The following is a 138,763-nucleotide window of genomic DNA, read 5'->3' as shown; positions in this document are numbered from 1 at the left end:
TCCCAGAGAGGGAGACATTGAGGGATGGCTGGGGGGAGAGGGGAGAGGGAACAGAGGCTCTGAGGCCCATCTCAGGGCTCTGAGGAAGGGAAGGAGGTCACCGTGGGTGGACCTGGGGGGGTGAGAATGGGGTGAACAGGATGGGAGGGGCCTCGTAAGGCCTGCAGGGGACTCTGGCTTTTCCTCTGGGAAAGATGGGGAGCAGCTCAAGTCCTGTGATCACGGGAGATGTATTAGTTACCTATTGCTGCGTAACAAATTATCCCAAATGCAAATGCCTTGGGGGACACCGGACATCTGTCCTCTCTCACAGTTTCTGTGGGTCAGGAATTTGGGAGCATCTTGGGCGGGGCTCTCACTCAGAGTCTCCCCCAAAACTGCATGGAGATGCTGGCCATGGCTCCAGGCATCTGAAGATGTGGACGGGCTGGAGGTGCCACGTCTGGGGAGTCTTGCTTATGGGCCAGGCACGTTGGCCCTCGCTGCTTGGGGGAGACCTCAGTTTCTCTTCACGGGCCTCATCGGGGGACTGCTTGAGTGTCCTCATGACATGGTGTGGCTTCCCCACAGTAAGAACTCCAAGAAGGCAGAGGTGCCATTGTCTTTTATGACCTGGCATCTGAAGTCACACACTGGGGCTTCTGTAGAATTCTGCTGGTTATACAGTCCATCCCTGACTCAGTGTGAGAGGGGACTGCACCGCGGCGCAGGTACCAGGCGTTGAGGATCATCCAGGGCTGTCTTGAAGGTGGACCACCAGGGAGAAGAAAGGAGAGAATTCCTGGAACAATGTCCTTGTGTGGGTGCAAGCAAATGGGATCCTAGTGCAGAGCAGAGGGAGGCATCCTTGTTGGATGCCAAGGGACAAGTATACAGGTGCAGTTGCAGGAGGTTGGGAAGATGTGCTGGAGGCTTGTGTACATTCCCTTCTGACTTTTTCCTAATTCTCTGTGAAGTAGAAAATAAGGTAATACGTTACGAATGAGGACTGGGAAGGAGGCTGTGGAAATTCTTCAGTATTTTAAGTTTTTCAGTATCTTTCAAGCGATGCTGGTCGTTGTCACTAAGCGTTGCTCGGTCATACAACTAAGGAGAAAAAACACTTTATTGATCACTGTTGTATTATAAGAGGCACAGGCTGGGTTTTGGGAAAGCAAAAGAAAACCAAATCTGTGTGTATTTCATTTTACAAACACTGATTTTCTTCCTCTTTGATCTCAAGAACGTTCTATGTTTATAGCATAGAAACGTTTAAGCTATAAATGTTTTTCTGGTTTGCAATTAGATTATTTCATTACTTCTGCATATGGAAGAGGATATAATACAGATAATTAAGAGTAGACATTTAAAATATAAGAAATTAAAAAATAAAATAAAATAAAATAAATTGTCTTTTCCTAGCTCAATCAGCCTAAGACCACCAGAGACAAACCTGTGCACCAACTAAGTCAGCTTTACTGACTCATTGCCATGTGGGGGACCGCACATCCAAGGAACCATGGGGAGTTTCACCAAAGAAAGGAATAAAAAAGAGTTACTATGGGATTTTGCAAGAGTGGCCTTTAGGTGCAATGTAAATGAAGTGGTGTTTTGATGGGCTCCAAGCAAAGTCAGGCTGTGTGTAAAGGGGTCGCCATCAATTTTGGCCTGTGAAGTGAACCCACAGTTATGTTTTCCTTGGAAACAAAGTTAACGTAGATGTCAAATGCTGTGTCCAAGACCTGCTTGCTGAAGCTCTGCACATGGGCTGCAAATAAAGGCTGCTTCAGAATATCACAATGATTAAACTACTCCAGAGCAGACTCTGGTGTTTTATCTTACTGAAATAACTTCAAACAGAGATGTTTCTGATCGTCCGTGATTTCAGAGAATAAGAATTCTCAGTATGAAATCCATGGTCACTCCAAGAATTGGGCTGTTACTGCATTCTATGGCTGCAGCTTGTATTTGGGAGAATTACTGTTTTCCGATAAATTCTCACCTGGCTTTACTTGCAGTTCTGATTCTGGATTGGCGAATGGTAAGGAAGATATTTACTCTCTAAATTCGAACCAATTTTTACTTTTTTACTCTATATTATTATAACATACTATAGCTCAAAATCTTGATGCATACGTCATTCTCCCTTCCTGGGTAATCTTGGTCAAGACACGTAAGGAGTTTGTACCTCATGTTTTTAATTCATAATATAAGGAGGTTAAAAGAAGTCCTCACCAGTCGGTTTATATAAAATTTGACCTCTTTTATTTTTCACGCTGAAATGACAGTGCCTCCTGCAGTATGTTTACAAGACCTCAGCATCCGAGTTCCCACAATTCCGTCTGCCAGTCCCCAAGGGGAAGCCTCCCAGGTGATCACGGGACCCGTGTGACATTTTCATCTCCTTCTTTTCCTGTTCTAGTTTCCCCAGGCTACCAGCTACCAGCATTACAGTCGTCGGAAGAAGACCTCTTGTTGGACGCGGCACCACCCCTGTGCTCCCATTGCTGCAGCTCCTGAGGTGCAGGGCACTGTTAGTTCTAGAAGAAGCTCAGAGGAAGTCTCTCCTCACCATGATGTCCTCTGGGCCTTAAGTGGTTCTGCTCCTGCTGGGTCCCTCAGCAGAGCAGCTTCTGCCTTCTGGGCTTTATCACCTGCACGTGATTCTCAATGCTTCAAACAAGCAAGCAAACAAAACAACAAATAAACAAATCAACCAATAATAACAATAAAGAAAGGATGTCAATATTCTCAGAGATCGAGTTCATTCTACCTTACATGGTGACTGATCAAACCACGACACCTAACTTCAGCCTACAGGTCACTGCAACTTTGTCACAAACAAAGGACTTGTCTTAAGTGTGTGTAGTCAAAGGGCTCGTCTGTTGATTTTCTAAAAATGAGGTAATTTAAACTCTCCATCTTTGGAGACCAAAAACTTCTCCTAGTATCCCATTTAATTAAAAGTTTTTACTTGATTTTACTCACAAAAATATAAAATCTCTTGAGTCCAGGGCTTAGCCGGGATACCTGTCGTGTACATAATCTTTACCATGCCCGCCAGTGAACCTACGTGGCCTCTCCACTTGCTTGTTGGTGTGAATGTGTGGTTTTTCTTCAACAGTGTTTCCAGTTGATGGATTCACAGGGTAAGAGGGAGGCAACATGACACCTGTGGTGGAAGGACAGTGGGGCAAGGTCAGGGGGGTGCTGATGGGTACTGTGATGACAGCTGGCAGGGACTTGGGGGGGTAGAAACAAGTCAGGAGAGAAGGTCACTAGTAGGGCCCTAAAATGAAGACTTCTGGATGGAGGATAATTATACTAGTGATAAATAATAATTATGGAGTGTTTACCATAGGCAGCGACTGCATGAAGACCCTTCTCTGCATTATTTTGTTCAGTTCTTAGACCAACTGGGTGCGTTACATGCTATTATTACCTCCATCTGATGGGTGACGAGGCTGAGCAAGGTTCAAAGAGTGATTTGCTCAGATCCACATAGCGCATCAGTGGTAGTGCTAGTTCTCAAGTCAAAATGTCTCTGATTTCAGTGATTTGGTTATCCATTTTTAATATACTTTCTAAAATATTATGAGATCCATGCCTCATTCTGGCCTCTGTGAAGAGACCTGAAATGCGCATTCAAGTATCTGAAGCAGGTAAAAAACTATAATGTGTCTATACATCCTGACATGTATGTTCAAAAATTCTCTAAGCCTGCTTCCTCCACTGCTGATCAACTATAACCTTACTTGTTTTGTTCCTGACCTCTGAGTCCTTCTAATTTGACTCTGTTCCCACTATCTTTATACTTTTCATGTGTCCCATTTACCATTGCAACAAAAAGAATAAAATACCTAGGAATAAACTTACCTAAGGGGGCAAAAGACCTGTACTCTGAAAACTATAAGATGCTGATGAAAGGAACTGAAGACAACACAAACAGATGGAAATATATACCATGTTTTTGGATTGGCAGAATCAATATTGTGAAAATGACTATACTACCCAAAGCAATCTACAGATTCAATGCAATCCCCATCAAATTACCAATGACATTTTTCACAGAACTAGAACAAAAAAATCTTAAAATTTGTATGGAGACATGTAAGACCCCGAATAGCCAAAGCAATCTTGAGAAAGAAAAACAGAGCTGGAAGAATCAGGCTCACTAACTTTAGACTATACTACAAAGCTACAATCATCAAAACTATATGGTACTGGCACAAAAACAGACATATAGATCAGTGGAACAGGATAGAAAACCCAGAAATGAACCCACACACCTATGGTCCATTAATCTATGACAAAGGAGGCAAGACTATACAATGATGGAAAGACAGTCTCTTCAATACATGGTGCTGGGAAAACTGTACAGCTACATGTAAATAAGTGAAATTTGAACAGTCTTTAGCATCACACACAAAAATAAACTCAAAATGGATTAAAGACCTAAATGTAAGGCTGGATACTAAAAACTCTCAGAGAAAAACATAGGCAGAACACTCTCTGACATAAATCGCAACAATATGTTTTTCAATCCATCTCCCAGAGTAATGGAAATAAAAACAAAAATAAACAATTGCAACCTAATTAAACTCAAAAGCTTTTGCACAGTAAAAGAAACCATAAACAAAATGAAAAGAACACACAGAATGGGAGAAAATTTCTGCAAATAATGTTACTGACAAAGGATTAGTATCCAAAATTTACAAACAGCTCATGCAGCTCAATACCATAAAAACAAGCAACCCAGTCAAAAAGTAGGCAGAAGACCTAAATAGACATTTCTCCAAAGAATACATACAGATGGCCAAGAGGCACATGAAAAGTTGCTCAACATCACTAATTATTAGAGAAATGCAAATCAAAGCAACATTGAGGTATCACCGCACACTGGTCAGAATGGCCATCAGAAAAAATCTACAAACAATAAATGCTGGAGAGGGTGTGGAGAAAAGGGAACTCTCCTGCACTATTGGTGGGAATGTAAATTGGTGGAGCCACTATGGAGAACAGTATGGAGTTTCCTTAAAAAACTAAAAATAGAGATACCATATGCTCCAGCAATCCCACTCCTGGTCATATATCCAGGGAAAACCATAATTCAAAAAGATACACGCACCCCAGTGTTCACTGCAGCACTATTTACAATAGCCAGGACTTGGAAGCAACCTAAATGTCCATCAACAGATGAATGGATAAAGAAGATGTAATACATATATACATTGGAATATAACTCAGCCATTAAAAAGGATAAAATAAAGCCATTTGCAGCAACATGGATGGACCTAGAGACTGTCATGCTGAGTGAAGTAAGTCAGACAGAGAAAGAGAAATATCGTACGATATCCCTTATATGTGGAATCTGAAAAGAAATGATACAAATTAATTTATTACAAAACAGAAACAGACTCACAGACTTAGAGAACGAACTTGTGGTTTCCAGGGGGGAAGGATGGGGGCAAGGATTAGTCAGGGAGTTTGGGCTCAACATGTACACACTGTTATATTTAAAATGGATAACCAACAAGGACCTACTGTATAGTACAGGGAACTCTATTCAATGTTAGGTGGCAGCCTGGATGGGAGGGGAGTTTGGGAGACAATAGATACATGTATATGGATGGCTGAGTCCCTTTGCTGTGCACCTGAAACTATTACAACATTGTTAAGCAGCTATGCTCCAATATAAAATAAAAAGTTAAAAAAAAAAGAATGAAGTAAGGCCATTTGCAGCAACATGGATGGACCTGGAGATTATCATACCAAGTGAAGTAAGTTAGACAGAGAAAGACAAATATCATATGATATCACTTATATGTGGAATCTTAAAAAAATGGTACAAATGACCTTATTTACAAAACAGAAACAGACTCACAGACTTAGAGAAAGAACTTATGGTTACCAGGAGGAAGGGTTGGGGGGAGGGATAGACTGGGAGTTTGGGATTGACATGTACACACTGCTATATTTAAAACGGATAACCAACAAGGACCTACTGTATAGCACAGGGAACTCTGCTCAATATTCTCTAATAACCTAATTGGGAAAAGAATTTCAAAAAGAATAGATACATGTATATGTATAAAAATAAATAAATAAATAAAATTAACAAAATAAGCTATGGATCTGATATGGGAAGTTTATTAATGAAAATTCATAATGGATCTAGCGATCCTATTTCTAGTATATATCCAAAGAAAATGAAATCAGTATCTCAAAGAGATACCTGACCTACCATGTTCATCGTGGCACAACCAAGATAGGGAGACAACCTAACTGTCCATTGACTGATGAATAGATAAAGAAAATGTGATATTTAATGAAATGTTACTATATATACATTATAATGCAATATTATCATCCATAAAAAAGAAGGAAATCCTGAAATTCGAGATAACATGGATGAACCTGGAGGACATTATGCAAAGTTAAATAAGCCAGTCACAGCAAGAATTAAAGGCATGATCTCACTTGTATGTGGAATCTAAAAAAGTCAAACTCATAGAAGCAGAGAGTAGAATGGTGTTTCCCCGGGGCTGGGGATGGGTGGGGAGAATGAGGAGATGCTGGTCAAAGGGCACAAACTTTCAGTACTGAGTAAGTTCTGGGGGTCTGATGTACAGCATTGTGACTATCCTTTATAATATTGTATATTTGAAATTTGCTGAAAGAGTAGATCTTGTTCATTCTCACCACACACAAAAAGGTAACCATGGAAGGTGATGGATGTGTTAATTAGCTTGATTGTGGTGATCATTTCACAACGTATGTGTATCAACTCATCACAATGCAAACTTTAAATATGCACAATTCTATTTATACCTCCATAAAGCTGGAAAAAGTTATAATGAAACTTTAATCCAATTAGGGTCAAAAACTTATCAACACAGGTGACAAATCCAACACGAGGATAGCATGTAGTTCTTTCAGTTTTGTCTGTAGCTGATTTGGTCCTTTTCCCCACCGGCTGGTAGGAAGCAAAAACATGAACTTTGATTTAAGGCTTAGTGTGATCTGCTCATTTAAGCAGACGCTTTATTTAACACTCAGATTCTCTTAATGAAATAGAAACAACACAAACGTCGTTCAGTCTATCAGTATCCTCCCAGCCCTGCTCATCTCCCTCAGGGGGTGTCCCTGTGCGTGGGGGAGGGGTGTGGCTGACGAGGCGTTATGAACGAGGCAGAGTCAGGCCCCGAAGGTGCGGTGTTGTAGGAATCCTGTGTTCCCAGGACAGTGTCCCACTTAACCTCTGTCTACCCTGCTGGCGTTCATGGCTCCCGCGGAACTCTCGCCTTGCGCTCCCATCACTTCATGGAAACTGTCAAAATCACCGATGTCAGCCACGTTGCTAAGCCCAATGGCTAATTCTTTGTCGTTATTTACGTGACCCTTCAGCGGCATCTGTCACGGTGATTTTCCCTTCTCTCTGATGTTTTTCATCGACATGGCTTCCAGAAGATCACATCCTCCTGGTTTTCCTCGCATACTCTGAAGGCTTCATCAATCTGCTTGGATCGTTCCTCTTCTATTTCTGAACTCTCCATATCAGACCCACTGGATAGCACAGGGAACTGTACTCAGTATTGTGTAATAACCTATATGGGAAAAGAGTCTGAAAAGAAGAGGTATAAATGTATATATAACCGAATCACTGTGCTGTACACCTGAAACTAACACAACGTTGTTAATCAACTACACTTCAAAAAAAAAAAAACGACTAAAAGGGGGCATTCACCAAAATTTAAATAGAATGTATAAGTTGAAATCATGAAATCCCCTCCCCAAAGTCAAATATTAAAAACAGAGGAAATCACACAAAAACCCAATAATTCAATCTGAAATATGAGACTGCCCAGATTGCTCTTCTGAAATCCAGTCCTATGTTTCTAATAGCTTCCTTGACCTCTCCACATAAACGTCTGAGAGAAAACTCAAACTTACCCAGCCCTGCCCTGCTCATAATCTTCCTCTCCTCTGTCAATGGCAACCCCATTTTTCTAATTTCTCAGACCAAAAATCTTGGGGTCCCGAGGCTCTGCTAGCTCATGATCTTGTCTCCTGCCCAAGAGGGGAGAAACACAGGTCAGGAGTTTTTGCTCATGAGGTCTTGCCTCTTTGTGACTCACACCCCTTTCTTCTCTCTTACTGTACAATGTCCACTCTACTAAAGCCCATAACCATTTGAGAGTGAGCAAAATTGTTTTGAAAACTAGAGTTCTAGGTAATCCTGGGGTAAAATTACACCCAGTTTACAGTTTAAATTTGAAGTTTAGTCTGAGACGACCTGTTTCATCAGAATCAATTACATGCATAAATTGTCTCTTACAGACGTGAGTAATAATGTTGACCATCCTTACCTCCTTCTCACCCTCCATGGGGCTTCAGAGTCAACATATTTAAAACATTATCCTTTGAGTAAGGGACACCTACGGCTATGTTTGCCCTTCTTCCGGGAATTGTACTGCTGTTCTTGGAATTATTCCTCTCCCTCCTTTAACTTTGTGGTTTCCATGAGCGTGGCTGTCTTCTTAGGCGAGTCTGCCCCGCTGGCCTCATTTGATTAGTTCAGGGATGTCATCCTGGCCCAACCTAAGCCAGCGATAGGATTGCAATATCCTTGTGGCGATTGCTTGATCTATGACATGACACGAGGCAAGTCAATCAGAATCCTCCCTTAAAAATTTTGAACTTGGAAGTAAAGAGAGTAAAAGGCAGAGAGTAAAATTGCCTGCCTTTTACTCTCTGCACGTTCAAGTTCAAATACAGAGATAGAACCAAGTTCAAAAATAGAGACAGAACCTATGAAGAATAAACCTAGGGAGATGTGTGGTGGCCACATGGCCAATGATGTAAATGAAAGTAGTCTGTAGTGGGAGAGAATGACACCAGCATCCAGAGAGAGGTGCAGATGAAAGGGGGACCAGATTCTGCTGACCGTCCCGTCCCCAAATAGAGTTTTTCCTGAGGCCCAGTTGTAGCTCTGGCTTTTCAGCAGGTATTCATGGAGAATCTAATGCTTTAGATTCCAGAGACCCTTTGCTAACTAGCCAAAGGGAGAAAAAGGAATTTATTTCCTCATATGATCGGGAAGGATATTGAAATAGCTAATATGATCAAAGAAATGCTGCATTACCCCGGCCTCTACTTATGCCTGGAACTCACATTGTCCATCTTTCACCTCCTCTTCTCTCAGCTTTTGAGTTGGTCTCAACTGAACTTCACGCAATTAGACTCTTTTCTAGGTTGCTGAGGAAGAGGGTTGCAGGCTGCTCCAATTGTTCATCCTTCCTAAACATTACCCCGAAGACAGCAGCTCCAGGAGAAAAGTCTCTGCTGGCTTGACTGGAGAAGTCTCATGAATTGAGACTGATGGCCAAGCTCAGGTCTTAGGACCACCTCTGAGTTGGTCACTCTGGCCAAAAGTGTGGGACACTCTGACTGGCCTGTCCTCTCTCGTCCACTGCTCCTGTGCCTGTGAGTAAGTCAGACGTAGCTGTACTCGAAACCTGGAGACTGTTATTAGAAGGGATATGAAAATACATTCTGAGAAGACAGCACAGTAGCTACCACAGTTGACTACATCGTTGCTGGTTCAAGCCTTTCTTTGATTCCATGCAACAAGAAAAGCCATTTTTTGCCTGAGCCAGTTGAGTTATTTTCTCTAGTTCGCCACCAAGAGTCCTGAGCTCATCTCTGTTTTCCTTCTTAGGTGCTTGTCTCCCCGCAGCATGCTGTTTACCAGATCGCCCCAGTTGGAGGTGTGGGGGTCCTCTTCCATTTCTCCCTATCCCTCCCTCTCCACATCCACTCAGATATCCTATGTCAGTTCGAACTCTGAAATGTCTCTAAAACCAACCTCACTCTTCCATCCCTATGGTCATAGCCATTGTTCACGCCTTCATCATCTTTTGTTTGATTTCCCCCTTGGTTAGCTTTCTTACTTCTAGTCTTATTTCTTTGCACTCTGCCCACCACCCTACCGTGAAAGTGAAATGATCATGTCACTTCCCTGAATACATTTTTCTCTTGAACCCATTGCCAAGAAGTTAAAAACTTCCCGGTGACGCGTTCGGGGCCCTTGTGAACCCTTGCTGAGAATGCCTCACATGGTCCTGGTGTCCAGGTCTCAGCATCAGCTCCTGCCTATGTATCCTGCTACTTGGCTACCGTGTTATCTTGTTATCTTGGTCCTATCCCTTTCAGGCATTGCTGTCTTGGCCCTAAACTCTAATCTCATAATTAGGTGGCTTTTATTGGCTCTTGGGATTCCTTGATATCCTGACTCCTTCTGTCTTTGGTACTTAACACGTTTCCAAACCTGATATTATCTATAAATGACTTAGGAAGCTTTTAAGAAGCTCATAGTTCCTTGACTCAACCCAGATACACTGCATCAAAAATATTTTTTGAAATGAACTCCTGGAGATTCAGAAGCAGACAGTTTGGAGAAGTGGTCATTTGGCGAACACCAAGCTTGAGTGTGTCTGCTCTTGCCTGCTCTCGGGGTTCTGTGATGCCTCTTCTCTACACTGACTGCGTTTCTTCCTTTACCTACTCCAGAGACTCCTGATTGGCCGACCTGCCTTGGAGTCCCCTCAGGTTTACGTCCTGGTCATCTCAGCTCTGGACCCTGGTGCCATCAGCCAAGAATCAGCTATTTCAACCACTGAGCTCTCCTATAGTTATGTAGCCCCTTCATAATTCCACATCCTTGGATTTATTCTGTCTATTCTTGCTTTATCATCCATACTTAAACCTCTAGTTCAAGTCTAAATTACTTTTCTCATCTACTTTGGCCATGTCTCCAACCATAAATTCTCCTCCTCATTTAGGGGCCCCAAATATTAGGTAGATAGGTAATAGATAGTTAGATAGATAGATAGATAGATAGTCGCTAACCCTTTAAAATTATCATAAAGGCTCCAGTTAGTGGTAAGGTGCAGCTGATGGGAGACTGTGTACATCTCTCTCAAACTCCATATTCAATAAAATTACATTGTTTGAAATTGAATATTTACAAAGAAATCAGCAAATACTCAGAAAATCCTACTCCCCCCTCCAAGGGACTGGGAAACATTTCCCATCATACCACTATTTCCAGAGTTAGACCAAGCTGTGGGAGCCCTGGTACCAACCCGCAGTACCTAATCTAACACTCGCAGGTAAGACGTGTGCACCATGAAAGCGCAGGTGGACTGAGCCTGGACAGGTGCGTAGTTAGTGGTCTCTAGATCTTGAAAAGTAGAAAAGCGAACTCCTCATATTGCTCCAAGCTGTTCACCTCCTAGACGATCGCTCTCAGCTAATGGCAATTACATTCACATGTCATTTAAGCGATCTGTACATCAAATTCCTCGTCCGTAAAATGGGGATGTTAATAACATTTATATCATAGGATTGTTCCGAGGATTACATGAGCTGTGATTGGCAAAGGGCTTAGAATAATGTCTGGCATAGTTGTGATTACCTGAAATAGTATGTGAGTGTTTAAATAATTGCTCAGAGTAAAACCTGTGGAGTCAGTCTTGCTCCGTTCATTCTCTCATATCCTAGATTCGAAACTCCAGGAAATCCTTTTACCTTGCCTTTTAAAGTATACATCTGGATCTGACCTCATCTTACCGCCTCTCCTGTGACTAACGTGTATCAGGGCTCCATCGTCTCAATCAGAGTTATTTTGATTGTCTGCAGATCCACCCCCCTGGTGTTCCTGAAACAAAAATCAGAGTGATGCTTTTCAGTCATTTTTAGACCGCATCCACTTCTCAACTGAAGACCCTCCACGGCTCTCTAATTCCCTAGGGTAAAAGCCAATGTCTTTACAATGGCCTTGGCCTTGCTCTGATCTCTCCTGGGACATGATACCCTCTCAGTCGATCCAGTCTGGCCGTCCTAGCCATCCTAGAATGGAGAAGCAGCAGGGAGTACAGTAGGATTGTTAAAACAAGAACAGGGGAGAAGGAAGATGGACACAGTGAAGTAGTGGGGTCAGGCGTGAAGGGCGGGGTTTAAGTTGTACAGAGCAAACAAGTAAGAGGTAGAGTAGGAGCAGGTCAGGAATTTTGTCCAAAGCAGATCAAGTAAGAGCATGATCTGTAGCCAGTCCCTCGGAAATAGGCTTAGTATGAAGAAGGCAAGACAACAGCCACAACTAGTACCTGCAGAGAACCTGGCAACCCTGAATGCCCCTGAGTCCTGGGTAGACATGGGCCAAGTGTGGTCTGGCTTTGTTGTGCAGTATCAGAGCTGGGGACCCTGTGCACATCTGGACAAAAAATATTTCCAAATCTGATGGTATGTAGAATACACTCCACCAAGAATATTGACCTCCTCCTCTCCTAGAAAAGTGATGGGAACTGAATGTTCCTTGGGAACACTGGGATGGGTTTAGGATGAGGGCAAAGGTTAACACAGCAAAGACCAAAACCGTGGCAACCAAGGCACTTGGGAGAATCAACCTTGATCCAGCTCATGAATAATCTTCCTTTTCCTTGAGACAGAGAAAACAAAGACCAAGAACAAATATACTGTGTCATCTTTAAGGTCTCATCTTGATAAGGTCGGGATTATAAACCAAACAAGCAGATAATCAAAAAGAAAACAAATATAAAAACATTGCACTAAGGAAAAGATCCCGCAACAAAATCTACTGGGATTTCACAGCAGAATCAGGATGGGATCCTGTCTGTTTTCTTACAGACCAGCCTCATCTTCTGCCTTTTCTCCTTTTCTGGTACGGATCTCTGTCTGTTGATCCTCTTCTGGTCTGTACATGTACCTTTTAGGCTTTGTGTCTCATCCATGAGCTTGCTGTTGGCTGCCAGTATCTAAGAGTCAATACGCCTATGATGACTTGGCTGTGGCTTGTTCACTGGTACTTGCTTTGCTTAGATCCCTCTGCTTTAGGTCCCTGATGGTACAGTAGGCTCTAGTGTTGTAATCTTTCCCCTGCTGCCTCTTTGTCCCCTGCCTCCAGCCCATCATGGTTTCCTCCAGACCATGTCCTTGGGTCAACCCAGGTTACCCTCAGAGATACACCCACAGAGGCTGACTCTGTGCAAACACCTCAGGACAGGATAGAAAATTCCATCATAGCACATCCAGGTACCAAATAAAAGATTCTGGAGTGCTGACAAGGTCAAAGCTTGGTCCTGGAAAATTTGTTCCAGCTGAGGGTTTAGGACTTGGTGATCAATCATTTCTACCGGCAGTTGAGGCTGCTGGTTCCCCACAGACTTCCCGTAGCCAGTGTGCCCTCCCCCAGCTGCTCAGAGGAGAGGAGCTCAAGCTTAGAACTACTACAGCTTCCTCCAGAGAATTGCCCTCGCCTTTGGCTGAGAGCAGCTGCCCCTCCCAGAGAGGCTTGGGGCTTTACTCTCCCCTCCCCCATCAGCCCACCTAGATCAGATTTCAAATCCCACTTTTTGCGTAGGTGGAGTTGGGGGGATTGATGCTTCCACCACATAATCACCAGGTAATGTGGTTATGAGTCTGTGACTTTGTGCTGATTGTGTGCTGTCAATTAAAATGATCCTTCTTCCCACCTATAAATAAAATCTACCTTGTGACTTGGAATTTTTTTGGTCAATTCAAGCATTAATAACTTTCTCTAACTCTGATTAGGGAATTATTTCCAGGTGAGAGCTCTGATACATCTTCTTGGACAAGCTGTCAAACCCACACTTCATCAAAGGTGCCTCACCCCTGTGATGACTTGCACCTTTTGGAGGTAATAGATCTTCAGACTTATAAAATAGAGGTAGGAGGTGACGTGTGAGTCCCTCTCATCAAATTGCATTGATGTGAAGCTCTAGAGAGAGGTATTGGATTCTGTTTCCATGGCAACTGCTTCACTGCTCAAGGGGAAAAACAGGACAGCAATTGAAGTCTGTATTAATAGCAGCTCTAAATATAATCAGTAATGTGTTGAAATCAAGTGAAAGAACCACAAAAAAGCAATAGGTAAAACTTACAACCATGCAGGGTGGGGTTGAAAAATGAGGTCTTGTACAAATATTATTGCAACTCCAATATGCTTTAAGAATTACAGGGATGGGAGCTTCCCTGGTGGCGCAGTGGTTAAGAATCCGCCTGCCGATGCAGGAGACATGGGTTCGAGCCCTGGTCCGGGAAGATCCCACATGCCGCAGAGGAACTAAGCCCGCGAGCCGCAACTACTGAGCCTGCGTGCCACAACTACTGAGCCCACGTGCCACAACTACTGAGCCTGCGCTCTAGAGCCCGCAAGCCACAACTACTGAAGCCCACACGCCTACAGCCTGTGCTCCACAAAAGAGAAGCCACCGCAAAGAGAAGCCCACACACCCCAAGGAAGAGTAGCCCCCACTCACCGCAACTGGAGAAAGCCCGCACGCAGCAACGAAGACCCAATGCAGCCAAAAATAAAATAAATTCAAAAGACTAGATTTAAAAAAAAAAAAAAAGAATTACAGGAATGGTTGGTGACAAATATATATTTTTGAGGAGAATCAACTATTACTTTATTTGCCCATTCATTCAGGTGAATGAATCTGAATCTGTAGAACCCTGATCGTATGTCAGCCACGAGTAGGATCTGAAGGCACAGGGGTATGTCAGGACTCTCTCTTTCTTACAGGCTCTCATGGTTTTATGGGGACAACAGAGAAAAACCTACCGTGATTATAGCGATGCTTTATCTGTCTACCCAATTATAACCATGCTTTATCTGTCTACCCATTCTAAGCATTTCCCACTGTGTAGCAGCCAGGAGGTTAGGGATTTGTATGGGATTAATATCACACGCAGCTTCAGGGATAATTCAAAGTCATTTACTATAGTTATTGGTTCAGCAGTGAGCTGGCAACCAAGGTGTAAACCTATATGACATTCTTTCATCTAAAGGGATTGGCTTCTGCACAACGCTCAGAAATCTTGTTTGGTGGTTGTGAGATGCTTATAATTTTTTTTCCTCCTAGAGGTGAAAGAGGGGTCACGTAGAGTCTGTTGCTTCAGGAAGCCACCCACCTGAGGATCAGCCTGAGGAAGTCAGCCGTTGACAAGGGCACAGCCAAGAGAGTGACAGAGAATCATAGCCAGACGTGACCCAGCGACACTGAGGCCAGTTCTATCCCTGACTGTTCCAGTGACACCAGCCAAGACCATTTCTTTTTGTGGATGCTTGAATTGGGTTTTTAGGTTTCCTGCTGCCTGGAAACAAAAAAAAAGCATCGCACCAATGACAAATTACAATACCATGGAATAAGTAGAGTATTGGAAGTAAGCAGAGGGATTGACGTACAGAGGAAGAATAAATCAGGGAGAGAGAGGAGGTGACAACTGACTCATCTGGCAGAAAGGAGTGCAGGAAAGATCAAAAAGGTCCTCTCTTGTGAGGGAGAGAATCCAGCGCTTCTGTCAGCGTAGCTCCCGACTATTGCTGGAGAAACGGGCCTCTCCTAACGCAGGCTCTATGCCTGGGGGGATGCGCCACGGACCCAACGGAGATTGAGCCCAGGTGCCCTTCACTTACACTGCCCTTTGTGGGGGGCGGGGGGATGTGCTAGCCCCAGCTGCACGTCAGCACCTGGCCCCCTGGATGGAGGTCACCCTCCGAAGCCTGGTGGTGTTTCTGGGCCGTGGGCAGGGGAGGCGTGCCAACAGCACTGCTCCTACTTTTCCTGACCTCCAGTTCACAGCCCCTGGTGGACCCCATGGAGCAGCTGGCCCTTGTCTCTGCCCCCGACGATGGGTGCTGCTTCCTGCCCTTCTTCAGGCCTGCTCTGCACACTCACGGCGCAAGCTTGCCCAGCCACGTGCCCAGCCACGTGCGGGAAAGGCGAACGCAGACTTGGGGTCACCCTCGGTGACGATCGTCTCTCCTCAAACCCAGCGCCTCTGGCTTCGCGGACCCCGCGTGTGTCTCGGCCCGTGAGACCCCTGCCTTCTTCTCGGGCCCTTGTTGCCCTGGCCACGAGCTGGAAGATGCCCATGAGAGACTTCTGAGGTGACTCGAGTGCCCCTGTGTGTGTCCCTTTCTAGGGATTCCAGCTGCTGCAAACCACATGTGCTGGCTCTCCAAGGCCTTCAAAGGATTGCTTATATGTGTTTACAACTTTTTTTTTTTAATTTTTATTTATTTGTTTATTTATTTATGGCTGTGTTGGGTCTTTGTTTCTGTGCGAGGGCTTTCTCCAGTTGCGGCGAGCGGGGGCCACTCTTCATCGCGGTGCGCGGGCCTCTCACTGCCGCGGCCTCTCTTGTTGCGGAGCACAGGCTCCAGACGCGCGGGCTCAGTAGTTGTGGCTCACGGGCCCAGTTGCTCCACGGCATGTGGGATCTTCCCAGACCAGGGCTCGAACCCGTGTCCCCTGCATTCGCAGGCAGCTTCTCAACCACTGCGCCACCAGGGAAACCCCGTGTTTACAACTTTTAAAGTTATTTTTGGTAGAAGATTTCATTCAATATAAGCTACACTGTTGGGCCCAGGGCTCAAAATTGTATCCATTGAATTTTAATTTCTATTATCATTTCTAAATGTTACTTTAAAATTTCTTTTAAATATGTGCTCAATCATTTTTAATCCACTCTTATTGCATGCTCACTTTGTTGTCTCTTAAACATTATTTATATAGTATATACTAAATATATATTTGGATTCTAATTCTAAAATTTCTCTTTTTTTTTCTTTTGAATATTGGTGATTTCTGATAATCACCTCATATAAACTGATATTCTCCTGTGGAAAATTTAAATTTGAGAATTGTTTCTTTTTAGAGAACTTGCAAACAGTGGTTATATGCTTTTCCTTATTTGTCCTGAGTCTAGGTTTAAAGTACAAAGGTCTTTGAGAGTAATGGCCACTGACATAATGCTGAAGCAAAAGTTACACATTTTATTCTTGAATTATGCTCTCTGTGGAAAACTTAGAAAAGTGATAAAATGTTTAGTGATGAACTTAGATTCACTAAGCTTCTCAGACAGTTAAAACTTCAGCTGTTGAAGTTCCATACTCATCTTTTAAATGTTTTAAAATTTATTTAAAAATTAATATATTTTAGAGGGAAAGTTATTCACCTGTTAGCTAAAATTCAACTAATTTTAAAGGATTTTTTTTTTTTCTTAAAGAAAAGGACACTGTCTTCTTTTCCCAAGGTCCAATAAGTGAATAAGTGAAAATAAGCTTCGGTTTGGTTTGAAACTTATGACAGATTGGTAGTTGAATTCTTCATCAAACTAAAATGAATAATCTATAAAACTAATCAAAGCAGTCTAGTTCTGCCACTTGGCAGATGGCAAATTTGGCCTGATTAGAATTGTCATATTTGAGGCTGGGTGTAGGAGGGATCTGCTTAACTGTGTTGAGACCAGACAGGATGGGAAGAATTTGGGTCTGAAACCAGACATTATGTCTGGGCAGGTCCTAAGGTGGTGGCTGGGGAAGAGGGTGGAGAACAGACAGAGCTGAAAGCTCTTGGAGACTCTGGCCTGGAAGATGGGATCCCAAACTCCCCTTGACGGTGAGATCCAAGAAGAAGGTCAACCCTCTCCTCCACAGTTACATCCAAAGGGACTCGACAGTGCCTGTCACAAAGTACTTGCTGCAAGGATATTTTAAATGAAAAAAGCAAAAAGACTAATGGAGGGGTCTAAAGATATGGCAACAGACACCTCGGCTCTGATAGCCCCTTACAAGTGTCTGCATAGCAGGGAGATACCTGCCTGGAGAAGGACCGTCTAAAACCGTCCAACAACTCGGTGACCCCTGACCTGAGTGTGAGCGAAAGGCGGTAGTCAACTCTGAATCTCTTTCTGCCCGTGATAAGTAAACATTTCTAAGGTCTACTTTTCCCCAGCACAGTGTCCTGGCAATGACCAAGTTAGCTTCTTTTTGGTATGCTAAGGGCTTTTATCTATTAATTCATCTAATCCTCACACCAACCCTATGAGGTGCTATTATTAAGAAAAGTAAAACGAATATTAAAGTATTATACTTCTACTGTCATCAGTCATTATTGTTCTGGTAATATTGTTCTGGAGGTCTAGCCAGCTGGAAGATGTCAAATCACCCGCGGGGATTGATCCCCTTCCCGGTGTGATCCACACGTAATACCTTGTATGACAGATGCCCCGTGATGTCAATTACATTGCCAAAGATCCCCTGACTGTAGCCTCCCAGGGGTTACCATAGACTAATTTTAAATAAAGGCAAAAATCACTGAAGGTCTGAATCCAAAGTAGCCAGCAGAATGTACCTGATTATCTTTTAAGTCCTTTGCTAAGTATAGAAGGAAATAGTGAATCAAATTCTGGATAATTTGCTGGATTAGTAATTCAGTAAGATTGATGACGGTTTCTTGAACCTGAAGCTAAGTGTCGATCAACGTTTTACCCCCTGGTGTTTTCTCATAGTCTCCTTAGAGGATGCTCAGTCATCCGCGTCATCCTTGCAAGAAAAGGAGGGCAGGTGAATGAGCCGTGACTCCTGTGGATCAAGCGCTGTGCTAAGTGCTTTACGGACCTATAACGTATAAGTTAATTGTTAGAACAACACTTGAACTAGATACAATGACCCCAGTTTTTCTTTTCTTTTTTTTTTTTTTTAATTAATTAATTAATTTATTTTTGACTGTGTTGGGTCTTCGTTTCTGGGCGAGGGCTTTCTCCAGTTGCGACGAGCGGGGGCCACTCTTCATCGCGGTGCGCGGGCCTCTCACCGTCACGGCCTCTCCCGTTGCGGAGCACAGGCTCCAGACTCACAGGCTCAGTAGTTGTGGCTCACGGGCCTAGTTGCTCCGTGGCATGTGGGATCTTCCCAGACCAGGGCTCGAACCCGTGTCCCCTGCATCGGCAGGCGGATTCTTAACCACTGCGCCACCAGGGAAGCCCGACCCCCGTTTTCCAGACGAGGAAACTGAGCAAAATGAACTTTCTTGGTGTCTTAGTGCAGGCTACTGTAACAAATTACCATAGAATGGGTGGTTAAAACAACAGACATTTATTTCTCACAGTTCTGGAGGCTGGAAGGCTGAGATCCGGGTGCCAACGTGGTCAGGCTCTGGTTGAGAGCCCTCACCCTGCTTGACAGGAGGCTGTCTTCTTACTGTATCCTCACCCGGCCCAGAGCAGAGAGAGGAGACTTCTGTCTCTTCTTACAAGGGCACTAATTCCACCACAAGCGCATCACCTTCATGATCTCACAACCTCCCGAAGGCCTCATCTCAAAACACCATCACATTGGCCACTGGAGTTTCAACATGTGAATTTTGAGGGGAGACAACATTCAGTCCACAGCACCCGCCAAAAGCACCTCGCTGAGATAAGAATATTTTGTTTACAAGTTCCTCAGCTCCCCTGAATTTAAATGCAGATTTATTGTCATCAGTTCTATTGTCTGGTTGTTTCTGTATCCTAAGTAATTAGTGCAAAGATAAAGCAAAGAGCATTGCCTTTGAGCTGGTGATGACCTCAATCAAGGTTGTCTTCATACCCCAAAGACCTGCAAAATAATGTGCCTTTTGAACCAAAGCATTGGTTATTTCCTGTAGGGAAATAATTGGGGTGTGTTATATTTAGAGAAGCAACATGTTCATTCTTATAAAAATAATTGATTTTCTTCTACGTGTACAGTGCTTTGTATCTGTTCACCTTTTTAATCGCAGAACCCATCCCAAGCTTCTTACCAAAGTTCTTTGGCTTATAATTTTTGGCTACGATACACATTACATGTGGCCATGGGAACCTGAGGACTGCCTTTTGGAAACATCTGTGATTTTACTGTAAAAGGTATCTTTATGGACGCAGAACTGGTGCTGGCCTGTAGAGGATTTGATTTCTTTCTGTGATTTTCCTCCACACCCAGCCACGAGGGCTCCTGGTTTTCATTCCATGGAGTGCGAATGTCAGTCTCTCTCAAATTTCTTCTTTTCCCAGTATTTACAGGTTATGACCTTGCTTTGAGAAAGGGGCTCGAATCGTAGGGCTGGGTGCTGAAGGTGGGTGGCTGGGTATGTGATATAACCTGTTCTCTGTGTGTTCTAATCCAATGGATGCAATGTCTAGGAGGAAACAGAACACTATTCATAAAGGGAGAAGAGGTACAGAACGACCTCGCATAATGTGGTTTTGAGTCTTCTGAACTTTTTACTTTATCCTTCCTCCTTTGGCATTTTCCTCTCTTCTTCCTGGCCTGCCCTATTCTTTTTGGGGTTTGTCCACCAGGGCAACGGGTCTCAAGCATAAGCATGCATCAGATAACTGGAGGGCTCGTTACCATACAGATTACAAGGCCTCTCCTCCAGAATTTCTAATTTAGCAGATCTGGAGTGAGGCTGAAGGGTTGCATTTCTAATAAATTCCCAGATGGAGTTAATACTGCTGGTTCAAGGCCAGAGTTTGAAAACCACTGGTCTATGGAGTCCCAACTGCCAACTGGCAAACTGCCAATGCCTGGAAGTGGGACGGGGAGGATGGGCTCTTCCTTGACCTTGCACCCCATTTCCTGCCTGGAAACCAGCGTGTACTGCTAGGGCCTCGGTGTCTCAGAATAAAACATGAAAATCCCTCCATCAGGCTTTGCCTGTAGTTCCTTCCTGGGGCTTGAATGCATAGGGTGGACGGGCCGGATACATGACACCAACACATTCTGTCTTTTCTAATCAGTTTCTTTATCAATTTATAACCGTGCGTGTGTGGTTTTCAGAGCCCAACAATTTATCAGATGTGCCACACATGTCTGAACCATCGTGGGGAACACAACTGAGTCTCAAAACGAGATACAAGTGTAGAAACGACCCCAGATTTCTCTCTGTCTTCTTTTCCTGTACTTTCAAGGTGTTTATTTGTAGCTCCATTTCTAATGTGCCCAATTTAATCTAGGATCGCCAGGGGGCCTTCCTTGTACTCCGCCAGCAGCTTATTTCTTTGACACCAACTTGCCTTAGGGGAGGAGAGAAGAGATCCTTCCTCTGCACTAGTTTCCCGCAAGGAGCCTAAGGATTGAGAGTGCTTTATTCCCTCTTCATCCCTCCACACAGGCTGAAAACCACTGCTGCTTGGGGCGTTCTGTCCTAAGCCAAGAACGACCCAGGGCCAGCGTGTCTGTCTGTCCTGGCTTCCCTGGGAGTGTGGCTTGGAAACAGAGAATTGAGGCCTTCAGTATCCACGGCTGAAACAGAGAAGCTTAGCTGTCTAGACTGTCTGGGGCTTTTAGAAGGAACTTACCTCAGACTTACCTACTTTTTCTGTACTCCACAATGAGTCTGTGTGTTCTTGGGCTTCAGAATTATAAAACAAATGCTGATTATTATCACATGCATAGATCATCTAATTATCTAGAAGTGAAATGACAACCCTACGAATATCTGTTGCTTCCAATATGTGTCAACTTGACTGTCATATATTTTACCTGTTTCCTATACTATGCTGTGTTTCTGGAAACATTGCTCAGTTTCTGGGGACGTGGCGGGACCTTCCTAACACAAACACAACTTTAAATAAATGGAACCAACATTCCTAGGGAGATGAGGCTAAAGGGATTATTGTGGGAGATTTCTACACCGGGAAAAGGCAGGGTTACTCTTCACCAGGTATAACAGCAGACACAGGGGAGAAGACCCAATGCAGTGAAAGGCCAGCCAGTTCGTCCCCTGGAAATGGGCCTATTGGTGCTCTCTTGGTCGCACGTGAGAGATGGACCTAGGACACTCACCATCGCTTCATAGATGGATCAGTCTAGCTTTGAGAAGACATGGGGTTTTCTTTGAAAGTGCTTCTCCTGTTGAGACTAGGTGTGGTGGCGTGGGTCAGTAGGAGAAATGTCCTTAGCAGTGAGTCATCAGTGTCAGATAAAAGTGCACGTATTTCTACAACACATAACACAAAACCTGTAACTTCTTTATAAGGTTTTTTTTGTTTTTTATAAATTTATTTATTTATTTATTTTTCTCTTTAGCTGTGTTGGGTCTTCGTTTCTGCGCGAGGGCTTTCTCTAGTTGCGGCGAGCAGGGGCCACTCTTCATCGCGGTGCGCGGGCCTCTCATTATTGCGGCCTCTCTTGTTGCGGAGCACAGGCTCCAGACGCGCAGGCTCAGTAGTTGTGGCTCACGGGCCCTGTTGCTCTGCGGCATGTGGGATCTTCCCAGACCAGGGCTCGAACCCGTGTCCCCTGCATTGGCAGGCAGATTCTCAACCACTGTGCCACCAGGGAAGCCCCACACCATTGTCTTATTGTCTACCTTTCCGCTTTGTTTTGCTCATGATTTCTTTCTTTTTTCTTTTTTCTTTTTTTTTTATAGATTTATTTTTTAATGGAGAGAGAATACTTTAGGTACGAGGTAATGTTATCACATCGGTCTCTCTGAGCTAAGACTATTCAGAGCAGTAACAAATATTTTGAGTGTCCTATGTGTCCTCACGGGGTGTATGTGAATATTATATCGCGACAACAAATTTTCAAACCGTGACTCACTCAAGGAATTCAGGCTTATTTTTCTAAAACTGAATGGAACTTCGCTCTGGAGCCCCATGATACCTGACGGGAGAAAATACCTTTCTGCTCAGTTTCAGCCGTGACCTTGAGCAACAGATGGGAATGGTTGCACATTCCAAAGTGCGGTGTGGGATCGCCGTGCCCGGGAAGGCGGCTGCTGTCTTGGGGAGCCTGAGGCTGCTGAGGCAGAGGACGTGACCGTGTCTGTTGGACCATTTGTGGGCGATACACACAGGCCCAAGCGAGAAAGCCAGCCTGCTGGTTATCTCAAATGCTTTCCAAGAGAAACAAGGTGATCTCCGCAGAATAGGGGGCTGCCAGATTCCAAGGGGCTGAGCAGACGTCGACAGCCAGCCAGAGAGGCCACGATCTTCAAAGTGACTGCACCTTCCCCCCTAGAGGGTCAGCTTCACGCACCTGCCCAGCCCCGAGAGCCGGTACGCCAATTCATGACGTCAGAGGGCAGTAAGGACATTCGTGCTGTTTCCTCTCCCTTCCCAGCACCCTTCACCTCTGGAACAGCCAGAGCCAAACCCAAAGCCAAGCGGGTGGGTGGGAGGATGAGGAACGGGTAGTCTAGACAGAAAAAACAATCCCAAATGGATTTCCTTTCACCCTGTTCAGTAGATTTTGGCCATACTTTTTTGAGGAACAGCAAAATGCCCGAGAGGGGAAATGCTGTAAACGTAAAAGAAATGTGAACATCTCGACTACTACATAGAGTCTAACTTTTGTGTGTGTATGTGTGTGTCTGTGGCTCAGATGATGGAGAAATTTTAAAAAGTCGGACTACAGAAATTATGCCTGAATTTTTATCCAAAGGAGTTGAAAAGGGCTACGAGTGCACAGAGTGGGTTTGAATAGGCAGTGGGAAGGATGATTCAAATTGTTCTCTGATGCTATCTGCTGAGCCCTGTTTATCCAGTGTATTTGTAATATCAATACATTAGGTACACCCATGATTCCATGAGCTGGTTCCTAATTCTACCAGAGACCTTCCCCTTCGGCAATGGTGACTCCCTGTCAGATGCCAGGGCTGGGAGAAGGGCCTCCAAGAAGTTCAATGAGGTGTCAGGAACAAACATTTTGGGGGCGAAAGGAGTCAACCAAGTTTACTAAGTCAGACAACTCTTATCTACTTCCTAAGCATTTCTCCACTAAAAAAACCTGCTTTGGAAACAGCTAGCAGAGTCTTCTGCTTAGTAGAACCTGGCCTCTGCCAAAGACTTACTTTTACTTTTTAAAGAGTTCAGGTCAGTTATTCTTCTGAATACTGAAAATAACAAGATAGTTTTACAGACCAGCTTGGTTATAGTTTCCTTTCAAAAAGTTAATATTTACTATCTAGAAAATAATTCTGGGCTCATGGAAGTGTGCTTTAAGAGTATTGCTACCATATGATCCAGCAGTCCCACTCCTGGGCGTATATCCGGAGGAAATCATGGTTTGAAAGGATGCATGCACCCCAATGTTCATTGCAGTGCTGTTTACAATAGCCGGGACATGGAAGCAACCTAAATGTCCATCAACAGTGAATGAATAAAGAAGATGTGGTACATATATACAATGGAATACTACTCAGCCATAAAAGAGAATGAAATAATGCCATTTGCAGCAACATGGATGGAACTAGAGATTATCACACTAAGTGAAGTAAGTCAGAAAGAGGAAGACAAATATCTTATGATATCACTTATATGTGGAATCTAAAAAAAAAAAATGATACAAATGAACTTATTTACAAAACGGACTCATGGACTTAGAGAATGAATTTATGGTTACCAGGGAGGAAGGTGGTAGGGAGGTATAGATTGGGAGTTTGGGATTAACATATACACACTATGATATATAAAACAGACAGCCAACAAGGACCTACTGTATAGCCCAGGGAAATCTACTCAATATTCTGTAATAACCTAAATGGTAAAAGAATTTGAAAAAGAATAGATACATGTATATATATAACAATCATTTTGCTGTACACCTGAAACTAACACAGCATTGTTAATCAACTATTCTCCAATATAAAATAAAATTAAAAAAAAGAGTATTGGATAACAAAGGAAATCACTTTGATGCTTAAGTTCTCATGCAGTTTAGCCAGAATCTATGAGTGCTTCTAGGAAGAATAGTCTGAGTTTGAGTGCTACAGGAACAGTTCTAGTATAATTTTTGGTATTTGATCACTTGGAAGTTTATCCTTTCCTTCTATACATATTCCAATGCCTTGATCTTTTCCACATTGTTAAATATAGTCTTTTTACAATTACACACCGTACTCTAACTCCCACTCCCTGCCCTCACCCCCCTATAACAACCTTCTTTTCCTGTGGGGAAAACATTCCCTGTCCCCTGCCTGCCTGTGTGCCTTCTAGACTCTATTTGCTGTAGAAGCAAAAGCAATAAGTCTAAGTGAGACCCAGAGGTCATCAACCACTGCCTTTGTGCCAGGACAAGCAAGCCACCTACACCAATCACTAACCTGTTTTTAAAAGAAACCTCCAATCAGGGAGAATCCACAACTTCTTTTTGTGAACTGTTGCACCGAGCAACGGCACACTATAAATGTCTCTTCCCACCGATGTGTACTCTTATCTGCCTGTTCTTTTTTCTCCCTCATTTGCATTAACCCTTTCTTGCCTTTTTATGAACTTCTGGGCCTTCTCGTCTCAGAAGCGGTGGGAGACTAATGTTACTCTGGACACAGCCAGGATGGAAAGGTAAGTCCCTGTCAACGTTGGTGCCCTAATCCCCGGTGGCTGGGATGGACAGAGAGGCAAATGCATTCACCTCGTGAGGCGTTTATTTCACTGCTGCTAAGCGAACACTCTCAAATGCTTTTTAACACCAAAAAGGCTGACACGTCTGAGTCTATTTCCAAACAGGCCACTAGAGGGCTCCCAGGAGTTAAAAATAAGTGGAAAATTACGGCATTTGCTTTTTTTCCCCCCAGAATTTAAAATTAAAGTTTATTTTTTACAATATTAAAAAAAAAAACCCTTACACATCTTAAAAGTGGGTTGTCAGCAGCCAGTTAACAAGTACCCGTTTTGCTTTGCAATCAGAAGTTTTCAAGGGAGCTTTGAAAGCAGAGCTGAAATATTTGAAATGTGGAACACTCTTGACCATGAAATATGTTCTACTTACATGCCTCAGCCTTTAATAGTTCTTTGCATTAGCGTCAGGGATTACATTCTTCCTGGAGCCAAGCACGGGGCCAGCTGTGTAAGTAAGGTTGCTTACCAGTTCTTCTTTTTAATAATGTGAAAGAGTAGAGCTAGAGGGCTTTTGGTTTTCCTTCTTTCAGCTGACTTTGGTGAAAAGAAAAGGAATAAAAAGCAGTTAGATGTGTGTTTTGTGTTTATGTGTGTGTGTGCGTGTGTGTATGTGTGACTGAATAAATGTAATTGCTTCCAAGATACATGGGCATGTATGGCTTTATAATAACCCTTAAAGTCAGATAATGGAATATATTATGAGGAAAAGACTGTACCATACGATTAAGAGAATATGTTTCTGAATTTGAATGTTAATACTTGGTGCTTCTGTCCAATTAGTTAATGCAGGACTTTTAAAAATAAATAGAAGATAGCTACAGATTTCTGAATTCTTTGGTTACTTTTCTTAAATTATTTCTGAATTTCAAAACAAAAAGCCTGGATTTGTCCAATTTTAATGCTTTTCCTTCAGGATCAAATTAAATGACTCTAGCTGCAAGTTATAAAATAGTCTTGGATTTTGGTGGTTGGTTTTCACTAATGGAAACTGAATATCAAATCTATACATCTATCTTGTTTCTATTTGTTTTAAACCTCACTTAAAAAATCATTTCGTGGTGATAGTGATGAAAGGAAAGGTTCCGTGTTTTCCTTTCCTCCTGTGGAGGAACTGACCGAGTCTGAGGCTGTGACTCAGTTCACTCTGTGTCCATTCATTCCCAGGAACTAGCCAGACCTCTCCTCGGGGAGGCTGACGGGGTTCAGAAGGTTTGCTGTGGCCAGTATCAGAAGCCTTCCCGGCCCCATCACCCGCCCTTAACTTCCTCCTCGGCCCACTGGCGACCACTTAGACACCTGCGCAGAGGCGACAGCTGCGTTCAGAAAGCCATGCATCGTGCCAGAAGGAGCCGACGGCAGACTTTAAACCCTGCTCGGCATGTGGACGAGACGCAGAAATGAGCTGTCCGGACCAGCCGGGGCAGCTCCTAAACTGGTTCCTCTCCTCCCTGTGCGTCCCGAGGGCGCGGAAACTCTGGAGCAGCCGGCGCCCCAGGACCAGGAGGAACCTGCTGCTGGGTACGGCCTGCGCCATCTACCTGGGCTTCCTGGTGAGCCAGGTGGGGCGCGCCTCTGCCCCGCACGGAGGGCGCGCGCGCCAGGGGCCGCACTGGAGCCGGGCCACCGCCGAGGCCCCCTTCCCTGAGATACCCCTGGACGGCACGCTGGCCCCTCCCGAGGCCCAGGGCAATGGGACCACGCTGCAGCCCAACAACGTGGTGTACATCACCTTGCGCTCCAAGCGCAGCAAGCCCGCCAGCATCCGTGGCACCGTGAAACCCAAGCGCAGGAAGAAGTATGCGCTGGCTTCTCAGGCCCCGGGACCCGGGGCTTTGGTGGGACCGTCCCTTCGGCCTCAGGAAGCTGCAAGGGCAGCTGAGGCTGAAGTGCCCGGCCACGTCCGGGGAGGAAACCTGGCCCAGGCTGGGGAGCGACCCTGGGGGTGGAGGCAGGGTCTGGGAGCGCGAGGTGGGGACGCAGATGTGCACCTGCCCCGGCCCGGGGGAAGCAACATCAGGATCTACAGCGAGAGCGCCCCGTCGTGGCTGAGCGGAGACGACATCGGCCGCATGCGCCTGCTGGCCGACGGCGCGGTGGCGGCTCTCCAGCCGGCCTGGCCCGGGGGCCGGGCGCGCCTGCTGCTGCTGGAGGGGACCGGCCGGCCCGCGGCGCCCGCCTGCGGCCCCAGCCCCTGCGGGCTGCTCAAGCAGCCTCTGGACATGAGCGAGGTGTTTGCCTTCCACCTGGACAGGATCCTGGGGCTCAACCGGACCCTGCCTTGTGTGAGCAGGAAATCCGAGCTCATCCAAGGTAACCGTTCCCCGGGCTTCTTGTTTGCAGCTGGTGGAGACTGGGCTTGATTTCCTCTTCTCCCTCAGCCTCTTTTTCTAAATGGTTTTCTCCACCCGCCTTTCCCGTTTGGAGAGCAGCAGCGCGTCTTTCCATGCGCTTGGCGTCCTCGATTTTCTCGGCTTTGGGGGGACACGAGAGCGCCCGGGCGGTGCTGCGCTGCGCACGCAATTGAAGCCCCCGCGGCGCCATCTGTGCTCTCCGTTCCCCTCGCCGCGCTTCCCAGTGGCTTATTACATCTGATTAAAGAAAGGGGCAATTTGTGTGATGAGGACAGGGAGCCGGGGTGGAGACAAAGAACTTGCTGACAGTCAGGCATCTTAGTAAATGGGTTTGTATGGAAGTAAGTAGAATCCTGTGCACTGGAAGCGTTTAAAAATAAAGGCGAAGAGGGTTATCTTTCTTCGGCAGATGGAATCGTTTTAAGAGGCCCAGAGCCAGACCATGTTAGATTCGACCCCTTCATCTTTCGCGATGGACGTGACCGCTTTAGCTTACAAAGAAAATGAGGCCAAAAGAGGTGATTTGTTCAGTGTATATACCAACCAGCCGCGTGGTTTCTCCGACTCCATGACTACGGTTTATTGAGCCTGAGTGCCGCGAGGTGCCGTCAGGTGACAAACACTGTGGCAGGTTCTGGGGTGTGCAGTCTGCCGATTCAGCTGCAGGCGTCAGGGCTGGTGTGTGACAATGCTCACGCCACAGAAAGGGTTTTCTCTGAATCCTAAGGCTCTTCCAGCGTTCCAGCACGAAGTAGGGTGGGTCCTTGGCTGCGTTTGAAAGCAGAGTGACCCCAGAAGTCACCACTCTGAATCCAGGCTGGTCCAAGAGGCTAAAAAGGACCCCAAAGAGATTATAAGCTCAAAGGCTATTTCCTTACTGCCTGTTACCACAAAACGTAGCAGTTCAGCCCAGTTCCCATGGGGTCTGGACTGGAATGGATTAAAGCCTTGGGAGTGGCCAAAAGGCAAACTGCATTTTCAATGGCTTCAGGGGTATAATTTAGTCTTAGAATGGGTACTTCTTGAAGTACCACTGGTTTACTTAGAAAGACCTGGCATTCCCTACTCATGCTGGTTCGTGGCCAAGTGCTGCAGATTCACAGGTGTGTTTCGATGCCCCGGATTCACAAAGGCGTCCACCAGGATGGCGCTGACGTGAGAAAGCCTCTCGGACGTTCTGTCAAATGTGGTACAACCTCATTCCCGGAGGGGCCTCACTACTTGCTAAGCGCTATGCTGACTGAGACGTAGCGTCTCTGTACATCTTGACTCCTGCGTTTCTCACAGCAGTACTAGGAGGTAGGTGCGATTCTTATCTCCACGTGGGGGATGAGAAGGCTGAGGCTTATTTAGGCGAAGTAACTGGCCTCATGTTAATGGTTAAGCTGGGTTTTGCGCACAGGCCCAGCAAACTTCAAAACGTCAGCTCTTAGCCGTTGGGCTTAGGTGACGGTACCACTTCTTTCCAGACAGGTGCACCCTGGAGAGAGGGAGGATGCGGGTGGGCACGGAGAAGCAGGCACACACTGAGCCTGTCCTGGACCGAGCAGGGCAGAGGGTCCCCCCGGAAGGCTCCCTTGCCGTTCATTCATGTCATAAAGGCCCTGAGAGGAGGTGATGCGTGCTTGAATGTATCCTGAGGCATGGTACTCTGATCTGTCCTTCCAGCTTCCCTGGGAGCTCCTGGACGGAAGTTGAGAGAGGAAAGTAGTGGTTAGGAGCCTGGGCTCTGGAGCTGGACCCCTGGGTTTGAATTTACCAACCGTGTGACCCACAAACGTCACAGTATCTCTCTGACCCTCCATGTTCTCAGCTCTAAGTGACAACAGTACCCACCACATGAGGTTGTTGCTAGTTAATACAGGGAAAACACGTAGACCTGGTGCTTGACACACAGTAAACCTTCAATAAATACTGCTATTTGTGTTACTACACAAAGCACATGAGGTTCCAAGTTCACTGAGTTACTCATATAGCCTCCAAGCCTCACCTATCGTTTCTTTTTTTTAATTGAAGTCTAGTTGATTTACAATGCTGTTTCAGGTGTACAGCAAAGTGATTCATATATACATATATATTCTTTTACAGAGTCTTTTCCATTATGGTTTATTACAAGGTATTGAATATAGTTCCCTGTGCTACACAGGAGGTCCTTGTTGTTTATGTATTTTATATATAGTAGTGTGTATCTGTTAATCACAAATTCCTAATTCCTCCCCTTCCCCTTTGGTAACCAAGTTTGTTCTCTATGTCTGTGAGTCTGTTTCTGTTTTGTAAATAAGTTCGTTTTTACCATTTTTTTAGATTCCACATATAAGTGACATCATATGATATTTGTCTTTGTCTGACTTACTTCAGTTAGTGTAATAATCTCTAGGTCTATCCATATTGCTGCAAATGACATTATTTCATTCTTTTTTTTGGCTGAGTAATATTCTATTGTGTATATACCACATCTTCTTTATCCATTCATCTGTCAGTGGACATTTAGGTTGCTTCCATGTCTTGGCTATTGTAAATAGTGCTGCAGTTAACACTGGGGTGCATGTATCTTTTCGAATTAGAGTTTTCTCTGGATACGTATCATTTCTTCATGTGACAGGGCTAGGACTAAAACGTAGGTCTCCTGCTGGCTTAGTTAAACTTTTTGGTGTCAGGATACCTCTTAGGTATTTAATTCTGTTCTCTGAAAATCCAGCATCTTTGGGAATGAAGAAGGCAGTTGCATTAAATTTGAAGCAGGCATCTATAATTCCAATGTAGACTGGTGTTCCTCTCTCTTTGCAGAAGTAAGTGATGATGGAAAGAAACCAACAAGGTTGTATTGACACGACTCTCAATGTGATGAGTTAAATACCTAAGACTGTATCTCAAGGAATACCAGAACTTTCTTTATTCTTTCTTTGATACTTTCTACTAGAATGTAGTTATTGAGAGTCATAAAATCAGACCAGTTTCCTCAAGAGGCTAGGACATGATTTATAGTTATGAGTACTCTACACAATATAATTCTACTCATGGAGACGTTGTACTGATGTAAAGTACATAAATAGATCAGTTCTGGTCACGGTAGGGGATTAACAGTCTTAGGTTCTCGGTATCTCTCTTCACTCGCCTATCTCTAGTCTTTTCCTGACTTGTGTCTTTCTTCCCTTGATTTCCACAGATGTGTAGATCTTCCCTCTAGAGTCCTCCTAGTCTTCTCTTGTCCAAGCTTAGCTTTATTTGCGCCTCCCTAGCTACCTAAGGGGGTGATGGATCTTATCTTGTTACCCAGCATCTGTTTCTGGCTCATTCTATATCATTGCTTTATAATTATAGTTGCTTATTTAATCATCTCCTCTTTCCCACTAGGCTCTAGATCTGTGAAGGCAGAGACATTTCCTGTCGTGCTCATCATTGAATGTCCCGATCCCAGGGGAGAGTCTGGCACGTAGTAGTTGCTCAATAAATATTTTTGAATGAATGCAAGAATGCATTTTTGGTCTGTTTCACTGACTCCAAACAGTAAATCTGTACTTGCTTCTGGCTTCAAAAACTCAGGACAAGTGCTACCATTTTAGTCCTAAATCCAGGCTGGGATTTCTCCTCGAGATTCTTATAAATAGCTCATTGAAAAGGTAAAGAAAAATATCCTTGGCAGCCTCTGTATTATGCAAATAATAAGGTTTAGGGAGCTTATTCTTGTGAGGACCATCAATATAATATGGTCTGTGGCTTCACACTGTAATGTAATTTGATAATGAGTTTTCTGTAGGAGGAAAAATAGAACTCAGCTTAGGTAGGCATTTCTCTGATGATCTGGCTTGGTCTGGGAGGAGATCTTTTCATATCTGGGAGAGTGGACAGTCAGCCAGTCCTGTAAATAGTCTGCCTTAAGTGCTGTTTCTGTTCTCTGACTTTTGATGAATGTTTGTGAAAATAAATTCATGCTTAGTACCAAGAACATCTCTAGTCTCTTGTGAGTCGAATATAGATATTTGGCTTATCGCAGTTAATCTCTCAAAGAAACCTATGCAGGAGACACTTTCTTACCTCAATTTTGAGAAGAAAGAAAGATAAGAAGAAGGCAGCTCAAGGTCATACAATGAGTTAATTGTCCAGAAAGAATTCAAGCCCTTGTCTTGTAACTTCCAAGACTTTCCTCTTTATCAATCTGCTTTCCTCACCAAATCCTTTTGGGGGGCCTTAAGGTGTGTCTTCTTTCTCCATCACCACGACCTGTTTGTATACTTGGTTATCTAACACAACGAGACCTTGATGACTTGTGTACTGATGCACAGATACGGGCTCTGGGAACCTCTTATTTCTCAAGGAGACAACAACTGTGACCATAGCAAGAGTAATATTGAATGTTACCATCTACTGGCACTGTTTTAAGTACCATGCACCTATTATCTCAATAAATCCTCCTAAACTTTTTATAAGGTGGGTACTCTATGAGAGGCCTTTTGTGGATGTGGAAGTAGAGGCCCAGTGTAATTAAATACCTTTGCCGAAAGTCATGTACATTACCTGGATGTAAAAAGGAGACATACGATGCAAAGGGAGATGTAAAAGAGCATCAGAGGCTGTGACCGAATGATGTGCCCGCCCCAGCCTCTCAGATGAAACTTTCTGTTCTTTCAGTCCAAAGACAAAAGGTCCCTATGATAAAGCTCATCTTCAGGTATTTATTTATTTGTTTGTTTGTTTGTAAAACTGACACAGGTGATCCTATCAGCCCAGAGCCGCTAGCTCAGGTTCGTCTGGGACAGGTTCTTGGTTGTATAACTTGATGAATTCTAGATGACTCTCCTTGAATCCAACAATATATATGTGAAATTAGCAGGTTTACTGGCCCTGAACTGTGTACTGGACCATTTTCTGACAGGTGTCACTCCAAAGATATCCCAGAAAATGAGAAGGTTGTACTTGGGGAAGGACAAGGTTGTAATTACGTAGGGAGGGCCAGGAGGGTACCACCCTACAAAATCCAGCCATGACCACTAGACCAGAGTCTCATCCTATGCGTATCTGTGTGGGAAATGCAAAAGTGAATTGAAATATAGCATCAAAGTCCTCGTAAAGAAATCCATGTTTGCGATAATGATGTATTTTTCAGTTGTAAACTTATAAAGAATCTAGTGTTACGCCTCACAGAGTGTCTATACTGCATTTGGTGTCATTTGACTATTGCATTACTTAACAATTCCACACAGCAGATAGTACTGATACTTTATATATGGGAATCCTGAGGCTTGGTGAGGTGTGAAATTTGCTCAAGGACGCATAGCTAGTGAGCAGTGGAAGTGGCATTTGTACCCAGTTCTGTCTGATACTAAAGTATCCTCATGTTGCTTCTCTTGACCTACATTACCTCTCCAATATAACTTGATATAATCATGGGATAGTGACAAAAATGTTCAAATTTTAACATGGTGATTTCTGATTTACCATTATGCCAATCTTTCTATTTAACTTCTTTTTTCAACTCAACCACTTAACATTGATAATATTTTCACTCAAAGGAAGTATGGCCATACTACCCTGAACACGGCTACAAGGGCTGTTGTTGTTGTTTAAATACAAGCCAACGCTTCCCAGATTTTCTTGTTTGACCGTAAACAATCATGTATACGCCAATATGACTGAATGTATTAGTATGTTTTCTGCCAAACTGTCCTTGCAAAAATCATCAATCATGATAGAGGTCACCAGATACTATGTGATACTGATACATTTAAATACTTTTTTAAACAAAATCTTTAAAAATATGTATCTAAGACAAGACAAAGCAGACTATGTCCATGTAGAGAGCAAAAGAGCCCCAGCCCCCTGTGATCTTCCACGGAGCACTTGGGCCAAGCTCCCCAGCAGTCTGCGCAGAGATGCAAGTGAATCCCAAGGGCTACCATTTTGGCAGCACTTAAGCATCGTACTGTTTTTCACGCCCAGCATGGGAGATGCATTATGTGTGCTTTATTTTTAGGATGCCGCTTTATGGCCGTAGAGCTGTCAGACTGGATTAGGTCGCCTCGTTCCAGGAACGCTGTGTGTCGGGGCTGCTTGGGTGACGGACTGCAGGCACCTCACCCACTTCCGTTTAAATTCAGTGTAGATGCCACTGTGCTCACTGTTCTCCGACTTGTACTGCCTCGTCTCGTCACAGAGCGGGAGGAACACGGTGGGTACTTTCCTCTCTCCTCTCGAGTCCGTGTGAGCAGTGCCGTGAGCTCCACGCTGGTGGTGCGGCTGCCAGAGCAGGGGAGTGGCAGTGTGACACTTCATGTCGCCCCAGGCTCTCAGGTGAGGACAGAGGCATTTTGCAGGGAGTTATGACAACAACCCAGATGCCCTCACAACTTGGAAACACACTGACTTCAAAATCCTGGAAGTCTGGGACGTGGGTGCAAACTTTCTTAAAATACTGACTCAGGAGTATAGGAATCATGTCTTGTTTCTAAAAATCTGGATGGAAAGCACATTGTGTTCTTTTTTAAAATTTTTATTTATTTATTTTATTTATTTTTGGCTGTGTTGGGTCTTCGTTTCTGTGCGAGAGCTTTCTCTAGTTGCGGCAAGCGGGGGCCACTCTTCATTGCGGTGCGTGGACCTCTCACTATCGCGGCCTCTCTTGTTGCGGAGCACAGGCTCCAGACGCGCAGGCTCAGTAGTTGTGGCTCACGGGCCCAGTTGCTCCGCGGCATGTGGGATCTTCCCAGACCAGGGCCCGAACCCGTGTCCCCTGCATTGGCAGGCAGATTCTCAACCACTGCGCCACCAGGGAAGCCCACATTGTGTTCTTTATCAGAAAAGCTCTAAGGGTACCATCTTTAGCAATCAAGTTGAGCTGATCAACTAAATACATCCATAAGTGAACAAAAGTTTACTGAGCATGGGCTTCAAGCAGTGCTGGGCTCCACTGTCGTCTTGTTTGCTCACTACATACCTTCTTCGGCAAAGTGGGGGAACTGGGGGACCTTCTCTGCTGTGTCTCTGGAAGTGTCCCCCGATCTCACACGAGGCTGGGGTAGAAGAGGCAGTGGCCGGTAGTGGCCACAGTGCTCACAGCCTGAAAGATGCGTGTTCCTGAGCTCCATGCAATCTGTTCCCTTCTACAGCATCACATTTACCTTTTCTTCTTTTAAGAAATAGTTGTGAGCACCTGCTATGTGTCAGCCGCTCTTCTAGTCATTAGGGGCTGCGTCAGTGGACAAAAGAGTCAAGAATCCCTGTCCCCCTTGGAGCTGACACCATTGGACCACGTGACAGCTCAGTGGCCTGGAGGGACTCTTCTTATGGCCACTGATTTCAAGGTTCACTCAGCACCAGCCTGAGCCCAAGGTCATGACCTTTCCATTGGGACTGAATCTGTTGCCATCTCTGGGTGGGTTTAAGGACAGCACAGGTGCTGACCTCAGTTAATGGGCAAATATTGACGTTTCGGTCGAATTTGGTTGTAACTGACAGCATTTACCTTCTATTTGTGACTCTAAACATGGGGACGGAGCTGTATAGTTTCCAATTCAAATAGCTTTGCGGTTCAGATTGTGACTGGCATATCTGCTTACTAGGGCTGCTGTCACAAAATACCACAGATGGGCGGCTTAAACAGAAGACATTTATTTCTCACCGTTCTGGAGGCTGGAAGTCCAAGGTCAAGGTGTCGGCTGGTCTGGTTTCTTCCCAGGCCTCTCTCCTTGGCTTGACGATGGCCGCCTTCTCACTTGTCCTCATAGGCTCCTTCCTCTGTGGTCCGTCCCCCTCCTGTCTCTCAGTGTGTCCAAACTTCTTCTCATTAGGATACCAGTCAGATTGGATTAGGGCCACTGTAACAGCCTCATTTTAACTTAATTGCCTCTTCAAAGGCTCTTTCTCCAAATGCAGTCACGTTCTGAGGTGCTGGGCGTGGGGCTTCAACATATACATTTGGGGGAATACAGTTTAGCTTCACAATGACTGTCAGTCTAGACTCCCTGAATTTGAATCCTGGTTCTACTGTGTGACCTGGGTGAATTCCCTTAATCTCTTTCTACCTTATTTCTTCGAGTGTAATGGTATTGATAGCAGTACTGACCTCATCGGGTTGTGAGAATGAAGTGAGCCGATACGGATAAAATACCTCTAACAGTGCCCCCCGCATAGGAACGCGCAGTGATTGCTGTGTGTTATTTTCGTTCAGTTTCTAGGCTGAGTCAGCTCTTGGTGATCTATCGCTTTAGATTTCCTTAATTTCTTTCTCTAGATTGATGTCCACGTGAACTAAATACACAGGCACCTCAAACTGTCATGTAAAGAAGGCGCCTGGAGTGGGTGGTGGAGGGTCCCAGTCTCTCCCGTTCGTGGAGGGCGAATCGCTTTACATTCAGCATCTCCCCAAACCGCGCAACAGCCCCGCACGTCAGATGTTCTCGGACAGGTTTCCTGTGGGGAAAGTGAGGCTCAGAGACTAGCGTATGTGCAGGTCGTATGCAGTGGGGCTGGGACGCATACGTGGGTGGGAGGGCCCGCCAGCTTCCCCTCATCACTGTCTGCACCACCATCGTTATCCTCTCACATCACCTGGACCCTCGGTGCATGTGGCGGCGTAACCATGCGTCCCCATGGAAACCCCCTGCCTCCGCGCCCTTTCGGTCTGATTCCCGAGGGCAGCCCCGACGCCTTAACTGTCCCCCTTCTCATGACGATGATTTGGCATCAAGAGGAGCGAGGCAGTGGTGTCTCCACCACCCCTGTGTTCATCATTCCCGAGTCTCAGAGGATTATGGAGACATGGTGGTGGATGGCAGAGGGAGGGCCTGGAAACCCCCCTGCTCCCACCTCTACCTCTCAAGTGTTTCAATCCTTCTTAACCCACTTAGAGTGAGGACAGTGACATCACTGCTTACTAGGAGGTCACACCAACCAAACGTCTGTTCAGAGCCCATTGACCATTGCTTAGAACGTAAGGGCTGGAGGTGAAAACTGGGGGATTCTGAAAAATTCACTCATTCATTCCTCAACATTGTTGAATGCTTGCTTTGATCGGGACTTATGGCAGGAGCTGCAGAATCAAAGATGATTGGGAACCAGTCCCTGCTCTCCCAGGGCTCCCAGCTTGAGGGCAAGAGACAGCTAACCAAACCCGTCCTACAAGAAGGGTAGGATCTGAAAGAGAAATTAAGGACACACTCCCATTTACCATTACAAGAAAAAGAATAAAATACCTAGAATAAACCTACCTAAGGAGACAAAAGACCTGTATGCAGAAAACTATAAGACACTGATGAAAGAAATTAAAGATGATACAAACAGATGGAGAGATATACCATGTTCTTGGATTGGAAGACTCAACCTTGTGAAAATGACTATACTACCCAAAGCAATCTACAGATTCGTTGCAATCCCTATCAAACTACCACTGGCATTTTTTCACAGAACTAGAACAAAAAATTTCACAATTTGTATGGAAACACAAAAGACCCTGAATAGCCAAAGCAATCTTGAGAAAGAAAAACAGAGATGGAGGAATTAGGCTCCCTGATTTCAGACAATACTACAAAGCTACAGTAATCAAGATAGTACGGTACTGGCACAAAAACAGAAATATAGATCAATGGAACAGGATAGAAAGCCCAGAGATAAACCCACACACATATGGTCACCTTATTTTTAATAAGGAGGCAAGAATATACAGTGGAGAAAACACAGCCTCTTCAATAAGTGGTGCTGGGAAAACTGGATAGGTACATGGAAAAGAATGAATTTAGAACACTCCCTAACACCATACACAAAAATAAACTCAAAATGGATTAAAGACCTAAATGTAAGGCCAGACACTATAAAACTCTTAGAGGAAAACATAGGCAGAACACTCTATGACATAAATCACAGCAAGATCCATTTTGACCCACCTCCTAGAGAAATGGAAATAAAAACAAAAATAAACAAATGGGACCTAATGAAACTTAAAAGCTTTTGCACAGCAAAGGAAGCCATAAATGAGACAAAAGCGCAACCCTCAGAATGGGAGAAAATATTTGCAAATGAAGCAACTAGCAAAGGATTAATCTCCAAAATATACAAGCAGCTCATGCAGCTCAGTATCAAAAAAACAAGCAACCCAATCCAAAAATGGGCAGAAGACCTAAATAGACATTTCTCCAAAGAAGACATACAGGTGGCCAAGAGTCACATGAAAAGATGCTTGACATCACTAATTATTTGAGAAATTCAAATCAAAACTACAATGAGGTATCACCACACACTAGTCAGAATGCCCATCAAAAAAAATCTACAACAATAAATGCTGGAGAGGGTGTGGAGAAAAGGGAACCCTCCTGCACTGTTGGTGGGAATGTAAATGGATACAGCCACTATGGGGAACAGTATGGAGGTTCCTTAAAAAACTAAAAATAGAACTACCATACGACCCAGCAATCCCACTACTGGGCATATACCCTGAGAAAACTATAATTCAAAAAGAGTCATGTACCCCAATGTTCACTGCAGCACTATTTCCAATAGCCAGGACATGGAAGCAACCTAAATGTCCATCAACAGATGAATGGATAAAGAAGATGTGGCACATATATACAATGGAATATTACTCAGCCATAAAAAGAAACGAAACTGAGTTATTTGTAGTGAGGTGAATGGACCTAGAGTCTGTCATACAGAGTGAAGTAAGTCAGAAAGAGAAAAACAAATACCGTATGCTAGCACATATATATGGAATCTAAAAAACAAACAAACAAAAAGGTTCTGAAGAACCTAGGGGCAGGACAGGAATAAAGACACAGATGTAGAGAATGGACTTAAGGATACGGGGAGGGGGAAGGGTAAGCTGGGACGAAGTCAGAGAGTGGCATGGACATATATACACCACCAAATGTAAAATAGATAGCTCGTGGGAAGCAGCTGCATAGCACAGAGAGATCAGCTCGGTGCTTTGTGACCACCTAGAGGGGTGGGATAGGGAGGGTGGGAGGGAGATGCAAGAGGGAGTGGATATGGGGATATATGTATACGTATAGCTGCTTCACTTTGTTATACAGCAGAAACTAACACACCATTGTAAAGCAATTATACTACAATAAAGATGTTTAAAAAAAAAAAAGACAGGTAGGGTAAAGACCTCCATGAGATATGCTTAGGGAAGCCTGCAGGCACAGAGAGAGATGTGTGTGTATAGGGGGGTGGGTAGGGGGACTGCAGAAAGTTCTAGAAGTGGTAATGTCAGACTAGTTCTTCAAAGTCACTGTGGGTGGGTACAGAAGGGTGGAGAGAACCGATGTGTGAGAAGCTTGTGAAGGCAGCGTGTGCCTGGAAACTGCAAACCTTTCTGGAAAAAGGAGAATAGGGGCTGGTGGTGGTGAGTGGAGAGTGGGTGGGTTTACGTTATGGAAGGACATGGACTTCATCCCGCAGATAATGGGAAATCATTGAGGGGTCTGAAGAAGAGGGGTGATGTGCTGAGCTTTGGACTGTAGGAAGCTCACTCCAGTCAGCAATTCATGGCTTCTTCATCTGCCTTAACCAACATTAAATGGCCCAGGACCGGGTCCCCCTGATGTGACCAAGACTTTACTGGCAAAATGCAATCGTTTGTGAAGATTGGCAGTGACTCCATCATCACGACCCTCTGAAGTCAAGGTCGGTTCCTGTTTTTCTAAACGGAATATTGAGACAGGAAGAGTCTGGGAGTTCCCATTTTTAAAGCGGAAGTCCAGGGCAGACCTAGAAAGCAGAAGTTCCCGTCCATTAGTCAAAGGTTCAGAACAAAGAAGGACACTTTGTTTTTATTTATTTATTTTTTTAACGTCTTTATTGGAGTATAATTGCTTTACAATTGTGTGTTAGTTTCTGCTTTATAACAAAGTGAATCAGCTATACGTATACATATATCCCCATATCACCTCCCTCTTGCGTCTCCCTCCCACCCTCCCTATCCCACCCCTCTAGGTGGTCACAAAGCACCGAGCTGATCTCCCTGTGCTCTGCGGCTGCTTCCCACTAGCTATCTATTTTACATTTGGGAGTGTATATATGTCCATGCCACTCTCTGACTTCGTCCCAGCTTACCCTTCCCCCTCCCCGTGTCCTCAAGTCCATTCTCTACGTCTGCGTCTTTATTCCTGTCCTGCCCCTAGGTTCTTCAGAACCATTTTTTTTTAGATTCCATATATATGTGTTAGCATACAGTATTTGTTTTTCTCTTTCTGACTTTCTTCACATTGTATGACAGTCTTTAGGTCCATTTACCTCATTACAAATAACTCAATTTCGTTTCTTTTTATGGCTGAATAATATTCCATTGTATATATGTGCCACATCTTCTTTATCCATTCATCTGTCAGTGGACACTTAGGTTGCTTCCATGTCCTGGCTGTTGTAAATAGAGCTGCAGTGAACATTGCGGTACATGACTCTTTTTGAATTATGGTTTTCTCAGGGCATAAGCCCAGTAGAGGGATTGCTGGGTCGCATGTTTTTCAAGTAGAACCGCTGGTTTGGATTGTTTCAGTTGTCTGTGGCAGAGGAAGTCACAAGTGCTTCATGCTTAGCTAACGCTTGAGGAAACATGGAGATTATTTTAACTCAGTCCAACCTCGAGAAAACCAGTTAGTGAAACAGTTAGGAAGGTAACTAAATACATTTATATTGTTGTTGGAAGAACGGTATTCTAAACCACCCAGAAATTGGATTCCTAAGACGAGCCCTTGTATTGAGGATTTGGTTGGCTGCACGGAATCTGCACGTATAAAATCTATGGAATTCTGCTTCTCTGCCCCCTTCCCCTTTTAAAACCTAATACAGGTTGATTCTTTCTAATATCTGACAGTGCTGTATTTTCAGTGTCTCTGGATCGCACACTTTTCCCGCCTTGGGGAACCCGTTGCCTCAGTCAGGGTGGCTGGAGGAGTGGGCTTGAGTCTCATGGGGACCAGAGATGCCGTCAAGAGTAGAATCAACACCTGTTACTTCTTTTTCCACCCGACGCACTCAGCTTCTCTCCAGACACGGCTCTTCTCCTTGTTAATGGCCAGAGCTCCTCATTTCGCTACGCTGGGGCCTGGCAGTTCTTCGTCGCTTGGCTTGGCACTGAGAGCTCAGCCTTTATTTTAGTCCTTCCTTCCCTCGGTCCCTTTAAAACACTCTTCAACTGGCAGACACGCAACCTGATCGTCATTACACACGCGCTTGTCTGTTTCCACTAGATGCCCAGCTGTGGCCCAGGCCTTGCCTGGGACTGGGTTCTTGCAGGGCCTCTGTTTCTGGTATGCCTCACTCTGAATTCTTTCTATCCCACACACAGGAACCAGTTGCGTCCAGATACTGGGGGACAGTAGTAAATACGTGCTTTGGGAATAAGTGAATTAACAATGTTTAAAAGCCTGAGCATCTTATCCTGCACATTTCCTCCCCGGCAAGACCGTCACAGAATCCTATTTCACCCTCCCTCACATCGACTGGCTTGTCCACATTCGCCATCCCTAAGCCAAGAGATCTTACCTGCTTTTTTCACTTTTAATCGCCAGAACCCTACTGTGAGAGGCACAGTAGAAAAATAGAGCAGATAGTACTTAACGGATCATTAACAGCAAGACACCTGCTACCTTCTCCGCGGAGGTATGCCCACATCAACACTTGCTTTTAGATGAGAGACCTGCAACATTCAAGTTTTCCTTCAATGCATCGGACAGGTGCAATGGAACATGACAGAATTTGTTTTCCATAACAAAGATGAGCCTCAAGTTTTGGCTGGTCTTTGTTTTCTTTAGAGGGTTTTGGAGTTATTTTTAATGAAGGGCTCTGAGCTGAACTGTCACTTTCCTTTTTGTCTTGTTCACAAGAAGCTTGGAACTTGGCCCATGTGATAAAATAGGCTTTTGATTTCAGAGCTCAGGATATTTTTACTTGTTTCTGCCCAGTGATAGATGCAGACATTCACTGATAACTCCCGCTGTAGTTCAGCAAAACTGGTCACTGTTTCAAGGTGAAGGGCACCTGATACACCAGGGCAGAGGAGGTTGTGTATAGCATTCATTCTTAGTGGATTTTCATGTTCATCTTCTCACAAGAATGTCTTCTTTGTGCTTTTGAATAAAGAACGACTTGGGAGAACATCAAAATTCAGGGGACATATTCAGATTTTGGAAAAAATAAGTTTTACTGGCAAGTCTCAGTTTTTTAATAGACAAGCTATATAACCGTTAATTCACATGAACACCCACATTTCTTTTAAAACCCCACTTCCTCCCCATTCTGACACTTAGAATTTTCTCTCTTCACCGTTAAGATTTCTCTAGAGAGCCCAGTACTACATCATTCTGACAAACCCAAATGCGAGGAGGTAAATGCTCCTCATCTCTGAAACACTTCAGGTAAGTTGCTTGAACCTGTTTCCTGCTTTCAAAGGGTATTTTTCTGTCATCCCTTCAGATCTATCAAGGTTCATTCAATTCTGTTATCAGCCGTATTTTATACAAAGTGGAATGTGCCTCGCAGCTCTGAGGTCTGGAACCAGCCTGGGCGACGTGCACAAATACTCTGCAAGACCTGCTGGCTGGAAGGAAGGACATCCAGCCTGGCTCAGCCTGAGAATTGCCGCTTACCCTGCTTTCCGGAAGCCCCTTTCCCTGTGGTGACTGATGCCAGGCGTGGCAGGACAGAATGTGTTTCTGTGGCAGTCAGAATATTTTGCTGAGGGGAGGTGCATGTGGAGGAAAACAGAGGATGTTAACTGAAAACCAATTATTCCCATCCGTTGAAAGCTTCCTGTGGCAGTTTGAGAACCATTTAATAGAAAATGTATCGTTCAAAAAAATTTTAAGATTGAAAGGAGAGAAATGGTAAATGAGACACAATAAACCCATACACTAGATTAGGGATTGATTCACTACAGTCTGTGGGTGAGAGATAGCCCACAGCCTGTTTTGTGTGGTCCCTGAGCTACCAATGGTTTCCACAATCTTAAATGGTTGAAAAAAATATCCAAATAACCATGATACTACTATGACACTTGAAAATTACAAAAAATGTGAATTTCAGGGTATGTAATACAGTTTTATTGGAACATAGTCACCACCATTTGTTTATATATTGTTTTGACTGCTTTCGTATCACAATGCGGTTGAGTACTTGCTAGTTGACATTGTATGGCCCTCAAAGCCTGAAATACTCACCGTCTGCCCTTGACCAAGTTTGCCTACCACTGGGCTACCTTATTGTATCACAGTTAAAGTGACACTATTTAAGAATATTTAATTGTAAGAGAAATGTTTGCAATGTAACATTTAGTGAAACAATTATGATAAACTATATACATAAGGTGATTCCAGATAGTTCATTTCCCTTGTGTAATTTTTGCCTCTTTTCCCTGCTGGAAATGTAAACTCTATGAAAGCAAAAAATCCCACAAAACAACAAACAACTGAAAACCTGGCATGTATGTCTGTGTGCTTTAGGCCTAGAACAGTGCTTGAGACATAGTAGATGTTCAATAAACAAATAAAGGCTAGAAGGCTGATGAATTATGTGATTGTATAATGCATGCATATAAAAATAGTCATAGCAAAACCTTTCCAGGATATGCATATATGTTAGGCACCAGGCTGAGAACTTTAAATGCATGATCCTGTTTAACAAAGTTTGTTTTGGAAGGTACGGTATTGCCCACACTTTACAGAGGATGAAAGTGAGGTGTGAAAAGGTTATATAACTTGTCCAATGTTACAAAGCTAAGAAGTAATAGGATCAGAATTCAAAAGGTCTGTTGGGTTCTAGAGTTTGAATGCTAACCATAAGCTCTACTCCTTAAATTTCTAAAAACAATTTACTTTTTCAGGTGTGAAAGAAAGGGATGGGAAAATACCAGATGTAAATATACAAATAATAGAACCAGTTACTAGGGTAGGAGATTGTAGATGATTGCTGTTTTCTAGGCTAGACATTCTTTTTATGTTTGTTTATTTGTTTTTTGTATTGAAGTAGAGTGGATTACAATATTTTATTAGTTTCAGGTACAACACAGTGATTCAATATTTCTGTAGTTTTATATTCCATTTAAAGTTATTAAAAATCACAGATATATTTTCCTGTACTGTATATCTTTGTTATTTATTTGTTTTATACATAGTAGTTTGTGACTCTTAATCCTATAGCCTATATCTCACTGCTCCCCACTTCCCTCTAACCACTGGTAACCACTAGTCTTTTTTACCTATATCTGTGAATCTTTTTCTGTTATGTTATATACATTGGTTTGTTTTATTTTTTTAGATTCCGCATATATGTGATGTAACATAGAATATTTGTCTTTCTCTGTCTGCCTTATTTCACGAAGCATCATACTCTCTAGGTCCATCCATGTTGTTGCAAATGGCAAAATTTCATTCTTTTTTATGGCTGAGTAATATTCCATTGTGTACATATACCACATCTTCTTTATCCATTCATCTGTTGATGAACACATAGGTTGCTTCCATATCTTGGCTATTGTAAATAGTGCTGCAATGAACATTGGGGTGCATGTATCTTTTAGAATTAGTGTTTTTGTTTTCTTTGGAATATACCCAGCAGTGGAGTTGCTGGATCATATAGTAGCTCTGTTTTTAGCTTTTTAAGGAAACTCTGTACTGTTCTCTATAGTGGCTGCACCGATTTACAGTCCCACCAACAGTGGAGGAGGGTTCCCTTTTCTCTACATCCTCACCAACATTTGTTATTTGTAGTCTTTTTGATGTTGGCCATTCTGACAGGTGTGAGTTGATATCTCACTGTGGTTTGATTTGCATTTCTCTGAAAATTAGCAAGGTTGAGCATCATTTCATGACTTGTTGGCTGTGTGTAAGTCTTCTTTGGAAAAATGTCTATTCAGGTCTTCTGCCCATTTTTTAAGGGATCTGTTTTTTTTTTGATATTGAGTTGTGTGAGCTACTTATATATGTTGGATATTTACCCCTTGTCAAACATATAATTGGCAAATATTTTCTCCCATGTAGTAGGTTGTCTTTCCATTTAGTTTATGGTTTCCTTTGCTGTGTAAAAGCTTTTAAGTTTAATTAGGTCCCATTTGTTTATTTTTGCTTTTATTTCTTTTTCCTTAGAAGACAGATTTTAAAAATATTGCTACAATTTATGTCAAAGAGTGTTCTGCCTGTGTTCTCTTCTAGGAGTTTTATGGTTTCAGGTCTTACATTTAGGTCTTTAATGCATTTTCAGTTTATTTTTGTACATGATGTAAGGAAATGTCTAATCTCATTCTTTTACCTGTAGCTGTCTACTTTTCCCAGCACCAGTTATTGAAGAGACTGTCTTTTCCCCACTGTATTTTCTTGCCTCCTTTGCTGTAGATTAATTGACCAAAGGTGTGTGGGTTTATTTCTGGGCTCTCTATTCTGTTCCATTGATATATGTCTGTTTTTTTGCCAGTACCATGTGGTTTTGATCACTGTAGCTTTGCAGTATTGTCTGAAGTCAGGGGACGTGATTCCTTCAGCTCCCTTCTTTTTTTCTCAGGATTGCTTTGGCAATTTGGGGTCTTTTGTGGTTTCGTATAAATTTTAGGATTATTTGTTCTAGTTCTGGGAAAGTGTCATGGATATTTTGATAGAGATTGCATTAAATCTGTAGATGACTTTGGGTAGTATGGCCATTTTAACAATATTAATTCTTCCAATCCAAGAGCATGGGATATCTTTCCATTTCTTTGTATAATTTCCAAATTCCTTTGTCAATGTTTTATAGTTTTCAGCAAATAGGTCTTTTACCTCCTCTGTTAAGTTTATTCCTAGATATTTTATTCTTTTTTATATGATTGTAAATGTGATTGTTTCCTTAATTTCTCTTTCTGAGAGTTCATTTTCAGTGTATAGAAAAGCAACAGATATCTGTATATTAATCTTGTATCCTGCAAATTTACCAAATTCGTTTATTAGTTCCAATAGTTTTTTTGGTGGAGACTTTAGTGTTTCTTATATATAGTATCATGTCATCTTTTAGCTATACATTTTAATGTTTTTCCACATTTCCTAAAATGAGTAGATTTACTCTTAATTACTTTTAAAATATGAAACAAATGTTTCTAAAGGGAAGGAAAAACAGCACAGAAGTTGACTGTTTCAATTGTTTATGTGCATAATTTCCTCATTTCTCTGAGGGCCTTGTCTACTGAGGAAACTGGCACTTTGTCTGTCTTGTGTATTGATTTGTGTTGCTGAATTTCAGTGTTTTTCAACTCCCTTTGAATACTTCCCAGCCTTGAGAATGCAGAGTGCTAGCTGTGTATCAGTTTGTTCCAAAGACACTGAGTGATAGAGCCTCTTGGTGTTGATATTTAGGAGTCTGAAGTGCCCATATCTTTGAAAGCTGTGTTGTGTCTCTTACATGTATTTGGTTACACTGGTTTATGTGTGTCTCCCACTACATGATGGTCTGCTTTTACTTAGAATTTATTATTATTATTTTTTAAATTGGCATAGTATTTGGAGCATATACATTTAACATTATATTTATCTAATACCTAAGAAGATAATTGGGTCCCAGCAGCCCCAAATCATTTAGTACAGTAAAAGGAAATAAAAAGGAGAGAGATAACAATTAAGTTCTTTATATATGGTTCATGTTTCTCTATTTTTCTTTTAATTGTGCATCAGTGACTGTGGCCTATTTTCCACAATCTAAAGGACTTGCTACAGGCCCTGGCCTAAATTGCAAGGCTAAAAGGAGAAAGATTTTTCTTTTGAACAAAACTGGAATGTAGGTGATTAGAATGATTAAGTGAATGTTATTAATATTATTAAGGTCATTGTAACACCACATTCAGGAGTGGTTAGAAGAGTGACTGTCCTTGCATTAAAGACTAGAGATAAGAGCTCTACAGGAAGGCAAATAAGCAAGGTGGGAAAATAAAAGTCTTTAACAAAAAACAGTTATAGATTGAGAACCTCTCAGGTCATTTGAAAGAGCTTTAAAAATCCCTGTGATGTGTCTTGACATTCCAACCATAGTTTCAGAGGATTCGAATGCCCAGGCCTGTTAAGAATGAGTTAAATGGGATTTTTCAGACCTTTGTGACTTAGTCGTTGTTTTTTTTTTTTTCTTCCAAGAGATCATTCTGATAATAAGTTACAAGCAAAGCTGCTCTTCATCATCTTTCAGTGACTTTATTTGACAGACATGGGAGCTTGAGAGGGATGCTTTGGCTTTAAGCTTACAGTGTCATTTAATGTACAGTTCACCAGTGAAATTTCTAAACTGTCAAGAATGAGACAAAAACATTCGAGTGACAGATTTTTTTGAAAAATATTCTATGCACAGGAAATTGAAGAAATGACATTTGCTTAAATACACTTTGTGAGGTTTTATGTGAATAAATGACCCATTACCAGGAGTGCTGTTGTTTCTATCAGAAAAAAACAAAACAAAACAAAAAAACCCTCTTGCTTCCTTTTTCTTTCTCTGGAGATTATAGTGACTGGTGTGAAACATATAATTTCACTTTTAAATTTGCAACTTCTAAAAATTCTTTTTCTTCCTGACATCATAATATGGCCTCAGAAAATCAGACAGTTGTTATTACAAATAGAGAGCCACTCCACTCAGACACTGAATAGATAATTATAAATGTCTGGATTCTTTCCTTTTTCATGGTGGCTGCTTTTAGATGTGGAATTAAACCACATTAACCGGAGGACGTTGTTATTGGTGGTTAGTGGCCTGTTCCTGCCGCATCTATAAAGTATCTTGTTTAAAAAAAACTTTTCTTTCCTTGTCTAACAATAACTTTCCATCTTATAAGACTCCTATCAGAAAGCATCACTGAGGTATAAAAATAGTAAATATTCAGAAGGGAAGGTGATCATAAATGTCATCTAATCAAACTCTCACGTGTGACAGATGAGAGTGTGAAGCTGTGAAAGACTGAATGACATCCAAGAGTACACACTGAGTCAGTAACATTCTAAAAGTGTGGTTTTTTGTGTTTTTGGATTCTATAGATGGCCGCCCATGTCCTTTCATTCTCTGGGACTCATCTTTATCTCCAACGAGTAATGAGACCCACTCTTCTGTAAAGCTCACCTGGGGAACTTATCAGCAGTTGCTGAAACAGAAGTGCTGGCAGAATGGCCGCGTACCCAAACCTGAATGGGGCTGTACTGAAATACATCACCACGAGTGGTCCAAGATGGCTCTCTTTGATTTTTTGTTACAGGTAAGTTCAATCAAGTAAGTGGTTATCTGAGACTAACGCAGAGTTATAAACGTCTACCACTAAGGAGTTTTCTGTACCTTGGGTTTTTATGAAGCCAGAGTTTAAGTTCTGTAAAGCTGTATTTGGCAAGCGCGATGTTCTATAAGGTTGTATTTGGCAAGCCTGGTACCACATCACGAGATGTTGTATCCTTTTGGGAAATATTCAGAAATGTCCCTTGGCCCTCATATTAATTTCTGAATAAGTAATTCTTCAGTATTTTACTCATGGAATAGTCATACCCATCATAGATACAATTTACTGAGATAACCCGTCAGCAGCTCTTCAAGGTAGAGAGTCTTACCCCACTTGGGAGGTAAGTAAACCAAAGTTTTTTGAGGTTAAGTAACTCACCCAAGTTCTCACGACTACTAAAATCTGGGGCTTGGAATCCTGGGATCTGTTGACAGTAAAAGTGTCTTTTTTCTATTATTCCACACTGTTTCAATGGTCACTTGGCCACATACCTTACAGCCACAATTTCCCCTGTTTGTTTTTCCAGTAATTCTTTGCAAATATGTCATTAAGATTAGACATTGGAGAATAGTAAATATTGGCCATCTACATAACTGAGTGACTTGATGTTTTATAGGTTTTTGAATAACTCTTACCTCCTTGTGATGAAGACCTCATGACTCTCCCTACCCCCTCATTCCAATTACTGCCTTCCCCTTCTTCCACCTTAGAAAAACTGGTTTTCTGTTTTTGTATTGTTAATTAGTATATTTGTGGCAATTTAGGACTGCCTTCCTACAAAAACATAGGAAGAAAACCAGTTTAGTGCAGGATCACAGGGTAGGGCTTAGGAACTTCAAGAAGGAGAGATATCTCTGGTGTCTGTGCCTCAGAGCCACTGGTGAGAACTGAGCCGAGAGCAGGCCACTTGGTTTGGCAAAGAGTCACCAAATACTGATGAAGAGTGCAGCTGTGAGACTCAGGCTGGGCTCCGTATATGTATAACCTCATTAGTCCATTGAATTAGCACACTATCTCTCTGAGGTAAGTGCCCTCTCTCTATTGTACAGGTAGGGAAACTAAGGCATAAAGAAGTTCCTGTCAAGAACTGTGAAGAGTCTGAGGTCTTACCCTGCTTGCGAGTTAACAAGTTAGCCAGCCATAGATGCTAGCAGAAGAAAAAAGCCTCCCGGGTCAGCGACAAATGACTTCATCACTCACATTCCTCTGCCCTCAAGTCCCACTGGGGCGATGTGGAGTCGCCCCACTGAACGCTACACCCAGTGGGGTTTTGTACCTTCTGAGGAAACCTCCAGTCTTATAAGAGGCTGCTGACACAACTGCCCAACATTTGCCCCAGAAGGAGACATTATCTTTATTATCTTGGTCAGGAAACAAATCTGTCTTCCACCCCAGAGGGAGACACTCTTTGTATCTTCCAAGGCTGTTTGCTATACTGACATCCTTGAAGAGATAGTGCAGAAGAAAACTTGACATAAGATGTGCAGAAATGCCATGGAAAACTGTTTCTCAAGAGTTACCTCTCTTGTTTGGTGTTACTTAGCTAGTAAGTTCCCAAATAGAGATTTTAGCAAGTTTGGCTAACTGTATTTTTCATATTTTTAACTATTATTACATAACAACTACCAGGTTATTCTTAGTTTAATGGAAGATGTTGGTGTGATAACATGTAGTAGCGATACAGTGGAGAATGGAAGAAGATTGCTAGGGTGAAGTAGTTAAGGGTATTCACTATGGGGAGTGGTCAGCATAGATGTTGAAGGTCCTGAAGATGATGACTACGGTAGGGGGTGGGGGATGGAGAGGAGATTCATGAACCTGGTGGTGAAGTCTACGAGAAGGGATAGACCTTGAGGTTTGCAGCTGATGAACAGAAGAGCTAACCTATAATGATTAGACGGCAAACCCTGTTAGAAGTTGTCTCTGGTGACATTTGTTTTAATTTTGGAAGCTTCAAGTAAATCTCAACCTACCATCTGTCTTTATCATTCTCCTTTCTGTTAAGGGAAGCTCCGACTATCATTCAACCAATGAAGATATATTTGTGCGACATCTGCTGTGCATTAAACCATAGAAAACCACCGCAGGGGCAGCGAAGTAGTATGAGATGGTTATTCCCACTGCTGCACACCAAGTTTGGTTTTTAAAACATTACTTAGTTAGGAAACTATACTGTATAAAACAAAAAGATAGATCCATGTAAGGATGGCTGGCTGAAAATAATGTAAGTTCTTACTGTTATGCAGTCAAAAGAAGCAGAACCTTTTGCCATAAAATAGTGAAGGAGAAAGTTCGAGTGGGATCGTAGGCTGGGAATGATAAAGAGGTTGGGGAAACCATGAGAAAGAACATGGGATTGGCAATGTTCCTATGATACTTAGTGCATCCTAAATACAGGCATACCTCAGAGAGGTTTTGGGTTTGGTGTCAGACCACTACAACAAAGCCAATATCACAATAAAGTGAATCACACAAATTTTTAGGTCTCCCAGTGCATATAAAAGTTATGTTTACAGTATATTATGGTATATTATAATCTCTTAAGGGTGCAATAGAGGGAGGAGTCTTTTTCATCCCCCATAATTCATGAGGATGAGACCTTTGCAAGACTTTAACCTGGAACCATCCAAGGTAAGACACCAAGATTGGAGTTCCCAGTTTTGGCTCTGGTTAAAGCACTGAATCTAAAAGTCAGAAGTTAGTCTGACTGTTAAGAGTTCATTTGGTCACTATTTACAAAAGTAGATCAAACTATATATACAAGGGTGGCATCTGTGAGAATGGATTTACATTTTTGACTCATCCAGCATTTATTTGTCCCAAAGTCACAGACAAAGGCTCATTTTCTCTAGTTGTTGCAGTGTTTCACAATTCTACCAGTAATGTGCGAGAGTGTCTGCTTCCCACTCTCTTACCAACTTCGGGAAGTTGAAAACTAATAAATGTTTTTGCTGATTTTATGGAGGATAATGGGGTCTTGTATATATTTCCAGGTCCTTCATTACAAGTGAGGTTGAGGATAACATATTTTCATACGTTGATTATTTGTGTTTTTTTCCTGTGAATTGCTTGTTCAAATCATTGATGATTTTATTGCATTCCATGACTTTTTTCTTATTGATTTATAAAAACATTTTTATGTGATGAAAGTTAGCCATTATCCAACCCTAAATGTCTCAAACAATTTTTCTCTGTTGTTTTTCTTTTGACTTTTTAAAAAATTTATTTATTTTTGGCCGCGTTGGGTCTTCATTGCTGTGCACGGGCTTTCTCTCTAGTTGCGGCGAGCAGGGGCTACTCTATGTTGCAGTGCGTGGTATTCTCATTGCAGTGGCTTCTCTTGTTGCGGAGCACGGGCTCTAGGCGCACGGGCTTCAGTAGTTGTGGCATGCGGGCTCAGTAGTTGTGGCTCGTGGGCTCTGGAGTGCAGGCTCAGTAGTTGTGGCACATGGGCTTAGTTGCTCTGCGGCATGTGGGATCTTCCCAGACCAGGGCTCGAACCCATGTCCCCTGCATTGGCAGGTGGATTCTTAACTACTGCACCACCAGGGAAGTCCTCTTTTGACTTTTCTGATAGATTTTACTCCAGAGAAATTTTACATTTTTTGTAAGATCTTATTTTATTTATTTATATTTTGCTTCTTATATTTAGCATCATACAATGTTTATAGAGAGATGTTTATTGAAAATGTTTACTGAGCAAATAAATAAATAAATGAACAAGCTTAGGCCATTTTTCATGAGTACCATATTAAATAGTTATTTTTTATATAATAATGCTTCTCATCAATTACACTGAAATTTTTATTTTAAAGTCAAATATATGCCTTATTTAAATGGTGTTTGGGAATATGTTGGATTATATTGGGTGGATTTTGTGAGCAGTCTTAGAAAAGTTATGCCTGAAGCAAACTGAAATCACTTGCTCTGATGCTACAGCAAGGGCAAGGGAATACAGAACGCAGTTGTTAATTTTCTGTACACAACATTCTTTCTGTTTCACCCAGTTAACAAATCTACATTCCCAAAGGCTATGGCATTTTACTGGGTCTGTTAAATATGATAGAGACACAAGTAACCTTTTATTCTTGAAGCGTGGGTATCTGAACTGAGTGGATAAAAATTCTCCCCCCATTAGGATGACAAAGGGTAGTATTCTAGAGAGCATTTGAGTTTCCAAGATTTGGTCAAATTCCTTTCAAAAGATTAAATAAAATAACAGAAGAAGATTTAGGAGGTATAAAACTTGCTTTTTGACCTCAGATATAGTCTATATAACAGTTAGAAACTGAGATTCTGGAACCAGCCTGCTAAGTTTGAATTCCAACTGCCAATAACTAATTTTTGAACATTTAGAAGCTACTTAACCTCTCTTTGCCTTGGTTTCCTCTTCTGAAAATAGGAATAATAATATTGTTTTTATAGAGGGCTATTGAGAGGATTCAGTACTTTTATACACATAAAAGATTTAGGATAATGCCTGTTACACAGGAGGTGTTCAGTGAGCATTTCATATTAATTAAGAAATTGATCATCCAGAAATAATAGTAGAGGTAAATATCGATATAAGAATTAAGTAAAATATTTTATCATTATTTTTACTTATTAAATTGTAAGTTATTCCCAAACCATTTCATTTTTTCTACTCTCGTGTAGTATTTTCATACTTACAATTAGATTTTAGCCTATTAAGTTTTAATTATTTTTGACTAGTCTGTCTTCTTTAATAAGCTGTGAATTTCTCAAGGGCAAGTCCCTGCCTTATTCAACTTTGTAACCTTTCAGTTACCAGCGGTGTGTCTGAAAATGTCACAGTTACTCAGGGCATTGTTTTTTTTTTTGATCAAAGAAAACTTACCTAGTTGTATCAAAATATTAAATCCAAAGTGTCAAATTAGCCAAATGCAAAGTGGATGGCTAGTGGGAAGCGGCCGCATAGCACAGGGAGATCAGCTCGGTGCTTTGTGACCACCTAGAGGGGTGGGATAGGGAGGGTGGGAGGGAGACGCAAGAGGGAGGGGATACGGGGATATATGTATATGTATAGCTGATTCACTTTGCTATACGGCAGAAACTAACACAAAATTGTAAAGCAATTATACTCCAATAAAGGTGTGGGAAAAAAAAGTGTTAAAAGTGAAAGAAATAAAAGCGTACTTGCAGTAAAGAAGTAAAGTTTTGTTAAAGGCAGATAATGAGATGCTTAGAAAATGAAAAATCAAATGAATGGAAAATATTTAATATTTTTACTATTTAGTAAAGTCCTCCCTGTATTTATATTTTTTGTTTATTTGATGGGAAATTAAAGGGTATTTCCATAGAGAGGGACCAACAGAGAGGTGACTGGGGAGTTGTCTGCTTCCACCATCAACAAAATAAGTTACACATATTTCTTTCCACTTGGATTTGACAGATGCTCTTTTTTTTTTGAATTTTTAAATTTTTATCTTTTTTAATTTAATTTTTAAAAATTAATTTATTGTATTTATTTATTTTTGGCTGCATTGGGTCTTCGTTGCTGCGTGTGGGCTTTCTCTAGTTGTGGCGAGCGGGGGCCACTCTTCCTTGCAGTGAGCAGGCCCCTCATTGCAGTGGCTTCTCTTGTTGTGGAGCACGGGCTCTAGGCACGCGGGCTTCAATAGTTGTGGCACACGGGCTCAGTAGTTGTGGTGCACAGGCTCTAGAGTGCAGGCTCAGTAGCTGTGGCACACGGGGTTAGTTGCTCCGTGGCATGTGGGATCTTCCTGGACCAGGGCTCGAACCCGTGTCCCCTGCATTGGCAGGCGGATTCTTAACCACTGCGCCACTAGGAAGTCCCTAATTTAATTTTTATTTTATATTGGAGTACAGTTGATTTACAGTGTTGTGTTAGTTTCAGGTGTACAGAGCTAAGGGATTCAGATATATATAGATATAGATATAGATATAGATATATAGATATAGATATATCCATTCCTTTTCAGATTCTTTCCATTACAGGTTATTAGAGGATACTAAGCAGAGTTCCCTGCGCTATACAGTAGGTCCTTGTTGATTATCTATTTTATATATAGTAGTGTGTATATGTTAATCCCACTTGAGCTCTTTTCTGTTCTAGACACTTGGCAGGTATAGTGCTGGTGATAAAAAAGATGGCTGAGACCGTCTTCCTGCCAGCAAGAGTCATACCATCCAATAGAGGAGAGAGATAATCACAGCAGAATTGATCAGGTCTAATAATTGAGTTTAACATCCTATAGAAACAAGTAAGATGCTATCAGTTCTTGTGGAACTTGAGGGGGAAGAGTGTGGACCGAGAATGTGACACTTAATATAGAAATTGAAGAACTTGCAGGCATCAGGTGAGCACAAGAGTCAGGAACTGAGTTCCAGAGGGAAGGATTCTAACAAAGGGCCGGGTAGGAGGAGACGTGCACTGACTGGGAGAAGTGGTCCTTTGGAAACTTCCTGTCCCATTAAGGTGGTTTCTCCCAGATGTCTGTGAGTAAAACACTTATGGTCATGAATTCAATAAGCGGCAACAATATAAATTGGTAAGCCTGGCCACCTAGCGTTGTCTCTCCTAACTTTTACCTGCCTAATGATTTAGTTCCTCAATATAACAAATTAGATTAACAGGTGTTAATCTCTGACCTATTCTGCCCACCCCGCTCTCGATTCTGTGGGTCATTTTTTCCTCTTAATGGTGTGATGGTAGTAAAGTAAAAATTCCGGCCAACTATCTTCTAAACAAGAGGAAACATCACTTTTCATTAAAAAGAAATTGTTTCTGTAGGAACGTTCTATATGCCTGGGAAAGAAAGATTCCAACGGTGTTCTCCGTGGTACATGATGACTGTCTTCCAAGCATCCCCTCCCTTTATCCCTATGACTCTGTGATCAAGGGCCTCGCTTCCAACTTTTAGAGGTCAGTGAGGGAAAACACTCACAGGCAGGTAAGTGCTGTGACAGCAGAAAGTACAGCAATCCAGGGTCTCAGACACTGGCAGTTCAATTACATAATTTGAGTCAGTTTTGTTGTTTTGCATAATCAGCACACTGCCAATCTAAATGGCCCCTAGCCCTGTGTTTATTGGTAAGTCCAAACAAGCAAATAATATAGTTTCCATTCATTTGCTGGGAAATAATGAGGGATGATGCAGTCAGGTACTGTCTTAGCTTCAAGTAGCAAAGAAAGTCTGGGATTAGCTTTGGCAATCTCGGTTGGCATGCTGAATTGGCTGGGATCTAGGGAGGAAAAATTGCCAAGGATGAGAGGATTTAGAGAACATTACATTCCTGCTTTTTATTGTTTGTTGAAAAATCACAGTGGTTCACTTGACTATAGAGTCACTTACAACGTTAAGGACATGGAGAAGATGTCAGTCTAGGCTTTAAAAATGACGGACTTCTAACTTGGCAGACATGCATGTGCTAAGCACTGAAATATGTTCTGGTTAACCATAAAATTTTCAAGGTGTAAAACTAAGTTTGCCCCTTTGATATTGAAAAGTCTGACTTCAACATGGTTTCTACTATATATATGTGTGTTCACACTGTCATGGGGAGAAATTATTTTTGGTATTAACGATGCTACAATACAGTGATTATTGAAGAGGCCTCAGAAGACTTTCCAGATTATTGTGTGACACTATAGTTTCATTATTCTGAGTGTTGCTTGAAATAGGTGAGCAAATTGGCTAGAAAACTTGGTATGTATTGGCCCCGACAGTGTCTTTATTGCTTTTTATGTTTATATGTGTAGAAATAGAGAAGTGAGGGAACAGAATCATACAGATTTGCTTCTGATGATATCAAAAAATATAGAGATTTTTGCAGGAGAAAGATGTAAATGAAATGGTTAAACCCTGCCAAGAAAGGATTTTTATTAAAGAAGGAGTTAGGCTTTTTTTTTTTACGTCTTGGTTGCTTCCCCATTTCTGTAATTATGAATAAAGCTGTTGTAAACATACATGTGCAGGTTTTTGTTTTTTTGGTTTTTTTTAATCAGTCATCAATTTTATACACATCAGTGTATACATGTCAATCCCAATCGCCCATTTCAGCACACCACCATCCCCACCCCACTGCGATTTTCCCCCCTTGGTGTCCATACGTTTGTTCTCTACATCTGTGTCTCAACTTCTGCCCTGCAAACTGGTTCATCTGTAGCATTTTTCTGGGTTCCACATACATGCGTTAATATACGATATTTGTTTTTCTCTTTCTGACTTACTTCACTCTGTATGACAGCCTCTAGATCCATCCACGTCTCAACAAATGACTCAATTTCGTTCCTTTTTATGGCTGAGTAATATTCCATCGTATATATGTACCACATCTTCTTTATCCATTCGTCTGTCGATGGGCATTTATGTTGCTTCCATGACCTGGCTATTGTAAATAGTGCTGCAATGAACATTGGGGTGCATGTGTCTTTTTGAATTATGGTTTTCTCTGGGTATATGCCCAGTAGTGGGATTGCTGGATCATATGGTAATTCTATTTTTAGTTTTTTAAGGAACCTCCATATTATTCTCCATAGTGGCTGTATCAATTTACATTGCCACCAACAGTGCAAGAGGGTTCCCTTTTCTCCACACCCTCTCCAGCATTTGTTGTTTGTAGATTTTATGATGATGCCCATTCTAACTGGTGTGAGGTGATACCTCATTGTAGTCTTGATTTGCATTTCTCTAATAATTAGTGATGTTGAGCAGCTTTTCATGTGTCTCTTGGCCATCTGTAGGTCTTCTTTGTAGAAATGTCTATTTAGGTCTTCTGCCCATTTTTGGATTGGGTTGTTCGTTTCTTTAATATTGAGCTGAATGAGCTGTTTATATATTTTAGAGATTAGTCCTTTGTCCATTGATTCATTTGCAAATATTTTCTCCCATTCTGAGGGTTGTCTTTTCGTCTTGTTTATGGTTTCCTTTGCTGTGCAAAAGCTTTTAAGTTTCATTAGGTCCCATTTGTTTATCTTTGTTTTTATTTCCATTATTCTAGGAGGTGGATCAAAAAAGATCTTGCTGTGATTTATGTCAAAGAGTGTTCTTCCTATGTTTTCCTCTAAGAGTTTTATAGTGTCCGGTCTTACATTTAGGTCTCAAATCCATTTTGAGTTTATTTTTGTGTATGGTGTTAGGGAGTATTCTAATTTCATTCTTTTACATGTAGCTGTCCAGTTTTCCCAGCACCACTTACTGAAGAGACTGTCTTTTCTCCATTGTATATCTTTGCCTTTTTTGTCATAGATTAATTGACCATAGTGTGTGGGTTTATCTCTGGGCTTTCTATCTTGTTCCATTGATCTATGTTTCTGTTTTTGTGCCAGTACCATATTGTCTTGATTACTGTAGCTTTGTAGTATAGTCTGAAGTCAGGGAGTCTGATTCTTCCAGCTCCGTTTTTTTCCCTCAAGACTGCTTTGGCTATTCGGGGTCTTTTGTGTCTCCATACAAATTTTAAGATGATTTGTTCTAGTTCCGTAAAAAATACCATTGGTAATTTGATAGGGATTGCATTGAATCCGTAGATTGCTTTGGGTAGTACAGTCATTTTTACAGTATTGATTCTTCCAATCCAAGAACATGGTATATCTCTCCATCTGTTGGTATCATCTTTACTTTCTTTCATCAGTGTCTTATAGTTTTCTGCATACAGGTCTTTTGTCTCCCTAGGTAGGTTTATTCCTAGGTATTTTATTCTTTTTGTTGCAATGGTAAATGGGAGTGTTTCCATAATTTCTCTTTCAGATTTTTCATCATTAGTGTATAGGAATGCAAGAGATTTCTGTGCATTAATTTTGTATCCTGCAACTTTACCAAATTCATTGATTAGCTCTAGTAGTTTTCTGGTGGCAGTTTTAGGATTCTCTATGTATAGTATCATGTCATCTGCAAACAGTGACAGTTTTACTTCTTCTTTTCCAATTTGTATTCCTTTTATTTCTTTTTCTTCTCTGATTGCCATGGCTAGGACTTCCAAAACTATGTTGAATAATGGTGGTGAGAGTGGACATCCTTGTCTTATTCCTGATCTTAGAGGAAACGCTTTCAGTTTTTCACCGTTGAGAATGATGTTTGCTGTGGGTTTGTCGAATATGGCCTTTAGTATGTTGAGATAGGTTCCCTCTATGCCCACTTTCTGGAGAGTTTTTATCATAAATGGGTGTTGAATTTTGTCAAAAGCTTTTTCTGCATCTATTGAGATGATCATATGGTTTTTATTCTTCAATTTGTTAATATGGTGTATCACATTGATTGATTTGCATATATTGAAGAATCCTTGCATCCCTGGGATAAATCCCACTTGATCGTGGTGTACGATCCTTTTAATGTGTTGTTGGATTCTGTTTGCTAGTATTTTGTTGAGGATTTTTGCATCTATATTCAACAGTGATATTGGTCTGTAATTTTCTTTTTTTGTAGTATCTTTGTCTGGTTTTGGTATCAGGGTGATGGTGGCCTCATAGAGTGAGTTTTGGTGTGTTCCTTCCTCTGCAATTTTTTGGAAGAGTTTGAGAAGGATGGGTGTTAGCTCTTCTCTAAATGTTTGATAGAATAGGCTTTAAAATAAAGACTATTACAAGAGACAAGCAAGGACACTATATAATGATCAAGGGATCAATCCAAGAAGAAGATATAACAATTGTAAATATCTATGAACCTAACATAGGAACACCTCAATACATAAGGCAAATGCTAACAGCCATAAAAGGGGAAATCAACAGTAACACGATAATAGGGGACTTTAACACCCTTCTTACACCAATGGACAGATCATCCAAACAGAAAATAAATGTGGAAACACAAGCTTTAAATTGATATTTATAGGGCATTCCATCCAAAAACAACAGAATACACTTTCTTCTCAAGTGCTCATGGAACATTCTTCAAGAGAGATCACATCTTGGGTCACAAATCAAGCCTTGGTAAATTTAAGAAAATTGAAATCGTGTTAAGCATCTATTCTGACTACAATGCTATGAGACTAGATATCAATTTCAGGAAAAAATCTATAAAAAATACAGACACATGGAGGCTAAACAATACGATACTAAACAACCAAGAGATCACTGAAGAAATCAAAGAGGAAATCAAAAAATACCTGGAGACAAATGACAATGAAAACATGATGACCCGAAACCTATGGGATGCAGTGAAAGCAGTTCTAAGAGGGAAGTTTATAGCAATACAATCCTACCTCAAGAAACAAGAAAAATCTCAAATAAAAAACCTAACCTTAACCTAAAGCAATTAGAGAAGAGGAACAAAAAACCCCAAAATTAGCAGAAGGAAAGAAATTATAAAGATCAGATCAGAAATAAATGAAAAATAATGAAGGAAACAACAGCAAAGATTAATAAAACTAAACGCTTGTTCTTTGAGAATATAAACAAAATTGATAAAACATTAACCAGACTCATCAGGAAAAAAAGGGAGAAGACTCAAATCAACAGAATTAGGAACGAAACAGGAGAAGTAACAACTGACACTACAGAAATACAAAGGATCATGAGAGACTACTACAAGCAACTATATGCCAATAAAATGGACAACCTGGAAGAAATGGACAAACTCTTAGGAAAGTACAACTTTCCAAGACTGAACCAGGAAGAAATAGAAAATATGAACAGACCAATCAAAAACAATGAAATTGAAACTGTGATTAAAAGTCTTCCAACAAACAAAAGCCCAGGGCCAGATGGCTTCACAGGCGAATTCTATCAAACATTTAAAGAAAAGCTAACTCCTATCCTTGTCAAACTCTTCCAGAATATAGCAGAGGGAGGAACACTCCCAAACTCATTCTATGAGGCCACCATCACCCTGATACCAAAACCAGACAAAGATGTCACAAAAAAAGAAAATTACCGGCCAATATCACTGATGAACACAGATGCAAAATCCTCAGCATACTACTAGCACACAGAATCCAAAAGCACAATAAAAGGATCATGCACCATGATCAAGTGGGATTTATCCCAGGGATGCAAGTATTCTTCAATATACTCAATCAATCATTGTGATACACCATATTAACAAATTGAAGGATAAAAACCATATGATCATCTCAATAGATACAGAAAAAATTTTTGAGAAAATTCAACACCCATTCATGATAAAAACTCTCCAGAAAGTGGGCATAGAGGGAAACTACCTCGACATAATAAAGGCCATATATGACAAACCCACAGCCAACATCATTCTCAATGGTGAAAAACTGAAAGCATTTCCTCTAACATCAGGAACAAGTCAAGGGTGCCCACTCTCACCACTATTATTCAACACAGTTTTGGAAGTCCTAGACACAGCAATCAGAGAAGATAAAGAAATAAAAGGAATCCAAATCACAAAGGAAGAAGTAAAACTGCCACTGTTTGCAGATGACATGACACTATACACAGAAAATCCTAAAGGTGCCCCAAGAAAACTTCTAGAGCTTATCAATGAATTTGGTAAAATAGCAGGATACAAAATTAATGCACAGAAATCTTTTACACTGCTTTACACTAACAGCAAAAAATCAGAAAGAGAAATTAAGGAAACACTCCCATTTACCACTGCAACAAAAAGAATAAAATACCTAGGAATAAACCTACCTAAGGAGATAAAAGACCTGTACTCAGAAAACTATAAGACACTGATGAAAGAAATCAAAGATGACACAAACAGATGGAGAGATATACCATGTTCTTGTATTGGAAGAATCAACCTTGTGAAAATGACTATACTACCCAAAGCAATCTACAGATTCAATGCAATCCCTATCAAATTACCAATGGCATTTTTTACAGAACTAGAACAAAAAATCTTAAAATCTGTATGAAGACACAAAAGACCCCGAATAGCCAAAGTAATCTTGAGGGAAAAAAATGGAGCTGGGAGAATCAGACTCCCGGACTTCAGACTATACTGCAAAGCTACAGTAATCAAGACAATATGGTACTGGCACAAAGACAGAGATTTAGAGCAATGGTACAGGATAGAAAGCCCAGAGATAAACCCACGCACATATGATCACCTTACTTTTGATAAAGGAGGCAAGAAAATACAATGGAGAAAAGACAGCCTCTTCAATAAGTGCTGCTGGGAAAACTGGACAGCTACATGTAAAAGAATGAAACTAGGACACTGCCTAACACCATACACAAAAATAAACTCAAAATGGATTAAAGGCCTGAATATAAGACTGAACACTATAAAACTCTTAGAGGAAAACAGGAGCAGTACACTCTATGACATAAATCACAGCAAGATCTTTTTTGACCCACCTCCTAGAGTAATGGAAATAAAAATAAACAAATGGGACCTAATGAAACTTAAAAGTTTTTGCACAGCAAAGGAATCTATAAACAAGACAAAAAGACAAGCCTCAGAATGGGAGAAAATATTTGCAAACGAATCAATGGAAAAGTGATTAATCTCCAAAATATATAAACAGCGCATTAGCTCAATATTAAAAAAACACACAACCCAATCAAAAAATGGGCAGACCTAAATAGACATTTCTCCAAAGAAGACATACAAATGGCCAAGAGACACATGAAAAGCTGCTCAACATCACTAATTATTAGAGAAATGCAAATCAAAACTACAATGAGGTATCACCTCACACCAGTTAGAATGGGCATCATCAGAAAATCTACAAACAACAAATGCTGGGGAGAGTGTGGAGAAGAGGGAAATCTCTTGCACTGTTGGTGGGAATTTAAGTTGATACAGTCACTATGGAAAAGAGTATGGAAGTTCCTTAAAAAACTAAAAATAGAATTACCATATGACCCAGCAATCCCACTACTGGGCAAATAGCCAGAGAAAACCATAATTCAAAAAGAGTCATGTACCACAGTGTTCACTGCAGCTCTAATTACAATAACCAGGTCATGGAAGCAACGTAAATGCCCATCGACAGACGAATGGATAAAGAAGACATAGTATACAGTAGAATATTACTCAGCCATTAAAAGGAACGAAATTGGGTCACTTGTAGAGATGCGGATGGACCTAGAGACTGTCACACGGAGTGAAGTAAGTCAGAAAGAGAAAAACAAATATCATATATTAACTCATATATGTGGAATCTAGGAAAATGGTACAGATGAACTGGTTTGCAAGGCAGAACTAGAGACACAGATGTAGGGAACAAACATATGGACACCATGGGGGAAAGGAGGGTGGTGGTGGTGGGATGAATTGGGAGATTGGGATTGACATATATACACTAATATGTATAAAATGCAAAACTAATAAGAACCTACTGTATAAAAAAATTAAATTAAATTAAATTAAAAAAAAATAACCACCCCCTCCCCAAAAATATGGCCAGAAGAACTAAATAGTCATTTCTCCAAAGAAGACATACAGATGGCCAAGAAACACATGAAAAGCTGCTCAACATTATTAATCATTAGAGAAATGCAAATCAAAACCACAATGAGATATCACCTCACACCAGTCAGAATGGCCATCATCAAAAAGTCTAGAAACGATAAATGCTGGAGAGGGTGTGGAGAAAAGGGAACCCTATTGCACTGTTGGTGGGAATATAAATTGATACAGCCACTATGGAGAACAGTATAGAGGTTCCTTAAAAAACTAAAAATAGAACTACCATATGACCCAGCAATCCCACTACTGGGCATACACCCTGAGAAAACCATAATTCAAAAAGAGTCATGTACCACAATGTTCATTGCAGCTCTATTTACAATAGCCAGAACATGGAAGCAACCTAAATGTCCATCAACAGATGAATGGATAAAGAAGATGTGGCACATATATACAATGGAATATTAGTCAGCCATAAAAAGGAACAAAATTGAGTTATTTGTAATGAGGTGGATGGACCTAGAGTCTGTCCTACAGAGCGAAGTAAGTCAGAAAGAGAAAAACAAATACCGTATGCTAACACATATATATGGAATCTGAAAAAATGGTACTGATGAATCTTGTGGCAGGACAGGAATAAAGACACAGAGGTAGAGAAGGGACATGAAGACACAAGGGGTGAAGTGGAAGCTGGGACCAAGCGAGAGAGTGGCATGGACATATATACACTACCAAATGTAAAATACATAGCTAGTGGGAAGCAGCCGCATAGCATGGGGAGATCAGCTCGGTGCTTTGTGACCACCTAGAGGGGTGGGATATGGAGGGTGGGAGGGAGGCTCAAGTGGGAGGGCATATGGGGATATACACATGCATATAGCTGATTCACTTTGTTGTACAGGAGAAACTAACACAACATTGTAAAGCAGCTATACTCCAATAAAGATGAAAAAAAATTCTACAAGTTTTCAGTTCACTAAATTCATAGAGAAATGACATTTATGTAAAACAGACTTGGGTTCGAATCTCAGCTTCTCTAATAGACAGCTCTGTAAGCTTGGACAAGTTTATAATCTCTCAGAGCTTTAATTTCTTTACTATATGAAAACGAAAATGATTTTACTTCCCTTGGAGATTTGTTCTGAGAATACCATGAATTATTGCACACGAAGTACTTGTCCTGGTATCTGGCTGTCAAGGGCTGAATGTTTGTTCCTCTCCAAATTCTGTGTGATTCCGAACCCCCAAGGTGTTAGTGTTAGGAGATGGTGCCTTGGGTAGTTGTAGTTGAGGAGGTCCTGAGGACAGAGCCCCATGAATGGCATTGGTGATTTTAGGAAAGAAGCCCAACTGGGCCCCCCAGTTCCTTCTGTCACGGGAGACCCAGTGAGGGGTCGACAGTGTGCAGCCCCGAAGAGCGCCCTCACCAGAACCCAAACACGCTGGCACCCTGATCTCAGACTTTCAGCCTCCTGAACTGTGAGAAATACATGTTTGTTGTTTATAAATTTGTTGTAACCGCTCCACGGACTAAGACACTGACGGAGAGCAAGTAGTCGATAGATCAGCATCGTTATTATCTAGAACCACCCGTTTATAAGAATCTGAATTTACTCTAAGTATGTATATGTATATATAGCTATGATTTCCTGAATCTCTGAATACTGCAAGCCTTTAGTGGTAGGGATCATGTAGGTCTGTCTCTGAATTTTCTACAGCGTAGAGCTGCTCATGGTAGCCTTTGGTGCTGTAGGAAACCGTGAGGGCGTGGAAGGCAGTTTCCATGGACTTACCATCCCGGTCAGGTTGCGGTGAGGGGTATTTTTTGCATAGACGGGGGAATGGCAGACAATACCTTCTTCTGTGTTCGTTAACTGCAGGGTCCTCAGCTGACACAATCTGGGAAGCCAGCTGGGGTTTTATTCTCAGATTCTGTCCCTTGAGGTCTCCTCATCAAGACATATAAGAGCATACCAAAGAACAGCAATGAACCTAACAAATATCGTGTTTCCAGCGTCCAGAATTATCCTGTCAACTTCCTGTGCCTATTTGCTTTAAGAATTTCCTTTAGAGACAGAAATACGTTAAAGTCGGTTAAACTGCCTTCGATCGTCTCTTCATGTTCCTTCCTGCACTTTCTCTCTGAGGTGATCACCGTCATGAGATTAGTATACACCTTTTCAGCCAGTTTAAAAATTATTTTACACACATAATAAGTGGGTATCTGTGTGTGTGTGTTTTCATTACATTCTGTAAACGCAGTTGACTACATGCATTTTCCAGTGACTTGTCATTGCCATCTCTTCACAATTGCTCCTACTTTTAACAATTAGAGAGAGGCACGGTCCAGCCAGGCTGTAGCTTTAAGATGCCGGAAATAGGGGTGGGAGGGGGAGATTAGAGGGGCTTCTATTCCGGAGGATATAGGTCTGCAAGGCAGCAGCAGCCAAGAAATTTTCCCAGGATTGGAAGTGGAGTCTTAATGCGACAAATATCACATTAGTGCTTTTGGACTCTTTCACATTATATGAAAGGCTTTGTTTGGCTTCATAGGTGCTGTAGTTAAATAGTTTGCTTCACCACCATTTGTTCTATTTTTCCTATGAGCATATGTTAGTACTTTTCATTTTACTTTATAAACAAAACCAGGAATTATAAGCATACAGGATACTGCTTACAAGGTTCAATTAAATTCAACAAACTTGGACTGAGGGATTTCTGTGTTCTAGCCAGATAATTCCCAACCAATCTGTGGGCCTCAGGCATCATTTCAGATTTTGTGTCTTGGCTCTTGAATCTGACACAATGTCATCTCCAGGCCTGGGAACTATTGTTCTCTCATTTCTCAGTGTGATTCTTTCCCAGAAAAGATGGCCCCTTGGTTGATCCACACACCCAATTCCACCTAGGAAGTTGGTAAAGTCTTCTCCTGCAGAAATTGACCCGTTAGATCATCCCTCCCACTAAGAAGTTAGGCCGTCTCAAAACCTCGTGGAGATTAGGAAACCAGCACTATTTCAAAAGGCAAATAGTTTCACTTTTTATGGCCCTTACATGGAATGTACTTCTGCTGCTAAAAATTCTCTACAAGAACATGACAGGATGGAGAAAGTAAATACAAAGGCCCTGACCTTTGTCAGTCTGTCTTTTGGGCTTCGACATCATTTCTCTGGTGGAGACCTTTTAGAGACCACATTCTCTCACTCCACAGAATTTAAGCTGTTTGATTTTTCAAGGATGCAACTTTGAAGATAAAGAGCTGCCACACCAACCCTAGTCCGTGACAGAGGTGTAGCTTACTAGCAACCTGGCCTCTACAGCAGGAAGGTATTTTTCTGGATCCTGGCCCACTTCCTCTTAAGGGTTCTCTGTGTCTCAAAGCATCTCCTTCCCGTGAAGAAGCACAGAGTTGCTCAGACGTCTGCTTCCAACTTCAAAGCCTTTAGAGTTTTGTGTGTCCTTTCCACCTACTGTCTAGCATTTATTCTCAGAGCTTTCTGGCATGGATTATGCTAAAGCCTCATTTGTGTAAAATGTGGGCTGGTTGACATAGGTCTTTGCTCTTGTATCTGTCGGAATCAAAGGAGAAATGTCTGGTCAAATACATTATACTCATAAACCTCATATTGCCAAGGGACAACCAACTGAGCATTTCTGGGTCAATTCTAATGTAATTATTAATCAAAGCACAGTCTGTTTTCCTCAATTACAGGTCATTTTTGCTTATTTCAACCCTTGCCATGGAATTTTTAGGCTGTGCTGAAATTGATTAGTGCATGGTCAGTACACTTCAATCCTAAATCTTGTTGTATCCATAGCTGGGCTGGAGAGATCAGGGGTTAGAGGAAGCCTGTGTGATTCCATAAATAATCTTTTGAGACTCAAAGATTGTTTAATGCACTGTTTGAGCTAGCTTTTGGGATTGGCTTCGCCACTGATCCTATGCCATGGAAACACAGACAGTTTGAAACCATCCTTGACTGCTGTTTTCCAGGAAAATAGGAGGTCTGAGCATTGAATCTAGATAAATCTCCCAGGAGGTAAATAAGGAAACCGTGGAAAAAGCAACCCAACAGTATTGCCATAGCAACAATGAGAGGACAAGCAACTATTTATCTGGCTCAATATATATATTTTTTGTATGTAATTATTTTTAAAAGATTGATGGTTTGTTTTGCCCAAGGAAGTAGACTCAGAGAGATTTAAGGGAGAGCTGGTCCACAGGGATTCTATTAGTGCCAGGCTCTTCCCAACCATATTCAAAATGTTTATGGACACAGATAACTAAGAGATAAATGGGACTTTTCACATTTGTTACTGATTGTGGTCACATTGAATGGGACTGTTTGGGGTAATGGCTTTTCTGTGGCCCTTTCAGGGGGTCTGTGAGGTCACAAAACTCAGAGTTTTTGCTTTTTTTTTTACAATATTTACAAAATTTGCAATCATGGCTGAATCTGTTGGTGCCTTGAGATGAATCCAAGCTGCCACCAGACTCTACCAAGAGTTGTTCTCCTTTCGTGGCCAATGGACTCATGTGAAAAGATACATGAAATGAATGCCTGATGCACTTAAGAAAGTCCTTGATGAAGCAATAAAAACTGTTAATGTTCTTAAGTCTCTACCTGTGAGTGTACATCTTTTTAATATTCTGGGTGAGCAAGTGGAAAGTGTATATAAAGCACTTCTATTGCTTCCCACAGTACAGTGGTTGTCTTGAGGAAAACCGCTTATGCAGTTGTTTGAATCAGGAGCTCAACTCATTGCTGTGTTTTTCTTTAATACCATTTTAACTTGCAAGCACAATTCCATTTCTCTTATTATTTTTTTAGAGATATAGCAATTTCTTGTAAAAATATGTTATGTTAACATGTAATGGGTGTATCAGTGTTATTTTTAAATGAGTTAATACGTAACTATTCAATTTTTTTCAGTTTTAATTTCTATATGATAAATAACCCACATAAAGGAGGATTTTGGGGGGGCTTCAATACTTTTAAGAGTGTCAAAAGGTTCTGAAATTTAAAAGTTTGAGAACTATGGCTCTAGGGTAATTTTTCTCAAATAAACTCACTTTTGCCTGTATAGTCTCTGGTAACTTCAGCGTTATGACGTTTCTGTAATTCTAATATTCTTTGATTTTGATTTTAACACTCTGAGCTTTTTACAAGATACTGGATCAGGAAAACATGGAGGTCTGGCCTGATTAGAGGTCTTTTAGTAGTTAGCTATCTGCATTAGACAGATTTCAGTAGGAGCTGGCGTTCATTCCTTCATTTTTTCCGACAGACATTTATTGAGTATTTGCATTGTGCAAATCGTGGTGTTGGTTGACATGGAGGATACACAGTGAATCATACTTAGAGGCATTCGATTGGAATCTCTGTGATAGCAGGAATCTTGTCTTCTCCACGTTGGGAGGCAGTGTGGAAAAGGCGGAAGTTGGTAGAAATCCACATCATTCTCTAGCTGTGTCTCCTCGGGCAGGCTACTTAGCCTCTCTGAGCCTTTTCTTTATTTGTAATGTGATACCTAACCTTTTGGTTTATTTTGATAATTAGTAACTGCATGATATAAAATGCTTTTGCAGTATCCTGGGATTTCATATCTAAGCTACATAAACGGTTTTACTTTGTAGCTATTTGCCAACCCAGGGAGCATAGAAACAAATACATTTTCAAACAGGAAATTCTATACATATGTGTAAAAATAATCTTTTTTTTAAAGTCTAATTTAGGAAAGCAGAATTTGTTTATTTCTCTTTTTTTTCCCTTCTAGCTTTATTGAGGTATAATTGACAAATATAATGCGTATACTTAAAGTGTACAATGGGGTGATTTGATTTACATATACGTTGTGAAATCTTTACTACAGTCAAGCTAATTAACACCTCCATCACCTCACAAAGTTACCTTGTGTGTGTGTGTGTGTGTGTGTGTGTGTGTGTGGTGAGAGTGTGTAAGATCTACTCTGTTAGCAAATTTCAAGTGTACACTACAGTATTATTAAATATAGTCTGATCCTCAGAACTTATTCATCTTCTAACTGAAAGTTTGTTTTCTTTGACCAGCATCTTCCATCTTCCCAACTCCCCAGCCCCTGGCAATCTCCATCCTACTCTCAAGCAGCATTTATTTTTAAAGAACCAGAAAATAATCAGTCTATCTTCTTTATAAAGAGAGCTGATTTCTATAAAAAATAAGTTTCAATAACTTTGGGGTATGTTACATTAGGTTGTGTTAATCACTGTTAAAGAAAAACTATTCCATGGTGCTTGTTAAAGATGGTAAATCAGCCTTTGTTCAGGACCATCGCAATAGGTGTAGGGACCACTGCAGTGGGATTTTACAGTGGGAGAGGGATGGGGCTGAACCCAGAATGCAGCAGTGCAGGTGGGAACCTATAGCCAGGGGGGCAGAGTAGGGGTCATGGGGTGAAAAATGGCTAAGAGCAGACATCCGGGGGAAGGGGAGTTCCAGGGAAAGTGGCCTAACCAGATTCTTGCTAAAGACAGGTGCTCAGACATCACCTTTGGGATGGTGGGCGCTGAGGACCCAGGTTAGGTGTTGAGCGTGACCAGGTAGCTGCAAGGGTGAGGGCTTCTGGTTAAACTGACTTTGCAGGGTTCTTGCTAAAACTTGATTTTATAAGGAAGTGCGTGAAAAGCCTAGGAGAAAGTTCAGGAGCCTGACTTTGGTCAAGCAAAGAACCTTTGTCACCATAATCAGAACTGTGTTTTAGTATAGTCATTTCGTTTATCTTTACTCATTTTTGTCACTATCCTTATAATAAAATACTGCATAATAGGGGAAAATAAAACAGATAGAAATTCCATAAGAATGCTAAAAATGAATACACATCAAGTCAAGCCAGGGAAAAGCTTTGAATGAACTGTTCCCTGAGATGTAAATGTACATCATTTAAAAATTATTGGCAACCCTGTTTAATGTTGAATCATTAAAAATGCTGTTTCATTTCATCGAAAGAAAGTAGTTTTAAGAAAGTGTACTTATATTAAGGTTATTTTATTGCTGTTTTAAATATTTGCTTCATATAAATCCATTCTATAAATCAGAATTTCATAAAATATTTACTGTGTTTCTTAGTGCAAGTGCTCTTTGAAAATCTTGACAGGAAGGTGGGTGTGCCTTTGACAGGCTATTTTCACGCAGCTCTGCTTGTGCAAATTACAGAACGTGAATTTTCTTTCTCTAAAAATAGATTGTCACTTGCCTGGTGACAAGTGACTCTTTCCAGAGTCTTTCTGTGGCAGAATGATGTTTGACTTCTGGTATTTATTCAGAGGTACATGAATTCAAATATTGCATCTGTAGAAATAGATCCAAATGTGTTGTAGCGTTAAAAATAGTTTTACTTATATATAAAAAAAACACTGTTAGTCTTTACTCATGATTCCGTAATGGGACAGAAGCTGGAGAGTCTGCATAGAATTGGTATACACTGATAGTTATTTTTAAGTGTGGAATTCTGGAGTATAGGCGGTGTAGAGCCATGACTGCTGTGTACAGAGGCCGAGGCACAGGGGAACCGATGCCCGGAGTTAGATATATGTATTGCAAACGATTTTTACTTTTCTCATCGTTCTCCAGCAACTCTGCTGGTCACATTTGCATGCATACTCATTTAACAGGCTACCTGTTGCCATGGTAGCACAGAAGAAAAATGAAACCTATTATTTTATGAGGTGAGAGTTCCCTAGTGATACAGGTGCAGACTGGTGAGAAGGTTGCTTTTGCTTTTGCTTTGTTGAGCTCCCAAGGTTATGGGCCTAAGTCTGTGATCACAAGTACCGTAGGGGCCGGGGGGCTTGTCTGAGGTCGCCCTTCTCTGTGACCTAGTAGAGTTCCACACACCCACTAGACCACAGGGATCCAAATCTGGTTCCACTGATAACGTGGCAACAGTGCACTGATGGACATCAAGACAAATCCAAGTACAATGATTTTCCAATGTGAGTTATTAGCTGACAAATAAGTAAGTCCAAATGCTTCTGTTTCTCTTCCTAGGGTGGGGCTGACAGTTCTCCCTGTTTTTTTGCCTTTTTGAGATAAAGTAAGTACTGAAAGTTTTCTCTCTGTGCATTTTCTAAGAACAAATGAGGTGTCAAGTGAGATCACTGGAATTCAAAGGAATCTTCCAGAGAACTGCAAATTACAATGCTAGTGTTATTTCTGTCACATGTGCGTGTTGTTTTTCAAATGCCTCTTGCACGCAGGGTGTTACATGGACTCCCCGTGGGGTGTGAGACTCCGTGGTCCACAGTTAGTGAAACTGAACCACGTAAAGACGCCAACCAGGAGCAGATGAGAACATGCAGCTCTGTTCTGTGCTCCCTGCCCATCTTTTTCCACTCCATTCGCTGGGTGCTGTTCTAAAAAGACCCACGTCTGACTCTGCCAGAATCATTTTGCTTATTTGAGTCTTCCCAAAGAAGACAGTGTTTTGGAGGAGCTTTGTAGATAGCCAAATGCAGAGTGGATGCTATCGGGAGAAATCTGTCAATCGTACACAGATATCAAGTGCCTGCTCTGCACCAAGCGTTGGATGAGTTACTATGGTGAATTGTTCAATTCCACTCGTTACATGTTTTATTGTGTCATTTAAACTCTCTTTCTAAAATGCAGTTTTCTTTGTAAAGGGGCAGTTTTAATTTTTTAAATTTTATTTATATTTTTACATTTTCTTTATTTTTTAATTGAAGTATAGTTGATTTGCAATGACTCAGGTGTACAGCAAAGTGATTCAGTTATATATATATATATATATATATATATATATATATATATATATATATATATATATATATATATATATATATATATATATATATATATATATATATATGTTCTTTTTCAGATTCTTTTCCCATTTAGGTTATTACAAAATACTGAGTATAGTTCCTGGTGCTCTACAGTAGGTTCTTGTTGTTTATCTATTTTATACATAATAGCGTGTATGTTTTAATCCCAAATTAATTCCCAATGTATCCCTCCTCCCCAAAAGGTGCAGTTTTAAAACAAATCACTTGAAAAGAGATGGTGAGAAGGTTGAGATATTGACTTAACAAACCAGAAGCACACACACACACACACACACACACACACACGTGTGCGCTCACTCAGACCCTTAGAGAGGTGTAGGAAAACAGGTAGAAAAATAGATGGGGCGATGTAATTTAACTGAGAGAACTGAATGAGAGAAACTTTTGGATCCAGGGAATTTCTCATCTCCGTTAGATAGTACGTGTTCATTCTACTCTCTCTTCAGCTTCCGAGCACGTCCTGCCTTGGTTCCCTTCAGGTTTTTTTTTTTCTGACATCTCCTCCTGATGCCCTGCTCCCTTGCCTTTCACCTCTCTTCCAGCCCTGTAGGAGGAGATGGTAGTGGAGCTTGCAGACAGGCACCGGGCCCTTGTTCAGCTCTGGCTCTGGCTCTGGCTCTGGCTCTCCGCCCTCACGCTGCCCTTGCCCTCATGGCCAGGGCTCATATAGTGCTGCCCGAGCCAGTCCAGACCCGCCCATGGAGAGAGAAGGGAAACACTGCAGACAAGCGTTTAGAAGCTTTGATGTCAATCTGGTAGAGGAGTTTTGTCTATTGAATCTAACAAAATATTTGGTTGGTATTTTGTATTTTTCAAAATGTCATTTCTCTAGTAATAGATCATTTTGTTTTCCTTCATTGTATTATCTTTTTTTAAAGTTTCATTAGAAGGATAATGGGACTTCCCTGAGGGGCCAGTGGTTAAGACTCCGTGCTTCCACTGCAGGGGACACGGGTTCGATCTCTGGTCGTGGAACTAAGATCCTGCATGCCGTGTACAGCGCAGCCAAAAAAGAAAAAAAAAAAAGAAGGATAGTGAATACTTTTTTTAAGAGCATTTATCATAATATGGTCTTTATGAAGCTCTTGATCCCTGAGTTCTTGAGATGATTAGATGAATCTAATCTAAGCATTTCTAACTATGAACGAAGGTGTTTATTTATTTATATTTTTTATTGAAGTATAGTTCATTTACAATGTTGTGTTAGTTCAGGTGTACAGCAAAGTGATTCAGTTATACATACATAGATATCTACTCTTTTTCAGATTCTTTTCCATTGCAGGTTATTACAACATATTGAATGTAGTTCCCTGTGCTGTGTAGGTCCTTGTTGTTTATCTATTTTATATATAGTAGTGTGTATCTGTTAATCCCAAACTCCTAATATATCCCTCCCCTCCTTTCCCCTTTGGTAACCATAAGATTGTTCTCTGTGTCTGTGAGTCTCTTTCTATTTTGTAAATAAGTTCATTTGTATCATTTTTTTTAGATTCCACATATAAGTGGCATCATATGACATTTGTTTTTCTCTGTCTTACTTTGCTTAATATGATAATCTCTATTTTATCATCTTTTAACAAAGCAACAGGCCACATGGAATATGGGGCCTGCGGAGAGAAAAGGCAAAAACATCAGGTTTTTCACGGTAGACATTTGAGAAGCACTGGTCTAACATACCCTGAGGTTCTCTAAAGATGCCCTTGTATTTCCTACCTTCATGTCTTTGCCTATTTTTTAGCTAATACTGCCTGTCTTTTAAAACCCAACTGTAATATCCTCTCCTTCATGAATTTTCCCTGAACTCTTGCACTGAAGTTCTTTGTGTTTCTGCTGAAACCTGTGACCAGTACTTATTGCAAGTTGGGTCAGTTAACATTCTGTACAGGTGTACTCACCTCTCTGCAGCACCACGTTGGAGGCTGCCCCTGAGAAATACAGGGTGATGGACACCTGGGTTAGAAGCCTGACTCTTGTCATGTGTCAGCTGAGGGACCTTGACTCAGTCAACTAGCCTCTCTGTGCCTCAGTGTCCTTATTCATCAAATGGGACTCTTGTTAGCACTCAGCTCTTAGGGTTGCTATGAAGATCGAATAATCCATGCAAAGAATTAAGTGGACAATTCCTGGCACATACCAAACACTCAGTAAATGACTGCTATTATGTTTTTCATTATTAATATTAGCAGCATGTTTAGAATATTTTTATTGCCTTTGTTCAGACAATAAAATCAATCATCTAATTGTTTTGCTTTGAGGAAAAAGAGATAAGAAGAAACTCCCACAGATCCACTTTTTGAAGACACAGGTAGAAAGGGTGGGGTGCAGAAGTATGGAGAGTGATTGGATTTCTGCAGATTTCTACTGGGCCTTAGAGAGCTAGTCAGGGCAGCTGAGGCATCCTGGTTTGGGCTCTGTGCACATAACTTGAGTCACTCTTATGATACTTTTTCTTACAGACAAAACTCACAGTACCAAAAGGAAAATGGGATTAAAAAAAGAAACTTGAGAAGAAGGCAAGATATCTAAAAATATCCCCATCAACAAAATACTTGGCTGGAACACCTGAATTTTCTGAGTATAATTTTAGTTAGGTAAACATTGAAAAGATATATTTTCCTAAAAAAGGAAAGGGTAATTTTATAGAGGATCATCATTGGCAGGAATCTTCAGATTCAGAAGATCAATTTTGCAAAAGATTTTCCTGGTTTTAAAGAGCAAGAAGATGTGAATTTGAACAAGTTGTAATAATGGTGATCAACACCTAACTGCTTAACTGACAAGATTTACCCCCAGATAGGCTTCTTTGTAGGATTATTATCTAAGAACATAGACATGTAGATGGTAACTATGGTGCTTGATCATGTGGCATTTAAATGAAATGATTGTTTTAATGTGTGGACTAAACAAGTACATATATTAAAACCATATTTATGGATATATAGATGTCTAGGATGTGCTTTATTGGGCCTTAAAAAGTGGGTAAACTCTCCTCAGTGTAAGTGGAAATATATTCAGTATATAACTAAATTAAATGCCAAGCAAAATGGTGTTGAATTTAAGGAAGTGGATTATGGTTTTGTGGTCAAATTATTTTGGGTATATTGAATGTCAGTTTGAAAGGGAGACTATAAACAAAATTCTGGGAAGAGCTAGGAACAAGATTTAATAGCTGCTTAAGCCCTTGCTAGACAAGGTTATTAATACAAAGACATAATTTAGTATAGTTGGATGCTAAGAAAAACAAAGTAATACTCAGAGTATTTAAAGCCTTACAATCTGATTCTCTATCTGTAGGTGTACACACACACACACACACCACACACACTCAACATTTGTTAACATACCCACCAGGTACATGCATAGATCTGAATAAAAGGAACGATAAACATTTTTGGAAGAGAAGTTAAGCTGAACGCACACACCCACTTTCAATAACAAGGTCTGTGAGACTTGAAGGGCACAACGGTCTGACAGGGGAGTGGTGAAATCATCACAGACTGTTGAGTGATTCAAAATGAGATCAGACAAAACACTTTAAAAGTGCACTGTTCGAAACAGTCCGATGTTAGAAGATAGTAAAAAGATGCCCTAATTCGGTCTGTCCCACTTCTAACTTTTAATGCTTTCTTTTAGCTTAAAAATAGAAAAGTATAATATTTACAGAAGTACTAAAAGTTCGGCCTGAACGCTAAAGTGCTTATTATTTAGCAATAGCTTATATGATACTCGTGTCCTTGTTGTAGAAACAACAGAAATGTTGCTATATGTCTTGGTCCTTTCCCGCTCCTAGAAATCAAAAATGAAGAAAGAGCTTAGGGTTCAGAGCACTATTTAAGAACTGGCTGGTAGATTTGTTGTTAAAATTTAAGTTCTAAACACACATATCCAACACAACACACCTTGATTTTGTAGCCCAAATGAAAGAGGATTAAGTTTTCCCCCCCGTATATAATGTCATTATAATTGGATAAAAACATATGAAGATGATGGGAAAAGGGTAAAGGATTCTTTGAGAATTATTAGCTAATGTATATAAAAAAGAGACATTGGAAAGTGACTGGCAATATATTTTTATAGACAAGCCCTCAAAAATAGTCAGCCCAGTCTCAAAAATCCTCTCGAGTCCAATAAGCAAACTTCTAAAACCCCACCCCAAAAAGGGGGGACATCGGGTGAGAAGCAGCCTCCAGAAGAGTTCATTTTACATTCTCCCTGAGCCCCCGATGGTAACTTAAAAACTGGTGAGCACATACAATCTCTCTATATCGTTTGGTTTCTCTTCTATTCAAAGGCAGTCAGGGTGCTACGTAAAATAAATCAAATTGAGAAGAAAGGGCTCAATACATTTTTCTAACAGTTTCCAACTTATGCTTTTTTCATTTAACCTGCAGTGACGTGGGTGGGCATTCCTGCCCACCTTTGGGAAACTTTGCACCAACCCTGGGAACTCACCATGCCCTGGAGTCAGCCGATGTGACATTTTTGGATAAACCACTGGTTAGGTTCATGACCCTATGTATCAGCTACCTGGAGCCAGTTCTGCCAGAGCCCTCCCTGATCTGTAGACTGTTTCTCGACCAGCACTGTACCCTCCGAACTGTCCAAGTTCTCGTGGCTCAAGGACCACCCCATCCCATGTAACTGCTTTTATATAAACCTCATAGAAAATTGGCTTATGCTAACTTCTCTTATAATCCCTGCTTCCCAAAGTATGCTATTTGATACCAAGTCTACTTACCTGCAGGAAACAGAGAGGAGGGTCATTTGTCCAATTCTCAAAGTTTGCTGTGGTAGTGAGACAAGATTAAACCACTTCATTTTCCTCAGGAAGTAGTGCTGGTGGAGGGGTGCTGGCCATGGGTGACATTTGCCTTGGTGCCTGGCCCACCGCTAGGGGGTAGAAGATGTTACATAAACATCTGTTGCATGAATGAATGAAGAGTTATATCAAAGTAGGCTTAATTTTGGTACTACTCTTTCTGCATCCCTTCCTTAGCAAGTGGCCACCTAGAGTGGCCACAGCCCCACAGGATCTGCAAAAACTCAGGAAGAAGAGAAAGGATGGGAGTTTAGTGACAAAAGAATAAAAATGACACTCTGTGTTGAGCCGTCTTTTGAATGTTGAGCGTCTGTACAATATTCGACTAGCCTTAAACTATTCAACGTGACGTATTGGGGGAAAATCGTGGCATTTTGAAGACAAACACAACGGTGTCTGAATCTTAACTTTGCTACTTACTAATATTTAAGTAGCAGAGCAGATTATTTAATCTCTCTGAGGCTCAGTTTTCCTTCACTGAAATGGAGAAATTACCTTTTGCCTTGGAAGCTTGTTGTGAGGTAAATCACTTCATATAGTGTGTGCAATGTGTCTCAACAATAGTAATGACAGTTTTCTTTTTTTTCTGAGTATCTTCTAGATGCCTGGGTCAGGGCTGGTGTGTATCCAGACACTTTCATTAATCTTCCCACTAAATGTGCAAGGTGAATAGTTTCATTCCCATTATGCAGATCATTAAACTGAGAGTCAGTAATGTAAAGGGATCTATACAAGTTCGCAGAGCTGAAAAGTGTGAGAGAAGAGACTTGAGTTTAAATTTATCTAACTCCTGAGCCTAAGCTTTTCTTTACCCTGATTAATAAATATTATTCCTTCCCTTGCCCGAAAGAAATGGAAGTAACCCAATTCTCCCTTTCCTAGTTAATCTGTTTGCCCTCTTCTAGAGGGTAGTAGCCCTATTACCCACAATAAACACCAATAGGCCCATCTGTTCTGTTCATTCTGCTTACTTATTTAAAATCTAACTGTGGGCTCCATACATAGAGTGTTCTTGGCTATCATTACTGGATCGCACATCTTTTCAGTAGATCTCTTCTCTGTTATTTCAGGTTACACACTGCAACACTGAAATCCAGAGAGGTTAGGGGATGCAGTAAACTTTTAGAGCCATTGAGGTAACTCTGGTTTTCCGGATGTGTCAAAGTACAACCGTTTCTATCTTCTGTCCCGAGTAGCATAAGAGCAGAGATTCTTCTGGCCACGCATCAGTGTATGATGTCAGTGGGAACTCTGAATGTTAAGGGTGGAGATGCTTAGCTTGGATGATCTGCCTTTGGAGCTGTTAGCAGATCTGGCAATGCTTAGACCCATCGCTGAGTCAGAAGGATATGAACCTTGGACTTTAAGTGTTGCCTTTAATTAAATGAGCCTGGCCCCAATTAGATTCTGGCAAGTCAGCTATTTAGAAAGCGCTCATTCTTTGGAAATCTTCTGACTTTCCCAAGTTTTGTTTTTACTCAGCATCTTGGATTTGTTTTTGTTTTCCCCTATCAGATTTATAATCGCTTGGATACAAATTGCTGTGGGTTCCGACCTCGGAAGGAAGACGCCTGTGTACAGAGTGGACGGAGGCTGAAGTGTGAAAACCAGGATGCCGTGGCTCTAGCCCACATCGTCCAGCGAAAGCAGGACCCGAGGCACTTGGTCTTTATAGACAACCAGGGTTTCTTTGATAGAAGCGAAGATAACTTGAACTTCAAACTGTTAGAAGGCATCAAAGAGTAAGTTTCTTGATGTAGTAACATCTGCAGGACATTACATTTCTCTTGAACAGGTAGTAAGGTCTGGAGAAGACTCACAGCCTGTGTCTGATCAATTTAGCCCTTAAAGAGAATCTGGGAATGGAAGCCCAGAGAAGGGAACCAAACCCAAGGGGAAGAGAACAAGGGTGCCGCCAGGTTTTACCGTCACTGACCCGCCCGTGCAACCTACAAAGGTCCTGCTGCATTTTCACCTCCGTCATGTTGCTTGACCCTCACTGTGAAAATCCGTGTGGGTGAGGTTGGAGTCATGTGGAGGTCTGTGGAATAGGAAGCAGCACAGCAGGGGTGAGCAGGTGACAGGTGCTCCATTACCAGGGCACAGGACCGGGGAACTAACAGACAAGCTGATATTGACAAGGCAGTATGACCAAAGGCAGAATAAACTCAGTGACTTTGATCAGCGCATGGGAAGTCAGAGCCCGTCGGCTGAGTAGGACACGGTGGCCAAGGACGATGGCTGTTTAATTCAAGTAGGAGGGTTTCTGAGCATTTGAAGATCCTTCCATAGACATAGATTATGGGGAAAGGTATCTTGAGCTTACACTCAAGAAGTATTTGGAAATATAGGAAACTAAGACACTCCATAGTGGCAGGAACCTCACTGCAGAGTCTGGGCTGTTCGCCCCCAACCGTGGAGGTTGAGGCTACATTTCAGTGCTCCCCCCAATAAGCACACTTCATAGTCTTTGTACCTTAGTGAGAAATCGGGGTCACTAAGAAACTGGGGTGTGTGTCTGAACTTGAAGATAGAAGGGTGCTTTAGTGAAACAGTCAGCCAGCCTTTTGTGAAACTGAGTGACTGCTGGGAACACATGAGCGAGCCTAAAATTGAGGGTAGAAGCCAGGTCTTCCAAGTCGAAGCCCAGTAATTTTTCTGTTCCTATTTCTCTTGTTAATAAAACTCCGAAGCATATTTCAACAATTCTTCCTAGCTCCATGAATTAGGTAATGTGGATTTTATGTCTTTTGACACTAGAGACAATGAGGGTTTCAGGAGCCCCACTTTCATGACTTTTTGTTGTGTCTTTCCCAGTTAATACTCATTCTTCACATCTCTTTGTGGATTGAAGGTAGACTATATGGATTCTCTTAGATTCTCTCTTCTAAGTGTCTAAGCTCAGGAAATTGTATGTGTAGGAAAATTTACATACCAGAGGCATCACTTACTGAGTTGGTATTATGGGGTCTTCTTTAAATCCCTGCATTTCCTCTTGGAATTAAGTGTATGCCTAGAGAATCCATCTATCCTATACATTCATAAAAATATGAATAACGTTTTATTTATGCTTTCAAAGAAGATTTAACCTTAAATGCATTATGAGGAGTAATGAGTTTAAAGTTAAATCTTCTTTGAATCTGTACTTTACCCATTCAACAGCAAACATGAAGACTTTGCTAACCCAGATTTATGCACAGAATATTTCTATTAATCAGTGTAATGCAAAGTCAGGTAATTTTTTTGATTTTCCCTTATGAAAAGGATTAGTCGCTAAAGAGATCCATGATTTTAGCAGTTTCATCTCGTACATTCTGCCACAGCTAAATTAGTTCAAGGGCCATAGAATTGATAAATCATGGATTATTAGTACTTCATAGAGCAAAAATTCTTACTTAATTAGTACTGTGGTCACTAAATTATATAGGACATGTCTTCGGGGAGCTCAGAGAATCTGATTAGCATCTTTTAAGCATGTCCAGCTCTGTGGCCTTTGGTCTCTCTGCAGCATCAGAAATGCTGCAGCACGTGGATTGCTGTATTCATACGCCCTCAGTGCTATCCCCAGCTTGCTCCACTGACCTTTGGAGAAGGTGCTCAGAGGCCTGAAACTCCTGGCAGACTGTACTCTTGAAACAAGTATATGTTCTGTTTTAGTTTTTAAGGAACAACTAAGCTTACTATTACACTCCAATATTTGTACTGTGCTTTCATCAGCATTTTAATGAAAGCTTGGAGAGAGGCCACATTGGAGATTCAGCAAAACATTACTGGTAATTTTGAACCAGAAATTTTACTAAGTCCTTCAGATAATGTATCTGCTAGACCCCTGGCTTTATTCTTTCTAAATGAAGAGTGGAAATCTCAATGCACTCTCTTTAGGTAATTCAGCAAGGATCCTTCTAAATTGACCTCAGGTTTTCCAGAGAGATGCTTCATTGTGGAATGCCCTGGGTCTCAAACTTGAGTTTTGCTAAATTTATTTGAAAACAATTTAGTATTCTGGTTCAATAGAATGTTCCCAGATTCTTAGAAATCCTGAAGTATTATCTAAACCAAAGGCAGTTCTTTATTTGATTGGGCATTTTGGAATGATTTCTTTCTTTTTACTACATACATTTTGGATTATTTCTCATTAAATTCAGTCATGCATCTTCTCCTCTAGAAGAGTACTTTACTGAAATTGTCAGCATTTTTCTTCTCATATTTCCTTGCATAAAACCCCATGTTGGCACTTATAAGGTTACGATTCTACTTGACTGATTAAAGTGGTTTCTATGGGTGCAGTGGAGCTTAAGATTGAGGAAAGTATTTTTCCAGGTTATCAGAATCCATTCTAATTCCATGCCTCTCTTTGCCTGCATATAATAACCTTAAGTTAAACATTGGTATTTATGTCAAGTTCTCAATGGTATAGAAAATGCAGTTCCCTTGAAACCTATTCTTCTAGTATGTAATTATTAAGAGATGTGTCAGCTTGACAGTGACAAAAAATGTTTTGATTCTCAAGGTATTATCTGATAGTGTGATTTCTGCCAGATTAATGAAGGGCAGAGCCATTGGGTAAGGCATAATATTTCCAAGCAATTATGAAGAATGAAATATCATTTTCTCTTTTTAGGTTTCCTGAATCCGCAGTTTCTGTTTTGAAGAGCCAGCACTTACGGCAGAAACTCCTTCAGTCTCTGTTTCTTGATAAAGTTTACTGGGAGAGTCAGGGAGGTAGACAAGGAATTGAGAAGCTTATCGATGTAGTTGAACAGAGAGCCAGAATCCTGCTCACCTACATCAACGCACATGGGGCCAAAGTGTTACCTATGAATGAGTAGCCAAAGGTCTTGTGGCTATAGAGTTCTACATATATTTATGCATCTTTGTTTTGGGGTCAAGTACACAAACCTCAAGTCCTTTTAGGGATGAGGCAGTAGCGATGAATACACAAAATAAATGAATTTAATCAAGTAGATATGACGAGTCTGAGCGCTATAAGCAGACTCTAAAAGCTTTTACAATTATACTGCTAAAAAAGGTTTACATTTTCCTTTAACACCATGACCTGTGAGTTGCAACATCTGAGCACAGAATGGTTGCAATTACTATCCCAGCTAGGCGTGTTAAAACATCTGTCGTGTTGGTTAATAGGACAGTGCGAATCAGAGGTGGTGACTCCTTTAATAATTTGCTGCTCTAATGGGAACGATTCTGGACGTCCTTCTGTTACTAATTGTTAGAACATAGAGCAGTCTGGACACGACCCACAGGCAACTCTGTGTTGGAAAATGGAGGCGTATGATCTGCAGAAACCTCAGAGCCTACAGTAATTCTTAGGAGAAATGGTGGTTTATTTGTAAAACCCCCAGTGTATATTCTATTGTACCTATAAATGATCAGCCAGCTCTGCGATCCTGAGCGCAAGAATAGCATTTTCCATTCCTTTTTAGAAAGGTATTTGTTGCCAGTATAGAAACGATCCATATCCGAAGATTTATACATTAGGTAGTTTTGCTGTCTCAGTTTCGCTCCAACTTACGTCTAGTGGCTTAGACATTCAACAGTTATAAGGTATTTACACATGTGAAACTATACTTATAGAGTATCTTTTTGTTAAGTGGATGCTCTTTTTATACATTTTGTCATCTTTACCAAGGATATGCTATAATTTCTGTATATTTCATTAATAACAGCGGATTTCTTCTAATTTGTTCTGTGTAATTATATTTAAACTGATTTAATTGATATTGTCCAGATATTGACCATAGGACTGGATACTGAATGTGTTTAAATATATTGTTTGGCTTATTCTAATATGAAAAATATGAACAACATCAATTAAAACCCGACGCTGATCAGTTCTCCTCAATGAAAGCACATGACTAGAACTGAAACAGCCAAAATTATTTGGGCTCAAATAATTCTCTCCGAACTCTACCAACTTTTTAATGAGGTAGAAGGACGTGAACACATAGTATTCCTGTGTTGAGTCTTCATGTCCTTGAAGGGGTCCACATCATGGTGTTTGCTAGATGGTCACATAGAGATTTCAAACCCTGAACAAATCATTATTACCCTCCCCCCATCCCTTATTAAGAAGCTACTCTACTGACTTCTTCTTTCAGTTTAAAAATACAATTTAAGAATGTTTATAATGCATTCTATCCTCTGTTTTCTCAGGTCTGCGTGTTATTCCTAAAGTGCACCCCATTTTCTGTGTTCTGATCGAGGATTACTCAATATCGCTGTAGATTAGAACTATTGAAGACATTTTGATAAAGGCTAAGATATCTATAGATTATAATTTACACCGATGAATGGGGGCAGAATGTCAAAATAGCATGTTGAACACAAGAGAAGACAGACCAAGGGAAAAGGGATCATTCAATCATCTAATTATAACTTTTCTAGGGTCGCATTCAAGCCCTATTCTCAGCACCTTCCCTTGCTGGCTGACCCTTGGAGAGCTGGTCTTCAGACGATCTTCTCTTCAGTGTGCCCTCTGTAGCCCTCAGTGCCTCCCCTGGTCCTACACGTTCAGTGTACGCTTGGACCCTCATGAGTCTCCACTTCTATCTGCTGTATTTGGGCTTTTTAAGATCCCTTTATGTCTCAATAATCAGCACATTAATGAAAAATTGGCCTAACGGAAGTCTGGAGATCCAGACTCTACTTTAAAATAACTCTCTGTCAAGTTGCCTTATACCCTGTCTTATCCATGTGGCATATTTGCATTTTAAAATGCTTTTTATGGAATATACCATCTTATCCAAATTTGTGAAATTGATGCTGGGAATTCCATGCTTCTCAGAAGTGGCTTTAATTTTGCATCTCAAGCTACACCATTTTGGGGTAGCTTGGTCCTCCCACTAGTGGGTCTGATTGTAAGGTCCAGGAACACATGTTTATTTTAGTCACTTTGCTTTTCAACAATGTGTTTTGTTTTGGAATCAGTGAATAATTCATGCTGCATTATTTTTGAATAATGGATGACTGAAGGCCAGGCTTTTCATTCTAATAAGTAATACTCTGCTCTTACTGAAACTAAGGGAATACTCTGTGCCTTTCAGATATACTCGTTATGCTGTGGTTTGGTTCACATAGCACATTATGGGGTTTATTTGTAACTTGACAAGTTTAAAATAGAGCAATTTACCTGGGCGGACATACAAAAGCTTAATCTTATGTGATTATTTTTTAAGCTGATATTATGAAAATAAATATCTAAACAATGTATAATAAAAATATTAGAAATTAAAGATGTGTGCTTTTTATTCTGTAGGTGGTTTTTTTGTTGTTTTGTTTTTGTTTTTGTTTTTTTGTAGATGGGTTGCTTTTCAGAAGTGAAGTCTAGGAGAATGTTTGCTGCCTTCATCCATGATAAAAGAAACAATTGAATAGTCAAAAATTATACTGGATTGTGTTTGTGTATGCATGTATTTGATATCATTAACAGTGATTTCATGCCTTCTCTTGGTGTACATTTAGCATTGTTTTAGGTGGTATGCGAATTAGTTAACAGGTATCATAAACTAGAAGAAAACACTAATTTGGGGTTTTCTTTGCTTTGGGTGAGTCTTACCATTATGTTTAAAGTTTTCTTTATAGTATTCATATTTATTAAGCTTATTAGGCACCTGGGGAGCTTATTGAAATATAAAATGTTTTAGACTTATGCTCAAAATATTTATAATCCCTGAACTTATATAATAGCCTGTTTATACCATTGTACTTTTCAATATACATTAAATTACAGCTAATGACTAAAATAACCTAGATGTAGATTCATCTACACACTGTCTTATGAAATTCTAATGTTTATCTTAGCACAGAACAAATAATGCACATTTAGGGCACTAGTCTGAGAATATGATATGGGAATCGTACATGGGTCAAATAAAGATGATGAAGACCTTTCTCTAAAAACTAAATAGTGTCATCAAGAATTAAGAACTTTTATGAATGAAAGATGATTCGACTTGTCAGAGAAGTTTCCGGACACTTGGAAATAGCCAGAAGTGTTCTTTCAGTGCAAGGCTGGGCTTGATTTTTGATTGAATGGACTATTTAACAGTGCTCTAAAGCAGAGGTTAACTTGTCAGTTTTTATCCCAGGGAGATGCAAATAATTTCTGTCTGGTGGAAGAGACAACCTTAATGGTTTTACCGTTTATTACCCTGTTAGACATTAACCAGTTTTTATATCTAGTCCAACAATCTTATCCCAACATAGCCTGTAAATATTTAGCTTTGAAATACTCTTTGAAATGATTTTACCATCTTACTGGTTCCCTTGTTAGTTAATTATTTGAATAAAATCTTTGACATATGTTCATTTTACATTTGCATAGGAGTTGCAGTTCTACCTTTTTGAAAATTTTGCTTTAATAAATTTTTGACTGCAGAGCCATATAATTGTATTTTCTTGAGAGTCATGATTTTAAAAGTTTGAAACTTTAACAACTTTCAAAACAGAGTCACATAATTTTAAGAACTGAATGCTACCATTTGATCAACAGCTTAAGTTTATTTTCATTTCATCCTTTAATTTATTAAAAATTATTAGTTGATCATCTACTTGAAAGGTCTGACTCAGACGGGTTACTGGCAGACTTTGTTTTGTAGCCTAAAAATTAACATGGTATGTGAATGAAGTCACAGAAATCCTTTCTTACATCAGCGTTTCATATGGTCAAATTAGTTCAACATTTTTTTCACCTTAGAAAGGTATCTTTTTACACTCATGTTTCCAAAGTGCATTTAATTTGTTGATAAAAATATATACAATTTTGCACACATTAAGAAATCTCTATGCATCTTCTTTCTAAAAAAAGTAATGTGTGTTTCTTAGCAGCACTTGTCAAGATTTCTAAAGCTTTTGAGACAAAGAGGTAAAAACAAAACAAAACAAACAAACAACAAAACCCTCCCTTGTCAGGGGCTTTTATCACATGCTGCAGAATAGCTAGCTGAGCTATATTTCAAAAGGCAAACTGGGCTGCAGGGAGTGGGCCAGTAACTAAGTGAGACTGAAACAGCTGTGATTTTGCAAAACGTGCCAACATTTTCTTTAGCTCCAGGACACGAGACATTATCTGGCTCATAAAGTACTCTATGTTATTGGCTCAACTTCTGTTTAGGAGAACAAGAGATCTTGTTCTATATCCTCATTTCAGGTCCTCAGGAGTATTACAAATTGAGGTCAACATTATTATTTTACCTTTTAGTACTTAAAAAAATAAACTGTGAGTCAGATATCTGCTCTAACTTGGTGAGAATACATTACAATGAAACTTGCAAGATTCAGGTCTTTCATAAGAGAATTTTGAAATAATTTATAGCATCTCCTAGGAGAGAGTCAATCTTCCTCTCTCTTCAACAGGTAGCAAGTGACAGTTAAAATATGACTTTCCCAAGACTTTTGGTAACAATTGTGGCAGTACCATTTGTGTCATTTCCTTAGTCTTACTTTATTGTTAGTAGCAAGTAGAGATGAACTATGTTTAAAGAGGAGTGACATGGCAGCATCCAGAGCAGGAACTTCCTGATTGAGGACATAGATTCCTAATGAAATCTTGACTTTGTCCCAGGCTACCTACCAGTTGCCAGTAGTAACATGCCTTCAAGTTGTGACCACCAAAAATGTCTCCAGATATTGTCAGCTATCCCCTGAAAGGCAAAATCATCCCCTGGTTCAAAACCACTGCTTTAGTCCATTGATAAAAGGCCTCCCATAGAAGGTAAACCTTTAATTTTCTTTTGTCTTCTTACGTTCAGTTCATGAAGATGTTCTCTGTCAAATTCCTCTTATTAGAATGGATTGCCATGTTGTATGACATCAGTCAGAGCCCCAAGAGGTTTGATGGTTTGGGGAAAGGGATCTTGAAATAAGCCACAGGAGAGTCAGGAGGAAGAGACATCTTGGGCTCTGAAATACAAATTTTAGGTGAGGAATAAATCTAGGCGCACACAACAAATTAAACATCAGCACAAACATTTTGGAATGAGTGGTGGTAAAATTGCTTTACCTTCCTCTGCCCCCGAGGCCAGTATCTGTATCCTTTGAGAAGAAGACAGGTCTGTAAAGAAGGCATGCTCTCATCAGGACTCTTAACAGCCCAGGGGACCACCCCCCCACCCCCTGACGGAAAGTCAAATATTGCGGGGACCGTGTCCTTACAGCAGGAGGGGAGGAAGAGTAATGAAGTGCATTAGAAGGGAATTATTGGACCAGGATGCAGCTAGCAGCCAATGGGCGGAGCAGAATCACATAGGAAATCCAAGAAAAGGATGGAATATCAATAAAATAGACTAAGTAATGTCTCAGGAACAAAGTGCCATCAAATCTCCGTGGCTTGAAACCACAAATGTCGATTTCTCATACAAATGCCCATCCCGGCTTGGCAGGAAGGCTTTGTGTTTCCTAAACACTGGGACCCAAGCAGATGAGCAGGCTGCATGTGTCCATCGCTGTGCCCGAGTGAAGGGAAGTTCTGAAGGGCTGGTATATCCAGTTATAAGTCACTGGACAAAAGCAGTCTGGAAAGTGGGAAACTTGAACTATCTGGTGAATGAGTGGACGGCGAAAGGTACAAGTGGTGGCTCAGATTATATTTGAGGCAAATACAACCTACGTCTACTATTGTCCATTCAATAACCCTCTTCCTCTTGGGACCCCTCCCACCCCCATTTCACTTCCCCTCTGCCTGGGTCCCCAGGCCATAGTCGAGAGGTTAAGGGATGTATGCGTGACTTCCACTGGGCAAACACAGTCTCTTTATTCAGCTCTGTTTGCTATCATCATTGATTGGTTCAGAATTGAACACCTGACCGACTGGGTCAATCAGAAAACGTGCCTCAGAATTTTAGACCTGAAAAGGAGGAAGACCAGGACTAAAGTGATAATGGACAATATTCTGGAGATCTTACTCAGACTTTACATGAGCTGGAGAAAGCTGATTACAGAGAAAGGAGGAAAGATGGAAGGGAACCCGCAGAGGAGCTGACAGCTGACGGGAGGGGCGGCCGGTGCCTGTGGTCCTGTTGCTGCCGTTGCCTTAGTTGCCCTGGAGATGCCTTCCAGTTCTTGGTTTCCTTGAAATGACTCAGTGTCCTTTATTAATTCACCTTTTTGCTTCAACTTAATCTGGGTTGGTTGTTTTTCTGATACTTGCAACCAACAGAAAATCTCTGATTGGTTTCTAAGGCAGTTAGGTCTTCTTCTAATACAAAGTTTAGAAAGCACGTCATGATTTCTTCCTGTGACAGATGAAGGTGTCCGTGCTCTCAAGTGTTCTTCCCCCACTTCTTTCCTTCCCAAACCAACTTCTGAAATATGTATCACTGTGCTTACATTGTTGATCTTCTTGCTATTTACCTTCCGGCTTCCACCTGTCACAGGTGCTTTACTGCTTTGTGTGCATGGATTTCCTGCCCACCATCAGTTACAGCTTCCTCATTCCTGACGTCTTTGTTTTTCCTCCTTCATCTCTTTGCTGACAGGTTTCTTCATCAGATGATGTTTACAGACTTACTCATGAGTTCTATATTCACAGAGACCTGCTCATTTGTGAATAACACTCTGTTGTATGGATGTGTTTAAAGAACAGCCTGGTGATAGGAAATTTGGATTTCATATATTTTTTTTCAAAACAAAATGTCCCTGGAGGTCTGTAGACATTGCAACCCTATCATTTGGCATTGAACATTACAGATAAGATTTCAGAGGCCAGCCTGCAATTTTTTTTTTCCGTCTAACTTGTAGGTGATTTGCTTTTCCAGTTTTGATGCACACTGAATTCTTTCTTCATTCTTTAATTTTAATAAATTCTCAGGACATGTCTTAAAGTTGGTCATTCTATATCAAATTTTCCTGGAACACAACAAGAAATCAACATATTTATATTTTTCCTCATTTCAGAAATACTTTTACAATATATATTTGAATATTCTTTTAGTTCTATTTGTTCTGTTTTCAGGTAAGGAGATATTTATGATGTGTGTATGGAATCTGCCTCCGAATCAATTGTATTTTCCTTATTTGCTTACTTTTCTTTTTTTCCTTCACAAAAGATACTATTTTCTCAAGGGTTTTCTTTACATCTCTAACTTTATTTCAGGGGCATCTATTCTACTTCTTACTGCTTCTCAGTGTTGATTCCACTAATGAATTTATCTTCAAATTTCCTTTTTAGAAAGCTCAGCTTTCATCTTTTGCTGCTTTTATTAACTCTTTATTGATTTTTAATTTTTTCATTCTTTTTAGTTGAACTAGTTTTTCAAAGGGTTTTAAAAATATCCTTCGAGACTGTAGGAAATAGTTTCTGAAACTATTCAAATTAAATTCAAAGGAAATAAAGTTAAAAGTTTATTTCCTCCGTCACACTAGCAATATTTCAAATGCTCTGTAGTCACAGGTGTTTCATGGATACTCTATTGTCACATCAGCTCAGATGGAGTGCATTTCCGTCACTGTAGAAGGTCTGCTGGCCAGTGTTGTTGTAGAGCACAGGCCACCTCTGTATTTTCGTGTGCCGTCCTCAGCGGCAGCTGCTCTTTCCCAATTTCTCCCCCTCTACCTCATCTGCCAGGCAGCACATCTAGGTTAGGGTTTTGGTCTCTGTCTTAGTCAGGTTGGGCTGCCGTAACAAAACGCCACAGGCTAGGTGGCTTCGACCACGGGAATTTACCTTTTACAGTACTGGAGATGGGAAGTTCAAGATCAAGGTGACAGCAGAGCCAGTGTCTGGGGAGGGCTCTCTCCTTGGGTTCCAGACAGCCACCTCCTTACTGAGTCTTCACATGGCCTTTTTGGGGTGTGCAGGTGGAGAGAAAGGAAGCAAGCTCTCGGGTGTGTCTTCTTATAAGGGCACTAATCCCACCATGAGGGCTCCACCCTCATGACCTTGTCTAAACCTCCCAAAGACCCCATCTCCAAATACCATCACATTGAGGTTAGGGCTTCAATATATGAATTTTGGGGTGACACAATTCAGTCTATAGCACTAGCCCTTCAAAGTTCACATCCTTCTTGCAAATAAAATACATAAATTCCATGCAAACAGCCCCAAAAGTCTTAAACTGTTTCAGCATCATCTCTAAAGTCTAAAGTTCAAAGTCTCATTTAAATACCATCTAAGTCACATATGCAGGAGACTTGACGTATGATTCATCCTGAAACAAGATTCCTCTCCAGCTCTGAACCTGGGAAACCACACAAGTTGTGGACTTCCAAAATACTGTGATGGGGCAGGTCAAGGATAAACATTCCCATTCAGAAAGGGAAAAATAGGAAGGAAAGGAGGGGTGACAGGTCCCAAGTAAGTCCCAAACCTAGAAAGGCAACTCTCATTGGCTCTAAAGTCTTGAGAATAATCCTCTCTGGCTCGGTGTCCCACCTTTCATGGTCACAGCGGTGGCAGCGTCATCCCCACAGCTCTGCCCCTGTGACTCTCTGAAAGGTCTTGCCCACGTGACATCTGGGATGGCAGTGGGTGGGGGTATCCTGGCCAAGTGAGAGCTGAAGGAACTAGTTCTGTCCCTTGGGCCTGTGGTGAGAGTATCAGCCCTGATGATCTCTGAATCACCCTCAGCATCATCCTTCTGTCTTCTTGAGGAGTAGTGCACATTCATAACTGAAGAGATTTATGGTCCTGTCTTGCAGAATCATGCAGGATGAGAAATCCCATGATCTGCAGTTAGTGAGTTTGACAGCATTTCTTCATTCTGTCCTGCTTTCTCTGTCTCTTTCATTTCAAAATGGCAGTGTCTTTGCTGGTATAATCCCATCTCCTCCTTCTTAGGTTTCTTAGAACCGTATTGTTTATTTTCAAAGAAATCAGTGCACTGCTTTCTGCTTTCGGTGATGGTCATCTTATAGCTTTATACTAGAGACATCATTCTTTCTCATTTGCCATCTTCTTTATTCATTTCAGTGGTTTCCAAAGAATAATTGTATGCCTTTCTCCCCTTTCTCGTTCTTCAGAAAGAGAACCATGTGAGAAAAGAGTCTGCTGGGGTAGACTGGCGAGTGTGTCGGGGAGGAGGATGGGGAGGATGTGGAGAAGTGATCTAGAAGATCTAGAAGTTACTTAGGCACAAGGGAATCAAGGAGTGAGGCAAGATGTGTCTAATTTTGAAGTGTTTTTCATACATAATTGTGGGTCATTATAAATTTTAAGGTTCAAAGTGTATTGACTAACCATTCTGAGAAAACTCATGACTATGGGAGATAACTTGAAAAGATATTCCAGGAACAGTATGTAAAACAGGCTGCTGTGGGCTTAGATGCATTTTCTGCACCTGTAGTCATCACACCAGTAGTAGTCTTTAAAGGGAGCTAGGTCAAACAGAGAAGGTCACCTGCATTTGTATCACTGAGAAAGATTCAGAGCAATTGACGGTCACACACACACACACCCCACACCACACACATGGGACAATAAATCCAGATAAAGAGCTGGATTGTTTTCTTTCTTTTGTTTCTTAATGAACAGGTTGATTTCTTTTCACAGTTGATTATAAACTGAGTGATTTACTATTATCAGAATTGAGACTTTGAACTCAGGTTGGGATGCCCCAAACCATGAGATTAAACCCACATCTCAGGACTTTCTGGACCAATTAGCTCTGAACTGGTGGGGACTACAGAATTTATTTTAACTTGATTTCTTTAAAGTTTTATTGATTCATCCATGTAATAAATATTTCTTGAGTGCCAACTGTGTGTCAGGCACTGCCTTAGATCCTGGGATCCAGCAGAGGAAAATAAGGGAACACATTTTTCTTCAGCAGCTTCCATTTTCAAACCTTTGATCGTGAAACTGTAAAAGTTAATATCTGTCTATATGTGGTATAATGGAAATCAGAGGCGTTAGCTAATTTTTTTTCATACATAAGAAAAACTAATTTTATATAGAGTTTTTTAAGCCTTTCCTTTCTGTTCTTCAAATGTTCCTACTAAAAAAAGAAAGATTATTTTTTCAGATATATTTATGAATCAGAATCTCTTACATAATTTCTCAAATATCCTTCATGATAGCTCCAGCCAATGCATTTTATTATCAGGAACTGTGTTTTGTGCACTTGACGTTCTGTTCTTCTTCAATTTTATCTTTGGTAGAAAAAAGCTCCTCCTGTAAATTCTGACAAGGACTCCAGGAAGAAAGAGCTTGGAGTTTTGCCAATCTTTGTAGTGTGCTTTCAGATCAAGGAAATGTTCTAAAATCAGTATTTAAATAGCATACTTGGCAAAATGTTCTGCCCTGAAAGGAATGGATGACTTTTTTTTTTTTGAAGAGGAAGAGTAATGGGAACCAGACAGTGAAGTTCAAGAAGCCAGTCCCGTAAGCCTACTTCCCTTTGTTGCGGCATAATCCCCTTCAACTTCTTTCAACATCTCAGATCTCTTTCTCCACTATCAGCGGTCTTCTTCTCTTTCTATTTTGTTTTTAGTGAGTTGCAGAATTGCAACCTTCTATTTTATTTTGTCTAAAAGCCTCTTCAATGCAATATCTATCAGAATACTTTTCTGCCATATATAGCCATTTCATCTTTGTAAAATCTCCATTGGTTCTTCCCTTTTTTCACTAATGCTGATTTATCCTCTTTCTCTGAGATGGAGAGATACAGCCTTTGATATTCTGTCCTATTCTCCTGCTTCCCTCAAAGCTCTATCCTTTTTCCCCCTACGTTGTTGCTCTTAAGAAATTTATAACTTTGTTTCTACTGCCTGGGCTGATGACAGATAAATCAGCTTTGCCTTATGAATACTTCCACAAACCGTTTGCTTGTCTTATCTTTCAGCTCTTTAAAAGTTTCCTTAATAAGTACTGGACACCATTTAAATCAACTGAAAAGAGCATGAGATAAAGCAAAAGACGAATAATGGGAGAATGATACAGTTGGAGATCTGGTCCTCATGTAGGCTCATTGGTACAAATTTTTCATTTATATTTTGAAAATAATAACTTGTGAGTTCTAGTGGGTTGTGGCATGAAACAGTATGGTAGATCTCCTAATTTAATCACAATAGCTACCCACCATGGCCATCATTAAAAAGTCTACAAACAGTAAATGCTCGAGAGGGTGTGGAGAAAAGGGAACCCTCCTACACTGTTGGTGGGAATGTAAATCGGTGCAGCCACTATGGAGAACAGTATGGAGGTTCCTTAAAAAACTAAAAATAGAGCTACCATATGATCTAGGAATCCCATACCTGGGCATATACCCAGACAAAACTATAATTCAAAAAGATACATGCACCCTAATGTTCACAGCAGTACTATTTACAATAGCCAAGATGTGGAAGCAACCTAAGTGTCCATCGACAGATGAATGGATAAAGAAGTTGTGGTACATATATACAATGGAATATTACTCAGCCATAAAAAAGAATGAAATAATGCCATTTGTGGCAACATGGATGGACCTAGAGATTATCATACTAAGTGAAGTAAGTCAGACAGAGAAAGATAAATATCATAAGATATCACTTATATATTGAATCTAAAAAATGATACAAATAAACTTATTTACAAAACAGAAACAGGCTCACAGGCATAGAAAACAAACTTATGATTACCAAAGGGAAAATGGGGCGGGGGATAAATTAGGAATTTGGGATTAACATATACACACTACTATATATAAAATAGATAACCAACAAGAATCTGCTGTATAGCACAGGGAACTATACTCAATATTCTGTAATAACCTATATGCAAAAGAATCTGAAAAAGAATGGATATATGTATACGTATAGCTGATTCACTTTGCTGTACACCTGAAACTAACACAATATTGTAAATCAACTATACTCCAATATAAAATAAAAATTAAAAAAAAAAAGATAGCTACCCATATCAGGTTCACACTATGAGGCTGGCATGGTGTGATACACTTCAAAAACAGTAAATACTTTAGTCCTCTAGACTATACCTGTCACATGAGATAAAGAAAGAATGGAGAAGTTAATAATTTGTCTAAGAACAACCAGGAAGTGACAACCTAGTATTCATATCCAAATCCACCCAACTTCACAGCTCGTGCTTATGACAGACAATCAGGCTACACAACCTTCCCAAGTTCATCCAAGGGTTCTCTCCACTCTGTCGCAGTGACTCACTTCCTTGAGAGAATTCGTATCTCTTATACACACCGAGATAAATTGCAGAAACCATGGCCAGGTGTTTAAGTCCAAACATTGACTAAGAGCCATCTAATCGAGAAAAGCGTCAGCCGCTCAAGTTTGCAATAGCCCTCGCACATCTGGTTCTACTCATGTGTGTGAAATGGTCATTGTCAGTGTTCCCCAAGATGGGTACCTACTCTTTAAAAGTGTTATCATCTTGGGCCATATGTTCGGGTTTCCTGATTCATAGGAGACAAAGAGAAGTTCAACTCAGAATTGCAATCTCAATCTATTTGCCATGATGCTGAGTTACACAGAACTCGGGCACATGTAAAATAAATACCTCTTTCTGTTCCAAGCCTTGATGAACATTTTTCTTGATGCATTTGGATTCCTCGGGTAAGAAAATCACAATGTAAAGCCATTCTTTACATTCGATGTTGTGAGTTTGAACAAAGGGCTGTGAGACCGCTATGGTGTGAAAGCTGGTGAAGTTCACAGAACAAAGGAGGATTAAGCCCCCTTAAAATCACAGCATTCCACTTCATTTTACTTTGTGTTGTTATGTCGAAAATTGAATTTGCTAGTTTGCAAGTACATATAATAGCCAGTTAGAGCTTTGTTCAACTGATTAGTTAGTGTGTTTTAAAGCAAGAGATTGAAAAAACAATGAACAGATTTAAACTCATATAAAATCAGCTCTGCGCTGGGAAAGAATTTTTACTTTCACTGAGAGTCATATAAAAAAGTTTATTTTCATGACCAAAAAGTGATCCTTTGTAAAATTTTTGTTACCATTGCTTTGATTGAAACATTTTTTTTTTGCATTCCTGTTGCCAGTTGTATGAGTGACAACCCTCTTAAAAATGGTGTTAAGTCCCCAACATATACTCAACAATCCAGTATCTATCTGGTTGGCTTATATGAAGTCATTGAGGATTGTGGAAGATTGAGAGGTAAAAATAGACGTCTCTCCCTTTATCATCGTGAACAGTTTTTTAAGAACCTGGACTCTCCAGGCAGCCACGTATGTCACTGTGACCATGAAACAGCATCAAAGCTCAAGGCCAGTGGGTATCTGAGCGCGTGATGCACAGAGTAATAGGACATTCATGGCTCAGTCCAGTGTTTCGGGGGGAGATGAGGTGCTTTTTTAGAATACCACGTTCTTTCTTATGAAGCTGATAGACTATCAAATCTGTTCCATCACCATATGTAAAAATGAGAAGCCATTCCCAAAGAACTGGTTAGTACAGGACCCATTTTACAAGAGGCTACTGTTGAAAAGTAAATCTCCCTAAATTCCTTCTATCAAGACTGCTGCATCGCACAGGGAGATCAGCTCGGTGCTTTGTGACCACCTAGAGGGGTGGGATAGGGAGGGTGGGAGGGAGACGCAAGAGGGAGGAGATATGGGGATATAAGTATACGTATAGCTGATTCACTTTGTTAGAAAGCAGAAACTAACACATCATTGTAAAGCAATTATACTCTAATAAAGATGTTAAAAAAAAATGAAAATAAAAAAAATTTTTTTTAATTAAAAAAAATAAAAAAACAAGACATCGCAAAAGGATGAGAAACTGTGTCTGAGAACTGAGAACTGACCACTTATTAATGACCTTCAAGCAAAGTGTCACTGGAGTAGTGGGGGTAAAAGTCCAATTGGAGTGGTTTTAAAAAACTGTGTGGAGATAACTTAGAGATGGCAAGTATATACTGAAACATGGTCTAAGATAATAAATTCATTTTGAAATTTACCTAGAAAATCTAATTTTCTTACCTTATCTTTTGGATTTTTTAATACTCCATGATTTTTTTTCCCTCTTTTTCTCGCCACCCCTGCCCTGGGGTAAGATCTATACGTGACAAGGAAGAATAACTAATACGTTAGGACTTGTTTGAGCAGTATATGACCAAACCAATAGGAAAGTCAAGAGTGCCTTGAATTCTTCTCCTATCGTAGTTAATGGAATGATCCATTAGGTAAGTTATACATTTTCAGATGATACCTATCACCATGGTACAGACTTTTAATGTGAAGTTATATTTAACAACTCAAATATAAACAACATTGATTTGCAATTTTCCTAATGAGACTTCCTAGCTGGAATTTGACTGAAGATTTCATGAATCTCAGAGCCTAACACACCAATCTTCCAGTGTATTCTATGAAAGAATATCCTTATTTGGCAAAGAGAAGAGTTAACCTTGAAAAATAATTTTCTTTTTTATTTCTGGCCTTAAAAACAGAAACTCCTGGGGCTCTAATGAGAAAGCTCCTTTAATGTTGGTGGGGATATTTTAGAGAAGTTCCCAGCAGAAAGCCTCAGGCTGTGCTCTGCTCTCTAACTAGTGCCTGTAAATATCTCATATGATGGTAGGTTTCTGGCCCTCAGAAAAATAAAGACCAAACTGTCCAGTAAGTTTTAGATTTTTGTGTTTCATATTAGGGGTTCCTGTTCTGTGTTTAGTGGATGGTCAAACATCCCTTAGGCACCACTTTGGTTCATGTTCTATATGCCATACCTTCCTTGACTTTTCTTGTTCTGCCACCTCTGATGACTTTCAATCAACCCAAAGACATGTATTTATTGCTGCCCTTCATGCCTGCATCTTCTCTGTTACCCACCTAATCACTCAATGGCAGTAGGATTGACAAAAACCACAAAAAACATAACCGGAAAAGAACTGGGCTGGAGAAGATGGATGGAGGTGGGGACTAAAAGAAAATAAGTAAATCCTGAGCAGGGACCCTTGGAATAGACTATGTCCACTTGAAGTCTATGGGATCTGCTTTCCATATGATAAGAGGTGAGGAAATGTCAGCGCAGTATGGTGCTGAGAGCTGAGGACAGGAACGGGCCTTGTTTATGGCCCTGTTCTGGATTGACACTGCAGAGATTACAGCAATGGATAAAGTCAAGTCTCTGCCACTGAGAAGTCTAGGATCTAGTGCTAGGCGGTCTCTCTAAAAACTAGAGCTAAAATATCAAGTGACTCCCTGATAGACATAATTAGGGACTGGGTATTACATATGAGCCAAAATATTAGTTACATTTGGGTCAAAATTTTACTTTATGAAATGCCTCCTTGTTAAATATTTTATTTTCTTTAAGTTTTTAGGAGTATCTCCAGTCATTTCTCAGCCAAACTGGAGAAAATGAGGTTCCCCTTCAGTCCAGGGAGGAGGAGGTAGGGGTATGAAGAAGTAAAGCAACAACCCCTCCCACCTCGGCTGCTGGGCCTGTGCTCACAGCGGCCTCAATCCCCACACCCTGGAGCAGACGTGAAGGGACAAGACCGCCTGTGTAAACTAGAACTTCTCCTTGCCTGGGGGACCAAAGCTGACAGCCACCTCCTAGAACTCTTAAATCTGGGTCAGGATATTTGCCTGCCTGAACTGACCAGCAGGAAATACAAGTTGTGCTTCTGTCGTGGCTCACCCCCACGTTCGCTTGTCTCCGCGTGGGCTTTTCTCTCCCCCATCTCCAAACACAGAGTCTGGGTCTGCAACCTGGAACTTCATAGCCAAGCTGACATGAACAATATCAGATCAGCATGAAGAATCATTAGTAAAGTGCTAAAATCACAGTTCAATCCCATGCAACAGTTGGTCGGGAAGCATTTATTTACCATTTCTACAGACCATTGGATTTCCAAATGCTTCTGCAGAATTACTTTTCATTAGAGCAAATTAATCACTTGGTAGATTTTAGCTTTGATCCTCCATAACTTCGACATATGTTCATTTTTTTCTTTTGCTAAGGATTAACCCATTGCCTCAATCCAAGTCCTTTGAAGACATACCTAAACAAACTTGCAAAAAAGCAGCATTTGTGCGGCATTTCCTTTGATGTGTGCGGCCAGAGGAAACACGTGTCACCGTTCCTTTCAGGGATATCTTTTGTAACAGCAAAGGTCTCTCATTTAATTCCAGCCATTTGATATTGGATGAATTTCTATTGCTGCTTGTTACTCAAGGTAAATAGTCTGTTTTGCAGACTGGAGTTTGGATTTACTCATATTTAAAAAAAAAAATTTTTATCTCAACGAATAGTGGGAAAACTTCTGCAACATTTCACGAAGCTGGAATTAAGTAGGATGATTTTGCCCTAATTAGAGATCAGCTTGCTAGAATTTTACAATTCCAGGTGAGGAACTCATGGTAAAACGAACCCTAATCAACACTGTGGGCTGCTTTTCCTTCTCCACTGAGGTCAATGTAATCCAGCAGCAGAATCATTGGTTCCTGCCGTTCTTGCATGTCTCTCATTTTCTGTAATTTTCTTCATCTGTCATTACTGGATTTTTTCAGATAGCTCTGACCTTGGCGTGCTTCTTTATTCTTTTTGGATAACAGTGTGAACAGGCATCTGTTTCTGCAGTTGCTAATGTCAAAGTTATTTGCCAAGAACAGAAGACAGGTTTCTCAACATTTTGCAAATAAATCCTTAAAAAAAAAAAAAAGGATTTCATGGGAATGAGAATATTTTGCAGTTAAATACCATATGATATCACTTATATGTGGAATCTTAAAAAAATGATACAAATGAACTTATTTACAAAACAGGCTTAGACTCACAGACATAGAAAACAATCTTATGGTTACCAAAGGGGAAAGGGGGGAGGAGGGATAAATTGAGAATTTGGGATTAACAGATACAGACAACTACGTATAAAATAGATAAACAACAAGGACCTACAGTATAGCACAGGAAACTATATTCAGTATCTTGTAATAACTATAATGGGAAAGAATCTGAAAAAGAATATATATGTGTGTGTGTAAACATATAAAACTGGATCACTTGGCCGTACACCTAAAACTAACACAACTTTGTAAACCAACTATACGTCAATAAAAAAAGAAAGTATCCCTAAAAAAATTAACGGAAAACTTGTTCACTAGTTTTGGAGATGAAAAATATTCATAAATCATACATTTGCTTCTTGGATGGGCATAAATCTCTGACTGTCTCACCTTCCCTACTCAGAGGTATCTGCATTTGATCTCGTAAAAATTTCGAATGATGGCCAAAACAATAACAGTTCAAGAATGCTTTTTCCTTTTGCTTGCTATCACCAATCTCTGCAGGAAGTGAAGAGCGCTTTATTTTTTCATGCTTCATTTTAATGCACCTCTCGAGTACACATGCCTTCAGGGTTACTCACACTCGGTGCTAGGTGCTCGTGTGGTCCTGTTGGGAGTTTCAGGAAGATAGATAAGGAGGTGGCTCCTGTTTGTAGGTGAAAAAAAAAAAAAAGACGTCATGTGCAGCCAATGCTTAAAACTCAGCTTACATTTTCAAGAGGTGTCTACGGCCACGCCTTCCTCTCACAGATTGTGAAAGATTGAAGAGGCTTGGGGCAAATTCCCAGCAGGTTGTTCGATTTCTTTTATGTTGTAGTTGTCACTTCATGACATTGTGGATGCTTGTTTTTACCTCGTTTCACCTCTAGAGAATGTTGCCAGGGGACACACTGAATGTTTGCTCTTGTCCTCTGTGTCTTCTCTGTTTACCCATCTCCAGAGAAGCTTAAGCAAACAACAGGCTGATATTTTACGATTTTAAATTCCAGGGGAGCACATAAGCCCCTTTCTTAGAACGCTACCAGGAGAAAAAAATAGAAAATAAACCCAAATTAAATTTCACCAGTCATGGCCAAATTCTCATCTTTTGTAACTGTATTAGGAAATTTTATGAAAAGCCTCTTAGCCACTTTTATGTATAACTTTTCCCCCTTTTTAACAAAATATTGCTTCAAAATTCATAAAGGATAAGAAATCAAATGACTAGCTTTGACATGTTAATGATGTATGGCTTTTACATACTTTTAAAATGAACTATTCATAAATCCACTAACTGTAAGTTATAAATTGGCTTTCCAAACAAGTTTCTCTTATGTGGACGTAGTTGCTGTACTAAATGTATTTATACAAGCTGCCATAAATTATTTCTGAATTACTTATTGTTAAAAAATAAATGAGCGGATTTCCCTGCTTTCTCGCCACCTAAAACCACGTATTCTTTAGTTAGACTTCAAAATATTGAACTTGACATGAATAATCTTGAAACTGAAAAAGCTAACCCCAAATTAAATATTTATTTTCTCAATTCCTTAATGCAATATTCAATCAATAGCAGTTAATTTTAGTAAAATCACATTTGGACAATATATTGCAAGGAAATGGTTAATGTAAATCCAGAATTTTGATATGATAACATCGATATGTATTTTATACAAATGAATCAGCTCTCTTTTTCTTGAGTTCCGAAGAACATGAGTTTCTAATTCTAGAGATGTTTAAAGCTGAACTCAATGGTAAAGGGCTGCTGAATCAATGCCATGCTATGAGTTTTCTGCATGTGCCCTGTGGGGTGTAGACTTTGGTAAAGCCTCATCTTGGGGTTAGAAGTGTGTGTTGCCCGGGGTTGGGGGAAAGGAGGATTCTGGTTTCTAGAGACCAAAAGTTTCCATAGAAAAAATATTAAGAATAACTTAAAGTTTTCCATTGTAACGTATTTGCCCTAATGACTTTTATAAAATCATATTCCGTTTTAAATATAATATAATTGCATTTAAATTTTTGGGGAAGTGGAAAAAGAAAAAATTAGTCATAGCTGTACTGCTCTGATGTTAACCACTGTTAACATTTTGTTGCATTTTACCCATTATTTGTCATTTTCCATATTTTATGCTCCAAATGCCTTATTTGACATAGCTTTTTCAGGCAGATAATACTGAATTATCTATGGAGAACTTACTACAAGTACTTTACATACATTATCTCATTACATCTATACAACATTCCTGTGAGGCAGGGACTACTTATTACCTCTGTTTCACAGACAAAAAAAAATTGAGGAAGGCTTATGAAGGTTAATTAATTTGTCCAGGTCATATGGCTAGTAAATTGCAATGTCTGGCCTCAACTCAAGGAAGCCTAACTTTAGAGCTCTTGATTTAAATGTTATGCTATATTGTGTCTCTACAAAGCTGCTTTTGGTGGAACTTATGTAGATTGAAAATAAAATTATCTGACTATTGCCAGAAAAAAAACTTTACCATGTTTCTCTGTTAAAGATACAAGTAATGGGCTCCAAGCTAATTTTGTAGATTGATTATATTGTTCAAATTTATTGGTCTAATTTTTCTTATCAAAATTATGGTTGGCAATAACTTTAAGGGATATTTGGCTCAGTAACTAAGTAACTAACTGAATTACCTTTAATTTTGACTGAATTTTCCCTCCTCCCCTGTAGGTTCTCAATCCTTCCCTTTTCTTTTTGTTTTTTTTTTTTTTTTCTGGACTGTGGTTACCTTACTTAATCAGTGAATATGTTTAGTGCTGCAAAGACACTTGCACACTGAAATTCGTATTTCCTCTTTGGCTTTAAAAAAGGGATCAAGGCAAAATTAACCACGCTTCCTTTTAAAATTTATTTTTGCAAGTGCAAAGCCACAATAGTGCTTGAGATTTCGGATTGTATAGAAAATGAAACTTGGAGAAAGGATGAGTGAATTGCAGGCAGGAAGGCATAACTTACAAAATATCAGTCTGAATTTTCATTGCCCAGTTTCAAGGGCATAAATCACTGTTGATTAAGAATGTGATTGTTGTTTGTGTAACTGTCTTTTTTATATCCAGAGCTAGACATTAGCAGCTGCCCCAGCAAACCCCTCAGTGCTCTTTTGAGCAAACTGAAATGCTGAGAATCAGGAGAGTTTCGGGAAGAAAGCCGACTTTGAGATGGTTTAAGCAGCTGCATAGAACCTGAATGAGGTTTTGGCTTTTCCTACCAGCTTATTTATTAGATAAAGAGTGATAATAGCAAAGGTTTGCCATATTGACATATTATAATGTACTCTAGGTCCTCAGAGTGAAATGCAGAGGGGAGAATTCCTCTCCTGGAGACAAAATCAGGGGCCCTCTCTTCCACACTGTCTGTAATCAGGGATGGAGAGCAAAGGAGAGTAATAATTGGAACAACACTACCCCATGTGTATTCTTGTGTGTTATACAGGCATCGTGGGGTGGTAGTGAATTGAAACCAGCACTATTTACAGTAGCCAAGACATGGAAGCAACCTAAATGTCCATCGACAGTTGAATGGATAAAGAAGATGTAGTATATTTATACAATGGAATATTACTCAGCCATAAAAAAAGAATGAAATAATGCCATTTACAGCAACATGGATGGACCTGGAGATTATCATACTAAGTGAAGTTAACTCAGACAGAGCAAGACAAATACCATATGATATCACTTATATGTGGAATCTAAAATATGATACAAATGGATTTATTTACAAAACAGAAATAGACTCACAAACATAGAAAACAAACTTATGGTTACCAAAAGGGAAAGGGTGGGGGGAGAATAAATTGCGAGTCTGGGATTGACATATACACAGTACTATATATAAAATAGGTAACCAACAAGAGCCTAAGGTATAGCACAGGGAACTCTACTCAATATTTTGTAATAACCTATAAGGGAAAAGAATCTGAAAAAGAATGGATACATGTATATGTATATGTATAGCTGAATCACTTTGCTGTACACCTGAAATTAACACAACATTGTAAATTAACTATATTTCAATAAAAATTTCTTTTAAAAAAAAGGAAGAAAAAAGAATAGATTAGGTACAATTGATACCTGGAGATGTCTGGCTCTGTCACTAACTAGAGGGTTAACTTAAGAGACAACTAACCTCTCCGGGTCTTAGTTTTCTCCTCTGAGCACCATGAAAAGATTGGACTGGTTGACGCCTTCTCATCTCACATTCTGTGTAATTTCAGTAGCCTCATGATTCTTAGCTGGTGTTGAGCACATAGGAAGCTATTACATAGCTTCTGATTAAGTGGCTCTTGAATCAGATGTAGGTGAACCCGGGGGTAACCACATAATACAGGAGAAAAAGGAATACAAGCTTCACATGATTGATGAATAATACATAAGTGGTACTGAGGAAGGAAGGATTATACATTTCATATTTTAATGGCCAGTGTTTGAACTGAACATTTTCCTTGATTCCTATGAGGACTTTGATGCCTGAGGTGATGTTCTTCAGAGTGAAACCAAATCACCAAATTATTTTCTTTAATAATAATTTTTAAATTAAATTAAATTAAATTTAATTTTTATTGAAGTATAGTTGATTTACAACACTGTTAATTTCAGATATATATATATCTGGGGATGAATATAAAAGAATATATATAAAAGAATATATAAAAGAATATATAAATATATAATATAAAAGAATATACATATATTCTTTTTCAGATTCTTTTCCATTATGGGTTATTACAATAGTTCCTTGTGCTATACAGTAGGTCCTTGTTGGTTATCTATTTTATATATAGTAGTGTGTATATGTTAATCCCAAACTCCTAATTTATCTCTCCCACCTTTCCCCTTTGGTAGCCATAAGTTTGTTTTCTATGTCTGTGAGTCTGTTTCTGTTTTGTATATAAGTTCATTTGTATCATTTTTTTTTTTTTTTTAGTTTCCACATATAATCAATATCATATGATCAAATCACTGACTTCTGTAACGTATCCAGATAATTAGGTCTAAGTGGAATCTTGGCTTAAGTGATTCTTAACATGTAAGTTCTTCAACAAGTAGGGCAGTGCTGTGGGTTGGATTGTGTCCTCCCCAAAATGTCTGTCGAAATCTGACTCCCCATCACCTGTGAGTTTGATCCTACTTGAAAATAGAGTCTTTGTAGATTTAATCAAGTTAAGGTCATGATGAGGGACCTTAATCCAATATGACTGATGTCCTTATTTGAAGATGGAAAATTGGGCACAGGTGCAGATACATAGGAAAACGCTATGAGAATGGAAGCAGAGGTTGGAAGGAAACATCTACAAGCCAAGGAACTGAGGGTGCTTATCTGTGACCAGAAGCTGGGAGGGGGCACAGAGCAGATGTGCCCTCAGAGCCTTCAGAAGGAGCCAACCCTGCCGACAACTTGATCTCAGACTTAGGGCCTCCAGATCTGCAAGACAATACATTTCTGTTGCATTAATCTACCCAGTCTGTGATCATTTGTTTTGGCAGCTCTAGGAAACCAGTAGAAGTAGGAAACTTCTTCCAAGCTATTTAGTCCTGGATGATGAGACTAAAATAAATCCAAGTTATAGAAAAAAAGCTTAGGTAGTCAGCTAACAATTTCCTTCCTCACTGATGGAAGCCAAGCTTTGAGAAACCTGAGGATTCTGGCCTTGAGCTAAATGTTCTCACTAATCAGCAGAAAGGGAGTCTTTTTTCTGCCTAGGTTTAGAAGCTGTTCACAACTGCCCACAGGGTCAACAGTTTGTGAACTTTGCGACTCTGCTTTCTACCATTCTAGTGAAAACAATTTCGGAGTTGAACTGTTTTAAGATGAAAAGGTACGAATCGGGCTTCCCGGGTGGCGCAGTGGTTGAGAATCTGCCTGCTAATGCAGGGGACACAAGTTCGAGCCCTGGTCTGGGAAGATCCCACATGCCGCGGAGCGGCTGGACCCGTGAGCCACAACTACTGAGCCTGAGAGTCTGGAGCCTGTGCTCCGCAACAAGAGAGGCCGCGATAGTGAGAGGCCCACGCACCGCGATGAAGAGTGGCCCCCACTTGCCGCAACTAGAGGAAGCCCTCGCACAGAAACGAAGACCCAACACAGCCAAAATAAATAAATAAATAATTAAAAAAAAAAAGACGTTAGCCTGTATCAATTTCATTCAAAAATCTCCCACTAAATTAAAAAAAAAAAAAAGGTAGGGATCATGCCTAGTATTCCAGATTCAGGTGTATATATGCGTGTTTATGAAGACAAAGAGCAGCAAATCTCAGTGAGCTATCATGAGGCCCCTCGCGTGGCTGACTAGCTCTCACGACAACCATATAACATTACTTGTCTATTGTACCAGCATGTAAACTAACGGTAGTTATATGCCGTGCTCTCTGTCACCTCTTCCTCACCCACCTCCTCCCAAGGAAATCAGGGGAGCACCTTGTGGACACCAAATCTATCTAACTTGCTTAATAGTTAAAGACATGAAAGGAGTACATATTAATTGATCAGGTAAGTGTTGTACGCTTAAGTGCTAGGTAGCACTGTGCCAGGTGTTTGAAGCGCTATGCCAGATGCTTTAAACAAAATATTAAGGCATGATCCCTGCCTTCCAGGAACTTAAAATGTGGTGAAAATAGGGATCAAGAGTACAGACCCAGGAGTCAGGGTGTCGTGGCTTTGGTCTGACCTCCATGCAAACTGTTTCAGAAACGTTGGGCAAATTACCCTCTCTCTGCTTCATTTCTTCACTCATCAAATGAAAGCAGCTACTACATATGCCAAAAGAGTTATTTAGGTTAAATCCTTATATAGTAGTAAGTGCTTAATAAATACTGACTATTGTTATATTACTGACATTACTTTTGAAATTAGTTTGAGAAGTAACATTAACGAACACAACAATTTTAGAGAAGACTCTTAGGAATAAATGCTAAGAAGCCAAACTCAACCGTGAAATATATCTATATCTGTATCTATATCTATAATATAAATATACAGAAAATGATATATAAATATATACACAGAATTCATTGCATGTTAGACTTCACTATTTTAATCTTGGTGACTGAGAAAGAACCAGTATTACAGGCCAATGAAGGAGGGCTTAGCAGTAGGTTGGGTAGAGAAAGCAGTCAGTCCAAGTAATTTTTTTCATCAACTGGGTGGAAAGGAAAAACTAGCAAATTTCTTTTCTTAAAATTTTGTATTTGACTGAACGTTTTTAAAAGGATTTCTGTGAATGTCATTCTCATTGCTTAACATGAATAGACTACTAAAGCTTACGTCACCAAATCTTAGTTGTAGTAGCAGAATAATGATCCCCTAAAGATATCCATCTCCTAACCCTTAAGTCCTATGAATAGTTTACCTTCCAGGGCAAAAGGGACTTTGCAGAGGTGATTATGTTAAGGAACTTGAGGTTGTCGAGAGTATGCTGGATTTTCTACATGGGCACAGTCTCACCACGGGTCAGTAAGGGCAGAGAATCTTTCCCTACTGTGGTCAGAGGGAGACAGGACTCCAGAAGAACAGTCAGAGAGGTTGCTGTCTTGGAAGACGGAGCAAGGAAGCCGCGAGCTGAGGCGTGTGGGTGGTCTTTAGAAGCTGGAAAAGGCACGAAAATGGATGCTCTCCTAAAGCTTCCAGGATGAAATGCCGACATCTTGACTTTTGCTCACTGAGACCTGTGTCAGACTTTTAACCTGCAGAATTATACATAATAAAATTGTGTTGTTTTAAACTACTAAGTTTATGATAATTTTTAACAGCAGCAACAGAGATCTGAGCTATCAGGTACTGTACCTTATCAAAATAAGCTAGGAAGAGGACATTTTCAGCCTTCCCCTGCTCTCTCTTTAACTGTCTGTTGCTTTTTCCTTTGTTCCTTTAGTTGTTGTTTTTTTTTTAATTGTTAATATTTCTTTTTATTGATAAAACTCTAGTGACGATATGGTCAACAGAACTACACTGCTCAGCACTTTCTCCCTTTAGTTGTCTTTAAAAGGTGAGGGATAACTTTATCTTCTGCACAAGATATAGTATCAGTGACTGAATATACCCTCCTGCTTGATAAAACCAAAAACCAAAAACAACAACCCAAAAAACAGACAGTACGTAAAAAAGAGTTTTCAAGACACTGGGCATCAGACTCAAAGCATAATGATCCCCGAAAAGAAAGCGAGTCCTATCATTTCCCCAGTTTACTGCCCCAGGTCGCAGCAGGGAGAGGGGGGGAAACCCAGGTGCAGCCCAGTGGATTACTGAGTTGAAGAGTCGGATGTGAGGGTTGATCTGGGGAGACCAAGGAGGCTGGAGTTCTCAGGACAGAGCCCTGGAGACTAGAGAGCTGCACAGAGTTCGCTCCCTGGAGATCTAAAGAGTAGATTTTCCTTGGAGTCGCCATCAGAACACTGGTCAGTGCAGGGGAAGAAAGAACCATCCAAGCCGAAGGAAACAACCAACCAAAAGTGTTAGCAGGAACAGTGATGGGCACTTACACAGCCTGGGAATAGTTCCCGTTTCCAGTAGCCAGACTGGAAAAACTCATAATTCAAGATAGCTCCTGCCCAAGTACCAGGAAATTATTAGTCCTAGACTGAGCACCTCTCTGGATCTGCCTAAACAATCAGAAAGTTAAGCTCAAAACGCTTAAATTATTTCCAAGCCCTTAACTGGATCCTAGAATGAAGCCCCAAACAAGGCAAAATTCACCTTTTTTTTTTTTTTTATTGAAGTGAATCTTACCAGGCATGCAAAGAAGTAGGAAAACATAATGCAGAGTGAAGAGAATAATCAGAAAACCAAAAATGACCTAGAACTGCCACAGACGTAATAATTAGCAAAAAAGGACATTAAAATAGTTATAACTGTTTTCCATATGTTCAGTGTGTTCAGTAGAGAAAGACTAAATTCAGAATTTTAGAGGCTAAAGCTACAAAGTATGACATTAAAATACATTGGATGGAATTAACAATTTTCATCACAGAAGAAAAAACCAGTGAACTTAAAGCCATAGTAGCAGAAACTATACATAATGAAAAGCAGAGAGAAAAAATTAACTGAAAAGCATCAGTGGGTTGTAGGAAAATTTCAAGCAGGCTCAGGTAATTCAGGTCCCTGATGGAGAGACGTATAGGGGCAGGAAAAACATCTGAAGAAATGATGGCCAAAATATTTCCAAACTTGATGACAATTTTAATACAATAGATTAGGATCAGTTCATCAAAAGCATATAAGAATTCTAAACGTTTATGCCTCTAGTAACAGATACATGAGGCTAAACAGATAGAACTGCAAGGAAAAGTAGAAATATCCTCAACTATGGTCAGAAATTTCAATACTCCTCTCTCAGTAAATAACAGAACAAGAAGAGAAAATATTAACAAGAATGTAATAAGACTTAACCACACTATTTCCAACCTGGTCTATTTGACATTTATAGAATACTCTACCCAACAAAAGAATAATATGCAGTTTTTTCAAGTGCACATGGAATATTTACCAAGATAACTCATATTCTCAGTCATAAAATAAGTCCCAATCAAAACCTCAGCAGGTGATTTGTAAAAATTGGCAAGCTGATTCTAAAATTCATACAGAGGTACAAAGGATTTAGAATACCCAAAACATTTTTAAAAAAGAACATATTTAAAGGACTAATCCTAACAGATATCAAGACCTTTAATAAAGCCACAGCAATCAAGTAATGTGGTATTGCCTTTCAGATAGACAAATAGATCTATTAAAAGGATAGAGGTCCAGACATAGACCCACATGTATAGGGACAATGGATTTTTGACAAAGGTGAAAGAGTAATTCCATGGAAAAAGGATAGTCCTTTCAATAATTGATGCTGGAACAATTGAATATCTATATACGAAAACAAAAACAAAAAACAAAATACATTGGTCCATACTATATCTCACCATATACAAAATTAACTTAAAATGGATTATAGGCCTAAATGTCAAACCTAAAATGGTAATAATTCTAGACGTAAACGTAGGAGAAAATCTTTGTGACCTTGTGTTAGGCAAAGGTATCTTAGATACATTACCAAAAGCATAATCCACAAGGAGTAAATTGACAAATTGGACTTCATCAAAATTTTAAAAAAATCTGCTCTTCCAAAGACACTCTTAAGAGAAAGAAAAGACAAGCCATATACCAGGAGAAAATTCAAGGACTTGTATCCAGAATATACAAAGAACTCTCAAAACTCAATAAGTAAAAAGAACCAAGCCATCAAAAATCGGCAAAAGATCTGAAGAGTCAATTCACAAAAGGAGATTTACAAATGGCAGATAAGTACACGCACAAAAATGCTCACTCATTAATTGTTAGGCAAATGAAAATTAAAACCATAATAGGATGTCACTACGGACTGTGCAAAAAGGACAAAAATTTAAAAGACTGACCACACCAAATGTGGGCAAGGATGTAGAGAAATACAGCACACATACACTGATGGCGAAAATGTAAAATGATATAACCACTTTACAGAACAATTTGGCAATATCTTTAATAGTAAAACATATAGCTATCACATGATCTAGTCATTCTGTTCCAAGGCATTTATTCGAGAAAATTACCCAAATACTTGTACACAAGTGTTCACAGCAGCTTGATTTGTAATAACCAGGGACAGGAAACAATCCAAATGTGTATCACGTGTGAATGGATAAACAAGTAGTGGTACATCCATACAGTAGAACATGAGTAAGTGAGAAAAAGTGATGACCTATTCATACATGTATCAGAATGGATGATTTCAAAATAACTCTGCTGAGGGAAAGAAGCCAGACAGAAAAGGAACATGTACGTTGTGATTCGACTTATATATAACTCTAGCTATATTCACAGCAACATACTAATTTATAGAAATCTAATCTGTACTAGTCTATAGTAACATAAAGCAGGTCAGTGTTTACCTGAGCAGGGGGAAGTGAGAAAGGGATGGCAAGTTTGGGAGCTGGATCTATGCGTCATTTTGGTCGTGGTGATGGGCTTCACCATGTGGCCATGTGTTACTCAGTATGGGCTGTGTGGATTAAATGCATTTGTACCTGGAAAGTCCTAAAAAGTGTGTTAAAAAAGTAGATGCTTGCAATTCTTAAATATTAACATAGTGTCTAAATTAAAGTATTTCCTGTATCAGAGTTTTATCATTTTCAACTCAATTTCTTACAATTAGAACCTTTCTTCTCATCTTCTGTTGTGTTTTTTTTTTTTTTTCATCCTCTTCCTTTCATGAGTTTTTTTTTTTCCCCCTTTTGGTTACTCTTTTTTTTACTTCTCTCTTTATTCTTATTCTAAAAATGCAGCCCTACTGCTTCCTTTGCTACCACTAGATTTCTTTGTCAGTGAAAGCAATGGATCTAATGAAGGGGAAAAGGTAAACTTTTTCATAATTCTAGTCCTCTGGAGTTAATGCAAGAAACAGTGGAATAAACCACCAGATCCTACCTACTCATAGATAGTATAACTGGGACTCTTATAAAGAAATAAAACAGCATTTTAGTTCTCAATTTATTTAGGAATATTAGAGGTGGGATGGGGAGTAAAGAGAATTGCAGTGTGTCAACTCAAATGGTCCATTCTTAAGTATGTCTTTTCTTTCCAAAATAGAAAGGGGATATAGGCTAGAGAAATCTAAAAATGAAGCAAAATAGTTGTAGTAATCCCCTCATCTAGGAAGCGCTATGGTGGTGGCACAAAATAGTCCTGCAATTTTCTTTCCACTAAATGAAAGAGGAGGGAAGTGTAGAGATCAGCAGTGATTATTTAATACAGGTTAAGAGTAACTACCATCAAATAGCATTTCATCCGTGCCCTTAATAATACCTCTTATTCCTTGTATGTATCACCATACATATAAATAAAAATGTCTTCACATAAATTTAGTTTCATAAACTATTTTGTAGGAAATGTGTCCTGAATACATAAGTACCATAGCAACAGCTAATGTTGGTTTTATTCAACCACAGTAAATCATACAAAAATATATTAAAGGAAAGAAACAGAATCAACAGTTTTATCAATAGTCTACACTTTAAGAAATGTGGACATGTCATTTTGTATAGCAACTCATGAATGTTTGTGGTCTATTTCTTTAGACTATTGTGATTTGTTATTTCCTTATTGTTAATAGAATGATTTTTCTATGGAATTGCTTGTGGCCATTATAGCTTGAGCTGTAACCACAGTTCTGGACAGTTTTGGCCATTGTGTGGGTTAAGAACCTATAAAAATTGTTTCTATGTTGGGCCTTCTGTGTCTCCATGGAAACTCTCCATGAGTTAAGTGTTTATGAATGATTCGTGGCCCTTGATGAAGCAAACTTTCTATGAAACAAATGCCTTCATGAGCCATTTTTGTGTGTGTGAAAATTTCAGAATCTTTTCCCCTAAGATTCAGGGCCCAATTTACTTTTGTTGGTTTTAGTTGGTTCAGTTTAGTTACCAGTGTGCTTCTAATTTTTGTTTTATCTATTGCACTTGCTTTTTGCACATTCCTCTGTTTCTGCTTTCAAACAGTTCTGTCGTGGTAGTGAAAGGCTGCCAGGTCCTGTCTCAGAAGTGACTGTTCTCCTTCCGACATTTTATTCAGTGCAGAGTTGCAAATAGACAAACATGCTTTCAATATCACATCTGGCTACGAGGCTTCCCTATTTCTTGAATCGTTCTTGGAATAGAATTAATTTTCCTTCCATTTTCTTTATAGCACAATTGTAATGACGCTAAGCAGGCAGACATTCTTATTCAGGAGGCAAAGCCAAAGTATTTCCATCAAGTATTTAAAATATTAATTTCTCAAATTCATACTACTCATTTTTATCAAAATATTTTAAACATATACTGTTGTTAGCCTATATATTTAGAATTTTATCCGGGAATACGGAGGTATGTCAATGTTTTTGGTAATAGCATTCTAATTGCAGTACTTTAACACCAGTATTAGAGAATACTAGCCCTAATAACTTAATATTTAAATAAACTTTCAAAAATGTATTTCCACAGAGCTCTGGCCATACAGGCTACACTCTGTGAAAACTGTAGTCATCCTGGTGGAGGTGTGGGAAGGGTATTTTCCTCCTGTCTTGACTTGTATTTCCCTGATGGCTGATGAGGTGACCATGTTTTCATATATTTCTTAATTGTTTGTCTATCTTGTTTTGGAGAAATGCCAGTTTGGAGTCTTTGCCTGGTTTTAATTGCGTTGTCATTTTATGGTTGAGTTAGACTTTTTCAAAAAATTAATGAGGGTGGTTTCCCTAAAGCTATTTTTTAACCGCTGAGTTTTAGCTGACTTAAAAAAAATGATTTCCACTCTTAATGTAGAGCCTGTTCTACTTCACCCTAATAGATAACATTGATTTTTATATAAAAGTATCAGTATGGTTTTATATTTATTTAAAAATCAATCATAGCAAAATGATTTCATTAAGCAGTACTTTTAAAATAATGCCATCTTCTCCTTCAAGGATAGCATTTCTTGGGAAGAAACACATAGAGCGTATTTTGGAAAGCAAGAACTGCTTATTGCTTAACAAACAGTAGGGCCTGATATCATGAAAACTTTTACAGTTCCAAGAAGACCTTGGCCTTTAGACAATGACAATATTGTTTGAATAGAAGTCATTTTTTAAATGGCGCTAACTTTTTCCTACCCTAACTTGGTAATTTCCCCTGAATGTCTCTGTAGGAAGTTTAACAGCGTTGTGAACATCAGCTGCGTGTCTGAATCTTTAAAACTTGAAGTGGGCTGAATGTCACAGCAGGAAATAAAAATATTTTCTGCAAAACAGCAATATTCTAATCTATTGACTGTGCAGATCCCTGGAAATACATGTTTGATTTTTAACACTCTTTGTAGAGTGGCAAAGTAAATTACAATACAAATGAAAATACTAGAAAAATGATTTAGAAAAAACATTATTAGTATATTTTTCCAGACAATTGTCAAAGGGTCTTCAAGAATTGTATCACTTGTAATTTGTAAAAAAATTTTTTTAAATTATATTCTTGGCATTTTCATCATTTAAACAAATCTGTCTTTCACAATAAAAACACACATCAAAAAATTTCAACCACCACAAATTAATCTCTTTTTACTTTAAAAAATTAATACTTAAGGGGTAAAATTTTCCTTAAGTGTTTTACCTGCAAGTTTCCTGAGCGCAGAGACCTGCCTTGTGGACCACAGAACCTGGCATATAATAAGTATGTAATATACATTTATTGAATGAGTGAATTAAAGCTATTTTTTAATTGGTGAGTTTTCACTGAATTAAAAAAAATGATTTTCACCCTGCTCAAGTTCATCCTAGTACCTACCATTGATTTTATTTAAAGGTATCAGTATAATTGCATACTTTATAAAGTAAAGGCTGCCCCAAACTGGGGTTCCTGGGGAGGACGTGGTCTGCTTCAGCCCAAGAGGGATTGGAGGATTTAGAGCCACTAGGGGTGGAGGGAGAAGGAAGGTTGGGGGGAGAGAGGGCTTTGCCAAGAGGGGTGAAGGGTGTGCCTCCCCTCCCCCCATGCCCCTGCATCTGGCAAGAGGGGCAGGTCTGGGGCAGGGGGCTGAAGAGGGGTTCTCAAAGCCTGGCCCTCCACAGTGAAGAGGCCGCTCGCTAGCTTGTCTGCAGGGCTCAGCGGTCCTGGGGTCCTTCCTGGTCCTTCTCCTAGCAGTTAGCTTGGTCCCCGTCGTCAGCATCTTCCTGACGGCCTCCTTGGGGCGGGCAGAGATCACTGTGCTCGTAAGGGATGCAGACTCAGGGACCCAGAGGACAGACACCAGACCCTCCTCCTTGCTTTCCTTATTACACTTTTACATAATAATTTGTTTTTCTTTTCCCTAAAGCAGGCTCCCTATTATGGTCAAGGGTGTCTGTGAGTGTTATTGATCAAAGGAGGAATGAAACCCTTGGACGTAGACTTCCCGCAGGGCTGCAGCTATTGAAGGATGGTCTGTGAGCCCTTTTCCCTTTAACCTCTCCCACTCTGCAAATTCCAGCTAGACCCAGTGCCTGGCAGAGGTCACAGGCCTACCTGTCAGCTGCATTTGCCAGCAGTTCCTTTCAGATTCTTGGGAAGTAAAAGGAAGAGGAGATAACATTTGCCTTTTACATTGTTTAGCCAATGATTTACAAAACAAACAAACATTGGTTACCACTGGAAAGATTGTCGCCAACTATGTTTGTCCCAGGACATCATTCCTTCCTGATTCTGGATATTTTTAGCCAATGCCAGATTAGCCCTGCAGCCAAACTGTGTAACAGTGACTCTACAAAGCCAGTGCTGAGAAGTAACAAAAATTGAAAGCATTTGACTGGCAACAAACCAATTATTTCAACAATTTTCTTTTACTTGTAAGAATGCAAGCAATCTTAGGCATGAGTTAGTATCTTTAGAATCTCCGTTATAATAAGTTTCTTTCAGTTCTAGGCTCAATTAAGAAATTCAAATTATGTAGGAAAGAACAAGCATGACAGCAAACCTCACTTCACCTTCATCCTGACCATGAATGCATTGCTTTTTCCTCCCCAGAGAGACAGAAGTGCTGAGGGGAGATCATTAAATTCATTCGGAATTAAAAAGAAAATTGAGGAAGTAAAATATAAAAGAGATTTTGGGGGATAAAGGACCTTAGAGATGTAATCTAGTGATTACTCAGCTGTTCTTATTCTGCTCAGATATTTAAGCCCAGAAATGTTCATTTCACAGGAAGGTCCTGCACAAGAGACCAGGCAATAAATCTGAAAACTGAGTAACAATTAAACTGTCACACATCTACCAAAGAGAAAATATGCAAAAAATAACCCCTCACTAAACATATGCCACAAACCCATGGTCAAAGATGAAGAATTTCACTTAAACACTGACAGTCTTTCCTGCTATAGAATTAGCAAATTATCACTGCTCCAAGTGATAAGAAGTAGATGTTGTGATGGGGGGAAAGTCTTCCGGTCGGTCCTCAGCAACAATTAATGATAGATGTTCTGTCTCTGACCTTGACTGACCAATTGTTAACATCTTGCAAAATTGGCTTTGTTATTCTCTCTTGAACTCTCTGCCTTTGTCTCTCTCTCTTTCTGTCTCTCTGTCTCTTTCTCACACAAACACATACACGCACACACTGTGGTTTTTTTTTTTTATCTGAACCATTTGAGAGTAGGCTGCGTATGCCACACTCCTTTATCTGTTACGGCTTTCGTGCGGAGCCATTGTCTCTGCTTTGAGCTTCTACACGTAGGGCCACAGTAAACAAGTGTGATGCTTTGGGCTCCCTCATGGTTAAACCGGGTAGCCAGGCTGAAGCATCGTGTCTGGGTTTTATATTCCACATAGTTGCACAGAACTACTTAAAAGTCTAGCCTTTATAAAGGCAAAATGGTCTACTAAAGGCATTTTGTAACGTTGTATCATGGTGTCTAAGAACTCTGACTATTGAATTTTTCTCATTTTCTCCCTGCAGGACTGGAGAGATATCTGAGAATGTATATGGGTGTGAGCCTGGGTCTGTGTCCAACTGCCACCCTGCTCTCTCTCTCTCTCACACACACACACACACACACACACACACACACACACACACACGACTTTTTCTCGAAAGAATTCAAAGTTCTATTGTTACCAAAATTCTTTCCATGAAGAATACATTTTGTTTTCCTCTTCGGAAAGTTGCCTGTTTTACATGGAGAAGAACTGTTTTCTCTTGTTTCTAACAAACAGTCATGCATGGAAAATGCAAAACCTTGTTTGAAAGAGAAAACGATTCTCTATTCAGTGGGAGAGAGGATGGCTTGTATAAGAATTCCTAATTGTTAGGAACAAATCCCCAAACAATGGCAAACTGCCTTGTCTTTCCTTGGAACTAAACCAATCAGGCTGGGTGGCAGGTATATAGCGATGTCATTGCCCCTTTGCCCAAGAGGCAGTAGGAGCTGAAAATAAGTTTGACTTTTCTCCGGATGGTGGATCAAGGCCCCAGAGTTTCCAGAAAGGATAGACATGATGGCCTCCTTGACTCCCTCTAGGGAGAAGCCAGGGTACCTGCTCCAGCCCCCTCCAGGAGAGGCAGAAGCTGTCTCAGATCTCTGCTGGTCCCCGCCTGCCATCTGGGGCCAGTCTCGTTCTTGTCAGCCTTGTGTTTTAAAAACCAGGCCTTATTTCTTCTCTCCTTAAAACTGTTAGTAGTTTAATTGCTGTAAAAGATCTTTTCTTGACTATGTTTCTGCCCTCTCTGTCCCTGTGCCCCAGTAAGCTTTTCTGAATTAACTCTCCTCTTCACCCTTGGCAGACACCTCAATGTGCTGGGTTTAGAGTCACATTTGTAGTGTTTATTTTGTGATATTATTGATATTATTGTCTTATGTGATATGATTGATATTAATATCTTGATATTATTACCGCAAGACTATTAACTGTTCTGGAATTTAATAGACTATACATCCATTGAGAAAGGAAGAAAATCTGGGTTCTAATTTAGGTTCTATCATTAACGAATTGTCTGATTTTGTAGACATCAATTAGCCCCTGGGAGCCCATCTCTGTATCTGCAAAAGGCACATGGCTTTGAACTGTGTGGGTCCACTTACTTGCTGATTTTTTCCAATAAATATGGCCTATAGGACTACACTAAACAACGCTGGCTGAATCAAGGGATGCAGAACCCCTGCTGCTGAGGCTGGCCGTAAAGTTATACTCAGATTTTTGACTGCATACAGGTTGGTGCCTCTAATCCGCGTGTCGTTCAGGGGTCAACTGCATTACTACCAACTCTAAAGGCTTCCGAGAATTTGAAAGAATAAAGCTTGTTAATAATGATAAGGTATTTGGGAACATGATGTTATGTAAACACGACTGAAATTTCCATTGCTCATCAGTTATTTTGCAGTAGTCTAGAATAGACAGAGTCTTAAGTACAATGTACCAGGGCATATAATTATTCTGCTATTTAAAATATCTTTTTCCACAAAATATTAATCAATATATGAGTTGTCAAAAATTCTCTCGATGTATCACTTAACTATCTAGATATGTTCATTAGCCACGCTGGTCATAGAGAAAACTTCTGTAACTGTGTAACTATAGCAAAGAGACTGCTATTTGTTATAGATGGTGAAGAAATAGACAGAGTAGAATAAAACTAGCGTGTATTTGTATCTAGTATGTGCTACTCACTATCCTATGACCTAGACAATTTCTCTGTATTGCATGTGCTATCAAAAGAGAGCAGCATTAAAAAGCCTTAAGAAAAGAAACCATCAACAAAGTGAAAGGACAACCTGTGAAATGAGAAAAAATATTTGCAAATCATATATCTGATAAGGGGTTAATAGTCAAAATATATAAATAACTCATAGAGCACAATAGCAAAAGACCCAATAACTCAATTAAAAATTCACAAAGAACCTAAATAGATATTTCTTAAGAGAAGATATGTGAAAAGCCAACAGGTATATGAAAAAATGTTCAACGTCCACTAGTCACTAGGCAAATGAAATTAAAACCACCATGGGATATCACCTCACACTTGCTAGAATGGCTGTCATCAAAAAGAAAAACAACAAGTGTTGGTAAAACTGTGGAGGGAAGGGAACCCTTGTGCACTGGTGGGGATGTAAATGGTGCAGCTACTATGGAGAACAGTATAGAAATTCCTCAAAAACTAAATATAGAGCTACCGTATGATCTAGCAATTCCACTTCTAGGAGTGCATCCAAAGGAAACAAAACACCAACTTGAAAAGATGTCTGTACCTCCACGTTCAGAGCAACATTCTCTACGATAGCCAATAAGAGAACTGGGATTCTGTAAAGTATTTGCTAAAACAATATGGTTTTCTTTGTGAGATCCTCACCGTAGATCAGAAAAGAAATTGTGGAATAAAAACATAATCCACCAATTCTACCATTTATAATTAATGTGTATCCGAGAGGAAAGGAGGATGAATGTACGGTAATAAAGTGGTATCCAGCGATATCAGATGGTGCATTTATGGAGTCGCAAAAGACATGTGGCTGATGAGATTTGGGACTTGGAGTTATTATTTGCTTTTCACTATACCTTTATGAATCATTCACGTCTAATTACACAGATCAGCGGTAGGCAAACTACCACAGAGTGCAAACCAAATCTGGCCTGCCTCCTCTTTTGTAAATAAAGTTTTATTTAAACATGCCAGGCCCGCTAGCTGACCTGCTGTCTATGGCACTCCAGTGGCAGGGCTGGGTTCCTGTCACAGAGGCCACTGGGGTTACACAGTCTAAAATATTTGCTCCCTCTCCCTTTACGGGAAAGTGTCCCGATGCCTGAAAAAGACCACAGGTAAAAATAGAACAAACTCCACAACAGCTTACTTCACCTCCCTTCCATGTGGAAGAGAAATCAGTACTGATTCATTCCTGTTTATCCGGCTGTGTTTTAATTTTTATTGTTTTTATTATGTGCAAAAGTTGGGAATAACATTGTGTTTTCAACTTATCTATCTACACATATGGGAGTATTTCCTTTTGAAAATATTACCAAAGTTAATGGTATTGTCTCCTTAAATTCTGTAAATTAAATCACATTACTAGTTACTATCTACATTAGCAGTTGCTTTCTCAATTATTAAGCAAGGGAATATTTGAATATCTTACTAACATTTTAAGATTAAATAAAATGTTCTTTTTTTAGCTGAGTAGTTGATCTTTCTTATACTTTTAATTCTCTGGGGGTCAGATCTGGGGAAGTATAAATCTGCATTAGCGTTATTCTCCACTTTTCTTTTCTTATTCTCTCTGTACACGTTCTTAAGAGCACATAGTATTGTTTTCAACCAGATCGCAACATGTTCAAGATTAGTCAGTGTCCAGTTCCTGAGTAAAGGCTGCCTTTCAGGTCCTCACTAATTATAGATTCTGCTCTAGAAATAGAAAATGTACTTATAAAGTTTTTGCAGGGTTGGTGCGAGATAGAATTACCCTGATCTGTTAAGTAAGGTGAATAGAAAGACTTAGGAAAGAAATTGTCCTCAATTTAATGATTCGGAGCTTTCTGAGTGCCAGTTGATGGAAGTCTGAAAGTGTACCAGACAGCAATGACTAACATGTGTCAAGGACGATTTAAGTGAATGGCTTTTGAGATTAAAGTGAAGCTCTAACAAAAGTACTCCAGAGAGAGACAGGAATTGGAATCTGTTCTCACACTGGGAAGGTCCTTTCACGGGACACTTCCCAGCACATCTGCACATCGATGCGTTCGGTATTGTCACGGGGAATTCACTGAGCCCCTTAGCACCTAGGGATCCTTGGCTATTTAAAAGAGAAAATGCTGGCGTGTGTCCTAAAAGGGATTGTTACCACCCTACTAATTATTCTGACTTCTAAATGAAATGCTGACTCATCAAAGTCATTGTTTTACTTCCAAGGGTTGTAATATATTAAATATTATAAAAACTTCGAGTTGCAAGTATGGATAAAGATAGCTGTGTTTGAATACAAAATAAATTTTAAATAAAGCATGGACATTTTTTAGACTTTCTGACTTCATAGCAGTCCTGCTTTTGTTATTCTCATTTGTCACTTTAATCAAAATATCACAAATACTTAGATTTTACTCTTGGCAGTAATTTAGCCTATGATAAGTTCATTGTTGACTTCAAAGTAGACAATTATTTTATTGGTGTAAGTTTTCTTTAACAATGCATTTTATTTATTTGTTTGAATTGCTAATGCAAATAGACTACAAAATTTAAAATAAATAATATGCTGTAAAATGTAAATCTCCCATCCGACTGCTGTCGGTTGGCTATCTAGTTATCTTTCCTGGGAGCAATCACCATTACCATTTTCTTCTGTGTCCTTCCAGACTTAGTCTGTGCATATGCAAGTATTAACTTATATATTGTTTTTTTTATAAAGCAAATAGTACCATGCTCTTCACATAGTTTGGAACTTTGCTATGTTACCTTAATAGTAAACCTTTGAGATTGTTTCCCATTAGCACTTCATTATTTCTAACAGCTTCATAAATATTCCATTGCGTGAATGTACCATAATATTTTTGACCAGCTCCCATACCAAAGTTTTGTCTAATTTTCTGGCTTTTTGTTTTAACTTTTTGTGTGCATGTGTGTCTGTCTAAGTATGTGGGTGGGGTGTGTGTGTGTGTGTGTGTGTGTGTGTGTGTGTGTGTTGGGAGCTCAAATGCAGAGGCTATATTATTCGGTGTACTATACTATAGTATTGGTCTGTGTGAGTGTCCTCTATTATTCTTTTTTTTTCCTTTTCCTTTATCCTTGGCCATCAAATATATTTATTCATCTTCCTCTATGATAGGCATCACTAATGTGTGTGGGGTTTTTCCTTGGATATGTGTGTATTTTTGTAAACTGTGAAATATTGTTTAGTGTGTGAGTATTTCGAAGTTACATTAATGGTATTGTTATTACTCTAGAGCATGGTTCATGGTCACTGCTTCTGAATTGCTGCAGAATCTTTTTTCACATCTATGATTTTTTCCTAATGATCTTTTTTCACATGTCTATGATTGTTTCCTAATTTATTTCCCAGAAATGGACACATAGGCTGCGTCCAGCTTTCGTGATCACAATGCTGTAATAAACGTATGCATACACACCCCTGTGTGTGCCTATACACAAGTGTTTCTACATCCAACTGTAGCATTGCTGGGCCATACTCACGGTTACCAAGTCCTCAAATTTTCCACACATTAGTTTTGTCAGATTATACTTCTACCTGAAACACATGAGGTTCCTATTTTCTCACATCCTTGTCTGCATTTGGTATCATAGAGCTTTCTAATTATTTTAATTTGATGGATATAAAGTGATAGATCATGATGTAACTTTGCATTTGTCTAATGACTAGGGAGGTTTGAAATATCTTCATCTGTTTTTCAGTCTATGAAGTTTCACCTCCTATTCACATATATTGCTTTTTTGTCATAACTTGAAATGCAAGTCATGTTTCTCAAACTTGTAAGAGGCTCATATTCTAGATAACATTGTCTTGGTTTTTTTTTCCTTGCAACCTTTTTCCCCAATTTTCTCTCAGACTTTCTCTGTAAAGCAAAAATCCTTAATTTTGATGTAATCATATTCATCAGTATTTCACCTTATGCTAGATGCTTTTTAATGTATTCTCTTAAAATTAACTTTACAGTGTTACATTTCACATTTTCATACACTTAACACACCAAACATAAATTTAACATATCAAAATTTCAAGGTGCGAGATAAAGAATTCAAGTTAATGTTTTTTTCCATTAATTTCCCATTTCCTTGACACTGTTTCTTAAATACTCACTATTATGCTCATACTCTGTGGTTCCGTATGTAACTATATGGATCTATCTCGTGCTGTCAGTCTTTAAGGGTCTCTTTTTTGTCCATTGCATAGTTTGACTGCTTGTATTCATACCACACACTTTTTATTTCATGTCTACGTTACATGTCTTATAATCCAGTTACGTGATTGCATTTTCCTTTTCACTTTAATATCAGTAGGATCTGAATATTGTTTTTCATGTCTTTCTTCTCCTTCATCAATTTGGCTAGAGGTTTATCAATTGTATTCATTGTTTTTTAACCAGCTTTTGGTGTCACTGATTTGCTTCTACTACTTTTCTGGTTTCAACACAATTGATTTATGCTCTGTGCTTTATTATTTCCTCCCCTTTGCTTACTTTGGGTTTAATTTGCTTTTCTTTTCCTAGTTTCTTAAGGTGGAAGCTTAGGACAATGATTTGGGACATTCTTCTGTCCTGACAAAAACATTTAACGCTAGGGCAGCAGGTCTCCAGTGGACTCTCAGGCAATCTTTTCTCACCACATTTGTGTGTCTGCAAAAGCATTTAAACTTCATCGCTGAGAAATATTTCTTAAAGGTATAGATACCTGAGATGGCATATTTTTGGGTTTTTTTCTTCCAGAATTTTAAGGATAACACTCGTTATCTTCTCACTTATGTGGTTTCTGATGAGACACAGCAGTAATTTTCATCATTGTTTCTCTGTATGTGTTGGGTCTTTCTCTCCTCTGCCTACCCTCAAAATTTCCTTTTTATCTTTTTGAGCAGTTTGAGTGTGATATGTCTCTGTATGTGGCTTATATGTTTTTATCCTGCTTTGGGTTCTCTTAACCTCTTGACTCTCAGTTTTGGTGTCTTTCATTATTTTAGGAAAATTATGGCCATTATCTTTTCAAATATCGCTTCTGTCTCGTACGCTGTCTGTTCTCTTTCTGAGTCTTCAATTACAAGTATGTAGATGATTTGATGTTACCTGACAGCTCTTTGATGCTCTGTTCTGTTTGTTTTCATGCTTATTTTCTCTCTGTGCTTAAGTTTTGCTGATTTCTATTGACCCATCTTCAAGTTCATTGGTTCTTTCCTCAGCCAGGATAAGTCTATTACTGAGCCTGCTAAAGGAATTCCTCAATGGATGTTAACTTAAGCCCCAGGGCTGACAGGTGTCATTTTCTCTCCTGAAGGCATTTGCTTCTGAAGGGACAAGGGAGTGGGCAGGGAGCGGGGTTCGCCTTTCCCAGGGTGGCAGGGCGTAGGGATCCCCCCCTCCATCCCCTCCTCCATGCCTGTCTCCTGCCCTGCCCCCAAGCTTTCACTTGTGCACCCGCTGGAAGTCTGTGGAAAAGGGTTTGTAAGTAAAGGCAAATTCTTCTTGTGTCTGGGGCTATCGGCAGTTTCATCATGTCATACTAGCCTATATTCAGTCTTCAGTAATTTATTAAAATTTTAGAAGATCCCTTCTCACCTTCTTGCCTGGTGGTCCTAGCATCTTCCTGTGTTCTGCCCTAGATGAGACAGTTCATACCGTCCCTCTCTTTCCTGGGGACCCTGCCCCTTATTGGATTTCCAGGCTACTTGGTGTTACTTTGTGACATCAGCTCTTTGATAGGTTTAAGAAAATGTATGATTTTGTAGTCTTTCTGGCTTTTTCTTGTTGTTAAAATAAGAGAAGCCTTCTTTTCAGTTTTCCACAGCTTAGGTATGGGAAGAACTCTCTTATTAAATTTTTTTAAGATTTTATTTTTTTCGAGTAGTTTTAGGTTTATAAGCAAAATTGAGGGGGAAGGTACAGAGATTTTCCGTACACTCCTTACCCCCACACAGGCATAGCCTCTCTCATTATCGACATCCCTGACCAGGTGGTACATTTGTTACAGTTGGTGAACCTACAGAAACACGTCATCATCTCCCAGGGCCCATGGTTCACGTCAGGTTCATTCTTAGTCTTGTATGTCCTGTGGCTTTGAACAAATGTATAATGACATGCGTTCTTCATTATAGTATCACACAGAGTACTTTCACTGTCCTAAAAAATCCTCTGTGCTCTGTCTATTCATCTCTCCCCCTCACCTCCAAACCCTGGAAACCGCTGACCTTTTACTGTCTCTATAGTTTCACTTTTTCCAGAAGGTCATAGAGCTGGAATAATATAATATGTAGCCTTTTTAGATTGGCTTCTTTCACTTTTGCTTTCACTTTCACTTCTTTCACATACAGTAATATGCATTTAAGTTTCCTCCATGTGTTTTTGTGGCTTGAGAGCTCGTTTCTTTTTGGTGCTAAATAGTATTCCATTGTCTGCTGTACCACAGATTAATTATCTGTCCACCTACTGAAGGACATCTTGGTTGCTTCCAAGTCTGGGCAATGATGAATAAAGCTGCTGTAAACATCTATGTGCAGGTGCTTTTGTGGGCATAAGTTTTCAGTCCCTTTGGGTGAGTAACAAAGGACATATTTCTTGGTATTATGGTAAGAGTATGTTTACTTTTGTAAAAAAACAACAAAAAAACCCAGACCTGTAAACTGTCTTCCACATTGGCTGTAGGTACCATTTGCATTCTCACCAGCAGTGGATGAGAGTTCCTGTTCCTCCACATCCTCAGCAGCATTTGATGTTGTCAGTGTTCTGGATTTTGGCCATGCTAATAATTGTGTAGTAGTACCTTAGTTTGCATTTCCTTGATAACATAGGAGCACCTTTTTGTATGCTTATTTGCTATCAGTATATCTTCTTTGGTGAGATATCTGTTAAGGATTTTAGCCCAATTTTTCATTGGGCTGTTTGCATCCTTATTGCTGGTGTTAAGAGTTCTTTGTATGTATATTATGGATACAAGCTCTTTATCAGATGTGTCTTTTGAAAATGTTTTCTCACAGTTTGTAGCTTGTCTTCTCATTCTCTTGACATTGTCTTTTGCAGAGCAGAAGTTTTAAAATTTTAATGAAGACCAGCTTATCATATATATCTTCATGGATCATGCTTTTGGTGTCATATTCTTATTATTTTTTATTGTGAAATTTGAGGTCAGTGTGTTTAGTCCCCAAAAGAAATGACTATTGTGTTTTTATTGTAATCTTGAAAACTTTGTAAGCTGATGGAAGAGATTTAACATCTTATGATGTGAAGTCTTTCTCTTTAATAAAAACATGTGCCTTATAATTGTTCAAACTTCTTTTTGCATTCTTTAGTAGCATTTAAGTTTTTATTTATGTACATCTTGTAGGCTTCTTAAGTTTATTCCTAGATATTTTACTTTTTTTGTTTTATTTCAAATGAATTATGTCTTCCAACTGGCAGTTATTTAGTGATGTGAAGATTATGGATTTCTGTGTATTTAATTTTCCACTCAAATTTAGTAACTATTTTTACTGCTTATAATTTTTTTTCAGCTGATTCTTTTATTCTTTTCCCCTGGAAAGCAATCATATAATCTAAATATCATGATAATATAAATTTCAAACTTCATATATCTTCTCTTCTCTGATCTAACTGCACTGACTAATACATTCAAAACAATGTTAATTAAAATGAGGATAAAGGATATATTTGTTTTAGTTTTGATTTCAGTTAAAATGCTGTTAATGTTTCCCAATTAAGCATGATTTATACAGGTAACTTAAATGTCAGATTATTGAGAATACTAGTAATTATGTTAGCTTCTTGGTAAATGCCCATTAAATATGTATGAAGGGCATTTATATGACTTTTATTTATTGTTTCCTCAATTAATCTTCAAATTTATATAAATAGATATACTAACATTTAACCATCCTTGAATTCTTAGAGTAAATAACAGTTCTTATGCTGCATTATTATTTTAATGTACTTTTTGAATTCTGTTTACTTTTATTTTTACATTCTTAATCATTCAGTGGAATGATTTTTACCCAGCTTTCCATTCCTGCTGTTGTTCTGGGTTCAGAATCCATATTATAATTATTTCCTAAAGAGTATTTGAGTTCTTTACATTCTTTTCCCTGTTGTACTTTATTTTATTTTTTGAAGAGCATGAATTGCATTGTAATTAATTTTTCCTTACAAGTTTGGTAGAAATCCCTGTGAAACTGTTTGATCCTTTGAGTTTTGGAAAGAATAGCTTTATAGTGAAATTTTTTAGAGTGATTTGTCTGGGAATATTGTATAAGGTTTCTGGGTTTAATTTTAATTTATATGTTCCCAGAAAATAATTTATTTTATACAAGTTCTCATTGTTGTCAAGCAGAGTAGTGAGCAAAATACTCTCTCATTATTCTATTAGTGTTTTCTCTGTCCATGGTTATAGCCACAAAAACATTTCAATGTTTTGTATTCATGCTTTTACTCTTTTTTCTTGTTTCAATGATTAATGGTTTACCTATTTTTTTGTATTTTAAAGAAGATGATTCTTAGATTTATTTTTATTCTATTTATCTAATGATTTTTAATCCATTAGAGCCTTTTTATATTTATTAATTCCACTTACTTGCCATAAGTTTATTTTTTATACTCTGCCGAGATAAATGCTTTCTTGAGTTATTTTACTATTTTATTCATTTTAGTGTTTTATGTATTAATGTGACATTTAAAACCATGCATTTTTTGAGCAGTGCTTTGGTTGTATAACATATGTTTGTTCAAAATTTGCTAGTCTGGTGTGAACTTGCATTTCTTTCAGAAGTTAACTTCCTTATGCCAAACACATTTTTAATACTTGATTTTACCGAGCCAAATTAGCCTTAACGTCCTTTAATTACTTTTAAGTAGTTCTATATAATTACTAAATAAAAATGCATCTACATAACATGATAGGGGGCCAAATATATACATGGGAAATACATACTTTTTAATCTGAAAAAAATGAGAGTTTTTTATTTCACGAAACAGCAATAATATAGAAAGGAATAAACAAAGTTTCTAAGTTTGAATCCTTAAAGTTATCTTTTGATTAGCTGGTTTGCATAACCTTATGCTGAGAATAATGGCTTCTATTCTAACTGACCTCTTAGAAGTCTGAGGAATACACCTGGCTTGTTCCTGTCCCAGTCTGGCAGTGTCCACAAGCTTGAGAATGACGTATCCTGTTGGGTATAATAAAGAAGTTCACGGTGCCTGAGGGCAGGCTTGTGTCTATGTATCCATCAAGAGCAGTTACATTGAGTTTTATGGAATTCTGTGAATAAGCCCATTTTGCGTGATACGCAGTCACTTTCTTCAACTTGGTGATGACCTGAGGACCCGGAAATTAGATAGTATTTAAAATTTTCTCTCCCTCACATACTAAGGTGGCTAACTTGTACAAGGATCTGCTTCTGCATAGTTCTGACATTAGGACAGAAAGCAAGAAGGATGCAGGCTTAATGGCAACTCTTGCCTTTGGGTGAAAGTTACTATATTGGCATTTGCACATTCGGTTCTGTTGAGGGCCAGGCAAGATTGTGTGGATCACTGCATCCCGACCTCATCCCACACTCCCTGCTTACTCCGTGCCTGACTCCAACATCAGGAGCTGGATAGTGAAATGATAATAATGATAGAGCCAATCACTGAGCACTCGTATGTGCTGGTGTTGTTCTAGGTGCTTGCATTTACAACTCAGGCTTCACAACAAACCCAGGACATAGGTACTATTATTGTGGCAGACGTCCCAAGGTTGTCCAGTTCTGAATTCCCGGAACCTGTGGATATGTTGTATTACATCATATATTACATGGCAAGTGGCATGGTTTCAGATGGAATTAAGGGTACTAAATCGGCTCTTAAATTAAGGAGATTTAAGGCTATTCAGTGGGCCCAAGGTAACCACCAGTGTTCTTTCTTTCTTTCTAAATATTATTTTATTGAAGTATAGTTGATTTACAGTGTCTTGTCAGTTTCAGGTGTACAGCACAATGATTCAGGTATATATAAAGAGAGAACCTGCAAAAGAATATATATGTATCTATATATATTCTTTCCCCTTATAGGTTATTAATGTGGAGGAAAGGTAGTGCATCAGAGTCAGAGAGAGATTTGAAGATGCTCTTCTGTGCACTTTGCAGATGGAGGAAGGGCTACAAGCCGCGTAATGCCAGCAACCCCTAGAGGCTGTAAAAGGCAAGGAGGGAGATTGTCCCCAGAACCCCAGCAAGGACAGAGCCCGGCCGGCACCTTCATTTTAGCCTGATGAGGTCCATTTCAGACTTCTGAACTCCAGAAGTTTATGGTAATATATATGTCTTGTAATAAGCCACTAAGTTTGTGGTAATTTGTTCTGGCAGCAATAGGAAACTAATATAATTATCGTACTTATTCGGCAATGTTGGGATACAAAACAGAGGTTAAGTAACTTGTCCTAGGTCATTCATATATTCACAGGCAGAATTAGGAATTGAACCTAAGTAGTCTGACTCCACAGACTAGATTATGGTTATTGTGAAACCAAGTTTCTTAAGGTATCAGTTACCTTAAGAAATTCACCCTGTTTTAATGTACAATTTTATGAGTTTTGACAAATGCATGTAGTCATGTAAACAAAATCAAAATGAAGATCCAGTACGTTTCCATCACCCCAGTAAGTTCCCTGGTACTTCCTTTGTAGTCAGGACTTCTCTCCACCCCAAGTACCTGGAAAACATTGACCTATTTTTTGTCTCTATGATTTTGCCTTTTGCAGATTGACACATCAATGGGATAATAGCTGTGTGAATAGCTTGGCAATTCATCTCCACAATAAAAGACTATAAAACTGTATGAAATTGTCAAAAACAATCATTTAAAGGCACTGGAAATTGACCAAAAGCAGCTAACATTCCAAGAAGTATTAATTCCTAAAAGCCAGTGAGAGCTTTGGATAAAGACAGTAGGAGTCTCTGGCCATCTCCCTAAGACTGCTCAACCCACCCCCACCCCCAGTCCCTGCTTGGATGACAAGAGCTCTAGTTTCGTGAGCTGTGGCTGGGTGCAAAAAACCTGTGGCTTTGCAGTCAAACGGGGCAGATTGACTCAATTTCAATTCAGGGTAGGATGCAAAATCCCCAGCTTTGCTGATTAACAGTGGTGATGGACTCAAGTGGGAATCAGCAGGAAATACATTCCAGCCAGACATTTCATGGGGAGATTCTGGAAATGAGGGAGCTATGGAAGTGCTGAGATAAGCCATCCTCCTGCCCACTGGCTGAGTGAGAGCTATGTGTGTGCAGAAGAAGTCTAACGGAACCCAGCCAAACAAAACAGAACAAGCAAACACACAAAAAGAAAACAAGCAAACGAAAGCAAGGCTGAAGAGACTTGAGAACAAGCTGAAACTTTGAATGCTTTCTCAAACTGCAGGTAGATAAATTGGTAGAGGGTAGCAACCTTATGTGTTCAAGGTATTTGAGCAAAACCTCTGTCCAAAGCATTAGCTCACCTCTTAGTTACGCAGGCACAGGAGGCAACACCTAAGAAGCCAGGCTGAAAAACAAACATGAGGATGGAAAACCTGAGCAGAGACATCTGACTGTGTACCATGGAGCAGGTAGATTCTGCAGTTTAGATCCAGACAATAACCCTCAGAAAAATAAAAAGGGAATTGTTATAGAGCTGCTACAATAAACCATCTAACACGTACAGTTTCAAACAAAACTTATGGGACATACAAAGAATTAGTAAAGTATGGCTCATACTCAGTTCCAGAAGTAGAAGCTGTCAGTAGAAACTGACTCTAAATGGGTCCATCTGCTGGATTTAGCAAAGACTTACATTCAGCCATTATAAGTATGTTCAAAGAATTAAAGGAGACACTTTGAAGAGTAAAAGTAAATGAAGATAACAATGAATAAATAAAAAAATATCAGTAGAGAAAATAAAATCAAGAGTCAGTCATCACAACTGGAATGAGGGGAATCAAGAATAGATTTGAGATGGAGGAAGAAGGAATCACTGTGAACGTGAGTTCGATCAATAGAAAATAGCCAATTTAAACAATAGAGAACAGATTGAAGAACAGTGAAGAGATGACATGCATTCCAGCTATGAATCCCAACTGTCTCCTATATCCAACTAGGAGGTAGAAAAAGAAACAGAAAAAAAATTGAAGAAGTAATGGCTAAAACTTGCCAAATTTGATGAAAAATAGAATCCCAGGGATCTCAGAAACTCATAAAACCTAGGTAAGATAAATACAAAGAAAAAAACAAAAAAACCCACTTCTACATGTTGTCAAATTGCTGAAAGCCAAAGGCAAAGAGAAAATCTTGAAAGCAGCAAAACAAAAATGATTTGCAACAATATGATTGACAACTGACTTCTTATAGGAAACAGTGGAGACTGACAGGCAGGATGGAATGACATATTCAAAGTGCTGATGAAGAAAAATAAAGTCAATGAATAATTAAGTATTCTCTGTGTGTATTACATTTAAAATTAAAAATCAATGGAGAAAGTAATATGGTAAACTAATCATGCTTTTTTACCACAAAGGAAGGCAGTAAAAGAGGAACAAAAAAGATATGAGATGTGTAAAAAATAGCAAAATGTAAATCCAACCTTAACAATAATTATTTTAAATGTAAATAGACTAAACATTCCAATCAACAGTCAGGGATTGCCAAAGTGAGTCAGAAAGCTTTCTCTAAGAGAAATACTTTATTTATATCCAATGAAATAAATAATTGAAAAATGGTAAAAAGATATACCATTCAAACTGCAACTATAACCTGAAGTAGCTATGTTAATACCAAAGTAGACTTTTAAACAAGAAACATTGCTAGAGACAGAAAGGGACATTTCCTATTGAAAAAGTAGCCAATACATCATGAAGATTTAGCAACTGTAGATGCATGTAAACAGAGTCCCTAAATAAATCGAGAAAAATCTTACATAATCATAAGAGAAACAGACAACTCAACAATTCTAATTGGAGATTTCAATACTCCTCTTGCAGTAATTGAGAAGGCAACCAGAAGGAAAAAAAAAAGCAATAAGGATACAGAAGACTTGAATAACCCTATCACCCAACTTGACCTGACACATAGAGGACTTTTCAATCAATGGCAGAATCCACATTTTCACTGCAGTGACTCATTCTCTCGGGTAGACCCTATGCTAGGAAATAAAACAGTTTTCAATAACTTCAGATGTATTGAAATCATACTAGTGTATTCCCCAACTGCAACAGAATTAAATTGGAAATAAACAGCAAAAGGGAGTCTGTGGTTAGAGGAAAATTTATGACTTGAAGCACTTAGAGTAGAGAAAGGAGAAAGGTCTAAAATCAATGATCTCAGCTCTCACCTCAAGAAGGGAGAAAAATAAGAGCAGCAACTCCAATGCCAGTAAGAGGAAGGTGAACACAATAAAATCAGGGTGGAAATCAACTGAAGGGAAAAGAGAAAAACATGAGAGAAAATCAATGAAACTGAAAGTTAGTTCTTTGTAAAGATAACACAGTTAATAGATATTTTGCTAGACTGATGAGAATAAAAGAGGGAGAGGTAGAAGCCAGAAGAGAATAAACATTAGATGTTGACCTTGACCTCACCTCTGTCAGATACAGATTGCAGATAATGGAACTCCCCAGATAAATCTGGGACACTAGGTGACATTAGTCAAACAGATGTTCCCTATGCTGTAATGATAGGGAAGAAGTAGGAGGGGCCTTGACACAACTCCCAGCCTCCTGCAATGGCAAATAATTTCAGAAGAGAATCCAGACATTCTCCATTGCCACTAACAAAAGTTGGGAACCTAGCTAAGAAACACTTAGCAAGATGATTCTCTGGGTTTGATGAGAGACCCAAGAAGAATGTTTTTCCTTTGAGAAAGACATAGCCCATATATTTTGTTAGAGTGCAGAGACAGGAATATTATCCTAATTGATCAAATTCTACTTATTTTCCAGGGAGTGCCGTGATTTAATAAGTGGACTATTTAACATTAGGCAAACAGATTCAAGCACAGACTCTTGGACCCTGGTGATGGGACCTTGGCAAAGCCATGTAACCTCTTTGAGTTTCCTCATCTGTAAAATGGTGTTAGTCACTATCTACTTACACCTAATTCTACAAAACAAGAGTTGTTTTGATGCATAAATGATATAAAATATGTGGAAGATGCTTCATAAATATTCAAAGCACTGTAAAATATTTATCTCTCTATGTATTAATTGTTGTCAATTTGTAGGTAAGGGGCCTTTTTCTAATTTTTCCACTTGACATTTATTTTTCCTCTAGTGTGTAATTTTTGAAAGTCTTTCAAACTATTACAAAAATTTATTGTTTTATAGTTTCTTTGTAAAAAAAAAAAAAGATAAGCCGAGGGCTTGTTCACTTTGTTAAGTCCTGTAATATTTTATTTTCTCATAAGTTTCTGTTAGACCTAACACATGAGATGACAGTCCACCCTTTTCTGGAATTGGTACCTTGGTCTTTCCACAGTTACGCTGAAGGACCCTACTCTTCTTTACCTCCTCAAACCTTCCTCCAGGTAATTCACACTAAAATACAAATGCTTGAAAATGGCTTTAGGTGAGAGGTCTGCTAGGAACACGCATGAGATGGAGACAGGGTTTGGTGTTTAGTGGAGATCAATGTTTTCACACATAATTTATCCAACTCCAAGATATTCTGATTCAGTATGTCTGGGTGGGGCCTGGATGTCTGTATTTTTAAATAGAGTTTTTAAAACACTGAAGGGCACCACTGCTTAGGATCTCTGATCTGGGGGGTAAAGACTCTAGAATGTCAAGCATCAGCTAGCACATGCAAAGTTTTGGAAGGGCATTCTGGCCTGCCTGGTATCTTTGGGTCACTCCACAGAGATCATTGCTTACTGTCCTCAAAGCCAGTCAGCACATAGAGCCCTCTCTGACATCTGATGGGCCCTGAAATAACACAGGGAGACTTGTTGTCATAGAAAAAATTAGAAGCACATAGAGAAATAGAAGCCCAGTATACCAAATATTTTATTGTATGTTCTTTGTCCCCATCTGAATAATTATTTATCTTGGTAAAATCGTTAATGTTTATAAGTAGTCAGTTTATGAAATATAATTCAAGGGAGGCTATATTTTCATCACTCACTGAATTATACTTTAACCTGTTACTTCATCCTCAGAGTTTCGATTTGACAGATGCATGATTAAATGACTTGGGGTTCATGTTTATAATAACCTTGGGTTCTTACAAGATCTTTATGTAAACTCACATTTTGTTCCTGAACAAATTATTGGAAATAGAAACACATTTAATTTACTGTAATTGTACTTAGGATGAAAAATTTCTGGAATAGGGAGGAGTTTCTTTGAAAATATTTTAATTTTCTACAAGATTTGAAGACAACTCTTAGAAAGGAGTTACCATATAAGTCATACATACTTTTACCATCTAGATTAGCAGTTAAATATGTCAATTTTTCATATTCTTTTGTTGATGTAAAGCCCCTATGATATTACAAAGCCTTGGCTCTCAGCAGCTTGTTCTCCCAGCCATGTGGAAATCAGAGTTGACTTTGCCTGAAGATGAGGGCAGAGGTCATTTGCTTTAAGCAAAACATGGTGCTGCTTTTTAAGTCTCCAGATGACTCTGATGTACAACGAAGTTTGGGAAGCACAACAGTTGAAAACATATAAATCAATTAAATAAGGGTTTTTGTTTTTACAAATAAATTTACTCATGTCTGTTATCCTTTATAAAATGCACATTTATTCACTGGCTTCTGAGAGCCAGGAGCTATTTCAGATATATTCGCATCCATTATGTCAATAATTTCTTTTCAGAGATGTGACTTGCTAGATTAAAAACAAACAAAAAAGCAATATTAGCCTCTCTTCTTTGGAAGGAAAGCAACATAGCATCATGATGCTTAATTCTAAGGAAATAGCTTCAACAACTACTGTTTTAAAATGAAACTGGCCTTATCACATTCCTTTTCTGAAATATCACCCAAATTGTTTGGTTGTTGGTTTGGGGAGTAGTGAGGAAAGGAGGTGAGGAGAGGACAGAATTATTCTCTTTTCTTATTATAGGCCTTCTAATCTGTGCTATATGATGTCATCCAGAATGAGTTAAAATATCCAAAGGCCCTCCGAAAGTTGAGAGGAACAGTTTTGCAATGTTGTGAGGAAATGGGGTCCCATTCCGGGTCCCAGATTCCTGGAATGTGAAAGTGTCAGGCGACCTTCAAGTTCTCCCCTCCCAGTGAGGTTTAACGCAGGTATCATGAGCTCATCTCAGGGATGGGGCTCAGGATGGTTATTCTTTTAAAGTCCTGCATGAGGTCTCCATGCTGCATTTGGTGCCGGGTATTTGGGAAAATTTTCTTCTGAACAGTTTTTTTAAACTTACAGTTGAACGGGAACAAAATGATACATAATATGTCAAAACTCTTAAAATTCCTGCTTTCTTCCTCAGGGCCAAAACCTCAGAGTATCATTGCAAAACTTCCTCTGGAATCCCAGGGCTCTTGGTGGAGTCGAGTCATCGAGCATTCACGGTGAGGGAGGAAACTCTTCCTCAAGAGAGCCTGTGGGAACCAGAGTTGGGAAAGTTGGTACTCAAACTGATGTCTGTTCTTGCTCCCTTTTCTGAGATTTAAAAAAGAAAAGGCCAACTTAGATATTAAGGAAAAAACAAAAACCAAACTCCTTTGCCTCCTTCTGCATTATAAATCAAAGATCTAATTTAAAGAAGAAACTTAATAGAACATTTGGTCCAAACACCTACTTAGAGAATTAAAGTACTCTCATTGTTTTTGTTTAATCTCTGATCATTTGACAGAGGTCTCAAGAGGCTAAATAAAAGATTCCAAATTACATATTTGGAATAGCTAAATATATATCTAGCCAATTGCATTCTCATTCTTGAGAATGATTTAGAGTTTAAACAGTTGTCTTTTTAGGTTTGACAGTTTTATAACAGGCTTTTGTAGTAGGTTGGCACTTCATTCTGTCATTCTCAGCCTCGTGCTAAAAGGGGAGGATTTTATGTCCTTTTCTGAAAGAGCAAAGTGCGAAGATCTCAATCTTCCCTTTCCAGTCATCCTCACGGTACAAGATCCATGATCTTTCCACAGCAGACACCAAATTCCCCCCTTCGTATTTTTGGTTTGAGCTAGATTATTTTAAAATTAAAGATGAGGTTCAAACTAATATCCAGAGTGTCTTTGTTCCTCCCCAATCCAATAGCTTTTATGTACAAAGCATATTTATGTGATTTGATACGTTACGATTTTTTAATTGTCAACTCACAGCACCTGTGCATCAACAGGCTGGCCTTTCTGTTGCCTAAGAGCAGGTCCAGTTAGATATGCGTAAAGATGTCTTAAAACACTGAACCAAGGGATAGTACTCATCTATACATAAACAGAAGAATTCAGTCATGTCACTCTTTTATTCAATTAATCCAGGACATGGTTTATGTGGTGATTAAATAAAAGTGGAAGTAAACACTGAAAAAGCTTAATATGTTAATATTCCTAAATCTTCATTTACCTCTAAATATATCTGTGAGGATGAATTGGTCTTGACTTGCATTAAAATAAATGTTTTTAAAATTGTAATAGATAGCATACTGAAAATGAAAGTTAAATTTTTCTCCAAGTTTGCATCTCTGAAAATAGGTATGTCTTTGACCAAGTCTATTTTTTTTAGTTTTTTTTAAAATCTGTTTTTCCTCACTTTGATCTATCTATGGGTTAATAAGAAAAGCCAACTTAAACCAAAACCAAAACCAAAAACTATGGACTTGATCTATCAATACCCTTATAAAACTTCAGAATTTTTGTTAAAAGTCATTTTATAACAGAAAAGAACAAACCTGACTCCATATTGGATCTATTCCTTTAGCTCTAAGCCTTGTGCTGTGTTGCCTGTGCTGAGTCCAGCTGGCTCTGCACCTGCGTAAAAGACTGTTGTCTGTAGCCTGCAATATACAGGAGAGCCTATTCTCAAGGCTCTGACCTTCAAAGGTATAACACTCTTCCATTCATGTAGTGATAAAAAGTTGCAGAATGGAGAATAACCTTTCTCTTGGAGGTTTACAGAAACACTGTGACCTGACCTACGTGGACAGCAGCAAAAACAAAGGATTCCAGCACCAAGAAGTTTTCAACAACCAGCCACACCTTTTCCCCTTTTAGTATAAAAGAAACCTGAATTCTAACTTGGGTAAAGTGGTTCTTTGGGACACTAGTCCACCATCTTCTCAGTTGGTCAGCTTTCTGAGTAAAGTCACTATTCCTTGTCCCAACACCTCGTGTCTCAATTTATTGGCCTATTGTGTGGTGAGAAGTAGGAGCTTGGACTTGGTAACTATTCTAAGCAGGCAAATTTTATTCTTTCCGTGTCATTAATTTTTAATAAAGTCATGTTTAGGTGCTGTATATATATTCAGAAAATAAAAAGAATTTAGAGAAATAATGATTCTGAAAAAGATGAATTTAATCAGAGATTAAATCATACAAAATCCATACAGAAATTTTTTTTTGCGGATGGAGGTAAACGTGACAAAACTTGCTTACCTCATGGATACCGTCAGGAAGAGGATCTGGTTTCTTTCATTTAAAAACAAAAAAGGCACGACAAACGTAAATAGTGATATTATAAATGGAGGCCTTGCAAACACTTCAGGTTCAAATTCAGGGGTTGGGTATTTCTATTGAAGTATCTTTTTTTGTGCTGAATTGTATAAATAATTGCCTACTTTGTGTGCACTTTCAATCTTAAACACTTTAATAAGTATAATATTAAAGGCAGTAACTTCTTTTTCTCTACACTGCAGTTCAGATATATAATGGATGATTATCTGTTGTTCTCTTTAGTAAAACTCTTTCTTTAAAATGAAAAATACCAGTTTTAAAATATGAGATTAGAAAATGAGAGTTAAACTTATCACTTAATTTATTTCCTGGCTTCCAGTTGGAGTGTTTCATAAATACAATTTATTAATACAGAACTTTGCTTGAAGTGCCATGATAGTCTGTGGATTCCACCTACTCAAGAGTTTGAAATATAGGTATATGATTGACATGTAAAAGGATTCTTTTGATGAATTGCCTGTAGGACATCATAAGATAGTAAATAAAACTAACCAATGGGAACTCAGTAAAGAAGGGTTAATTTGGAAAACAAATAGAGTTTTCACTAAAGAAAATTTAGAAAACAATTTTTTTCTAAGAAATATTTAGACCATTCTTTTGGAATGATAATGTTTATGGAACACTAAAAAGCCAAGGAAATATTCTGTGGGCTCTTCAGATTCAATCTCTGGTATGTTGAAATCAATTTCTATTGTATCTAAATAAACTAAAGATGTTTGATACCACATTTTACATGTAGATGAACTAATGTTGATTTCCTTAAACTAAGCAAAATTTTTATGGAGAGGGTAATGTTTACTGTGTACATGTATACATGGAAATCAGTGGACATAGGATCTCACAGAATTCAATCTTTTTAACATTAATGTCCAATAGGTTTTGATGGGAAATAAATCAGAGTGCATGGGTTGTTGCTGACACCAGAGTTGTAATCTCTGCAACATTAAATTCTCGAGCATTTCATGTCACATAGGGAGAGGGTGTGACATATCCCAGAGGAGAAAACAGCTCAAAGCACATCAGCTTCTAGAATTTTTAGATCAATAGTAGTTTTTCAATTACTTTATAAGTGTATGTGTCAGAAAGGATAGTTCCATAGATGTTGTATAACAAGCAACTGCCGTATCTCAATGACTTAAAAATCAGTGTTTACTTTTCTGTTCACTCTGTATGTGCTTCAAGGATTAGCTTTGGGGTCTATGCTACAGTGTCCTCACTAAGCGATACCAGGTGTCAGAGTGTCTACCATTTGGTGAAGAGATTAAAGGTCTTGTTTTCACAAGCTTTCAACCTGCAAAGGACACATAATCTTTTACTCCTATATCATTGGCTGACACAAGTCACATGACTATCCCCAACTACAAAGGTCAATTAAGCACAGTTTTACCACATGAATGAAAGAGGAGAGCAGAAATGGTAATAAGACAACAGTTTCAGAGTATCATCCAAGACCTCATTTGTAGGTGAGAAGACAAGCAGTCAACCCCTGGATTAAAGTTCCACAGACTAATGAAAACTGCTCAGCTTTTCACCTTTTCATTCAGTGCTTTTTGTGGAATCCATAGTCACCCAACAGACAGGTGACTGACAGAGTATTGGTGCTCCGGCCGGGTGTCGGGCCTGAGCCTCTGAGGTGGGAGAGCCGAGTTCAGGACATTGGTCCACGAGAGGCCTCCTGGCTCCACATAATATCAAACGGCAAAAGCTCTCTCAGAGATCTTCATCTCAACATTAAGACCTAGCTCCACTCAACGAACAGGAAGCTCCAGTGCTGGACACCCCATGCTAAACAACTAGCAAGACAGGAACACAACGCCACCCATTAACAGAAAGGCTGCCTAAAATCATAATAAGTTCACAGACGCCCCAAAACACACGACTGGGCACGGTCCAGCCCACCAGAAAGACAAGATCCAGCCTCATCCAACAGAACTCAGGCACCAGTTCATCACTGATGAACATAGATGCAAATATCCTCAACAAAATACTAACAAACAAAATCCAACAGCACATTAAAAGGATCATACACCATGATCAAGTGGGGTTTATCCCAGGAATGCAAGGATTCTTCAATATATGCAAATCAATCAATGTGATACACCATATTAACAAATTGAAGAATAAAAACCATATGATCATCTCAATAGATGCAGAAAAGGCTTTTGACAAAATTCAACACCCATTTATGATAAAAACCCTCCAGAAAGTAGTCATAGAGGGAAATTACCTCAACATAATAAAGGCCATATTTGACAAACCCACAGCCAACATCGTTCTCAATGGTCAAAAACTGAAACCATTTCCACTAAGATCAGGAACAAGAAAAGGTTGCCCACTCTCACCACTATTATTCAACATAGTTTCGGAAGTTTTAGCCACAACAATCAGAGAAGAAAAAGAAATAAAAGGAATCCAAATTGGAAAAGAAGAAGTAAAACTGTCACTGTTTGCAGATGACATGATACTATACAAAAAGAATCACAAAGATGCTACCAGAAAACTACTAGAGCTAATCAATGAATTTGGTAAAGTAGCAGGATACGAAATTAATGCACAGAAATCTCTTGCATTCCTATACACTAATGATGAAAAATCAGAAAGATAAATTAAGGAAACACTCCAATTTACCTTTGTAACAAAAAGAAAAAATACCTAAAATAAACCTACCTAAGGAGACAAAACACCTGTATGCAGAAAACTATAAGACACTGATGAAAGAAATTAAAGATGATACAAACATGGAGAGTTTTACCATGTTCTTGGATTGGAAGAATCAACATTGTGAAAACGACTATACTACCCAAAGTAATCTACAGATTCAATGCAATCCCTATCAAACTACCAATGGCAGTTTTCACAGAACTAGAACAAAAAATTTCATAATTTGTATGGAAACAAAAAAGACCCCAAAGAGCCAAAGCAATCTTGAGAAAGAAAAACGGAGCTGGAGGAATCAGGCTCCCTGACTTCAGACTATACTACAAAGCTACAATCATCAAGACAGTATGGTACTGGCACAAAAACAGAAATATAGATCAATGGAACAGGATAGAAGGCCAGAGATAAACCCACACATGTATGGTCACCTCATCTTTGAGAAAGGAGGCAAGAATATACAATGGAGAAAAGACAGCCTCTTCAATAAGTGGTGCTGGGAAAACTAGACAGCTACATGGAAAAGAATGAAATTAGAACACTCTCTAACACCTACACAAAAATAAACTCAAAAAGCATTAAAAGCCTAAATGTAAGGCCAGACACGATAAAACTCTTAGAGGAAAACATAGGCAGAGCACTCTATCAAATAAATCACAGCAAGATCCTTTTTGACCCACCTCCTAGAGTAATGGAAATGAAAACAAAAATAAACAATTGGGACCTAATGAAACTTAAAAGCTTTTGCACAACAATGGAAACCATAAACAAGATGAAAAGACAGCCCTCAGAATGGGAGAAAATATTTGCAAACAAAGCAACTGACAAGGATTAACCTCCAAAATATACAAGCAGCTCATGCAGCTCAATACCAAAAAAACAAAAAACCCAGTCCAAAAATGAGACCTAAATTGACATTTCTCCAAAGAAGATACACAGATTGCCAACAAACACATGAAAAGATGCTCAACATCACTAATCATTAGAGAAATGCAAATCAAAACTACAATGAGGTATCACCTCACACTGGTCAGAATGGCCATCATCAAAAAAATCTACAAACAATAAATGCTGGAGAGGGTGTAGAGAAAAGGGAACCCTCTTGCACTGTTGGTGGGAATGTAAATTGATACAGTCACTATGGAGAACAGTATGGAGGTTCCTTAAAAAACTAAAAATAGAACTACCATATGACCCAGCAATCCCACTACTAGGCTTATACCCTGGGAAAACCATAATTCAAAAAGAGTAATGTACCACAATGTTCATTGCAGCTCTATTTACAATAGCCAGGTCATGGAAGCAACCTAAGTGTCCACTGACAGATAAATGGATAAAGAAGATGTGGTGCATATATACAGTGGAATATTACTCAGCCATAAAAAGAAACGAAGTTGAGTTATTTGCCGTGAGGTGGATGGACCTAGAGACTGTCATACAGAGTGAAGTAAGTCAGAAAGAGAAAAGCAAATACCATATGCTAACACATATATATGGAATCTAAAAATAAAAAATGGTTCTGAAGAACCTTGGGGCATGACAGGAATAAAGAGACAGATGTAGAGAATGGACTTGAGGACACGGGGAGTGGGAAGGGTAAGCTGGGACGAAGTGAGAGAGTGGCATGGACATATATACACTACCAAATGTAAAACAGATAGCTAGTGGGAAGCAGTATAGCACAGGGAGATTAGCTCGGTGCTTTGTGACCTTCTAGAGGGGTGGGATATGGAGGGTGGGAGGGAGACACGAGAGGGAGGAGATATGGGGATATATGTTTATGTATAGTTGATTCACTTTGT

At 39.7% G+C, this 138,763-nt stretch overlaps 1 protein-coding gene across 3 annotated transcripts; it reads left to right on the top strand.

The window, feature by feature from the left end:
- Nucleotides 1-23,513: 23,513 nt before the first annotated feature.
- GASK1B (golgi associated kinase 1B) lies at nucleotides 23,514-134,116 on the top strand. Of its 3 annotated transcripts, XR_014263588.1 has the most exons (6): nucleotides 25,277-25,684; nucleotides 26,401-27,546; nucleotides 47,552-47,766; nucleotides 77,270-77,496; nucleotides 80,376-85,601; nucleotides 122,083-134,116. XR_014263588.1 is itself a non-coding variant. In XM_082461785.1 (5 exons), exons 2-5 carry the CDS (start codon nucleotides 26,634-26,636, stop codon nucleotides 80,581-80,583), a joined length of 1,563 nt encoding a protein of 520 aa, XP_082317911.1. In that variant the 5' UTR covers nucleotides 23,514-25,179; nucleotides 26,401-26,633; the 3' UTR covers nucleotides 80,584-97,345. The 3 variants fall into 3 exon arrangements, 2 of the variants coding, with proteins under 2 accessions (XP_082317911.1, XP_082317910.1); XM_082461785.1 differs by lacking the exons at nucleotides 25,277-25,684; nucleotides 122,083-134,116 and adding an exon at nucleotides 23,514-25,179 and having other exon boundaries at nucleotides 80,376-97,345; XM_082461784.1 differs by lacking the exon at nucleotides 122,083-134,116 and having other exon boundaries at nucleotides 80,376-97,345.
- Nucleotides 134,117-138,763: the final 4,647 nt, after the last annotated feature.

Source organism: Balaenoptera physalus (genome assembly GCF_965194825.1).
Source record: "Balaenoptera physalus genome assembly, chromosome: 5".
NCBI classification, from domain to species: Eukaryota; Metazoa; Chordata; class Mammalia; order Artiodactyla; family Balaenopteridae; genus Balaenoptera; species Balaenoptera physalus.
Note: the sequence above shows the minus strand (reverse complement) of the source record. Positions and strands in the feature narration are given on the sequence as shown.

Excerpts from the sequence above, each read along its gene's own strand:
- GASK1B (XM_082461785.1), top strand. The coding sequence starts at position 26,634 with ATGAGCTGTCCGGACCAGCCGGGGCAGCTCCTAAACTGGTTCCTCTCC. Across the intron at positions 27,547-47,551 it reads GAAATCCGAGCTCATCCAAG|ATGGCCGCCCATGTCCTTTC; the intron begins GTAACCGTTCCC and ends TGGATTCTATAG. Across the intron at positions 77,497-80,375 it reads CTGTTAGAAGGCATCAAAGA|GTTTCCTGAATCCGCAGTTT; the intron begins GTAAGTTTCTTG and ends TTCTCTTTTTAG.